The 142,114-nt window shown below is 49.7% G+C and overlaps 9 protein-coding genes, 1 non-coding gene and 1 pseudogene across 16 annotated transcripts in view; 5 read left to right on the top strand and 6 right to left on the bottom strand.

Moving 5' to 3' along the window:
* TAX1BP3 (Tax1 binding protein 3) overlaps positions 1-6,968 on the bottom strand; it is a 13,519-nt gene extending 6,551 nt beyond the window's left edge. The window contains exon 1 of the mRNA XM_061563888.1: positions 6,860-6,968. Coding sequence (XP_061419872.1) covers positions 6,860-6,901 — 42 coding nt within the window. The 5' untranslated portion in view covers positions 6,902-6,968. The remainder of the gene's footprint in view (positions 1-6,859) is intronic.
* Positions 6,969-13,944: 6,976 nt separating this feature from the next.
* On the top strand, positions 13,945-22,673 carry SARAF (store-operated calcium entry associated regulatory factor). Of its 3 annotated transcripts, none has more exons than XM_061563641.1 (7): positions 13,945-14,019; positions 16,569-16,645; positions 17,248-17,417; positions 18,176-18,590; positions 19,101-19,263; positions 19,892-20,013; positions 21,517-22,673. In XM_061563641.1, exons 2-7 carry the CDS (start codon positions 16,579-16,581, stop codon positions 21,540-21,542), a joined length of 963 nt encoding a protein of 320 aa, XP_061419625.1. In that variant the 5' UTR covers positions 13,945-14,019; positions 16,569-16,578; the 3' UTR covers positions 21,543-22,673. The 3 variants fall into 3 exon arrangements, with proteins under 3 accessions (XP_061419625.1, XP_061419633.1, XP_061419639.1); XM_061563649.1 differs by lacking the exon at positions 13,945-14,019 and adding an exon at positions 14,020-14,132; XM_061563655.1 differs by lacking the exon at positions 13,945-14,019 and adding an exon at positions 14,049-14,123.
* A 5-nt stretch (positions 22,674-22,678) lies between these two features.
* LOC133349670 (zinc finger protein 316-like) lies at positions 22,679-32,370 on the bottom strand. 2 transcript variants are annotated; one of them, XM_061563304.1, is made up of 5 exons: positions 31,942-32,370; positions 27,592-28,271; positions 26,528-26,617; positions 24,884-25,066; positions 22,679-24,483 (listed from the first exon to the last, which is right to left on the bottom strand). In XM_061563304.1, exons 2-5 carry the CDS (start codon positions 28,151-28,153, stop codon positions 23,861-23,863), a joined length of 1,458 nt encoding a protein of 485 aa, XP_061419288.1. In that variant the 5' UTR covers positions 28,154-28,271; positions 31,942-32,370; the 3' UTR covers positions 22,679-23,860. The 2 variants fall into 2 exon arrangements, with proteins under 2 accessions (XP_061419288.1, XP_061419298.1); XM_061563314.1 differs by having other exon boundaries at positions 27,592-28,223.
* A 685-nt stretch (positions 32,371-33,055) lies between these two features.
* LOC133349516 (zinc finger protein 746-like) lies at positions 33,056-51,579 on the top strand. 2 transcript variants are annotated; one of them, XM_061563046.1, is made up of 6 exons: positions 33,056-33,215; positions 40,995-41,657; positions 42,319-42,459; positions 42,793-42,942; positions 44,354-44,758; positions 45,934-51,579. In XM_061563046.1, exons 2-6 carry the CDS (start codon positions 41,045-41,047, stop codon positions 46,608-46,610), a joined length of 1,986 nt encoding a protein of 661 aa, XP_061419030.1. In that variant the 5' UTR covers positions 33,056-33,215; positions 40,995-41,044; the 3' UTR covers positions 46,611-51,579. The 2 variants fall into 2 exon arrangements, with proteins under 2 accessions (XP_061419030.1, XP_061419039.1); XM_061563055.1 differs by lacking the exon at positions 33,056-33,215 and adding an exon at positions 37,713-37,756.
* Positions 51,580-58,475: 6,896 nt separating this feature from the next.
* Positions 58,476-69,440, top strand: LOC133349695 (zinc finger protein 316-like). The gene is made up of 5 exons (XM_061563362.1): positions 58,476-58,561; positions 61,675-62,140; positions 62,454-62,573; positions 62,981-63,109; positions 64,866-69,440. The coding sequence occupies exons 2-5, from the start codon at positions 61,681-61,683 to the stop codon at positions 65,516-65,518; spliced, it is 1,362 nt and encodes a 453-aa protein (XP_061419346.1). The 5' UTR covers positions 58,476-58,561; positions 61,675-61,680; the 3' UTR covers positions 65,519-69,440.
* A 6,802-nt stretch (positions 69,441-76,242) lies between these two features.
* LOC133349528 (zinc finger and BTB domain-containing protein 7B-like) lies at positions 76,243-86,498 on the top strand. The gene is made up of 6 exons (XM_061563067.1): positions 76,243-76,489; positions 78,325-78,930; positions 80,178-80,312; positions 80,935-81,120; positions 82,019-82,168; positions 83,434-86,498. The coding sequence occupies exons 2-6, from the start codon at positions 78,342-78,344 to the stop codon at positions 84,216-84,218; spliced, it is 1,845 nt and encodes a 614-aa protein (XP_061419051.1). The 5' UTR covers positions 76,243-76,489; positions 78,325-78,341; the 3' UTR covers positions 84,219-86,498.
* LOC133349750 (zinc finger protein 497-like) lies at positions 86,455-93,291 on the bottom strand (annotated as a pseudogene).
* A 2,623-nt stretch (positions 93,292-95,914) lies between these two features.
* Positions 95,915-104,573, bottom strand: LOC133349829 (zinc finger protein 250-like). The gene is made up of 4 exons (XM_061563633.1): positions 104,294-104,573; positions 102,344-102,785; positions 101,450-101,602; positions 95,915-99,238 (listed from the first exon to the last, which is right to left on the bottom strand). Exons 2-4 carry the CDS (start codon positions 102,765-102,767, stop codon positions 98,715-98,717), a joined length of 1,101 nt encoding a protein of 366 aa, XP_061419617.1. The 5' UTR covers positions 102,768-102,785; positions 104,294-104,573; the 3' UTR covers positions 95,915-98,714.
* Positions 104,574-110,799: 6,226 nt separating this feature from the next.
* On the bottom strand, positions 110,800-129,042 carry LOC133349916 (V-type proton ATPase 21 kDa proteolipid subunit c''). Of its 2 annotated transcripts, none has more exons than XM_061563787.1 (9): positions 128,885-129,042; positions 128,145-128,213; positions 126,256-126,304; positions 123,102-123,185; positions 120,875-120,952; positions 120,353-120,422; positions 120,149-120,200; positions 119,383-119,573; positions 110,800-113,304 (listed from the first exon to the last, which is right to left on the bottom strand). In XM_061563787.1, exons 2-9 carry the CDS (start codon positions 128,209-128,211, stop codon positions 113,278-113,280), a joined length of 618 nt encoding a protein of 205 aa, XP_061419771.1. In that variant the 5' UTR covers positions 128,212-128,213; positions 128,885-129,042; the 3' UTR covers positions 110,800-113,277. The 2 variants fall into 2 exon arrangements, with proteins under 2 accessions (XP_061419771.1, XP_061419781.1); XM_061563797.1 differs by having other exon boundaries at positions 128,771-128,921.
* Positions 129,043-136,674: 7,632 nt separating this feature from the next.
* TRNAL-CAG (transfer RNA leucine (anticodon CAG)) lies at positions 136,675-136,757 on the top strand. Its single transcript has one exon. It is a non-coding gene; the product is annotated as a tRNA-Leu (tRNA).
* Positions 136,758-139,383: 2,626 nt separating this feature from the next.
* LOC133349857 (nucleotide sugar transporter SLC35D2-like) overlaps positions 139,384-142,114 on the bottom strand; it is an 18,845-nt gene continuing 16,114 nt past the window's right edge. For both annotated transcript variants that reach the window (XM_061563665.1, XM_061563673.1), the window contains one exon: positions 139,384-141,935. In XM_061563665.1, the coding sequence (XP_061419649.1) occupies positions 141,866-141,935 (70 nt within the window). In that variant the 3' untranslated portion in view covers positions 139,384-141,865. The remainder of the gene's footprint in view (positions 141,936-142,114) is intronic.

The raw sequence follows: 142,114 nt of genomic DNA, 5'->3' as shown, positions 1-142,114 counted from the left end.
ACATGAAGTTTTATTGAGGCTTCTCTTCCACTGTGCAACAGAGCCACGCCAGGGCTGGCTCTGTAGAATCCTGAGTCGTGTCGATGAAATTGAGGGCATCCAAGACGTGAGTTTCTTGGAGCGTCAGGACATCAAAGTTACAGGTCTTCATTTTGTTCCCGAGATACTCAGTTGGAGGATCTTTGTTCCTGGGGTCTATCTGACACGCTGTCTGGCCATGAACAGGGCCGTTGGCGTGGCTTGTGTTGTTGCTCTGGAGGCTGGGAGATCTATGATCAATGTTGATAGTGGTGATGGTGGTAGTGATGGTGATGGTGGTGGCGGTGGTGTTGCTGGTAGTGTGCGTGTGTTGTTGTTGTTCTGGAGATCGGGAGATCGATGATCTATGTTTGGTAGCCGCGCTGATGGCATTTTCGTCGTGATTTCTCACTTAACAGAGTTGGCCTCGTGAAGGATGCCACCTTCCACTCCGCTGCATTGCCGACAATCAGAAATGTCGCATCGCAAGATCGCAAGAGTTGGCAAAGACTTGTGGAGGCCTTAATCGGTGGAATGATCACGATTGATAATGATCATGATGCTTATTTTGTTAATTGAGTTATTCTTCATCGTGAAATTTGCCACCAACATTTTCTGACAGTGTTATTCGTTAGTCGCGACTGTTTTGTAAGCCGAGCCACTCTGAACACAAGGAGCTGTTGCCACAATAAAGAGAGAGGGGAGGGTGCGAATGGTCTCTCTACACCCAACCCACTAATCCACAGCAACCAGATCTCCCCCAGCTCTCACACACCCATCCCATACAATTCATCCCCACCGATTCGACCGTCATTAAATATTTCACGACGAAAACAAACACCCTTGGCATTGTCTCCGTAAAACCTGATGCAGCACTGAGCATCACAAACATCACTAAACGATTCTAGATTTGAAGCTTTCGTGACTGCAAGGATTCATATTCTTAGGTTTTTTTCGGTAAAGTCACGTAGGTAAAAAATTAAAATTAATAAAAGTAAAATAAAAATAAAATAAAAATCACGACGTTTCGGAGGCAACACAAGCTTCCGTCTTCAGGTGGAACCGTCACAGCACGATAGCTGTATCTTGATACAGCTAACGATAGCTGTATCTTGATACACCTGAAGACTGAAGCACGATAGCTGTATGTTGATACAGCTAACGATAGCTGTATCTTGATATCTTGATACAGCTATCGTGCTGTGACGGTTCCACCTGAAGACAGAAGCTTGTGTTGCCTCCGAAACGTCGTGATTTTTATTTTATTTTTATCAATTTAAATTTTAATTTTTTACCTATGTGACTTTACCGAAAAAACCTAAGAATATGAATATCACTAAACGAGTGTGTGCGGACGCGTACAGCCCTTTTATCAATCCACCGCTGGATGAGGACCTCCTCACGCCGTACGGGTCGTGGGGGTTGAAAGTGGGGACCATAGAAGTACAGTCCAAAGGATGTTGCACTGCCTTCTGATGCTCACCACGTAGCCGCACAACACACGGTGAACATCCGTTTCTTCGTGGTGGTCACCCATCGAAGCACTATCCAGGTTACGTTCTGCTTAGCTTTTAAGATCTGTTAATTTGATAATCATCATCATTATCATTGGCTGTTTAATCCACTGCTGGCTGAAGGACCACGGGACAATGGATATCAATTACATAGGCTCAGAACGGATTACAAAAGGATATTGAATCTCAAAGGGATCACCCGACCAATAACGAAAATGCTTTGAACGTGATGAATCTCAAAGGGTTAACATCTGGTCAATAAACAAAACATGTCAATGAGATGATTACCTGGTTACATAGGGTGTAATGAAACCCAATGAGATCTCCTGACACAATTAAGGAAATCAATATGAATGACTTCACGTATAATTAAATGAAAAAAGACAATGACTTTCGTTATGGAAATGTTATTAAACGGAGGAAAACGAATCTCAAGAACGTAACAGGGATCCGTAAATGACGCCTACTGCTGTATATTTGGAGTTTGCGTGTATCTCTACCAGTGCATGTGTAGATTTTTCTCCGGGTCCTCCGGTTTTCCCCTCCACATTTAGAATCAACATCACTCGTTTAGAGTATTTGGCTGCTTTAATTTTCCACGTGATAAGCCACTTCGTTTAGCTATCATTTGCGATAGCCAAGTTGCTTCTGAAAAATAGCTCCATAGCTCAGTGGGCCTTACCTGTTAAAATTAAAATAAAGTTTAGTTGTAGTTTATCTCCTTGTTAAATCAAAATCAATACATATTAAGTGAGGCCACATGCAACCGCACTGAACACAATCTATCTCGATTGACTCAACCCCGAGTTTAAAAAGTCAACGTGTGAATTTCTCACAGTGGGGGAACTTTAACAGGTGTTTCAAATCTAGACGTAACTTGCCAGCAGTACATCAATTGAGTTGGTGTGGCGACGCATTGGTTAGGGCTGCTGGAGCGCTCGGCCACGGCTAAAAACCAGTGGCCAACACGGTATTATTACACTGGTCAACAAAAAAACACATTTTTTTCTGGCCTGGACTTTTGCAGCTGTTTTAGACTAATCTCAGATTTGCTCTATCACATCTCATTTTTATGCTATCGGCATACCCCATTTTCATTGATTTTACCCAAAATTAACTCTGTCACTTATGATTGCAAGTTGTTGCGAGTCAGTGACTGCTTTAGTGTTAAAATATGGTGCTGTATTTTTACGATAGTGTGTTTATAATATAATTTTATGTAGATATCCACATTTATTTAATATTTTTCTTCTGCAGTTTTTATTGAAAATGCAATATGTTATATCTCAAAAACCTGATGTGATAGACAAAAACTGATGCCAGATTTGGAATCAGCACCCCAAAATTACATTAGAACCGTTGGAATACCTTATGCCAGAAAAAGTGTGTTGACCAGTGTTATTATTCTCAGACTCAGTAACGGCGTACAGCCGTTTGAATAGGGGCACATTTTTTTGTCTGTTCGTTTGTGTTTCTCCCTTGGGATGGGACTTTGCGGGATGAACGTTGAGATGTATCAGGGCACGGGTGACTGATGATGTCTGAATTGATCTGTAATAAGGTATGTACTGGTATGTAAGACGCACCCAAAACTTGTATCCGGTATCAGTAAAGTTATACAGAGACACAGATCCCCCGTGTAGCCTTAACAGACTGTTGAGGCAAGTGCTGTTAGCGAGCACTTATAAAGGCCGGCACGGCACACGAAGTAGTGGCTGGTCAGCACCACGCCCGGCCGCCTTTGTCCCCCCCCCCCCCAGTGGGTACTCATTTGAGGCCGAGTCGACCTAGAGGAGGCTCAGCATCAGTTCAGATAACAAACCTGGTCTCACACACGCACGGACGCATTGCAGCCGTGGTGAAGTATGGGTGCCCCAACACGTGCCACGCCCGTCACATGTTAAACCGATGAGAGCGACGCGCAAGTAGAGAGTACAGAACAATGTCAAAAAGGTTAATATCGCAGTACCCATTAAATGATCTCAAGTTGTTAAGCGGTTGAACCAAAACGAGTTAGATCTAGCTCTTAAGAGGAGGGGAGTTTGATCTTAAAATGATCTCAAGTTGTTAACCTGTTGAACCAACACGAATTAGATCAAGCTCTTAAGAGGAGGGGAGTTTGATCTTAAAACGATCTCAAGTTGTTAACCGGTTGAACCAAAACGAGTTAGATCTAGCTCTTAAGAGGAGGGGGGAGTTTGATCTTAAAATGATCTCAAGTTGTTAACCGGTTGAACCAAAACGAGTTAGATCTAGCTCTTAAGAGGAGGGGAGTTTGATCTTAAATTGATCTCAAGTTGTTAACCTGTTGAACCAAAACGAGTTGGATCAAGCTCTTAAGAAGAGGGGATTTTGATCTTAAAACGATCTCAAGTTGTTAACCTGTTGAACCAACACGAGTTAGATCAAGCTCTTAAGAGGAGGGGAGTTTGATCTTAAAACGATCTCAAGTTGTTAACCGGTTGAAGCAAAACGAGTTAGATCTAGCTCTTAAGAAGAGGGGAGTTTGATCTTAAAACGATCTCAAGTTGTTAACCGGTTGAACCAACACGAGTTGGATCAAGCTCTTAAGAGGAGGGGAGTTTGATCTTAAAATGATCTCAAGTTGTTAACCGGTTGAACCAAAACGAGTTAGATCAAGCCCTTAAGAGGGGAGTTTGATCTTAAATTGATCTCAAGTTGTTAACCTGTTGAACCAACACGAGTTAGATCAAGCTCTTAAGAGGAGGGGAGTTTGATCTTAAAATCTCAAGTTGTTAACCTGTTGAACCAACACGAGTTAGATCAAGCTCTTAAGAGGAGGGGAGTTTGATCTTAAATGATCTCAAGATGTTAACCTGTTGAACCAACACGAGTTAGATCAAGCTCTTAAGAGGAGGGGAGTTTGATCTTAAAACGATCTCAAGTTGTTAACCTGTTGAACCAAAACGAGTTAGATCAAGCTCTTAAGAGGAGGGGAGTTTGATCTTAAAACGATCTCAAGTTGTTAACCTGTTGAACCAAAACGAGTTAGATCAAGCTCTTAAGAGGAGGGGAGTTTGATCTTAAAATGATCTCAAGTTGTTAACCGGTTGAACCAAAACGAGTTAGATCAAGCTCTTAAGAGGAGGGGAGTTTGATCTTAAAACGATCTCAAGTTGTTAACCGGTTGAACCAAAACGAGTTAGATCAAGCTCTTAAGAGGGGAGTTTGATCTTAAAACGATCTCAAGTTGTTAACCGGTTGAACCAAAACGAGTTAGATCAAGCTCTTAAGAGGAGGGGAGTTTGATCTTAAATTGATCTCAAGTTGTTAACCGGTTGAACCAAAACGAGTTGGATCTAGCTCTTAAGAGGAGGGGAGTTTGATCTTAAAATGATCTCAAGTTGTTAACCTGTTGAACCAACACGAGTTAGATCAAGCTCTTAAGAGGAGGGGAGTTTGATCTTAAAATGATCTCAAGTTGTTAACCTGTTGAACCAACACGAGTTGGATCTAGCTCTTAAGAGGAGGGGAGTTTGATCTTAAATTGATCTCAAGTTGTTAACCTGTTGAACCAAAACGAGTTAGATCTAGCTCTTAAGAGGAGGGGAGTTTGATCTTAAAATGATCTCAAGTTGTTAACCTGTTGAACCAAAACGAGTTGGATCTAGCTCTTAAGAGGAGGGGAGTTTGATCTTAAAATGATCTCAAGTTGTTAACCTGTTGAACCAAAACGAGTTAGATCTAGCTCTTAAGAGGAGGGGAGTTTGATCTTAAAATGATCTCAAGTTGTTAACCTGTTGAACCAAAACGAGTTAGATCTAGCTCTTAAGAGGAAGGGAGTTTGATCTTAAAACGATCTCAAGTTGTTAACCAGTTGAACCAAAACGAGTTAGATCAAGCTCTTAAGAGGAGGGGAGTTTGATCTTAAAACGATCTCAAGATGTTAACCTGTTGAACCAACATGAGTTAGATCAAGCTCTTAAGAGGAGGGGAGTTTGATCTTAAAACGATCTCAAGTTGTTAACCTGTTGAACCAAAACGAGTTAGATCTAGCTCTTAAGAGGAGGGGAGTTTGATCTTAAATTGATCTCAAGTTGTTAACCTGTTGAACCAAAACGAGTTAGATCTAGCTCTTAAGAGGAGGGGAGTTTGACCTTACACGAAGCTACTCATGGTTCCATCCTAAATCGCATTCACCGCACAAAACCGTGGCGTTAGTAGATGCGGATAACCTCATTATGTACAAATGTTAAAAACAAAACCTCTCCAGCGGTAGTAGCGTGGCCACTGCGGCCATCCGCAACAGGGAGTCGTGGTGTGACGACGTTTCGACGACGCGGTCTGTCCCGAGATCCACGAATACGACGGAGGCGACATCAAGTCGTGACGTGGTCACGTCTGATCTGGCCTGACCACCCTGTTGTGAGCATTGTAGGTTGTTGTTCTCTGCGATCTCGCCGTGAGCCGTGGGGAAGGAAGAAGTGGAGAGAGGAGTGGACCGCGCCCTCCATTGGCATGGGGAGGGGAGGCAGGGGGGGGAGGCAGGGGGGGAGACGGCGGCCTGACCGCGGCGACCTGCCGCCGTGAGAGGGCGACTTCACCCGGGCAGTCCGTAGTCGCGTGAGACACAGAGACTGAGAGACACAGTGAGACACGGTGAGACAGAGAGAGAGACAGTGAGACACATAGACACAGACCGAGACACAGACCGAGACAGAGAGACACAGACAGACTGAGAGAGACACAGAGACTGAGACAGAGACACAGACAGACTGAGAGAGTGACACAGAGACAGAGACACAGAGAGACAGAGACAGACAGAGACGCAGATACTGAGACAGAGACACAGATACTGAGACAGAGACAGAGACACAGATACTGAGACAGAGACAGAGACACAGTGAGATACAGATACTGAGACAGAGACACAGTGAGATACAGACTGAGAGACAGAGACACGGAGAGACAGATACACAGAGACTTTGACAAAGAGACAGAGAGAGACAGTGAGACACAGACAGAGAGACTGAGAGAGAGACAGAGACACAGACAGACTGAGAGAGAGAGACAGAGACACATACAGACTGAGAGAGAGACAGAGACACATACAGACTGAGAGAGAGACAGAGAGACACACAGACAGACAGAGAGACTGAAAGAGACAGAGAGACAGACACACAGACAGACTGAGACACAGAGAGACTGAGAGAGACACAGAGACAAAGAGACACAGACAGACTGAGAGAGAGACAGAGACACACACAGACAGACTGAGAGACACACAGAGAGACTGAGAGAGACACACACAGACAGACTGAGAGAGACACAGAGAGACTGAGAGAGAGCGGCGTTAGTTTGAGTACCACGACTGTGGAGAATGATTCTCCCGGTGTGTACGATGCCATCTTCAGCCGGGAACCAAACCCCAGCCGCCACCGCCTCCTCCTCCCTCCAACTCACTTAATGGGGGGGGGGGGGGCACCCGTGACGTCATCGCGCGCGTTCACCATCGGCGGTGAGCGTACAAAAAAATGGGCGATATAACGCGCTTTGACGTCATCGCGCGCGGTCGTCTGTGCGAGTTGTACGTCATGTGTAGTGTGTGACGTCATGTGTAGTGTGTTACGTCTTTGTAGTGTGTTACGTCATGTGTAGTGTGTGACGTCATGTGTAGTGTGTTACGTCATGTGTAGTGTGTTACGTCATGTGTAGTGTTACGTCATGTGTAGTGTGTTACGTCATGTGTAGTGTATTACGTCATGTGTAGTGTGTGACGTCATGTGTAGTGTTACGTCTTTGTAGTGGTTTACGTCATGTGTAGTGTTACGTCATGCGTAGTGTGTTACGTCATGTGTAGTTGTCAGCGCTCCTTTGCGTTACGAACCCGGCCACCCGAGTTCGATTCCCGCTCCACGGCCAACACCAGCAGTGACGATTACGTGAACCGGTCCCGGGCCTCTCCTAGGTCGACTCAGCCTCAAATGAGTACCTGGCGCGGTGTGTAAACATCGCCACGAGGGAGACAAAGGCGGCCGGGCGTGGTCCTGGTCACCCACCTCCTCGTGTGCCGTGCCGGCCTTCATAGGTGCTACTCGCTAACATGACTTGCCCCTACAGTCGGTTGATTCCATACGGGGTTTCTGTGTCTTTGTTATGGAGGAGGCTCGTGAAGGACGCTGCTGCTGCTGGACTGTTGGAGGCAGTCGCCATCCAACAACAACGGAGGGCGGATGAGCGACGCTCACAACAACGAGCGGAGCGCCGGGCGGATAAAATGCATCAAGTTGGCACAGTGGGGAGTACAGCTGGTGGTGCATCTACCGGTCATCTCAGTCGGCCAACCCATGGCGCCTGCTGGGTCCGTCCCAAGATCTCCTGCACCTAGCCTGGCACAGTAGGGTACAGCTGGTGGTGCATCTACCGGTCATCTCAGTCAACCCATGGCACCTGCTGGGTCTGTCCCAAGATCTCCTGCACCTAGCCTGGCACAGTAGGGGGTACAGCTGGTGGTGCATCTACCGGTCATCTCAGTCGGCCAACCCATGACACCTGCTTTGTCTGTCCCAAGATCTCCTGCACCTAGCCTGGCACAGTAGGGGGTACAGCTGGTGGTGCATCTACCGGTCATCTCAGTCGGCCAACCCATGACACCTGCTTTTGTCTGTCCCAAGATCTCCTGCACCTAGCCTGGCACAGTAGGGGTACAGCTGGTGGTGCATCTACCGGTCATCTCAGTCGACCAACCCATGGCACCTGCTGGGTCAGTCCCAAGATCTCCTGCACCTAGCCTGGCACAGTAGGGGGGTACAGCTGGTGATGCATCGACCGGTCATCTCAGTCAGCCGACCCATGGCACCTGCTGGGTCTGTCCCAAGATCTCCTGCACCTAGCCTGGCACAGTAGGGGGGTACAGCTGGTGGTGCATCTACCGGTCATCTGTCGGCCAACCCATGGCACCTGCTGGGTCTGTCCCAAGATCTCCTGCACCTAGCCTGGCACAGTAGGGGGTACAGCTGGTGGTGCATCTACCGGTCATCTCAGTCGGCCAACCCATGGCACCTGCTGGGTCTGTCCCAAGATCTCCTGCACCTAGCCTGGCACAATCGGGGGGTACAGCTGGTAGTGCATCTACCAGTGGTCATCTCATTCGGCCAACCCGTGGCACCTGCAGGGTCTGTCCCGAGACCTGTCAGCAGCGAGCCTTCGACACTTCACGTGGTAGCCTCAAGGTGCACCTGGCCTGGCACAGGCGGCGTGGTGATGTCACGCGAATCGCGTGGTATTACTTTTGGTGGTACGTCATCGCGTAATGAGAGACGGCGAAACGTTAAACTGTAAACGCGTCATCATATTTAGATTCACGGAAACCACGGGGCAACATCTTATTGGTTCTTTCGGTAAAGTCACGTAGAAGGGAAGTAATAAAACAATAAAAATAAAACATAATAAAACATTTCTCACGACGTTTCGGCCACAACGCAAGCAGCCGTCCTCAGGTGAAAACCACGTCTGTCGAGGCGACAGCGTCTGGAGTCTGGATGACGTATTGCGTCAAGGCTAAGGTGACGTCTTCACGTAAAAGCTTTCTGACGTCAAATTTCAACACGTGGCCTGAGATGTTTGGTGACGTCGCGTAACACGGTACGGAATTTACATTTCTGCCTCTGCATCGACAAAACCAATAAACCATTGGAACCTCATTTGGCAGTAGCAAAATATGATAATTGATTTTTTACCTTTTTATCTGGCAACAAAACTGACACATTTTTTTATGGTGCATTGTCTTTGAGTTGTGCGCCTTTTGGCGTCATCTGGTCCAACACCATGTGAGACGAAGCTTTAAGAAAAGCTGTCTCGGGTGTGGACCAATCAATTTCAAGGACAGTGCATACATTATCAGAGTTGTGTTTTTTTTGTTTGCATTCCGACCGCAGGTATTGTGGTCAATGCAAACATGGCTCCTTGTAAAAAAAGGTGTCAGTTTTATTGCCAGATAAAAGGGTAAAAAAAACAATTATCAAAACCAAACAGGACCCTGCGGGGTGGGCTGGTAGGAATAATACTTAGTACCGGTACAGGGATATCGACCGGGTATAGAGGCGTTAAAGAAAAAATTACTGTATTCTAGTGTAACGTTAATTAAAAGTGTTTGTTTTGACAAAATACGCTGTGAGATTTAAAGACTCGGTAGTCTTTCATTTCCAACACCACCCTCAACACCACCCCTCCCACCACCCCTCCCACCAGCCCTCACCACCCCCCCCCACCACCCCCCACCCAACCCCACCACCCCCCACCACCACCTCCCGCACTAGGCCTCGCGAAGCCTCCTGCAGTAGGCCTCGCGAAGCCTCCTGCACTAGGCCTCGCGAAGCCTTCCCTGCAGTAGGCCTCGCGAAGCCTCCTGCAGTAGGCCTCGCGAAGCCTGTCGCAGTAGGCCTCGCGAAGCCTCCTGCACTAGGCCTCGCGAAGCCTGTCGCAGTAGGCCTCGCGAAGCCTCCTGCACTAGGCCTCGCGAAGCCTCCTGCAGTAGGCCTCGCGAAGCCTCCTGCAGTAGGCCTCGCGAAGCCTGTCGCAGTAGGCCTCGCGAAGCCTCCTGCACTAGGCCTCGCGAAGCCTGTCGCAGTAGGCCTCGCGAAGCCTCCTGCAGTAGGCCTCGCGAAGCCTTCTGCACTAGGCCTCGCGAAGCCTCCTGCACTAGGCCTCGCGAAGCCTTCCCTGCAGTAGGCCTCGCGAAGCCTCCTGCACTAGGCCTCGCGAAGCCTGTCGCAGTAGGCCTCGCGAAGCCTGCCGCACTAGGCCTCGCGAAGCCTTCCGCACTAGGCCTCGCGAAGCCTGCCGCACTAGGCCTCGCGCCGTGCTTTTCGTGCACAAATAAGGCGATAAATGTATCTTGTCTCTGTGTTAATAAATGTATCTTGTGTCTGTGTTAAAAAAACGTGCTGCGTTTCAGTAAAGTAAATTTGAAGCGAAGTTTATTATTACACTTGTTAAGCCAGGAAAGCCCCACTGAGTCAAAATGTTTTTTAGGGTCCTGCCAAGTGTTTGCAGTAGGGGGCGATGTTGCTACACCTAATCGGACGATACGAAGGGAGAGATTGAGGCCTAGTTCTCGGCTTTAGGCCTAGCTGTAGGCTTTAGGGCGCTGTGAGTTAATTTTTAATTTAAATGTTTTAATGATTTATGTAAAAGCTTTAAATTTAAATGTTTCTATTTAAAAACATGAGGGAATGTAACATTGTTAAACATAACTCCCTTTCACACACGCGGGGGTACGATACGAAGGGAGAGTTTCAGGCCTAGTTCTAGGCTTTAGGCCTAGCTGTAGGCTTTAGGGCGCTGTGAGTTTTTTTATTTAATTTCAAAGTTTTAATTAAAATCTATCTCAGGGAATAAGGGAATGTTACACGTGTCATGCCAAGTGTTTGCAGTAGGGGGCGATGTTGCTACCAGGATAGCGTCACTGAGTCTAAAGGTTTTTGTAGGGTCATGCCAAGTGTTTGCAGTAGGGGGCGATGTTGATACACGGACGGACGGACGGACACATTAATCTATTGGTGGTCTGGTCCACTTCGTTCCTACCAGTATAATATTATTTTTTCACAATCCAGCAACCCACGTCCTCCCTGCTGTCTTTTATTACACCCTCTGCAAGGGCGCTCGTGGTTATTTTGTGTTGTGCATTCAACGGTGTCGCGTCGGCCTCGGACCCACATCTAACAGAGGGTCCTTGCCAAAAAATAAGTCATTAAAAAAACACTTTTTGTAAAAACACGCTTTAATGAAATGTACCGTACTAGTAATGGAAGAACTCCACGACTCCAGGAAGTGGCCCCAAAGCTTGCCATAACGTAAGGAACCGTGGTCAATTACAGCCAACGTGAGTTTACCGTGAACAATTAAAATGTTTTAAAATGTTTTTAATTTTCAATGATAGAATATAGTATTGTTATCAGTATGACATAAGTATACTCTTAGTTTTTTCGGTAAAGTCACGTAGGTAAAAAATGAAATTAAAATTAATAAAAATAAAACAATAAAATAACGACGTTTCGGAGGCAACACAAGTCGTGATTTTATTGTTTTATTTTTATTAATTTTAATTTCATTTTTTACCTACGTGACTTTACCGAAAGAACTAAGAGTATGAATCCTTGCAATCACGAAAGCTTCAAATCTAGAATGACATAAGTATACCAAGTTTGCAGTCGATACCACATTGGGAAGTGGGTTAAAATTGAATTACAATATTTGAGGATACAACAACAGCAACGACAACAGCAACAGACAGAGTGAGTTAAATAAAAGCATTTAATAATAAAAACATCTGGCAGTTCAAAATTGTGTCCAAGTCGCTTCTGATCTATTAAAAAGAGTTTTAGTAGTTTTTTGTCGTGATTTGCTTACCTTTGCTATGCTTTACACTCCTTTCGTGTTTTTTTATTGTTCGTTTGACCTTTCTGACGCACCCCGCCTTACTGGACATTTGTGGAAAAAGAGCTTTATAGCTCATCGGATTCCTCCACTAACACATTCCTGCGGAGGGAGCTGGTAGGAACGTTTGGTTGCTCGGTCAATGACCAGGGTCAACGGCGGCGTGGTGTATTCCGCAAATATGCCCGACTGTGAGGGCGGGCACAAGCCGGCGTGAGTAGGTTAAACGTTGAGTTTTATAAGGGCACCACGGGGTGACCAGCCCCACCCCACCCAGCCCCACCCCCCATCCAGCCCCACCCTCCCCACCCAGCCCCTCCCCACCCTCCCCTCTCCACCTAGCCCCACCCCTCCCATTTTTGGATTCACGACGGACGGACGGACACAATAATCCCCTGTGGGCTGGTGTAACCAGGAGGTTCCTACCAGTATAAATACATCTACTGCCATGGTTTGTGCAGTAGATGCGGTTTAAGGTGGAACCATGAGCAGTTTCGTAGAAAATCAAACTCCGGGGGGATCTTCTGCGTTGGGTCTTTCACAACCAGGTAGTTTGTGAGCTATTTTAAACTTCATTGCAGCTCTGGCGAACGTGTTTGACTTGTTTGTGTTATTCGTGCGCCACCCATACGGTTTACCCCGTATTCACGGACATGGAAATTGAGTTTTCAGGTCCATACGGCGTACAACCGTTTCAATACGGACAAATTAACAAAAAATATATACAGCAGAACGTCGGAGATTGAACGCCCCAGAACTCGAACAATTCGGTGATTGAACAATATTTTCGACCATTTTTTTGCCCCGGACATCGAACACAAATTCGGAGGTCGAACAATTGGAAAGAACCTGTTTGGGCCGAGACGCGTAGCCAGGGCGACCGAGAAAAAGGCGAATGACCCAGTTTACGCGTAGCTCTCGCCCAGTGCAGACCCGTAAAACATCGTTCCGTTAACTTTTTCATAAATTTATTTTAGTGTTTTAGTGCTAGAAAAAAGGCAAATAAAAGAAAAAACCCCAGAAGGGCAGTTACCCAACGTTTTTATGGAGGGGGACTCCCCTTCCAAGCAACACTGACACCTCCTCCTCCTCCCCTCCTCACCACTTTCCACTCAAGCCATCCACTCTCCTTACTACAGGTAAAGTGAAGTTCAATGTTCATTTATTCTATTAATTATAACTGTGTTTCTTGTTTTTTGTATGATTTTATGTACTGTACTGTATTTTAATATTGTAAACTTTGTGAAAAATGGCCCATAATGGGAGCATCCTTGGGTGGGGAACCAATTAATGCTATTTCCATTAATTCTTATGGGGAAAATTGATTCGGTGTTCGAACAATTCGGTGTTCGAACACGGTTTTGGAACGAATTCAGTTCGATCTCCGAGGTACCACTGTATTTGTTTGTGTTTCTCCCTTGTGATGGAGACTTTGTAGGATAAACATTGACATTTAAAAGGGGCACGGGGTGACCAATGGGGTCTGAATTGGTCTGTAATAAGGTAGGGCACTGATAATGGGTTGACTGATGCATATCCTATTATTTGGGTCTTTCGGTAAAGTCACGTAGATAGGTTAAAAATTATTGATCGCAACACAAGCAATCGTCAATTGTAATCGTCGATTGCTTGTGTCGCGATCAAAACGTGATATTTGTATTATTTTTATTCACTTTATTTTCATTTTTATTTGTATTATTTTTATTCACTTTAGTTTCATTTTTATTCGTATTATTTTATTGTTGTTATTATTTTAAATATCTACGTGACTTTATCGAAAGAACCAGCAAATCTGGCTGTGACGGTCCCACCTGATGACGGAGACTTGTGTTGTCTCCGAAACGTCGTGATTTTTATTGTTTTATTTTATTAATTTTTATTTCATTTTGTACCTACGTGACTTTACCGAAAGAACTAAGAGTATGAATCCTTGCAGTCACGAAAGCTTCAAATCTAGAATGAATATTAAAGCCTCAACCGCTTGCGTCAAAAAACCGAATGACGTCATTTGTGTGACGACGTTTCGCGTATGACGTCATACCCCCCCCACCACCTCCAACGTCTCCAACTGGCGCGGAAATCGCTTGCTGTAAGTTGCGTCAACTCGTCGCATGAAATTTCTAAATCGAATCAACCTTCGCAGGGGGCGAGCAGAGAGAAGGGCGACAACGAGCGAGAGGCAACACGGCTCGCGTAAAAGACGTGAGGAGTGAATGAGGGCGAACGTTTGTCGCCTATTGAGTGCGTGCAGCGGGCTATGGTGGGCGGATGAGTTAGGCGAGCCGCAGGCTGTGTTTGGGGGTGCTGAGGCCTACATCAATACAGTTTAACACGCAGTCGGCTATGAATATAACTTTAATACAATTTAACACTCAGTCGGCTATGAATATAACTTTAATACAGTTTAACACTCGGTAGGCTACGAATATAACTTTAATACAATTTAACACGCAGTATGCTATGAATATAACTTGAATACAATTTAACACTCGGTAGGCTACGAATATAACTTTAATACAATTTAACACGCAGTATGCTATGAATATAACTTGAATACAATTTAACACGCAGTCGGCTATGAATATAACTTTACAGTTTAACACGCAGTAGGCTATGAATATAACTTGAATACATAGGATTGAGGCTTTCGTGACTGCAAAAATGACTACTCATTGTTTTTTTCAGGTAAAGTCACGTATGTAAAAATAAAATGTAACTAAATTAAAATAAATCATGACGTTTCGAACGCAATACAAGCGATCATCATCAAGTGGAAATGGGGCAAAACACACAGCCAGTGAACACACAGAGGGACACCAAACACAGAACGGTAACTGCACGGAGGCAAACAACAACCAGATGGGAGACGAGAACTCAACAAACCTTCGAAACATAATGTGATGCAAAACCAATCGGCCAACAACACAGTCAGACACTAACCTGGTTGACCACGTATTTCAAAAGACTGCTTAATTTCGTGTTAAACTTGAATACAGTTCAACACGCAGTAGGCTACACGGTTTTTATTTTTTTTGGTTAGATCGCGTAAATATAAATGTGTCGTTAAAGCCGCCACGACACCGACATCGCCACGGGGTTTTTTTTGTCGCGTAAACATCGTGCCAAGTGTTGCCCCTTTCTGGCAATAAAACAGTTTGTGTGAAGATATTCAAACGCCTAACAGAAACATTTTGCAAGGAATCATGTCACTGCATTAACCACATTATTTGTGGTGAACATGCAAACAAAACATGCTCTGGTAATATATGACATTGTCTTTTAAACTGATTGGTCTACACCAGAGACAACCTTCTTTAGTGTTAGACCAGAGAACGACGCCAAAAGGCGAACCAGTCTTAGAATGTGCCAATACGTTGTTACTGGTACAGCACACCGGTGTGTTGGAGAGTAAATCCACAACATTTACAATCTTAGAATTAGCATCATCAGGCGACAGCCTAGGTGTTAAACGTTTCGAACAGTAATTACAACTAGTATGCGAGAAGCCTACATTTTGAACTAACTAACCTCTATGGGGAGGATATTTTTCTTCAAACGGGAACATTGGGGACAACTCCGAATAAATGTAAATACAGTATAATATTAACGCGATAATGATAACATTGTTTTATCATCGCCTTTTGTAAATTGATCGTCGTGTAATAGCTCACCATGTTACGGCGCTTTAAACATTGTGTGTATGTGTTGCAGTATATATGTAAGTGTTGCAGTATGTGTGTGTTGTTGGTGTTCTTTAAGAGCGATGGATGGGGTTTGTGAGACGTGTGTGGATCAGGGTTGTGGATGTGATGATGCGAATGCAGGTTTGCTTGTCATCGCCATCACCGTCGTCATCATTATTACTAACAGCATCGTTATTAACATCATTACAAACAGCATCACCACCATCATAAGCGTCCTCATCACTACCAACATCATTAACAGCATCATAACCAACATTGTATTTTCCATACTCTTTGGTTCTTTCGGTAAATGAAAACAACATTTTAGTTATTTTCATATTTTATTATTTTCACCTACGTGACTTTACCGAAAGAACCAAAGAGTATGGATCATTGCAGTCACGAAAACTTCAAATCTAAAATTGTATTTTCCATTGTCATAAGCGTCATAATTGTCACCGCATAACCAACATCATCAACACCTTGATTGCATCACGAACATCCGGCAGTATGACGCGTCTAACTTGGGCGTGTTGCCTAATCCACGTGTAACCTCTTTTCGTCGCTCAATGCAATTTCAAACAGCCATATTAGAGTACATTACATTATTTAATTGACTCATTAACGAAAGTGGGCTTTGGGCAGGACACGTCTCTAAAAACTGACATCCAAGAAACTTCGAGCCGCACTGACCATCGTGGCGAGTGTGGTCACACAACCTCACGACCCACATAGCGTGGGGAGACCCTGATCCAGCAGTGGATTGCAAAAGGGCTGAACGTGTACAAAACTATGCTCTGGTTAATGGTGCTTTTTTCTCATTGTAGTGCACCAATTGGTAACGGTTATCACACGGGCCTGTCAAGGCAGGTGTAGTGGCGAATGGCGGGTTGTTGTTGAGCACATTAAGTTTAATCCCCACACGTGTCCCAACGCATATATTTTTGTCTTGCAGAGCCTACGATATGGCATTCAAACCAGCCTTGGCTGTCTTGCTTCTCACCGTCGGCTACGTCAGCGGTTTTGGCAATGGTAAGGCCTCTTCCAGTGCGTCATCATGCTTTTACGTGGGGTTCCTATTTATCCGCAGTTTGACGTGGAAGTGGTTAATGTCACTGTTGATTTTTATACAATTATAAACCAGATCTTTGTCCAATCACAGACCGACCTCGGGTTTCAGTTGATGAAATATTAAGGAAGTCACTACTTTCGTTTATGTGTAGTGTGAAGGGGTTAGGGTTCATGGGTTAATGTTTAGAGTTTAGTGGTTATGGGTAGGGTTAGGCTTTAGCAATTTGGTGCAGTAGTACCCAACACAGCTTATTTAATTACATTACATCTTTGGGCCCTGTCGTCTTGGCCAGTACTTTTATCTGAGGGTTGCCATCCCACATGCTTGTGGATAAAAATCGTTCTTTTTAAACTTTTAATGCAGAGCTGTGGTCAATTAATTACAATTTTAAAATCTTTGCAAGCTAAAATTACACTTCATTGATGTCTGCATTACCGTGTGTGCCTTTGGTGACCCCATGTGCACTCATGCATGACTATGACTGTGGGAACGTGATTGTGCGTGCCTGTGTTGTGACTGCGTGTGCGTAACTGTGCTCGTGACTGCGCTCGTGACTGTGCAGACCGCTTGCTGTTGCGGGACGTCTCGGCGCTGACTCTGCACACCGGCAGGATGACAGCCGGCCGGCGCTCCGCCGCCGTGCCTCAACTGCGCTGCGTGGGTGGCTGCTCGTCGTTCACGCCAGACGTGGTGCAGTGCCTTAACCGCGGCCACGATGGCGTCGACGTGCAGGTTGTTGTCACATGGACTGGGGACGAGAGGGAAACATTTTAGGACTGGCAATACTGTCGTGGGATGCCACGGTGGCTAGGAGATTTTAACTTACCTCGCCTGCTATGCAGGAGGTCATGGGTTCGATCCTGACCCTGACGCCTGTTGTATATTTGGAGTTTGCGTGTCTCTCTCCCCATGGTCGCGTGTATTTTTCTCTGGCTCCTCTGGTTTTTCTCTCCACGTTTAGAATCAACATCACATGTTTAGAGTATTTAGCTGCTAAACATTTCCACACAAAGCCACTTTGTTGAGCTTTCATTTGTGGCCAGGTCACTTCTGAAAAAGAGCTATATAGGTCAGCAGACCTTACCTGGAAAAATAAAATAGTTTAGTTTCTAATATCATCTCGATCAGTTGCTTATTTCGGTGAGATTGTGGCGTGTGTTGTTAATGTGTGGTCTGCCAAACGTAAATCATTCAATTGTCAGGGAAAAGGTCCCTCCCCCCAACTCCTGCTTCTTACTCTCTCTTGCTTTAAATCAGAAGCATATTCATCATATCTCACAGTCCTGGCACCACTATACTTTAGTAATGTAGCTATTGATTATGCAAACCCCCAGGTTGGAGAGGCGCTGGCACCGGGAAATTGGGCCCCACACCAACCATGCTACGCCACTTGCCAACTTGTACACTCCTTGCCCCGCCTCACTCCTATCCCTTCCCCTGCCCCTTCTTACCCTGCTGTCTTCCGCCCTCCTGTCCCTCCCACCCTGTAGTGGGAGTGCAAGGCGGACATGGACAGCTCGTACCGTTTTGGCAGCATTTCCGTGAGCTGCGAGGGCTACGACTACCCGGACGACCCGTATGTGCTGCGGGGTTCATGCGGCCTCGAGTACTCGCTGGTGGGCGGTGGCGGCGGCGGCGGCGCAGGAACTGGAGGCTGGAGGTCCAACAACCCTTTGCCCGACGGCAAGGGCAACGGTTCGGGGGTGTTGATCATCCTGGTCCTGATAGGAGTCGCTTTTGGGGTCTACAAGTTATTCCTGAGCGGTGGTGGCACTGGAGGGCAAGGCGTTCCGTACCCGCCCGCCGATGATGTGCACCAGCAGCACGCGGCTGGGCTTGGTACCGGTCCTGCGTATCCACCACCACCGCCACCCTACTCCTTCAAGGACCAGAACCCCAATTCAGGTTAGTTTGGCTGCACTGTCTATGACCGGAGTACCCTGTTTCACCGGATCTCTGAATACTAGTTCAGAGTTGTGCCCGGTCATTTCTGAGATGGAAGTCAGTCTGAGAATCACCATGCCTGGGGCTACGAGGTGGTCACAAATTGGCACCTGCAACAGTAGATTCTTAAATCTGGATGGAATTTGTTACTAAAATGCTTGGATTGTATCCTGTTAATTGTGGATTCCTACTGCACCTAAAGCATGTTTCTTAACATCTAAATGTAGGAGCCCCCTTTAAATAATGTGTTGACATTCCATTAAGTTTTTTTCTGGTTAAATAAAGTGCATTATTCTATCATCGAGGTTAGTGTGAATTTCACCTGAAAAAACTTCACTTCAGGTGGCCTGGCTCGTTCAAGGAGGATAATACTGCGTGAGAGCGGTGAGCCGGCGACACCTGAAATCCTGGATTCAAGTCTGGACCGCCTCCACCAATGTGACCCTGTGTTTGGATTCTCTGTGACCCCAGGCTCCACGGCAGGGTCATCACCGCCACCGTCGTACGGCTGGGCCGCGCCGGGAGAGCCGCGCATGCGCCGCCCGCCAGGCGCGGAACAATCGGCCACGGGCCCCGGGTTCTGGTCGGGGATGGGCGCGGGAGGCCTCATGGGATACCTGCTGGGCAGCCGAAAGTGAGTGCCGCAAACGCATGCACGTACCGCACACGGTGACCATCGGCCATGGTCTGTATCTGGGTGGTTCGGGTGATAGGCGGTCCAAAAATCATGTGAAGGTGCGGAAGCAGTATACAGGGTGATCTATGGGTATAAGCAAATATAAGCAGAACTTTGTTCTGCGTCTTCACAAAAGTAGAACTATGTTTGGTTATCCCGACCAATATTATCCAGCAACATTTTAAAACAAAATTTCCCACAGGCTTTTTGGGACTTGGTGTGAAATGTCTTAAAAGAGTGATACATCTCTATACATAATGTTAATTCTTAAGCAGACGAGATGATGCGAAGACCACAACATAAAAAAAACCTGTCATGTCACCCCCCCCCACAACTAGTTTTAATAACACATTAACTCTGTCCAGGAAACCAACATGCTGTGACAAGAACGGACAGTGTTGAACGTGTTGATGCGGTTAATCAAATTTTTCGGTGCCGCTGTATAATGCGTGGAAAGCAAAACAAATCAAGTTAATGTAAAAAAACCCGTCACGTCACACACCGCGGCCTTTCACGTGTTTGTCGTAAGCACGCTCGTGGACATGCGATCCGTCAGTGACCCTGCCGAGTTTCTCCCGTGCCGCAGTTCGGGCCCGACGTACCACCATCAGCCGGCGCATAACCCGTCGTGGTTTGGGAGCAGTAGCAGCAGCAGCTCTCGCAGCGTACCCAACTTCAGTGGCGGAGGTGGCACGCGCCCCGCATCGGGTGAGTGCGACGACACGCAGCACACACCCTCCGATTAGCACGGTTGGCTACGAACTGTGCAGAAGAAGTAAAAAATTTCGGTCCCCCTCTGTAACCGCCTTCCCTTATTCTCTTGAAGCCTCATCTCTTCTCTTGCCTATTCTCTTCCCTCACTCCCCTCCACGTCCCTCCCCTACCCTTTTGTGATCCATAAGTACCCCCTCTATTGCTGTCACTTATTCCTCAACCCTTGGACTCCCCTTTCCATCTATATCATTCTATTGTCACCGTTTTTTTATACTATATTAAGCGCCTTGAGCGAAGCTCTATAAATATAAAGCAAGATAAGCAAACTGTTTTTGATCATTACGCCACCGCTCGACGGGCACTTCCATTAGCAGGGCGGTTTTCAACATGGCGTGACACATTTTGCGAAATGCCAGCGGCTATCTTGGTGCAAATTATTTCTGTGAATTTATCTTCAGCTTTTAACGGCGAGTTTTAATGTAAAACTGCTGTATGTTAGATGCAGAAGTACTGGCATCATGTATAATGTCGAGTATTATGCCTCTTTAAAACACCCCATTTAGACACGGTAATTTGTTAGGCGTGTAACTATTAATGGAATCGTTGGTTGAAACAGATTCTTACGCTCACAATATTTTACATTTATAGAGCTCATCTGCACTTGAAATAATTGTGATTTTGCAAATTGTGTGTGTACAGGCCGTTATTAATCCACTACCATATGAAGCCCTTTCTATGCTTTTGGTGTGCAGGGTTGTTGGGCCATACTTGACCACACTGGTCAATGAAAATGTCTCTATTCGGCTAAATCGATGAATGAAGTAGAGCAAACACGAGAGGACAAATGAGGCAAAAAAAATATATAATTTCTTGAATCGTGACAATTCATCACACTGGGGAACGGGGGGGGGGGGGAGAGGGGAATATGTGAATTGTTACATGCCTAGTGATTGTTATGTACAATGTGTGTGCGTAATTATCAAAGCAGAGCAATAAGCAAACCCGGGCATTGCCTTGACTGGCCGCTCTCACCACACCTTGCCAACTCCCAGCACCAATCATGAACCCCATCTATTCTTGAGCAACAGAATGGCGTTAGTTTATCTTTTATTAAATGCTTTGCAACGGTGGAAAGTTATGCATTTACTGTGCCCGTCTGTAACGAAGGGAAGGCATGATAACCGTCACGAAGATGATCCAATGTGCATGCATTTTTAGTATGACGTTTTTCTATTAGAGACTCGCCCTATAGGAAACCAACCGAATTTATAAAAGGGTCTTGCCCAAAACCTGGCGATAACGACCAGCGCAAAAAAGATTTGCATTGCCAGCCAAGGTGTACATGCCTGCCCTCTCAGTGACGTCGTCACGTGTGGCTTAACCCCATCTGGTAGTGCAGATTGGAACGTGCTTTATTATTGCTCATGAAATACTTTTGAGTACAAGCGTTCCACAAGCCATGCATGTGCACAATTTCTCTTGTTATTCTGTCGGCAGGTTTTGGAGGCACGACCCGTCGCTGACTCGGCCCTGCTCACCGCCGGACCTCTGATGCTGCGCACATGAGTGGGATGATAAGTCCCGACGTCTGACTGTGAAGAATGCTTTATGATTTTCTCTCTGTGGCGCACAGAGGCTTAGATAAACAGCAACCATCGCTTGGCAATTACGATACGCGCTACCATGGAAACCAGAATTGGCTCTCATTGTTCATCCTAGAATGCAGCTCTGGGTCCCAGAGAGATCTATCTTTGGTATCCATTTTACAGGTTCCTGCATAACCTCATAGAAAACATTTATCATCTTAATACATACAGGAACAGTAAGTCTTTTGTGGAAAATATACATTATTGCTTGTTAGGGTCTTCTCGACAAGACCAGGGGTTGCATCCTTAGGTGAAGGGATTTTGAAACAAATATAGATTTTATTAACTTGGTGTCATCCATGCTTTCTGTTGCACGTTTGTTTATTTTTTCGGAATTTAAAATGTTTGCTTTTTCTTCCCAATCACATTCCATCTGTTCTATTTAAAGTCGTAAGATTAAGATTTTTTTTTTGTAACTCGGCAGTGTAACATCACCCCATGATGAAGAGAATTAACCTCTGGAAGTTGATGTCACAGAACTACTTCTGAAGTTCACTATCTAGTGGACATGCTCTGCAAAAGATGTTTGTCACGTGACAATCCATTTGGGTTTTTGAGGCAGAGCTTCTGTAAGCCAAAGCAAATGTTTTTGTGGCCATTGGTTACTTTACACTTGAGAAACCAGCTTTCCCAGGATTTCTGTGGTGTCAACTCAGTGCCCTGACCACTCACCAAGCCAGAACCAAATACCAGATGGTGTGGTTTTGGCCGATTTCGAAAATCCCTTTGAGTCAACATATCTCTTGTGTTAACACATTTGCAAAATGACTATAAAATCCAGTTTAGAAATGTGATGAGAATGTCTTAAGCTACAAATGATTTGTTAGTTTTTAAAGTGATATTTGTAAATGATATATTTTCTGTAAATGTGATTTAAATATAACGCGTCATTGAAAACGTATCTACTGATGCACGGCAAACGTGTTGTCGGCGACTCTTTGTATGGCTATATGGGGTTGTGTTGTCATCTGTCCTGTCCATGTATTAAAAACAATGACTTGGTAACAACAGTGTGTCAACAGGGCCTTATTAAATACATGCACACACTTGGCAGGGCATGTTACATTATTTAATGTTACAGATTGGTGGCACATTTATTGCTAGTTTCAAAGGTTTGTGGTCAAGAGTCTAGCAGTTGCCATGGTTAAGAACGCAGTTGTGCGTTAACCAAAATGACCCACCCTCGGCTTCAGTGGCCGTTAAAATTTCCTGCAACAATCGAAAGAGTTGACCAAGGCCCACATTTTTCAAGTTACCTGCAAATTACTTAAATCTCGCACAGCAACGTTGTCGTCACTTAATCATTACACAGCACCTCCCATGCAGAGGTGTCCTGCTGTCCCTTAAAGTGCAGACTACTCCCATGTAACCTCCTTCACCCCGCACCTCCGATTAGCACTGTTGGCTTTGTACGGTGTGACAGCAGTATGTACGTAGATGCATTGCTCCTTTGAGATAGCCTTTGTGCTATGAGAATGGCAGGAACACAAATGTATTCATGATTGACTTGTATTTAAACATGTCGGTCTTGAAACAACAAAAGCATCGTGCTTGTCATTCGATGCCGCCGAATATTAGCTAATCAAAAAAAGGGCATTTCACATGACGCTATCCTCACCGATGGGATTACTCGATCCATGGATCACTTGCCAATGAATCAACTCGGTGATTAACCCTCAATAACTCGATACTCTAACTTGGCTCTCGGATCGACGATGAGCATCGATACAATATATCTCTATTAAGGTTTCACAACCATATACGGATAGTCTCCGAGTTACGATGGTCCGACTTAAGATATTTCGATCTTACGATGGCGATACGACAAAATTGTCAAATATTTTTAATTTCGCGCGGCAGGTAAACGCAGCAGCGTACGAGGTACGATACTGTACGTTGGGACGCTGCCGGGATGTCCGCATCTCCCGCCTTTCTATTAAATTTCAGTTCATATAGGTAGGCTAAGAATTTACCTTGTTTTTTTACTTTACATTTTACTGTGCAATGCAGTATTGTAATTAATAAATATAGTTTATACAGTACGGTACTGTAAATTGCTGTTTTGCTAAATTATCACCATTCTTTAAGACTCCTGGGTAGGCTAGGCCATCTTCGACTTACGATATTGTTGACTTACGATGGGGTCGTCGTAACTAGAGGACTACCTGTATGGGCTGATCGGTGACTTCGTTGTATTACAGCGCCCTGTGCCCATAACCCGACACCACCAGGTGACCATTTCTTCCGTGTCCTCCCAGCGCTGCACCGACGCCGGAGCCTTCCGCCGCTGCCGCCACAGCCCCCTGTTCCGGTGCCGCCACCACCACTTTGTGCATTGCCGAGAAGTGCACGCGCAGGTGCATGCGCTTGCTGAAGCGCCGGCCACACGCGCTGCACTCGAACGGCTTGTCGGCCGCGTGCATCTGCTTGTGCCGGTACAGGTTGCAGCGCAGCGTGAAGGCCTTGCCACACACCTCGCAGCTGAACGCGCGCCCGCCCGTGTGTGTGTGCGTGCGCGCGTGTGCCTGCACGCAGCGTTTTGTCCCAAAGCCGAGGCCACAGGTGGCGCACGTGAAGGGGCCGCCACCGAGGCCGACAGTGGCTGCGGCGGTGATGTGAGAGGCCGCTGCTGGTGGTGGTGGTGGCGGCGCTGGCGCTGGCAACGTCTGTCGCTGGTTGTACGGACGGCCGGTGGGTATGCACCGGCGCCCCGGCGGTGAGGGTTTGGCGGCGTAGTCGGGGTAGATGTAGGCGTCGGTGGGGGGCTGGGGAAGGATGGGTGCCGTGTCCTCTTGGTTGTGGCTCCATTCGGCATTGCCTGGTGGCGCATTAAGATAGCGTGAGTCGTTAATAGAAAGAACCATACAACTGCACTCTTTTTATTATTGCAGATGCACTCAGTAACAGATCTAATGATAGTACAGCAGATGATCTAGAATTGAGCAAGGTCGTAGGACCTTTGGAATAGACACGATGGCAGGGAGTTCCGATGAAGACTTAGGTACGAAATGGAAAACCAAGTTTCTTCAATTCATTCATAGCTCGATGTTAACATAGCCATAGGAACCGTGGTTTTAACAGTCGTATATCAATACATGAGCATTTCAAGAGCTGAAAGTGACCAAGGTGCTTGCCACCGCTGCTTGAGGAGGATTGCTTTCAAGGGCGGTTGTGATCCAGGACTACACAAGGACAGACACAAACACGTGTCATGTGACCTTGCGGTTGTGTCGGCCACGTGTCGTCTTCCCACTCCCCGGCCTCCGGAGGAGACTCAGAGTCTTCAAATGCCGTCACCTCCTCCACCTCCTCCTTCAGCCGAGGGGCGGCCAGGACCGCAGTGAACCGCTGGCCCAGACAGTCACTCACGAGGGTGCCAGCGTCTGGCACGAGATTCGCTTCTGCAGGTTTAGACAAATGCAAAGATTTAAATTTCGATTTAAAGCTTTCATGACCGCAGGGATTCGTCTTCTTGGTTCTTTCGGTAAAGTCACGTAGAAGGGAAATAACAAAATAATAAAAAATAAAGCATAATAAAATACAATTCTCAGAACGTTTCGGCCACAACACAAGCAGTCGTCCTCAGGTGAAGAACAGGACTGTCGGAAAGACAGCGTTGTGGCTGAAACATATTTTATTATGTTTTATTTTATTATTTCCCTTCTACGTGACTTTACCGAAAGAAACAAGAAGATGAAAGGCAAAGATCTCACGTTTTACCCTCAACAGACTGTTGGGGCAAGTGCTGTTAGCGTGTAGCACCTATGAAGGCCGGCACGGCACACGAGGGGGTGGGTGGCCAGCATCATGCCCGGCTGCCTTTGTGATGTTTACACATAGTACCATGTACTCATTGAGGCTGAGTTAATCTAGGGGAGACCCAAGAATGGTTCAGATAATTGTCTTTGGCATTGGCCGTGAGCGGGAATCGAACTCGAGTCGTCGGGTTCAGAGAGCAGAGTGCTAACTGTTATGCTACCGCAGGTGTATACACACACACACACGTACTGAATGTACAGAGGGAATTAGACACATTTTCAGAGCTTGTCCATCAGCCTATGGGCCTTCCGAGCCAATATTTCATACCAGCACTCGTTTAAGCAAACTCTGGACCATTTTCGACCTTCTGGGGCACATCAGCTGAGTCAGGCATTGGTACTGTTATATTGTGACCGCATCTCAAGGTGCGATAAAAGAGGAAGAGGCTGTCACATGTAAAGCAAATATTAAGGTCTCGACTCTGAAGGGCTGATGACGAGAGACATTTTCTGTCTGAAAATGTAGAAGTTACATATACGAATAAGGAAAATGTTCCCACTCGTGACAGACGGCCCGAGGCTGTTAATCTGTTAGCTCTGTCCGTCCATCTGTCTATGGCGGGGGGGGGGGGGGGGTCACAATAATTCTCACAAATAAGATCCCAATATGAACGTAATTTTCGATTTAAAGCTTTTGTGACTGCAGGGATTAATATTCTTGGATTCTTTCTGTAAAGTCACGTAATACATTTTTTCTAAAAAATGTAACAATAAAATTCTCACGACATTTCGATGGCAACACAAGCAATCATCATCAGGTTTTGTGAAAACCACACCTGATGATGATTGCTTGTGTTGCAATCGAAACGTCGTGAGAATATTATTGCTTAATTTTTATTAATTTATTATTTCCCTTCTACGTGACTTTTCCCGAAAGAACCAAGAATATGAACATAATTAATGTGTAAAATGTGTCGCTAGTAGCAACTTGCCCGACTGAAAATAGGCAAATTGATTTCAAACGATTGTTGTAAAGCGTTATGCAGAAACGATGTACTTGATATTCATGTTGTCTTGTTTATCGATTTAAATGCTGGATGGCACCTTCATATGGGTCTTTTTTAATGCGGGTGACATCGAAGCAATCTTCACGGAAGCCAGGGGACGCCTCCTCCACAGCCTGGGAGACCTCAGCTGCAGGGATAATGAAGACGAGAACAGCCATGAGGACAATCACCTTCCTCGCTGTCGGAAACTCCAGAGGAATCCTACAGCAGATGGCACCAAATAACCACTTCAATGCCAAGAGCTCATTCAATGAAACTGGCAGTTTTTGTTTACTTATCCAGGAAAACCTCGGCGAGTCTCACGCGAACTCCGGTCATTTTCACGCGAACTCCGTTCATCCTCACAGCGGATTTTAGCTCGCCATCGAACAAAGACGGTCACCGCATCACACACTTTCAGATGCGCTTTTGCGGCCATCTGAATTCCTCTACATATGGTGTGAAAGAAGTTCAACATACAGAAGAAGCGGGAAACGGGTGGATAAAGCACAGCAAGTTGGCACAGTAGGGGACACAGGTGGTGCATCAGCCAGTCATCTCAGTCGGCCCGTGGCACCTGGGTCTGCCCCGTGACTTCCTGCCAGCGGGCGTTCGACACAACACGTGGCCTCAAAGTGCACGTAGCCTGGCATAAGCGTGGTGGGCACGTCACCGCCACTTAATGGCGATTGTTGATGCTGTTGCGGTAGTGTAAGCGGTTGGCACGTTGCGCTACGAAGCCGGCTAACCCGGGGTTCGATTCCCGAAGAAGACCAAATGTAACATTCGATGACTGCACAAGTGCAGAAAATTCCATTATTCTCTACTTTTACACTCCCAGAGGCCAGATGCCTTCACCACCCTACACTCACCTGCATTAAGTGTGGTCAAACAACCTCCATGATCTGCCCAGTTGGGGAGGCGGGGGAGAGGGGTGAACCCACATTCAGCAGTGGACTGACAAAAAATGTTTTCCAGTTAATTCAGCGCCTGAAGTAGCCCACGTCAAGTGGAGTGGAACCTTGGATGTCGTGCAGAGCAACACGCGGTACAATCAAACAACACACCTATACAGCACAACCACCAAAACCTACGCAGGTCTAAAACATGGCTGTCACACACCTTCTCTTGAGATGGGAGTACTTTGGGAAGGCCTGATGCAATAACCGCCTGTCCTCCCATCGCTGGCACACATCCGTGGCGTTTGTGTCACCACCTCAGTCGGCAGCGCTGGCTCCAGGCAGCGGAATCTCTGCGCCGACTGCAGCAGCTCGCAGCTCAGGGAGCTCAGCGTGGCCACGATGGCGTCGAGGACAGCGCGACTCGCCAGGACTCCTTCACAACGGGAGGCGCACCCTCCCGGCTCCTCATCATCCTCCTCAACGCCGCCGCCGCTTTCATCATCCCTGGCTCGCTCCTCCTTCCCGTCGTCTTGGCCGTTGCCGGACAGCGGCTCCCGGCTGCGGCTTCGTCGGCGCTGGCGCCACCACCACCGCTGTCGCTGCCGCGGCGTCAGCGCGCGCACGAGGCGGCGCAGCACGGCGTAGAAGGCGAAGGGCAGGCGGTCGCGGGCGGCGCCCAGCAGCTCGGCCGTCACCTGCGCGTCCTCGGCGCACGCCAGCAGCTCCTCGTAGTCGCTGATGCCCAGCTCGCGCTCCATGGCGTCAGCGAACGTGGGCTTCATGCCGCGCGTCGCCAGCCACTGCCGGGAAGTCCCCACGCTGGGTCCGGCTCTGCCACGGCGCACGCCATCGCTGCAACGTCGCGGTTCGGTTCGCTGGCTCGTTAATTAGTGACGATGCCTGCGGAGAGAGTGACAGTGGACAAAACGTCTACATTCATTTATGTAAGTATGTCGAACTTTTTCGCACCGTACAGTAGCCAACCGTGCTAATTGGAGGTGCAGGGGAAGGACAACAATAGAAGGTGTGGGGGGCAGGACAACATGTGCCAAGCTTACGTCTGCCCTCCCACTATCTAAGTTTCCAGGGTTGTCCTGTAACCCTCTCCGACGTGTTTTAGGTTGTGTACAATGAGTTGCTCGGCACGATGTCCAACGTTCAGAAGTTCAATTCAGCTCCTGGAGAAGCTCCCAGCGCGTGGTGTGAAATGTCAGACCTCCCTGACAAAGCATGGTACAATCCGCAAACACCCCAAAGTCTGTCTTATTTAAACCACTGTCACGTTACAGCTATCATTTGTATAGATTGTATACCATCAGCTGTACGCAAATCCCTAGTTACGAGAACCTTGAAGGCATATGCCTAGCCGTGGCCAGCTCTCACGATCCTTCCAATGCAATACACTTGGCACCTGCACGCGACCTGATTTCAGTCGCTCCATCTCCAAGCCTGGCAAACCCTTATCAGTGCCTACCTTATTACAGACCAATTCAGACTTTATTGGTCACCCTGTGCCCTTATACATCTCAACGTTCATCCTACAAAGTCCCATCACAAGGGAAAACACAAAGAAATTAATATTTGTTTTATTTGCCCGTATTGAAACGGCTGTATGCTGTATGGACCTGAAAACTAAATTCCCCTGTACAAGAATACGGGGTACACCGTATGGGTTGTCACGGTTATATATCTCATCCATGGACATCGAACTCACAAGACTGCGTTCCCTTCCTTGGCTGCCACTCAGGAGTTATTCTCAACCACCGGTCGTCATCCGTTGCAGCCATGCTTTCATTTGAGTATGTTCTCCAACGCATGTAAAGTATGCAGAGCTTCTTTCGCACCATACGTAGCGCAACCCTGCTAATCGTAAGTGTCCTTTCAATTTAATTCCAAGTGTGCGGCTCTCCGTGCTTCTGAGCGCACGTTTGTGCACAGACCACTGGATGAGTTCCACAGGATTGGAAGGATGCCCTGGTGGTCCCCCTCTTTAAGAAGGGGGACCGCACAGACTGTAACAACTACGGGGGCATCTCACTCCTCAGTGGGCCAGGAAAGGTCCTGGCAAGGATTATTCAATATTGCTTTGCCAGGCACGCTGAGGAGAGGCTTGCGGAGCCCCAATGCGGTTTCAGGAAAGGGCGGTCCTGCACAGATGCCATATTTTCTATGTCTGCTAGAGCAGAGGTGTAGGAAATTCCAACAAAACCTACATCTCTGCTTTATTTACCTGGTCAAGGCCTATGATACCATCAGTAGGCCGAGGCTCTGGGTTGTTCTTCGTGCTTTCGGAGTCCCTGACTCTGCTCATGATCATAAAGGACCTTCATAATGGTGAGCGGGCCCGGGTAAAACTACGTAGGGAGTCGGAGCCATTCGCTGTTCACCTTTGGGATAGACAGTGGTGTCCTCTGGCTCCCACATTATTTAACATCTATTTAGACCACGTAGTTCGTGAAGTCTTCAATAGCTGTACCGGAGGAATTTCCATCTGGTACAGATACAATGGGAGGCTGATCGATGCCCGAGTGTGGTCAAGGGATGGCTCCCTATTGCTCAACCATGTTATGATCTGGTAATTGCTGCTCACTCAGAGGAAGAGTTGGAGGTGCTGCTGCTGAACCTGGAGCTTACCACTAAGAGGTGGGGCCTTACCATTAGCCCCACCAAAACTAAGCACCTGCCTGGGTATTTTGTACCATCGGACACTCCACTCCCACATCTCCCAATTGGTGATAGGGCAGTTGTGGAGAGAGTGGAGAGTTTCCCATACCTGGGCAGTGTGCTCATGACCAGCTCCGGTTTAATAGCAGAGGTCTCACCCCCAATCAGTCGAGCTGCATTATCTTTTCATCGGTTGAATAACGCTGTGTGGAAGCTACCTGGTCTGTCGCTCCGCACGAAGCTTCGGGTTTTCTCGTCCACGTAAATTCCCTCCCTTCTCTACGCTTGAGAAACGTGGACCCTCCTAATGGAACATCTTCACCGGTTAGAAATATTTAGGCTGGCATGCCTACGATCCATCCTGGGTTTAACCATGCTGGATTGTGTTTGGAGCTCACAAATCCTTGACAGATCTGGACAAAGTTCCATCGGCGAGCTCATCCGGCAGGCAAGGCTGCGTTGGCTGGGTCATGTAGCCCGCATGCCCAGCCACCGCATGCCTAAACAGCTTTTGTTCAGCCGGATCGAGGGGACTAAACGGACGCGGCACGGGCTAGAGAAGAGATGGAGTGATGGGTGAGTGCGTGGGTGAGTGAGTGGGTGAGTGAGTGGGTGGGTGAGTGAGTGGGTGAGTGTGTGAGTGAGTGGGTGAGTGAGTGAGTGACACGGGCTAGAGAAGAGATGGAGTGATGGGTGAGTGGGTGAGTGTGTGAGTGAGTGGGTGAGTGAGTGGGTGGGTGGGTGAGTGGGTGGGTGAGTGGGTGGGTGAGTGAGTGGGTGAGTGGGTGGGTGAGTGTGTGAGTAAGTGGGTGAGTGAGTGGGTGAGTGTGTGAGTGAGTGGGTGGGTGAGTGGGTGAGTGTGTGAGTGAGTGGGTGAGTGTGTGAGTGACACGGGCTAGAGAAGAGATGGAGTGATGGGTGAGTGGGTGAGTGTGTGAGTGAGTGAGTGAGTGAGTGGGTGAGTGAGTGAGTGGGTGAGTGGGTGAGTGAGTGGGTGGGTGAGTGGATGAGTGAGTGGGTTAGTGGGTGGGTGAGTATGTGAGTGGGTGGGTGAGTGTGTGAGTGAGTGGGTGAGTGGGTGGGTGAGTGTGTGAGTAAGTGGGTGAGTGAGTGGGTGAGTGTGTGAGTGAGTGGGTGGGTGAGTGAGTGGGTGAGTGGGTGGGTGAGTGGGTGGGTGAGTGAGTGTGTGAGTGTGTGAGTGAGTGGGTGAGTGTGAGTGACACGGGTTAGAGAAAAGATGGAGTGATGTGGTATAGGAGGACGTGGAGCTGAGTGGACTTGCCGATGACTGGTACCAGCGGTGTCAAGATCGGCCTCTGTGGAGGAGGCTCGTGAAGGACGCTACTGGGCAATTGGAGGCAGTCGCCCTCCAACAACAACGGAGGGCGGAGGAGCGACGCTCACAACAACGAGCGGAGCGCCGGGTGGCTAAAGCACAGCAAGTTGGTACAGTAGGGGGCACAGGTGGTGCATCAGCCAGTCATCTCAGTCAGTCGACCCGTGGCACCTGCTGGGTCTGCCCCGTGACCTCCTGCCAGCGGGCGTTCGACACTTCACGTGGCCTCAACGTGCACCTAGCCTGGCACAGCCACTTGATGGCGATTGTTGATGTTGCGGTCGTGTAAGTAGTGTAAGCACGTTGCGCTACGAACCCGGCTAACCCGGGGTTCGATTCTCGCTCATCGGTGACGATTATCTGAACCGGTACCTGGGTCTCCCCTAGGTCTACTCGGCCTCAAACGAGTACTCGGTGCGTTGTCGTAAAGATCCGCCACTCGCGGGAGATGAAGGCGGGCGCGGTGCGGACCACTCGAGCCCCTTCGTGTGCCGTCCCGGCCATTAATAGGTGCTCGCTAACAGCGCTATATGTACATATATATATGTGAAGATTAAACACTTTATTTACCGGGGAAAGGACCTCGCCGGTAGTGCTCGCCAAGGCCTCCTTTGCTCGCGAAGTTCCCTGCCCTGCGTTGCGCGGCGGCTGCGTCTTCGACGGCAGAAAAAGAAACAAACTTGGACCCGCCAACGGAGGGAGAAACAACAAAAACCTCCGCGCGGAACACGAAGAAGAGAGAGACGGGAGGAAGAGGAGAGGAAGGGGAGAGGAAGAGGAACTATCGGAGAGAGAGAGGCGCTCGACAGCTCTCGCGGGCGACCGGGTCGGTCGGCCAGCCCACACTGCCCTTGACCTTTAACAGCGCCGCAACGCGTGGTGCGCGGATCTCCGAGAGCGGCGCAAAGTGCGATGGATTAACTCCGACCGAGTCGCTCGCGGTGATTCTAGGAGGTGAAGAGAAAGGAGGGGGCTGGTGGTGGTGCGTGAGCGGTGGTGGTGGCGGCGGCCATCTTAGGTGAGGGTTCATTCCCAGCGGCGCGTGAGCTTCGGCGGCCATCTTGCGTGAGGGTTGAATCCCAGGGGTGGCGAGCGGCGGCCATCTTACGTGAGGGTTCAATCCCAGGGGTGGCGAGCGGCGGCCATCTTACGTGAGGGCTCAATCCCAGGGGTGGCCATCTTACGTGAGGGTTCAATCCCAAGGGTGGCGAGCGGCGGCCATCTTACGTGAGGGCTGAATCCCAGCGGCGGAGGGTGGGGTCAGCTTCGGCAGCCATCTTACAGGAGGGATGAATTCTAGATTTGAAGCTTTCGTGACTGCAAGGATTCCTATTCTTAGGTTTTTTCGGTAAAGTCACGTAGGTAAAACATCAAAATTAATAAAAATAAAATAATTATTTTATTTTTATTAATTTTGATGAAATTAATAAAATTAATATTAATTTTGATGCTTTACCTACGTGACTTTACCGAAAAAACCTAAGAATAGGAGGGATGAATCCCAGCGGCAGGGGGGGTGAAATTCGGCGGCCATCTTACGTGAGGGTTGGTTCTCAGTGTGGGGGGGGGGGCTACCGAAGCTGCCGCTTCGTTGCCGTTATCCGGTGACCCCCCCCCTTCTCTCTCCCTACGTAAGATGGCGGCGATGTTGTCTCGACTCTCTCGAGGACTTTCGACGGCGTTCCCACCTCACCAGCTCCAGACGTCGCCGCCGCCGTCGTCGGTTACTGGCCACCAACTTATTTGACTCCAAATCTGACAAAGCAAATGAGCTCACGACGTTTAGTTGTATTAATTTGTTGTAATCACGGGCACTCCATCGTTGACATCGTCATCGGCACACGGTAAGGGCTCGTTAAATCCGCCGTCAGGTCGTGGTCCATCCACTGCTGGATGAAGACCCCACTCCCCCCCCCTCTCTCTTCACAAGCCGTCACCTCTCGCTATTTGTAACGAGGCACCAATTTATACCGGGGAATTAGGATGCTACTTCACAAGTGATGATGTAATAATTACTCGTCATGAAAGCCGAAATGTTAAACTGATTGGGCTACACCACAGACACTGGACTAATTAGACCGGGACGTTCAACATTTAGTGTGGACATTGTCATACACTCTACGTGGACACGAGTTATTTGTTTGATAATCGAGGGCAAAGTTATACTGCCATCAGTCATGTTCCAGGCTAAGTCTATTTGCAGATGACACGATACTGATTACTGCTGATGACGTGATTGCTAAGCTCCAGGGTGATTTAAACAAACTACAACATCAGCAAGTTGCTCTTAAACTAGTCCTAAATCTCGATTTAAAGCTTTCGTAACTGCAGGGATTCATCTTCTTGGTTCTTTCGGTAAAGTCGCGTAGAATGGAAATAATAAAATAATAATAAAAACCATTAAAATAATTCTCACGACGTTTCGGCCACAACGCAAGCAGCCGTCCTCAGGTGAAGACCAGGTCCTAAATCCTGCCAAAACCAAGGTGCTATGCTTCTCACCAGGACTAAAGCGAGAAGTTATTTTCCCCCAATTACATTCCTTAAATAATGATCAAATAGAGCAAGTCAAGATCTATAAGTATCTTGGGGTCATTCTGGATTCAAAACTGAATTTTGAAGATCACATTGATTATATTGGTAAAAAGACAACATTTTAAATTGGTTTTCTGTATCGACACAAGCACTGCTTCCCTCCTATGTTCCATTTGGAATTGATAAAAGCTACCATACTGCCTCTACTTGATTACTGTGACATTGTGTATAAATCAGCCTCAAGTATTGTACTGAGAAGCTTGACTCAATGTATCACTCGGCCTTAAGATTTGCATTGAACTGCCCATATAGGACTCACCACTGCGATCTCTACATTGGGTCAAACTTAACATCTCTCAATGTTCGACGGCTTGTGCACCAGATCTTATTTATTCATGATGTACTTACAAAAATCCGCAGATTACCTGCTAGATCTCCTCTCTGTTTCAAAGAACAAATTTGACCTAAGGTCTACGCTCATTTACCAGCTTCATATTCCCTATTGCCGTGCATATACTGGAGGAAGGGCCTTTGTTATTGATGCCCCCAGGGTCTGGAATGCTGTTGCCAATAAATTGTAACTTGAGTCACTACCTGTGAGGTTTTCACTCAAAACTGCTCTAGAGGAGTTGTTACACCCCTAGCTGACACTGCTATTCAGTGGCCTAAAATACAATGTTTCGCTCCGGATGATCGCTGCAAAGTATGATCTGTGTTTTGATTTAGTGCGCTGATCTTAAAGGTGGATTGAAAAATGTTGATACTCCGACTGATGCTCCTATTGTTGTGGAGTGACTCATGCAGCCAGCTATGGCTGCAGAATTTGGTAGTACATGTTGTTTATGTCATTTATTGTGAAAATTCTGTCACAGTTCCTATGATCACTGTTACATTGCTTTCATGGCTATATTTTGGTGATTTCGAAAAGTTTTTTGGTTTGGCCATGTTTGTTGTAGTACGGAGTAAGACTGATGGCCTTAATCTAAGTTGCCTTGTGGTTGTTGTTGTTGTTTGACTTGCATCCCACTGGGATTTTTCCACACAGCGTTGGTTTACGGTGTTTTTTCTGCAATATTTTGCTGTCTTTTCTTGGATTTTCTGTTTGCACTCGGTCACATATTCACTTTAAGATGTTTTCTTGTTCATGTTTTTTGTTTGTTGCGGTTGCACTCGATTCAAGAGCCAAATGGCTCACAGGGCTATACCTAATAAATGAACTTGAACTTGTGAACATGGAATTTCCACCACTTGGTATAATTTACGAGGCGAAGCGGTGGTTAGAGCACTGAGCCCCCGGTCACCCGAGTTCGATTTCCAACCAAATGAGTGACATTTGAACCGGTCCTAGACATTTCATTTATTTAATTTCATTTATTTGGTAAAGCCCTGTGAGCCATTCAGCTCTTCCCCCCACCCCCATTGACCCGTGTGGTGAAGTATGGTCAAACAACTCCCATGCCCCATACGGCGCAAAGGATTCCTTCATCCATCAGTGGATTGACAAGGGGGGGGGCTTGCATTATTGAGGACATGCCGTGACTCGCCATGTGAACATGGAATGTCCAGATTTGAAGTATTCGTGACTGCAAGGATTCATATTCTTAGGTTTTTTCGGTAAAGTCACGTGGGTAAAACATTAAAATTAATAAAAATAAAATAAAAATCACGACGTTTCGAAGGCAACGGAAGACGGAAGCTTGTGTTGCCTCCGAAACGTCGTGATTTTTATTTTATTTTACTTTTATTAATTTTAATGTTTTACCTACGTGACTTTACCGAAAAAACCTAAGATTATGGAATGTCCACTTTATCCTTGGATTGGACGTACACAGGGGTTTAGGTTAAATATTCCCCCAGCGTACACTACACACGTACAGTAACCATGGAGAAGGGCCTTCGGCCGAAACGTCGCCTATTACATATTTTACCACGGTGTTTATAGACGAATATGTGGTGGTTTATTTTTACTAATCTACGCACAATTCACGACGGTAATTATATTTTTCATCGTATATGTAAATCACATTTACATTTCGATTTAAAGCTTTCGTGACTGCAGGAATTCATCTTCTTGGTTCTTTCGGTAAAGTCACGTAGAAGGGAAATAAAAAAATAAAAAATATATAGAAAAATAATAAAATAATTCTCACGACCACAACGCAAGCAGCTGTCCTCGGCTTGCGTTGTGGCCGAAACGTCGTGAGAATTGTATTTTATTATGATTTATTTTATTATTTCCCATCTACGTGACTTTGCCGAAAGAACCAAGAACACATTTACATTCTGAACAATAAGAATAGGTTTTACCCCTTTCTGGCAATAAAACAGTTAAGATGTTCAAACACCAAATAGAAACCTTTTGCAAGGGATCAAGTACTGGATTAACCACACACACACACGTACGTGTGGTGAACATTCAAACAAAAACAAGCTCTGGTAATATATGGCCTACACCAGAGGCACTGAGAGGCTTTGTCTCACAAGTGTCAGACCAGAGAACTCCAAAAGGCGAATAGCACAAAGGATGTATAGCTCGGGGTGAGCAGCTACATAATGTTGCCTTTTATATTATACGCTGTGTAACAAAAACATTTTGTCATCTTCTTGGTTTCTTTCGGTAAAGTCACGTAGAAGGGAAATAATAAAATAATTAAAAAATAAAACATAATAAACATATGTTTTATTTTTATTATTAATAAACATATTATGTTTTATTTTTATTATTTTATTACTTCCCTTCTACGTGACTTTACCGAAAGAACCAAGAAGATGAATCCCTGCAGTCACGAAAGCTTTAAATCGAAATTCCTGGGTAGTGTTGTTTTCCAATTGCTTATGCCTCAAAGGTACAGAAAGTGGCAATTATTCCCCACAAACTTTGCTTTTGTGACCAGGACTCAAAAGCAAATTTAATCCACTCCATTAATAACACTAACAAATAAAAAAATGTTCCTGGGTAGTAAGTGTTGTTTCCTAATTGCTTATGCCTCAAAAGTACAGAAAATGTTTTTTATTCCCCACAAACTTTGCTTTTGTGACCAGGACAGTGATATTTAGAAATGTACCTATTTTCAATGGGAAAACGCGGTGTGCATTTGTGTCTTTCCCTCACATAAAGTCCTGGTCACAAAAGTAAAGTTTGTGGGGAATAATATAGATTTTCTCTATTTTTGAAGCGTAAGCAATTAGAAAATAACACTTACTACCCAGGAACAAACATCGTGTTACATAGTGTTATCAGAGCATGTTTGTATGTTTACCACAAGTACGTGTGTGTGTGGTTAACGCAGTACTTGATTGCGTTCAAAAGGTTTATATTTGGTGTTCGAACATCTGAACACCTGCCGTTTTATTGCCAGAAAGGGGTAAACACCTACTCCGATTTAAAGCTTTCGTGACTGCAGGGATTCATATTCTTGGTTCTTTCGGTAAAGTCACGTAGAAGGGAAATAATAAAATAATATAAAATTTTAACAATAAAAATTATCACGACGATTCGACTGCAGCACAAGCAATCATCATCAGGTGTGAAATCCACAGCAATATTTTTTTTTTAAATTTCCCTTCTATGTGACTTAACCGAAAGAACCAAGAATACCTACTCTGATTGTTCATACTTTAAATTAACATTGCAAGGAATGGTGACATGACGTCATTGCATATTTCGCCGCCAATGACGTCATGGGATCTTTGACCACCAGTCTCGGTAACAAACAAAAAAATCTCGCGCCTGTTTGGCCGGCCAATGACGTCGCTCGCCATTGGTCGCCGAGCAAGCGGCGTTCTGATTGGTCCGTGTGGTGCTGGGGGGGGCGTGGGGTCACAGCATGCGGGAGCAGCTGCATAAAAGGTAGCGGAGCGGGCGGTCGAGTTTTTCATGTTACTCCCAAACTCTCTTGCACTAAACGTGAACGATTAGGGCCGAACGTTTGTAACGAAGTGTGTGCGACACGTGCCAGGGTTGGGATAGATGCGTGCGGTGTTGCTTGTTGCTGGGGGGGGGGGGGAGGCGTTGAAATACGTGGAGGTGGTTTATTGAGGGGGGCCTCTTTCGGGGCCTGGGTTGTCGGGCTCTGGAAATGAATTTTTAAAAGGGCTCCGCAAACGCCGATTTCTTTTTAAAAAGTGTTCCTCCCTTTGTGATTGTGTAATGTGACGCGGCACGAAGCGGTCGCATTGTCTCGGGCGTTGCAGTCCTTCTAACGAGAGAATCGCCGTCGTAATTGTGACCCAAAAGCCGCGACCATCATTGCACATCACCACCATCGTTAACACCGTTATATAATAATTATCGTTATTTCCGTTACTATTATGATCATTACATCACCTTCTTCGTGTTCGTCACCACCACCACCACCGTCGTCATCGGCATGATCAGTCGTAGTCACCACGATTGTTATCAGGTCATGTCCTTAACCACGTTCAGCACCATTACCATAATTACCAAGAACGCCACCATTATCATCATCGTCGTCAGTACTATTATCCTTAACGTCGTCACCGTTATCACAATTTTATTCCTCACGATTATCAACGAAACGCCTCTCAAAAGTCGTCCCCTGTACCTCCGATTAGTACGGTTGGCTGCGTACTGTGCAAAAGAAGTTCGCACCATCATCATATTCAAGTCGCCATCACCAGCATCATCAGACGCAGATATATCATTTATCACCGTCATATACAGCGTAATTGTCACTAGGGTCGGTAAATGAGAAGCTTGCAGTGTTCAAAGGGTTGTGTTTTTCTTTTACTTGAGCGTTCGTCGCCCAATGGAGTATGGAATTCACTCGGACGGATGCGTGAGAAATAAAAAGTTGCGTCTGATTAGGGAATGTATTGGGATGCCGACCTTACCAGAACTCAATGGAATATAAACAATGTATACATGTGATGTGTGACTTGGCCTCGCCCCGATAACACAATTGCTACGACATTATATTCTTTGTTCTTTCGGTAAAGTCACGTAGAAGGGAAACAATGAAATGAAAATAAACAATACGATTCTCACGACGTTTCGACTGCAACACAAGCAATCATCATCAGGATAATCATAATCAGGATGATGATGATTGCTGTGTTTTTCATAACCTGATGATGATTGCTTGTGTTGCAGTCGAAACGTCGTGAGAATTTTATTGTTTTATATTTTTTATTATTTATTGTTTCCCTTCTACGTGACTTTACCGAAAGAACCAAGAATATGAATCCCTGCAGTCACGAAAGCTTTAAATCAAAATGCTACTACGTTAGAATTTACATGAATCAGAATTTGTATATATACTCGGAGTAACCCGCTGATCTTTAGAGCTATTTTTCACTGATATACAGTCGTTTTCACAGATGTGAATAGTGCCTTAATGGTCAGTCTCCATACCTAAAACAGTTGTTTTAGGCTGCTGTGGCGCTCAGGAGTGAAAAGTGCAGATACAATCAAATGGCTGCAGTGATTTACTTTTCCATATCTATGCTGACCGCCTTTATCCCACACTGACCAGCGTGGTGAATTAATTGGTCAAGTAACCCTCAGCCAACATGGCACCGGGAGGATCGCATTCAGCAGTGGAACGACAAGAGGCCTGTAATGTACATGTATATGAGAAACATTTATATTTGTTGTGTTTAATGACGGACGTAACCTGCGATAAATTCGGGTTCTCAAGTTTAATAAGTTGAATGACAAGTTTAATAAGTCCTCAAGTTGGGTGGCAGGGAGGCGCAGCATCAACACATGTGCCTCAGCAAGAAGGACCTGGGTTCGATTTCTAACTCGGGAACCTTTCTGTGGGAAGAGTGTATGATCTCAAGAGTGTGCGTTCAAGTGATTGTGTGCGTTTGTTTTCACCCCACCCCTTGTGTGCTGTGCCGGCCTTCATAGGTGCTCGCTAACAGCACTTGCTCCAAAAGTCTGTTAAGGCTATTTGTCAGTGAGTGGAGTTTGTATGTCCTCCTCCTGTTCTGCATCAATTTCCGCAGGGTTCTCTGGTTTCCACCCATTGCTAAACATATACGGTGTAATCGGTGTGTTGGCTTTATACCCTTGGTAAATAAGTAATTTTTTTATAAGTTGAAAATGCTTGCACAAGCATTGGTGACTCTTCCTTGTGGCTCTGAGGATGTAATAATTGTTTGTGTCATTGCCACGTGATGATCAGGGCATGGGAGGTGTGCCATGCAGTATGGATGAGGCAATTGAAAATAACTTCAGAAGTAGTTCTGTGACATTGTCTTCCTCGGGTCATTATTTAATGCTCTCTGTGAGAGTTTCAATTGGTAGTGTAATCCTCTCGTGATCATGTGACGCTTTATGAGAAGGTTTAGCATTTACATGATATGGAAGAGCAAACATTTATTTGCCTTCAGAGAAATGAGACATTCAACAACACAGCCAGTGGTGAGGCTATATATATTATGTCTAAGGTCATGGGACCTTAGCTATGATGGGTAATTCACATTGCCATAACAACACGCTATGGCAGCAGTTGCTAAGGAACATGCCCTCAGAGATCACCGACTTATTGTTCGTATTGTTACAGCACATCACAGATGGCGCAGTTGGAATGTATTTGTTATTTCACTTATTTGATGTCACGATATTTGTTATTTTATTTAACCCCAGGTCATACTTGTAAACAAGACCACGGTTCATACTTATCTTAATGGGTTTTACCAAGTAGGTTTTCGATGTGTTTGCAGTTTCTACTACGTATTGTTCAGCACGACGTCCAGCATTAAGCTGCTTGTGCTGGGAGCATCTTTGGGAACCGAATTCGGTTCAGACCTCACTATGTTTGGTCTTTGAGATAACTCAGGTAAGCCTTGCCGAACTGAAGGCAGTTACTAAAGAAGTTAACAGCATGTGCAGTGGATCGTCGGATATTACACCAAGCAACACACGGTGCAACCCGAAAACATATCAGAGAGCTATGCATTGTTTCTCCCTCCTGGTGAAATAAAATCTGGTTGGACGGTCAGATTTATGAAAAAAATTTTAAATGGACAGACTCACTGTTGCCGTACAAAGGAAGAAATTCTGCCCCAGTTGTGTGGCGACATTGACTGGGGACCACCCACTGTCACTCTCTTTGCAGGCATCGTCGTTAATTAACGAGCCAGCGAACCGAACCGCGACGTTGCAGCGATGGCGTGCGCCGTGGCAGAGCCGGACCCGCGCGGGGACTTCCCGGCGTGGCTGGCGACGCGCGGCATGAAGCCCACGTTCGCCGACGCCATGGAGCGCGAGCTGGGCATCAGCGACTACGAGGAGCTGCTGGCGTGCGCCGAGGATGCGCAGGTGACGGCCGAGCTGCTGGGCGCCGCCCGCGACCGCCTGCCCTTCGCCTTCTACGCCGTGCTGCGCCGTCTCGTGCGCGCGTTGGCGCCGCGGCAGCGACAGCGGTGGTGGTGGCGCCAGCGCCGACGAGGCCGCCGCCGCAGCCGGGGACCGCTGTCCGGAGACGGCGAAGACGATGGCGACGGGAAGGAGGAGCGAGCGAGGGACGATGACGGTGGTGATGAGGAGGAGGAGGATGATGAGGAGCTGGGAGGGTGCGCCCCCCGTTGCGAAGGAGTCCTGGCGAGTCGCGCCGTCCTCGACGCCATCGTGGCCACGCTGAGCTCCCTGAGCCGCGAGCTGCTGCAGTCGGCGCAGAGATTCCGCTGCCTGGACTCGCTGGTGCACGGAGACAGTGCCGTGGGGCCGAGCGAGGGGGGAGGCAGCCCCTACCTCAACACCACCACCATGTCGGAGGAAGGTGGGATGCTTTACACGACAGACTGATAGAGCGACACACTGCTCTCTGCTCATGGTACCGTAGGCGCCACGGTGGCGAGATGTTAACTGCCTTTCCTGGTATGGAGGAGGTCGTGGGTTCAATCCTGACCGTTGTATGTTTTGAGTTTGCATGTTTCTTTCCCCTTGGTCGTGGGAATTTTTCTCCAGATTTTTCCATCCACATTTAGAATCAACATACGTTTGGAGTATTTGTCTGCTATAAATACATACGTGATAACCCACTTCGTTGAGCTATCATTTGTGGCCAGGTCGCTTCTGAAAAAGAGCTCAGTGGGCCTTACCTGGTAAAATAAAGAAAATAGTTTAAAGTAGTTACAGTATAATTGCACATTGGTCTCTGGGTGGGTCTCTCAGCAACAGACTGACACACTGGTCTGATGCAATTATTAGACAACAGTGGCAGACTTCATAACACTGGATTGGCAGACTAGTGTTAGTTGGGTCTCCAGCCACTAATATACTGACAAACCAGATTCCATTAACAGTAGCCTTATAGTCCGGTGTCTTGGGTGGGCTCTTTATCCAATAATAGACCGATAGCACCGATCTCTAACTTGTGAAATTTCCCAGGCAAGGTTAACGTTTGCTTCTCTCGGTGTCTGTTTTGAACGCGCCCGTAGTGGAGGTGGCCGAGTCGTTTGAGGCGGAGGCGTTCCACCACGAGGAGTCGGTGAAGATGTCGGAGAATGAGGCCGGTGGACGGCACATGGGGCAGGAGTGGGGTGAGGGGATGGCGCCAGCCGTGGAGGAGTGTGGGGAAGGTGAGTGAGGTGGGGTGACTGCGGTACCGACCCACGTGATGTACGTGTGGGTCGGTACAACCGAGCCGCACCAGGGCCGTGCCCGAGTAAAGCCCGGCACGGGTTGAGAGGCGCCAGTGTTGTTTTTCAACCGCGGAAGCCGTGCTTTCTGGTGTCGCACAATGAACGAGTCGAGACGCGCGTAGATGACGCGGTGACGCAGCGTACTCGTCACGTGCCGACCGACGTCGGTGCCCATTGAACGCACCGTTAACTCCACCCCTGGCCCTGCTTGGCCCTAAGCGTCCATTACGCTGACCGCGCGCCGTCGTCGCTCCGCTCGCGTTGCCGCAGACTTGGCGGACGACGCTCGGGAGGGCGTGGTCGCCATGGAGACGCATGGCGTGCCGGGCACAGGCGGGCGATGTTGCAGCAGCAGCAGCGGCGGTGGCAGCAGCCACTGGGAAAAGGCAACGACTGTGAAGACGGAGAAATTCTACAACGGTGAGCCCCTGGAGGAAGACGCAATGTAAAACGACACCAACGGCTCTCGCCTTGTAGATTAGTGTCCAGGCACCGTTGAGACCTTGGGTTTGAATCCAGGTTGCAGCCCCTGTGATAAAACTGGCTTCTCAAGAGTCGTGATTTCATAGCCTTGGCACGGCCACCGCTTAATTTGCCTACGTGCCAATCGTGAGAAACTTGTATCAGTTCGACGATCGTGTGTTGAACTTACTCTTACCTGCATCCTGTGTGGACCCGATATCGCTTGAAGGGATCTCGGAGGTAGCTCTGTAATATCCGCTTCCGTGGGCTGTTCTCCAACGCAGTGGGCTGCGCTGCTCTTTCAGGAGATCCGAACGGATTCTTCATCTCGTGTTGAGATGCCGATGGTACAATCTGGATATATTTTGGGAAAGAGACAAATATACAAAAGTTTATACTTCTCAAACGAAACTTGTAACTCAATTTGGACAGTCCGGAACACAGCCCAGGTGCTTAACTACAGGATTGGAGATGCTTGTTCTTTGGGGTTATATAAATATGCGACATTTTAAATGCATGAACATGTGCTGGCCAATGTTGAATCTTTAAAGCACAGATGTAAGACTCAAAATGCTAGTAGCTATTATATTGTGCGTACATATCTGCACTGTGTGTCCTGGGATGTCTGTTGTGAGTTTGAATATTCGTCTAAGCAGAAAGTTACTTTCAATTAACTTTCAAGAGCATGACCAGACCTTGTTGTTAGAACATCTGAGGGTTTTCTCTGGGTGCTTTCCTGTCTTGTGAGTTAGCAAAACGTGGCAATGCAGGTCCCTGCTTTATTATACTCTTTGGGTCTTTCGGTAAAGCCACGTAGATAGAAAAATAATGAAGAAATCACAGCTTATTTTGTCACCTGAAGACGATTGCTCGTGTTGCGATCGAAACGTCGTTATTTTTTATTACTTTTCTACCTACGTGACTTTACCGAAAGACCCAAAGGGTATGAATTCCTGCAGTCCAGAAAGCTTTAAGTCAAGATTTGACTCTTCTTTAATAAGATATATTTTAGACTTCGTGACACTTTTTCCTGGGTAGATGAGTGACATTGTTGTGAATATCAAATTAAAATCACTTAAATATGCTCATCAACATTGACCATTGTTAAAGCACCGGTTGGTGAAATGCACTTTGAACCGAGCGATCTGAGGTCAATTGAAATCTGTGCGTGGTGGTCACCCAACCATGCTCTATCCAGGTTAAAAGCCTGCTTAGCTTCGGTGATGTGACGAGATTGAGCGCATTACGGCTCATTTGTTCTTGGGCTTAAAAACATCAACTCCACTCTTGGTTCTGGTGTTGTCGCGCTGCAAGGGCATTACGTGTGTTCATCCCTTAATTCCCAAATCCTTTCGCTTTCCGCCCGAAGAAAGCGACCGGCAGCGTCGCAACTCCCTCCGCGGCAGCCCCAGACCGAGCCGCCACTCCTCTCACGGCCCCACGCCACCTCCGCCGCCGCAGCCTCCGCAGCAGCAGCCACCGCAGCAGCCTCCGCAGCAGCAGCCACCGCAGCAGACACCGCCACCGCCAGTACCGCCGCTCACCGCCGACTGGCACCACCACCACCACCACCCGGCCTCGGCCGAGCCATCCCGACTGCTCGCGAGGAGCGGCGAGGGCCCGTACGGGCACGTGCATCACCACCACCATCACGAGCACGCGGCGGCGACGGCGGCAGCGGCGTCGTACCACCCCCTCGGCCCGGGCGAGGACACGGGGGCGATCCACGGCGCCGGCGATGCCCCGCCGCCCGGCACGGAGCTGGTGCAGACAGGTGACGGGCGGTTTATCCGCGCCGCACAGGGGGTCGGAGGCCACCGCCACCGCCCCCCCCTCCTCCACGCTTGCGCCGACTGCGGCAGGGGCTTTGCGCAGACGTCGGACCTGCGGCGTCACGCGCGCACGCATACGGGAGAGAGGCCCTTCGCTTGCGCGCCCTGCGGCGTGCGCTTCTCGCAGTCGGGCAGCCTGGCGCGGCATCGGCGCTCGCTGGCACACGCGCTGGGTCGGGTCACCGCCACCGCTCCCGTGCAGCCATGGGTGGCGCTGTTCTGACCGTGGCGGAGCGGTTGCAGCTTGGTTGTTGTGGACGCGCCGGTCGGTGGTGTTCCTGTCACGGTGATGATGATGATGATACTAATGACGATAATTGGTACATTTGGTTTTGGGGCCATTCTTAGAGCACCAGGCTGTCGTGAAGACGCCGCGATTCCCCCGGCCGCGTGCCTGCGTGCACGTTCGATCAGGAAGTGATGCTGTGTGAAGTCACGTCGCAGGAAACGATGTCACAGGCAGTGGTCTTTCTTACCTCTCTTCTGATGTGTTACTGACCAAGGCCATGTTAAGCCGAGCCAGGTCCCAAATGTTTGAGTATTACAGTGATGCAAAGAGACACAATGTGAATTTGTGCAAAGTGTCGCCTGTTTGTGCCGACGACCCACTCATTATTACCCGAAGCCTCGCACCATCGCACCTACTGAAACGATGGATGATGACAAGCAGGTGCCACTTCCCGTGATGTCACTTCGAGTGATAATGCACTTCCAGATGGAGTGAGCCCAGTGTCAGGCCGGGGTGGCGGCATAATCTCTAAGTGTGTGACATGGTACCCATCTCCGATCGGCACGTGGACAAGCGCCACGTCGTTCTCTCCTTGTTGTGAAGACGCGGCGTGCGAGCCCCGCTCCGGCTCCCGGTTTTGGCGATGTTTTGCGCGAGGTTTCGATTTTCTGGTGCTTGTCGCGTTAGTTACAGAAAGAGGATGCATTCTAAATGTAACCGTGGACACGGGGTCTCGATAGCACCGCCGTTGGAAATGCCGCGAACAGCCAACATGCGAACCATGCGACGGGCGGTGTTACGCGCACTGTTGACTGGGTATTCACTTGTTAAGAAAAAAAGGCTCTCTCCTCCCCCTCTCTCTGCCCCCCCCCTTCCCGACCACCGCAGGTGACAAACGCGGTAATGTCGGTGGCATCGGCGGCGTCAGCAGCGTCTTCACGAGGAACTGTTTCCCGGACGAGGCGTACGCCTTCCACCCCATAAACGTGGTCGGCTTCTGCACCGAGGCGACGCTCCTGCCACCCAAGCCGTCCATCTACAGCCTCGGCTGCGGCCAGATGGACGGTGCCGCCCCGCCCCCGTCGTCGTCGGGGCTGAACGGCGGCGCTTGCCAGCCGTTGCCAAAAGCGCCGCCGCGCCGGCAGGACGGGCTGGGCGGCGCTCAGGATCCGGGATCGGTGACGCAGCCCCCGCCGGTGGCGGGAGGTCCGGCGTCGGCACGCACGTCGTTCGTGTGCGTGGAGTGCGGGCGGTGCTTCGCGAGCGCCACGCTGCGTCGCGTGCACCAGCGGCGCGAGCACAGCGCCGAGCGACCTTTCCACTGCGACATGTGCGGCAAGCGCTACACGCAGGCGTGGCTGCTGGCGCGTCACGCGCGCTCCCACACGGGCGAGCGGCCCTTCGCCTGCGCCGACTGCGGGCGACGCTTCTCGCAGGCGTGGATCCTAGAGCGGCACAAGCGTACGGTGCGGCACCACCGGCACAGCGGCGGCGGTGGTGGCGGCGTTGGCGGCGGCAGCGGAGTGACGGTGGAGCCAGTGCCGCCGGGGCTGCAGCTCACGTGACGGTGACGCCGGCGCCCGATCGAGCCGGCCGCTTTAAACGGAGAGAAGTTCGGGAATCGTCTCCGTGCTTGAGGGGAGGAGGGATGGAGTGGGGGAGGGTTGAGTGGAGAAGCGACAAGAGATGGGTGGGCGGACTGACGGACCGACAGACAGACTGATGGAGGAGCAGATGAGCACATAGGCAGAATGATGAACAGCCAAATGGATGGGTAGGTGAATGAATGGCAGGACAAATACATGGGTAGAAAGATGAACAGGCAGATGGTGGAATGGAGGGACAGACACCGCTGACGAACAGATGGACATATGCATGGGCAGACAAATAGACTGACGGACAGACTACAAAGTGGATAGACAGGTACAGAGATGGACAGGAGAAATATAAGCAAACAGATGGATATACAGATTGTGCAAAGGAAAGATAAAGACGCCTGGTTGCATGTGGACCGACGCGGATAAATAAGTTAATGGGCAGACAGGCAGATGGGCAGGCGGGTGGGTAGGTGAAGAGATGATTGCACAGATACACGGGCGGATGGAACTATGGACAGACGAACAGACAGCGCGTAGGAGAACTAAACGGGACGGACGGCGAGCCTCGCACCGTTGACCTCGTGGTCAATGCGGCGGGCTTGACACCAGTGTGTGGAGATGAGAAGGGTAGAAGCGACACGATGGGATGGGGTGGTAAGGAGTGCTGCTCTGCTTGGTAACACGTGTCCATGTGTATTTCAGTCTTCACATGTGTTGGGGGGGAGCGGTGGGGTAGTGGTTAGCATGCCACGCTATGAACCCAGGCCACCTAAGTTCGATTCCCGGCCTTGGCTAACATCAGTAGGGAGTGACATCTGAACCGGTTCTGAGCCTCTCGTAGGCTGACTCGGCCTTGAGTGCGTACCTGGTACAGTGGGTAAACATCAGCATGGGGGAGACATCGGCGGCTAGGCAAAGAACTGGCCACACCCACTGAATTTCGTGTTTGGCCTTAATAGGTGCTTGCTAATAACACTTGCCCTAACAGTCTATGTACAGTCTATGGAGGTGTTGATTGTCTGTTTTATGGGTGTGCATAATTGTTTGTGTAACTATTTGTCTGCATTGCGCGTTTGTATGTATGCTTGTCAATGTATGTATGTACGGGTGTGTGTGTGTATGTGCGGAGCGGTAGTGTAGTAGTTTGCGCACTGCGCTATGAACCCGTTAAATTCCCACTCAACCAATAACAAGTGGAAAATATTTGAACTAGTCGTGGGCCTCCCCTAGGTCGACTCAGCGTTGCAATGAGTAACGAGCATGACCTCGAGTTAACATCAAAGTCGTACGGTCGCGGTTGGAAAGTGATGGTCCCAAAAACATTTACAAGGCTGTTATCGGAGCTTAAACATCGACGTTTGTTAAGATAGGTTTTTTTTGTTCGTTCGTTTCTCAATCCTCTTGTCCTGGTAAGGGTTGTGGCAGCATGATGAGTAGGGCGGTCCAGACCTCCCTTTCCCTGGCGACAGAGAAAGATGAGGTCTGGTGATAGGGAAAACCTTCAACTTGACAGCTTCCCTCAGGTGTCCACCAGCGACTCCTAGGGTTGCCGCAATGGCAGGCCACAGCTTTTCGCAGCTACATCCACAATCGAGGTCCTGAACATCGTCCACTCGGACTCACTGTCAACGACTACCCCTGGAGTGCAGGAGAAGTTAATACTTGGCGAGAGATTTAACGAAGCGCATCTCACTTTGCCGGTGACCCCGTGACATCGCAGCTGGGTCAGGGGTCGTAGAACGCAGATATTTTTATTTAACCCCTTTTGTGTTCCGAGACGACGGCAAGTTGCAGGGTGGGTCCCGTTCACCACTGAATCTCGGCACGCATAAGCTATCCGAGTGAAATGTATTTTGAGAGGTGTAGTGCCACTGTTTTTAAATACCACAGCAGAGAACTGTAGTGACACGACCACACTCTGCGATAGCTGGTGCCAAACTGTGGCACGCCTTCTGGCAGTCAAGTTACCAGTCAAGTTACTTTTACTTCTGGTTCCGTTCCGATGACGTACATCATCGGAACGTTATCGGAATAAAAACCGATGATGTACACGTACATCAGCGGAACGGGAGAGAGCTAAGGTATCAGGAACACCTTGCTGTTGGACCTCGATGGGATTGGTTGCAGCTGACTCCAGGTTGCTACGGGGTGTGTGGTGGCCCATCCCGGTGCGAGCTCAGAGCCAGCACGGTTCCAAATGTGCCATGGAAGCGCATCGACTGTCTCGCCCCGAGCCGCGCCTGTCGTGGTACGTAATCGTTTTTCAAGCGCATGGAGCTCATCGTGAGAAAGTCCTCAATCTCTGGAGCTATGGGACAGACACGGGGTGAGAGTTTAGTGCAAGTTGGTAGCGGTTAAGTTTATACGTATGGGCTTTTGAGCGCTATATTATCCCCCCCCCTCCTTTGTGTGCGTGGGTTTACTAGGAGCACTCCATGTTTTTTTTAGTTTTCCTCATCGCGATGCAAATTGCACGCAAAGCAGTTTGCCGAGCATCCAAATGCAAGACACTCCTGCTAAATAAATCGCAAAGACTTAGGCTGCTGGTTTAATCAATTAAATGTGTTTATGTTCTTTGGGTTTTTCGGTAAAGTCACGTAGATAGGTTCAAATTAATAAAAATAAAATGAACAAAAACCACGACGTTTCGATATCACCACAAGCGATCGTCATCAGGAGGAAAAAAAAGGGGGAAAGCTGCTGAGGCAGACTCGGCAGCTTTCCTCCTGATGACGATCGATCTACGTGATTTTACCAAAAGACTCAAAAGAATATGAATTCCTGCAGTCACGAAAGATTTCAGTCAACATTTAAATGTGTTTATTAGCGAGGGTTTGTCTAATCAACGGCGTGACTGCTGTGGCATGTGTTCGAAGTGGGCAGGTTCCGCCTATTGGGATTTGTGTTACTGATGGTCGTGGTCATTGCTGTCGACGTATACAGATCTCGTAAGAAATTCATGAGGAATGCGATACCGGTAAGCGTTGCAGTGTTTAACAAGCAAATATGTTATGATGCCAGCGTGGGAGCAGTGTTGATTTTAGGATACAATGAACATGGAACACCATGAGGGTGGGGGGCAGGCACCTTATATGTCCACTCCTCCACTCGGTGAAAAAAATATATGAATTGGATGATACTAAGAGCAGTCCTTGGAGGTCAAATGCAAACTGCTGTGGGATCTGGCAGAAGGAACAGAAGTGATGGTGGCATCAACGGCATTGGCTGAGTGCCTTCCAAGCCATCCTGAGGAGTTGCCTCTGAATGGGGGGCACACAGGCGGGGCACAGCCCCCCCCCCCCTCCCTCGCATCCCAGGAGAATCACCGAGGCGTTGGAAGGGGTTGGGAGATTGGTGGCGGCGGCAACGGCAATCCGGACGGGTTTTGTCCGAGTACTACTGCATCGTTTTTTAGGCTTTTACTCTTTCCAATTGTAAGCGCTAAAATTCATAAAGAAGAATTTTATGATTGTTTCTTGTGTAATTTATTACCTGTTGCGTTGCCGTTTGGGGATTCGCGAGCTAAATTCTCGCGAGCGGGGCGCGGCACACGCGAGTGTGCGCCGTGATTTGTATGGGAGCGTTTCTCCCTCCGCCGGTTCGCGTCTCGCGTGTTCCAAGGTCGTGGGGCAATATCTGCGGCGGTTGTGGGCGTTCCCGTGATCCAAGCGTTCAGCCCACAGTTGTAAAGGTCGCGAGTTCAAATGACGATGGAGAGGTGAAATTGACACGTCATTATCGCCATCACTACTTCGATATTGATAAAAAAAAACATTGAGCAGCGGTGGCTTTTACGTGAGGAATGGAGAGTAACTTTCAGACTGGGTTACCCACGATAGAAATGTGGAATTTCAGCCACCGACTCCTGACTGCTGATGCAGATGAGAACCATCCTACGTTGAGTTTTGGAGGATCTTGGTTTGTCGTATGCGAAATGAAATTGTCGCATACATTTAAATTCTTACAAAAAAATGTCAAACAAGCATTGATAAAAAAAAACTGAAGACAGCAAAAACACAAGCAACGGCGTTGCCATTGGTGCACAAACGCACATTTTTTTTAATAAAAAAAGCTGTCCCGCGTTTGCCATGGTTACTGACTCAACTAAAAAACGTTTCAACCACCCACCCACATTAAAAAGAAGAGGCACTGCCCGACATGTCCGACTTATGTTTTTTAAACTTTTAAGGCAGCGTTAAATGATGAACATAGTGAGTTTATTTTTTAAATAGATTGCGGCAAGGGTTAACGGGCAGTGGTGGGTTCATGACTCATTGCGAGGAGGAATTAAATTGAACGTGTGGTGCATTGGATAGACAAGAAAAAAACGTTTGACCCAGAACTATTTCTTGTGCTCAAGTCTCATGGCCCTGGCATGTGACTTGATGACGCCCCTACTGAATCACAAGATTTCTCGAGTATAGAAAGTTGAGAGGTGCCTGGGTTCAAATGAAAGAGACGCTTACATTTAGAGTGCATCCTACTGCTTTGTTGTTTGGCGTGTGGACTTACAATGACTGCGATGCCACGGGTGCGTTTGTTTTATAGTAAACACATCGCCATGCGTTTGGTTAATGTGCGTTTTCCATTGGTTGATAACTGTTCCTCATCAGTATCTATAGAGTTACGTGTAAAATGCCGCAGGTTGCGTTTTGGCTTAAGTCATTTTAAGATAAGTAATCAAAAAGTTTTCCGCATTATCGCTAGAAGCAAAATGTTTTATTATAATGTCTGGATAAGTTACTCCTGTTTGTAAGCGAGCGCATTTTAGAACTCGGTCATGTGATTATCATTTTATTTTATTTTTCTCTTTCAAAGCAAGCGGACGACGCGTGCTCTCGCAGTCATGCAAGCCGCCTTCTTGGTGGCTGTTCTGTCTTCAAGTTATTTCTAATCGGCCTGCTTTATAAGTTATAATAAATATGTTACAAACACGCTTCCTCGTCGCCGCGCCCTCCTGTTTTTCCGCAGTGTGGATTTTGGACATTTATTTTTGTTGACCGAAAAAACAGCAACATGGGCGATGGCTTCCTCCCGGCATTTATCTTATGCAGACTTGTATGTGCCGCCTTAGTCAAAAGACACTTTACAACAATTGTAAAATCGTACATAAGATGATAGCGGTTCAGTTAAATGAGTGGGGTTATTAAAATGGGTGGTGGAGTGGTTAAGGAAGGGTTGGGGCAGTGATAACTTCAACCGTGACGATGGGTACAAACTGAGTAATCATTGGAAAGATGTCATTAACCATGTAAAAAAGATTTAACTACATATTTGTACCATCTTATCTGACAGGTACTATTCTACTTTACCGAGTGTTGACATCCCCAGCGTTTACCAGTATTGCTTACTTTTATGCTTATTATCAGCTAACACCGGCCACAACCATGAGCCGATGTGCACCATTGTTCTCTTTGAGCCCCGCTCCCCAGGACCATCAGGCCATCCCCCTGGCTACCCCATTCAGACAAGCCCCTTCCCCTCCCCTCCTCAACTTGTATTTAAAAGCATGCCTCTTGAATTTTTTTCCCCTCACTTAATACAGTAAATTCAGCTGTGACGGTCCCACCTGATGACAGAGACTTGTGTTGCCTCCGAAACGTCGTGATTTATTATTTTATTTCTATTATTTATTTTATTTTTTACCTACGTGACTTTACCGAAAAAACCTAAGAGTAGTGATAGGGGTTGCGGTAGGGGTATTGATAAGGGTAGTGATAAAAGTAGGGGTAGTGATAAGGGGTTGGCCTGGTCGTAGCTCGGTGCCAGGAGTAGAAAGTAGCAGGACTGGCTCGGGAGAAGAGATGGGGGGGGGGGGGGGTGTTTCAAGTGAAAAACACAAGCTGAAGGTTGCTTTCGCGAAGACGATTCGCTCTTGTGTGCCGCAGGGGGGATGGAGTTGGCTCCAGTGAAGGGGAGCGAGAAGGAACGAGAGGGGCGCTAGAGAGCGGGAGCGTTGGGCCTAGGCCTCGGCAAGGCAAGGTCATTTACCATTTTTACCGGGTAAAAGGGTAAAGGTGTCGACCATGCCAAGGGGTAAGGTGAAAGGTGGGTAAAGGTAGCGTGGAATAATTACCCGGTAGTATTACCCGGTAAATACCCTGGTTACCGCTCGCTAATAGCTCCGTGGCGCAGTCCGTGGCCTCCATTTGAAATTTGAATCATTGATGTCGGACCAGGTGGAGACGGACCACGTTCTTGAGGTAGAGGTTGAGGTCGAGGATGCCTGCAACGGCATTTCAGGGGTCGCTGTGAACAGCAATCGAAAGAGGCAGCGGCATGCGTTCCCGTGGGCAGCAAGGAAAGCGGCAGTGCGTGCACTGCCGCAAGTGGTTTTCCTCCCACACGAACGCGTCAGGGTGGAAAGCCCACCTCAAGAAGCACAATGTGCTCGCCCCAGGCAGCGAGGTCGGGACGTCGGCGAGCCGCCTAATCCAGCAAACGCTGAGCCGGCCAGCAATCCCGGATCGCCTCCTGGTAAAGTTTGAGAACGCGGTGGTTGATTTTGTTGTCCAAAGTGCGATCTCTTTGCGAGCTGCCGGTAGTGACAAGTTCAAGACCTTGGTCAACACATTGACACAGGGATACAAGGGCCCGTCGACCCGCACCGTCATTCGCAGGCTTGTCGAGCTTCACACTATCATGCTGCCCATCGTCGGGGCGTTCTTCTCCAACCTGGACGTCGCCATCTCGCTCACCATCGACGGATAGTCGAACCGCTACCTGACGGCATTTTGGATGGTCACGGTGCACTGCATCGACACCAAATCTGGTGCGTCGAAATCCATGCTGCTGACGATCCTCGATGTGCAGTCCGGAAGGGCTGTCGGCAAGCGCATTGGGGCCGCTCTGTTTGAGCACCTCCAAAGCCTCGACCAAGCTGCTCGCTGTCACCAGCGACAATGGTTCCGATGCGATCGGTGCTGTCGAGACGTTCGCCCTGGTCAACGTGGACGCCGGAAATGAGCAGTTGCGGGCTTGCCACCATATTCGCTGCGCGGAACATACGGTCCAGATCGGCATCGTCCAAGTTCTCAAACTGATCAAGTCGACCAACGCCAAACTGCGCGAGGCGCTCGTCAATATCAGGCGCAGGAAGGTCGTCTGGCAGTCGTACCGCCACAAGGCCGAGGTCGCCAAGCTCGCCAGCAAGGAGCCGACGCACCAGGAATTCGACGTTTGACATGGGCGAACGGCGCCATCAAGAAGCGTGTACCATTGGACATTATCATGGCGCGCTTTCAGGATGTGATCGGCGTTGGTGCTTTCTCTGAACTGCAGTGGGTGTGACAGCATTCTGGCAAATGCCGCGCCAGGTCACGACTTCGTTGTCGGCGGACCGCAAGTCAACATTGGATCTCGTGCCGGTGACGATGGAGCACCTCGATCCGTCATTGCGATCGCAGTGAAGCCGCTCTGAGAGCGATCGAGGAGTCCTTCATCAGCGACGGGGATGAAGGCTGAGCTGGTGCGGTACCGTGACGTCCTGGTTCAGGAACCTGCCATTGTGGCATCCTACTTGAATCCACAGCTGCCGAAAACGACAGACCAAGACGAGCCGGCTACACTGAAGGCCGACGATCCGCTCTGTCCTGCAGCATCGTTACTCGGACGTGCTCGCGATCCCGCCGACGGCAGTCGCTGCCCATATGGAAAAGGGGTCGCTGCTCAGCAACGTCGGCAGCTCCATCGACGACGGCGATGAAGTCGATAGTTTTCTGAGCACGGGCGTCACGACCGCCAGCGCCTTCATTGACGTAATGCAGTGGTGGTCTCCCGCAAAGAGCTGCTCCCTGCCCACTACAAGATGGCCTGCGACTGCTTGGGAGTGCCAGCGACATCAACTCTCTGCAAACGCGCGAATAGCGGAGCCGGGCGGGAGTTCACGTGCGTTCGCCAGTCGCTGTTGTCGACGGTCTTCATCCAGTCCATGTGCTTGCACTCGTGGATCGCGGCCGGCTGCCTGAAGGTCCCCGTCTCACCGGGCCGGAGCGGCGCAGGATCTTATTGCCCGTCGTTCGTCCGAGGACGACGGCAATGACGACCTTGATCAGGTTGTTGATGAGATCGTCATCGACCAGGACGACTGGCACGAGGAGGTTAAGGAGGACGGTGTCGTCGACCGCCACAACGCCCGATTCGAGAATATTCTATACGAATAAAGCGCTCTACCTCGCATTTACCTGTTATAAACCTTTTTCATGCGTTGTACCCCGGTAATTACCCTGTAATCGGGTAATTTGTATGGGGCAAGGGTAAAGGTAGGTTCGTTTTTACCTGACCTTGCCGTGGACTAATTGGGCCCAGCGGTAGCGCATTCGCCGCTTCGTTGTGGTTCGAGCCCAGCAGCCACCCTGGTTAACGCTACGTTTGTGCATTCGCCAATCATACACGGCCGTCTGCTTCAATGGTCGTTAAAGATGACATTCAAAGAAGAGGGTCCCTTCCTACATTTGGATATTTGGCCAACACCCATGAAATTGTATGTATTTTAGCTATTGGGAGGTTACCAGAGAACCCAGCGTAGACCCATTCAGAACAAGGGGAGAACATACAAACTCGACCCAGGCACCCGAGTCGGGAATCGAACTGCAGGTTTGTTTTGCTGTGGGGCGAGTGTTACCACCGTACCACCCTGATACGAAGGGCGTCGTCATTGTTACATTCTGAATGATACTGGTAGGAACCTCCTGGTTCCACCAGCCCACAGGGGATTATTGTGTCTGTCCGTCCGTCGTGCATCCAAAAATGGGAGGGGTGGGGCTGGGTGGAGAGGGGAGGGGCTGGGTGGGGGGTGGGAGGGGTGGGGCTGGGTGGGGAGGTGCTGGTCACCCCGTGGTGCCCTTATAAAACCCAACGTTTAACCTACTCACGCCGGCTTGTGCCCGCCCTCACAGTCGGGCATATTTGCGGAATACACCACGCCGCCGTTGACCCTGGCCATTGACCGAGCAATCCAACGTTCCTACCAGCTCCCTCCGCAGGAATGTGTTATTCGCATATTTAGTTGACTGACCCGTGCCTTTCCAGATGAGCGTATCCCAGGAGGACGCCTTAGATGGGGCACGGCTCTGCGCAGTTACCACTGGATCAGAAACACGGATACAGAGGAGACGCATTGAGAGATTAAAACACCTTCCTGCGGAGGGAGCGGATAGGAACTTTGGGTTGCTCGGTCAATGGCCAGGGTCAACGGCGACGTGGAGTATTCCGCAAATATGCCCGACTGTGAGGGCGGGCACAAGCCGGCGTGAGTAGGTTAAACGTTGAGTTTTATAAGGGCACCACGGGGTGACCAGCCCCTCCCCACCCAGCCCCACCCTCCCCACCCAGCCCCTCCCTCCCCACCCAGCCCCTCCCTCCCCACCCAGCCCCTCCCCACCCTCCCCTCTCCACCCAGCCCCACCCCTCCCATTTTTGGATGCACGACAGACGGACGGACACAATAATCCCCTGTGGGCTGGTGGAACCAGGAGGTTCCTACCAGTATAAGTGAGCCCACCTTTCTTTCGTACGGCCGATGTAGATGCAGAGAAACGACTACAATTTCACATCAGCAGGAGCAGCGGAGTGCATCATCATCATCGCTGTGATGTCTCCTTCGCATTTGTGGAATCGGGGCTTTGGTCACAGTCACTACACCACTACTACTGGAGAGTTTTACATTTGTGCATCATCAGATATCCCGGCATCTACTGCCATGGTTTGTGCGGTGGATGCGGTTTAGGGTGGAACCACGAGCAGTTTCGTGGAAGATCAACCCCGGGGGGGAATCTGCGTTGGGTCTTTCACAACAAGGTGGTTTGTGAGTTATTTTGAACTCCATTCAGCTCTGGCGAATTTGTTTGGCTTGTTTGTGTTAGTCGTGTGCCACCCATACGGTTTTTTTTTCGGTTTGCACAAATGTTTTGTTGTTCATGATTTTTGTTTGTTGCGGTTGCACCCGATTCAAGAGCCGAATGGCTCACAGGGCTCTACCTAATAAATGAAACTGAAATGAAAAATTAAACTGGAACGGTTTACCCCGTATTCTTGTACAGGGAAATTGCGTTTTCAGTTCCATACGGCGTTACAGCCGTTTCAATACAGGCCAAAACAAGTTTGTCTATTCGTTTGTGTTCTTGGTTCTTTCGGTAAAGTCACGTAGAAGGGAAATAATAAAATAATAAAAATAAAACAATAAAATACAATTCTCACGACTGTTTCGGCCACAACGCAAGCAGCCGTCCTCAGGTGAAGAACAAGTTTGAATGACGCTGTCTCCCCTGACAGACCTGGTCTTCACCTGAGGACGGCTGCTTGCGTTGTGGCCGAAACGTCGTGAGAATAATTTTATTATGTTTTATTTTTATTATTTTATTATTTCCCTTCTACGTGACTTTACCGAAAGATCCAAGAAGATGAATCCCTGCAGTCACGAAAGCTTTAAATCGAAATGTATTTGTTTGTGTTTCTCCCTTATGATGGAACTTTGTAGGATACAATGCACGTTGAGATTCATACGGGGGGTCACGGTGTGACCTCTCGGGCTCTTAATTGTTCTGTAAAATGTCGGTACTGATGGGGGTTGACAGCTATGCGCCACTGTCAACGCAACAGCGGCGACAAATAAATTGCTTAATCAAGAGACGTGAATGGGCTTTGGGCAGTCATTGGCGGATCGGGACGCGGTGATGGTCGTTGTGGTCGAGAGTGGCGGCAAGAGTGGCAGTCAAAGGAGGGAAGAGGGGACATCACCTCGTGTTCGAGTTGGATTTCTACACCGCGAGACCGGTGAGAGATGGTGAGAAAGAGAGAGGCATTCATCCGGCAGTGGCAATATCGTAGAGAGGAGAAAACAAGAGGTCGGCATTTTTGTTGATTAATTCAGAGGGTCTTCTTGGTTCTTTCGGTAAAGTCACGTAGAAGGGAAGTAATAAAATAATAAAAATAAAACATAATAAAATAAAATAATTCTCACGACGTTTCGGCTACAACGCAAGCAGCCGTCTTCAGGTGAAGAATGAGACACTGCCAGCTAGGAGCTTATATATAAGCTGAGTTGGAGGTGGAAGAAGAAGAGCGCCTTAACAATAGAATGTGCATATCAAGAGGAATTTAGCATATTCATGGGAAATGCGTAGGAGGTGGGCAGGGGGGTTTCAAAGTCATATTATGCCCGTGCATGATGCAGGATCAGCAGCACCAAAGGGAGGGGGCAGGGGGTAGCATTAACAAAAGGAGGGCATATTTCGATTTAAAGCTTTCGTGACTGCAGGGATCCATCTTCTTGGTTCTTTCGGTAAAGTCACGTAGAAGGGAAGTAATAAAATAAGGGAAGTAATAAAATAATTATTTTATTACTTCCCTTCTACGTGACTTTACCGAAAGAACCAAGAAAAAAGGGAGGGCATGTTAATAATATGTAGAAGCAATGAAACATGTGAATGGGAGAACGGTGGCAGGAGACCCGCAGCGGAGCAAATAATGCATTCCCTGTGTAGAACACAAGATACACAGTCAATGCCAGTGAGTGGAGGGGGGCCCAGCATGGAAACCACGAATCACTGTGCGGTGAGTTTTTTTTTGCGCACCGCCGAGTTGGTGTTCTTGGGTTTTTTCGGTAAAGTCACGTAGGTAAAACATCAAATTTTATTTTTATTTTTTATTAATTTTGATGTTTTACCTACGTGACTTTACCGAAAAAACCCAAGAATATGAATCCTTGCAGTCACGAAAGCTTCAAATCGCCGAGTTGGTGTTCACGCACGCGGCCCCTCCCGCTGTCGACCAATCAGAGAGGGCGATGCTGGCGGACGAGTCTATTGTCGAACGCAGCGGGGGGGGGGGGGGGGTTATTCCAACGTGGATTTTAGCGCGACGGCGACGACGACGACGCGTTTGGTAACACTCGCGTCTTCTTTCGTTTGCAGCGAAAGGTAAAGTCACGTACGTACGTACGTTCATTCGCTTGGGCTTTGTGGAAATTTCGTCGACGTTTCTCTCGCGTGGCGGTTGAAATTTTTTTTAAATTCCTCCTCTATCACCCCCCCCAATGCGTTGCTTTTGAACGTGGGGCCCAACGTGAGGCCTACCTCAGGCCTGGCCCTCCGCCGCCCTTCGGCGTTCCCAGACCGCGCCCGCCGCAGTCGTAATCCACCCCCCTGCCACCCCGGCTCCTAGCCCCGGCTCCTAGCCCCGAGCTCCTAGCCCCGCTCTGCGTGTCGCTCCATCGCCTTCACCGCCGGCTGATTGCGACTCGCGCCGCGTCTCTCGGCTTGAAACTCTCCGCTCGGCCCGGCGGTGAGAACTCGACGAGTTGGTTGGGTTACGCGCAAAGGGACCAGTGTAGGTTTTTTTTACACCGCCACCACCATCTCCACCACGGCAACAATCGTTGTATGCTTAAACCACTAATTGGTGCTCGTTTTAACGACCTTGGAAGGATGATGATGGTGATGATAATAGGATGGGCGCTGCTGACTGATGGAAGCTCCACATTTTACTCTGATGGGAGGTGTAGGATCAGTCTGTGCGTAGGACAGCCATTATGGACAATCACAAATTGGTACCTGGTTTATTGATGGGAGGATGATGATGGTGATGATGATAGGATGGGCGCTGCTGACTGATGGAAGCTCCACATTTCACTCTGATGGGAGGTGTAGGATCAGTCTGTGCGTAGGACAGCCATTATGGACAATCACAAATTGGTACCTGGTTTATTGATGGGCGGGTGATGATGGTGATGATGATAGGATGGTCGCAGCTGACAATGGTGGCAAGCACCACATTTTACTCTGATGGGTGGTGTAGGATCAGTCTGTGCGTAGGACAGCCATTATGGACAATCACAAATTGGTACCTGGTTTATTGATGGGAGGGTGATGATGGTGATGATGATAGGATGGTCGCAGCTGACAATGGGAGCAGCTCCACATTTCACTCTGGGGGGTGCAGGGATCAGTCTCTCCACAAGACAACCATTGACGGTCAAATTAGTACCTAGTTTATAGAGGGAAGGATGATGATGATATAGGATGGTCGCATCTGACAATGGTGGCAACGCCACATTTCACTTTTCGTAGTGGGGGGATCAGTTTCTGCATAAGACAACCATTATTGACAACCACAAATTAGTACTTAATTTATAGATGGAAGGATGATGATGATAGGAAGTCAGTCTCCATATTCACTGTCAGTGGTGGAAATGGCATCTTTGCACGGCGGCTATCCGGAATGGGACGCCCACTGGCTTAACCACAAACGAATCCGTATTTTATTGACCTTGGAAATGTGAAGTTAACGACGATGGGCTGTGTATATTTCGTGAAGAGATTTTTTGTGGAAGTGGGATGGTTAATGGGAACGACGCGCCGAGTCTCAGCTCAGACACCGCAATTGCCATTTCACTCTGACTTTTGAAAAAGATCGAAATAGCCCAGTGGGTCTTTTAACCTGGCAAAATGAAACATTTATATTTCGATTTAAAGCTTTCGTGACTGCAGGGATTCATCTTCTTGGTTTTTTCGGTAAAGTCACGTAGAAGGGAAGTAATAAAATAATAAAAAAATATTTTATTATGTTTTATTTTTATTATTTTATTACTTCCCTTCTACGTGACTTTACCGAAAAAACCAAGAAGATGAAACGTTTATAGTTGACTTATTTTGTTGTCGCGCACACTTGCGAGTGCAGACCACCACGAACTCGAGGCGATCACACGTAGCAAGCTATTTAGGAACAACCCTCTTATGAGGCATCCCTTAGGATCGGGGATGCTGACCATCTGCAGGCCAGTAACTGGGTTCCAGGTCTTCTGGTTGGAGGGCCCCCCGGTCAATCTCCACTGGCCGTATCCGCTGCAAGAGCTTTGTGCACGGGTCCAGCAGCAGATAGCCGTGGGCTAAAACTAAAAAAACTTTTTTTTATTTGGCCAGGTAAGGCCCACTGAGCTATGTAGCTCTTTTTCAGAAGCAACCTGGTGACAAATGATAGCTCAACGAAGCGGCTTATCTTGAGGACATTTATAGCAGAGGTCGCAACCGAGTACCCAATACCCGTACCCTAACCGATACCCGGCTACCCGTACCCAGCCGGGTACGGGTACCCGTTTGCGACCCTGGTGCGGCCGGGTACGGGTAGGCCGTGAGTCACTGGTGAGTCACCGTTTGTCACTCATTTTGGGTAGGGTACGGGTACGGGTAGGGAACGGGTACCCATACCCGCCCGGGTACGGGTACCGGCCGGGTACGGGTACCCATTTGCGACCCTGGTGTGGCCGGGTACAGGTATGGGTAAGGAATCAAAACCCGTTTGCGACCTCTAATTTATAGCAGCCGAATACTCTAAACGCGTGTTTCTAAATGCGGAGGGAAAAACCGGAGGACCCGGAGATAAATCCATGCGACCACGGGGAGAGAGCGACACGGAAACTCCAAATATACAGGTGTCAGAGTCGGGATCGAACCCACAACCTCCTGCATACCAGGGGAGTTAACATCTCGCTACCGTGGTGCCAACTACCTAGGTTCAGGCCCAGTCAGCACTGCTTCGCTTCTGAGATCCGACGAGACTGGGAAGATTCATCTCGGTTTGGTCCCTTTGACAAACGTTTCTCGAGATGGCCATGTGACTCAGAGGTTCGAACACTGAACCAGGACTGCAAATAGTCTGGGTTCTCAAGTGTAGCGAGGTGATGATCTCAGCCTGGTCACTAGTGATTGCAGAAACGCGATCAAATTAATTGTGGTTCTCACACAATTTGCCGAAATTCCAGGCTTGGAAAATAAAAATCGTAGTTTGACTCTTACACGACAAACATTACTCTCAGTGGCAGTGCGGATGGCAAAGTCCCGTGTGACACGGAGGTAATTTGAAGGGATATCAGAAGTAGTTTTGTGATGTCCGCTTCTGTGGACCCATTCTCTAACAGAGGACTGCACTGCTCCATGAGAGTTCTGATTGTGTACTTCATTTCACGGCGAAAGCACAGTCGGGATAAAACATGTGGAAAAAAAATATTTAAAAGATAATTTCTCGGCATCGGCAGAATAATATGGCGTGCGCGGCGGTGCTGCCCGCGGATCCGGACCCGCGCGGGGACTTCCCGGCGTGGCTGGCGACGCGCGGCATGAAGCCCACGTTCACCGACGCCATGGAGCGCGAGCTGGGCATCAGCGACTACGAGGAGCTGCTGGCGTGCGCCGAGGACGCGCAGGTGACGGCCGAGCTGCTGGGCGCCGCCCGCGACCGCCTGCCCTTCGCCTTCTACGCCGTGCTGCGCCGTCTCGTCAGGGCCGTGAGCCCCCCTGGCGGCGCCGAGGGCCACGGCACGCCGGCGACGGCGGCGGCGCGGCAGCAGCAGCCGGAGTTGGCGCCGCTGCTCGACGCAATCGTGGCGACGCTCGACCGGCTCGGCAAGGAGCTGCTCCGCTCGGCGGAGAAGTTTGTCTCCCTCGAGTCGGTGCTGTGCCCGCGCTCGCCCGCCAACATGTGCCACTCGGACGGCGGCGACGGTGAGCGGTGTTGGCGAACGAGGCGACCGGATGGCGCCTGAAATTTCTCCTGGAAGTTTTGACAGAAGGGGGCAGTGGCGTGGGACCGATGTGGCGCTTCTCTGCGAGCTTGACAATTGCAACACATTTATCAATTTCTCAAAAACACTTATATTTTAATAAATGCTTTGCTGATTACAGTAACAGAAGCGAATTGTTACGTCTGCGTGTTCTGGCCCCTCGTGGCTCGGTCATCCTGCTGGCGGTTTAGTTTATATGCTCTAAACCGATGTAGCCGTGCCCTCTCTTTCTCGTTTTGTTTTCCGTCAACTAGAGCCGGCGCGCTACGCGGGAGACTCGGCGCCGCCGGGCGAAGGTCGCGACTTGGCGGAGGGCGACTTGGCGGAGGGCGTCGCCGCTGGACGACCGCTCAAGGTGGAGCCTGCCGAGGACGGTGGGTCCCTGCCCGCCGTGACACCTTCCCCTCGGTGGCCCATCTTCAATCGGCGCCGTTCCACCACAGCCAACTCGATCGCCCCGGGGCAGATTATCCTGCTCGCCGATGAAGTGCGCTCCGTGCACGCAAAAAATGTTAACGAAGCGTGTTCACGTGGGCCGGGTTGGTTTGATTATTTAAAGCTGCTCCTCACTCGTTGGGGACCTGTGGCTCGGAGCCCATGTGACCACAAACACTTAATCAAATAAAGTGATTTAAGAAGTCTTCATCCCAATTCTGTGTAGGAAATCTATACAAATGCGTTTCCGAAGTGTAGTTTTTGTACGGGTTGGCGTTATCCGTCCGTTCATACTGTTGGAACAGCAGCAGCCTGACCCTCGTCTTGTCTCGCCCTCCACTCCCAGAGGAGCTCTATGACGAGCAGGTGGACACCGCCATCCCCTCGGAGAACAACTGTGACGTGGCACGCGAGGAGGAGGAGCATGCGACCACCCTTCAGCAGCACGAGCACACCGGCGCTGTCGGCCGTGCCGGTGAGGCAGAAACGTTTCTTTTGTACCGTCAGTCGAAAGCTGCCTCATATTAGGAAGCCACTGGAGCTATGCACTTTTAAATAATCTAGATTGAAAAGGAATTTCTTTAGAACTGCTCTTTTGGCTAACCATTAAACAAAGACGGTCACTTCGTCGCACGCTTTCAGATGCTCTCCTGCGGCTGTCTAGGACGCTCTTCCGATATTAGGAAGCCACGGGAGCTATGCACTTTAAAATAATCTGGATTGAAAACTCTTTTCTTTTAGAACTGCTTTTTATGTTTAGTTTGTTGTCCTTCCCCTGTTGGCTACGTATGGTGTGAAAGAAGTACGAGAAACATACTCGGCCGTCGTGGTGTCATTGTGAGCACAATGGGTTTGCAATACAGAGTTCGCCGGGTTCAGTCTTCCCGCGCAGAAGTTTTAAAAATGGACAAGCTTGGTTTAGCACGTAGGCTTTCGCGACCAATATTATTCATAATAAAGATCGCGTTATTTATAAATGTGTCGCAACCCTCCACCACCCATAAAGGCCAGTCGGTAAAAAATGTGTCACGTTGACAAAAGACAAATTGTTCACTACTTTAGCCCACCGGTGTGTTGAAGAGTCAATCTACAGCATCATCGGGCGATTTGCCAGAATAGTGAAGTCCTCCACCAGCTCCCGGTCTTAAATAGAGCAGCAGCAGGGTGACGTCATCATTTAACCCAATCAGCTGCAGAGATCAGAGGCGGAGTGGGGGGTATTGTAATTATATAATACGTTTGTAATCAGTTAATTGTTATGATTAATAATCAGTTGTAGATTAGTAATCAGTTGTAACGTGTATTATTTAATAACTGAACTACCCAATCAGGTGCAGAGATAAGAGGCGGAGGGGAGGTGTTGTAATTATATAATAGATTAGTAATCAGTTAATTGTTATGATTAGTAATCAGTTGTGGATTAGTAATCAGTTGTAATGTGTATCATTTAATAACTGAACCATCCAATCACTATACCCAATCAGGTGCAGAAATCAGAGGTGAAGGTGGGGGGGGGTTATTGTAATTATATACTACGTTTGTAATCAGTTAATTAGTATGTGTTTCCCCTATAAGGAATTGTAACGTGTATTATTTAATAATACGCTTCCAGGCCGCACTAAGCCTGTAGCTGTCAGAGCGATTAAAGTTATTTGTATTTCTCTCAATTTCAATGGATTCTCCAATTAGTCTTGGCCAGTAATAATTAGTTTTACACAACACTTCAATGTTATCAAGGTGGTTTAAATGTCCACTCTCTCCCCGGTTTGCCGATCGACAAACCTTGGTGAATCCATTTCCACTGCTGGATGGACAGAGGCGGAGGGTGGGCGGTGAGATTTAAGAAACTTGCCCTGTTGTTTCAGCTGCCGCGCCAGCAGATGCTGCCATGGTATCATGGTTAGCATACTGGCCATGCAATCCAGAGGTCGCCGGTCACAGAGTACAACTTTTCCACTGACATGTCAAAGTTGCGGCAGCACGGGTGGTTTTCCGCTGGGTATTTTCCGTTCTAAGCCGGAACCAGATCGTGAAATGATGCCAGAGGCAGGGTTAGTGATGCAGTCGTCGCGTGTGACGTTAGTCAGCACAGATCAACGAGTTCCCACGTCGCCTGCACGCACCTCGGCTCGTTTGTTGCGTTGGCGGCACGGCCCTGGTTCTGCGGCGGGCTGGCTCGGCACGGGTTGTGCAGCGGGAATAAGAGGGTTGCACCTCTCCGTCTTTTTCAGAAGCGTACTCCTCCGAGGACGCCGACCTCCACCCGCACCCCATGCACACGTGGGACGAGCAGGAGGCACGGCTGCAGCGTCTCGCCGACTGGACCCGCTCGGACAAAATCTTCTACAGCATCGGCGGCGTGCGAGCCTTCCACGGCCGCCCCTTCGCACCGGCGCCACCGCCGCCGCCACCGCCGCCGCCTCCGCCGACGATGGCTATGGCCAACACCACCAACAGCCCGCGACGGCGGCCATTGCACTCGCCGGGGGAAGTCGGCGGAGCGGCGTCGGACGCGGCGGCGGTGGCGGCGGTGATGGCCGGCTCGTCGTCCCGGCTGCACCGGTGCGACTTCTGCGGACGCGACTTCAAGACGCGGCAGTACCTGTGCAAGCACCGGCGCACGCACACGGGCGAGAAGCCGCACAACTGCGAGGTGTGCGGCAAGGCCTTCTCGGACCTCAGCAACCTGGTGCGGCACCGCAGCATGCACACGGGGCAGAAGCCCTTCGAGTGCGAGCTGTGCGGCCTCGCCTTTCGCCTCAAGCACCACCTCACCGACCACCGGCGCACGCACTGGCGCAAGGTGGCGGCCACGCTCGGGTTCACGCCCGGCGCGAGGGGCCGCGGCCGCGGCGGCCGCGGGGGCGGCGGCGGCGGCGACTGACAGTGAGAAGATTGGCGGCGGGGCGGAGACGTGCGGGAAGTGTGGGGACGTAGGGACGTACGTGGAGATACGAGGGAGATGTGGAAACACGGGCCGTGTGGAATCTTGGGCCGTGTAACCCAGTTCCAGAATCCAGGCTGCACCCGGGGCCAAGGCTCCACGGGGGCATCGCCCGTCTCGTTTGCTACTGCATGGCGTATCCGTGAACGATTGGAGTCGCATGCACAGTGTTGCAGTGGGAATGTACACTTGCTTATGTATGCGCGTGTGTTCTGAGTGCGCGTGGGGAGCGGTAGTGTAGCGGGTAGTGCACATCGCTACTAACCTGGCAGCCTCGAGTTAAATTCGCGGCCGCGGTCAAACGCCACGTTCTTGGGACCGTGCTCGGCATGGCGACGCCATCTGGACAGGGGCGCCTGGCGACGTCTCGTGGGGACCGCTACTCTCCGGCCAGGGGCAAGCGACTGGTGATGATGATCATGAGTTAACACTGGTGGAAAGTGATACCTGCACTGGTTCTTGGCTTCCCATAGATCAACTCTGCATTCAGTGAGCACTTAGGAGACAAAGGCGGCCAGGCGTTGGTTCTGGGCACACATCGCCGCACCTTGCGCCATGATAGAGCTTATTCGGTGCTTGCATTACCGCACTTCCTCCAACAGTCGACAGGGCTCTTTGTGAGTGTGTGGGTTTGTGGGTGTTACACTGGCACGTGTTTGCTACTTGGCCAAAACAAGCCGTGTGAAAATATCTTGAAAGCAAGAGGCATTTGTCCCCATTAAAAGAAGGTGTGACATCTTCTTGGTTCTTTAGGTAAAGTCACGTAGAATGGAAATAATAAAATAATAAAAATAAAACTCTTAAATAATTCTCACGACGTTTCGGCCACAACGCAAGCAGCTACGTGACTTTACCGAAAGAACCAAGAAGATGAATCCCTGCAGTCACGAAAGCTTTAAATCGAAATTTAAGGTGTGACATTTCTAGGTAAATATTTAAATAACTTGTCATTATTTCAATGATTGTTATTATTTGGAGAAATAGTGATTTAATTTGTTTTATCCAGGAAGGTGTCACAAAGTCTTAATAATTATGTATTTGATATCTTGCATGGGATGTTTGCCCAGTTAGTGTTTTGAGTGTTTTCATGTTTGCATGTGGAAGGAATATACAGGGCTCAGAGAAAACTCACTGCGCATACGAATGGAGATATGCTCACCAAACTCCCCCAACACGGTCAGCTTTGTCACACTGCCATTTGCTCTACTACCTCTTTTTGCTGTTGTCATTTTCACGAAAACGTTATCCCAATTGTGCTATCGTTATCTTAAAGGCTACTGACAGATCGTTCGCAGAGCGCGAAGTGGAGTATGTTCCACACATTCTTATCTCCAGTGGTAGCCAATGTTTTCATGGAAAAATTTGAGACAGATGCCATCCAGACATCCATCCTACGTCCTTCCTTGTGGAAGAGATACGTGGATGACACGTTCGTCATCTGGCCACATGGCCTACCAGCTCTGATTCTTCAACCACATTAATTCCAAAGACCCAGCCATCAAAATCACCATGGAGGTGGAAAAGGATGGCAAGTTGCCATTTTTGGATGTTTTCATCGAAAAGAGACCAGATGGCTCGTTGGGACACACTGTCTACAGGAAAGCCACCCACACGGATGCATATCTAAAACCTGACTCCCACCACCATCCAGCCCAGAAGAATCATCTCATCAAAACTCTACACCACAGGGCTCGTTGCATATCCGACCATCACCACCTAGCCAGTGAACTGGAGCACGTACACCAAGCCCTCAAGAAGAATGTATATTCAGACTACACAATCCGTAAAACTGCACACCCCAACCGTTGGGAGAGAACCACCTGAGGACCAAATCAAAACCATCACCTTGCCATACATAGCAGGGGTCACCAAAAAGATTTCCAAAATCATGAGCAAACACAAGATCCAGGTTCGATTCAACACAGTATATAAAATTCGTGATCTGATCCCATCTGTGAAGGATGCGATCCCTGACATGCAATACCCCGGCATCTACAAACTAAACTGTGTCTGCGGCAGTCGTTACATTGGGGAAACTACGCGACATGTCTCAGACCGTGTTTGCGAACACAAGGCTGATCTGAAACACGGTAGGACCAACACCTCTGCCGTGGCTGATCATTGTTTTAACGCTGTGAGCACACATGAAATAGATTTCTCCACGACGAAGGTACTCTGCAAACCCACTGGCTATCAGCAAAGATTTGTTCATGAAGCCATCCAGATATATAAACACAGACACAATTTCAACCAAGAAGATGGGTAGAAACTGAGCAATCATTGGAAGGACATTATTATCCAGGTAAAGTCATAACTGGCTGTGATGCTTCCATCCTACCTGCCTATGTTAGCAGTTATTTCCGACAGTTACATTACCTTGTTAAATGTCTTTACATTAACAGGCTAAATGTCTCGCTAGCATAGCTGCTGCTCCCTTTTCCTAGATGCCGCTGTGGTGCTCGTTTAAAAATTCCATCTCTAGCCCCACCCACTTACCCTTGGGTTGTACCCATCTAAAACCTTTATAACCTTTGGCTGCAGTAGCTCTCTCGCTATATGTATTCCTGCCTCAGCAGTCCGCCTGCTGTATTTTTTCACCTGTAGACGGATTTCGTGTGTTGCGATCGAAACGTCGTGATTTTATTTTTCTATCTACGTGACTTTACAGAAAGACCCAAAGAGTATACATTCTAGATCGCAGCACTTGCCCACCTGCTTTGCGTATGAGTGTGAAGTTCGTTGCATGACAGTCAAACCGATATTTAAATTCCCAGAGGTGGAATTTAGCTAAACTAGCGCAGGCAATAGTGACCTGGGCTGAGACCATCAACGCAATTGTTGTGCCTGGATTCGAACCAAGGGCCTCAGCGTTGCCAGCTCAATGCTCCGACCTCTGATCCTGCGTGAGTGCCGCTTATAGGCATCGCTTCACTGGCCCCGACGGTCGGTGTTAATGTGAGGTACAGGAGCTCACTACCGCGGTGTGTGTGTGCGCGCGCGTGCAAATGGTATTGCAAATGCGCACGTCCGGCGTATTAGTACAAGCATCTTGTGTGTCACCGTGTCCTCGATCTAACGTGAGTCGATATTGCACGCTCTGCACATAATCGTTTTATATGCGTGCCCCTAAACATTTTCGAGAATCGGCAAAAAAATGTTAAATCTCGCTCGCCCAAACTCTGTGAAGAGCGGGCAATCTGATCATGACATTGCCGTTGGCACTTTGCACGGTGGCCCAACAGTTAGCATACGCATAACCTGTTATCGGTAATTACTATCTTGACACATTACTTCTGGGCCACCGTCTATATTAGTGCTCAGTCGATGATCAATAAAGTATCCTTTGTATGCTGGAAGCTCGTGGCAGGACGAATGATGGCATTGTTGTTACCGTTGGTTGTCGATGACGTTGTAAACTCCGTTGTCCCAGCGCTGAGAACACTGCTTGAGCCTCACGCAAATTACTTGGGAATTGTGTAAAAAAAACTCTTTTATTGATCGATTAATCTAAACGGTAGTTAAGATTATTTTAACGGCTGATAGTTGTTGGTTTCATATGCGTACGCTCGTAACACGCATTACACACTTGTTCGAATCATCCCCACGAGTGGACGCACTTAATCTGCTGTTCCGTGAGTGACCGTTCGCTCGTTCCTAACCACGTCGCCGCGGGGTGTTTTAGACGTGATCGTTTTCGTGCGAGCGAGACCTATGGCTGGTTGCGTAAAAGCACCTTCAAGGGAGACCCACCGACAGCACAACTACGTCTTGTAGCTCTTGTAGCTATAACTCGACGCTGCTCGTCGTGGGCTGTCCAACAAAAGAAAAAACTATATATTCTTAGGTTTTTTCGGTAAAGTCACGTAGGTAAAAAAATTAAAATTAATAAAATAAAAATACAATAAAAATCACGACGTTTCGGAGGCAACACAAGCTTCCGTCTTCAGGTGGAACCGTCACAGCACGATAGCTGTATCAAGTGAGAGAAATTCCAAGAACACAGTATTTGTATACAATATTCAGGGCCTACCTTGGCTCCTCCCACCCTCAACCAGTATATATACAAATATACTGTGTTCTTGGAATTTCTCTTACTTGATACAGCTATCGTGCTGTGACGGTTCCACCTGAAGACGGAAGCTTGTGTTGCCTCCGAAACGTCGTGATTTTTATTGTATTTTTATTTTATAAATTTAAATTTTTTACCTACGTGACTTTACCGAAAAAACCTAAGAATATGAATCCTTGCAGTCACGAAAGCTTCAAATCTGGAGTTAATATTCTTTGGTTATTTCGGTAAAGTCGCGTAGGTATATGTGTTGCGATCGAAACATGGTGAGTTATTTTATTTTCTACCTACGTGACTTTACGGAAAGAACCAAAGACTATGGATTCCTGCAGTCACGAAAGCTTCAAATCAAGATGAAAAACGCAGTTATCCACACAACATCCATCAATCCGTTACGCAGACAAATATCTGCAACCTTTTATTCGTAATAAAGTTCTGCAGTGCGTTGAATAGTGTCTCGTATTTAAGCTGCCTCGGGGCTTATAGTTCTTCATGTGCCACAACCAGGGCCGGATTAAGGTTGTTGTCGGCGCTTGGCACTTCTGTTTCGTAGGCCTGCAGCGATAATTCTCTGCAGTGGGTGTACTGCTCCTCGTGTTACGACTACCGCTGCTGTCACTCGCTTGTTTCACGCGTGTTTCGTCCAGTCGCTCGACAGATATTGTGACCGATACGTTCGTCATTGAGTCTGTGCCCTATTTCGATGGGACCGCGCTCTGTGTGTGTCGCAGATAAACAGATTGAATTTGAAATTATTGAAAGAAAAAGTAAGCCTAAAACTATTATAAGCGAACATTTATTTAACTGTGATTATCATATCGGATGACGCAGCTTTAAAAAGGTGCCGATAACAATTTCAATGTTCTGATGGGATGACCGCATAGCAAGGACCATATTGCTTTACTTTCATTTCGGCTTAAAGATTTGTGACTTATTTTAGGTGTAATACACTTCACTTATTAGTGAACAGCTTGTTACTAACCGTGCCGGATTAAGCTAATGCAGGGCCTGTAGCATATGTTATAAAGGGGGCATAAATAAAAAAACACGAAAATATAAAAAAAAAAAATTTACTTGCATAGTAAAGGAATTGTATTTTTTCATTTGCTATACAGCCACAGATAATCCCGACAAATTGCTAACCTTAAACACCCAGTCGTTCATAAAAGTTTTGAAGGCAGTATAGTACTATAGTAATAGAGCAAGTGCAGATTCACTTAACCGGAATTGGTAGCTTGAAAGCATTTGGCGCGGAGCCCGTAGCATCTACTACTACTACTGCTACTCGGATAATCCGGCACTGGTTACCACTGCAAAGAAATTGTAACTGAGTAGCCATTTCAATATATTTATTGAAGAAGATATCTTGGTTACATTTTTTTATCATACATACAAAATTAAAAAGCACAGTCAAAATGTGTTTCATAGGCCTTTTAGTTTTCGTAGGCCCTAGGCACGGTGCCTACTGTGGTCTATTTGATAACATAACCCTGGTGGCAACCACACAGGGATGAAGGGGCAAGCGGCAAGAGGACATCTACTCTTAAGATTTCTCGTAACTTTAGCAATACCCGTAATCAGAACTCGGTTACTTAACTTTACAGGAAAATTATATCCTAAACCGAACATGACATACTCTTAGGTTTTTTTTCGGTAAAGTCACGTAGGTAAAAATAAATAAAATTAATAAACGTAAAATAATTAAATTAATAAAAGTAAAATTATTTTACTTAATTAAAATTATTTTACTTTTATTAATTTTAATTGTATTTTTTACCTACGTGACTTTACCGAAAAACCTAAGAGTACGTCATGTTCGGTTTAGGATAAGATTTTCCTGTAAAGTGAAGTAATAAAAGTAAAATTATTTTACTTTTCATTTTAATTATTTTTACTTTTATTCATTTTACTACGTGACTTTACCGAAAAAAAAACCTAAGAGTATGAATCCTTGCAGTCACGAAAGCTTCAAATCTAGAATTAACAAACATGACGTTGCTTCGATGCCGTAATACATTCTGTACACTGGTACCAGAGTCCCATCTTGACGTAATGACCGAAAATGCGTCGCATCGACGACTTTCCCCGTTGTTTTGTGGCGACGGATGAAATTCGGCGCATTACCTCCAAATGTCAGGTGAAAAGCAACATTCGTCAACAGCGCTTGGATCTGGCTGACAGCTATTTAGCTGTGCAAGGCAAGGCGCTGGCGGTTAGCGCGTGCGTGTGTGTAATGTCCGAGTTGTATCAATGTGCACGATGCAGTATTTGTTGCCAGGCAGATTTTGAGTTGGAAATTAGTTAGGAAAATTCGTGCATTCCGCATGCGTTAAGTTACACTTTTCAATGTCTTTGTCCTAGGAAGTATTTAAGTAGAACAGACGTCAGCGGTTAACTGTCAGGGGCAAAAACACATTTGAATATTTGCAAATATTGTAATTAGTTTCGCTTTGGTTTGCATTTCCGAAGCTTTGGACAACGGTTTCAATTATTTGGCCGCTTCTCAATCGGGCGAGTCCCTAGCAGAAACACACTTTATACTGCTGTTTGGTTCATATTGGATCATGGATACGAGAAGGTGGATCATCTTTATGAGGCTCCGATTAATGTGCGGCATGTGGGTGTCAATGCCCGGTGTGTGGCTGTAAAAGTCTATAGTTTATGACTTTTCGTAGCATATTTGACATTTTATGCGAATGTCTAGAACGGAGTGCATGCGAGGAAGCCAAGTCATCTCCTGCAGTCAGTAACAGTGTGCCAAATTGCCAAAACACGAGCGGTGTGATTTTATTAAACACAAAACTGGTTTTTTTTTACAGCTGAATTAGTATTACCCATCAGTGTTAAGTTGCAGCAGCAGTGAAAATAAATACTGTTTATACCGTGGTAAATTGTGATCCATGGTGGGTTTTTTTACCCCTTTAATTGTTTGTACGTGATATGTCCCTTTCCCCGTTGGCCTCACAGCTCAAGTGAGGGGGGCGGGGGGGGGTCATTGTGGTTGTGTCACAGATGCCGAACCAGCACCGCTAAGAGCCTCGGTTCGAGTCGGGGTCTAAGCTCCCGCCACATCGTGATTAAAGATCAACGTTGATGATAATTGGTTTTTTACCCTTTTATCTGGCAACAAAACTGATACCTTTTTTACGAGGAGTCATGTTTGCATAGACCACAATACCTGCAGTCATAATGCAAACAAAAAACATAACTCTGATAATGTATGCACTGTCCTTGAAGTTGATTGGTCCACACCCGAGACAGCTTTCCTTAGAGCCTAGTCTCACATGGGTTGGACCAGATGACGCCAAAAGGCGCACAACTCAAAGACAATGCACCATCAAGAGTATGAGAGCTCGGGGTAAGCATTTACACCATCAAGGACAGTGCATACATTATCAGAGTTATGTGTTTTTTTTGTTTGCATTATGACTGCAGGTATTGTGGTCTATGCAAACATGACTCCTCGTAAAAAAGGTGTCAGTTTTGTTGCCAGATAAAAGGGTAAAAAAACAATTATATTTTTTACTGGCAAATGAGGTATCAATGGTGTAAACAACGTTGATGTTCAGCCAGGCTTTTATTTAGTCGGGTCAGTGTGCAGTGGCGTGGTGAAAGACTATGGTGGTTGGAGTGTAAGAGTGGACCGGGGTTAATTCCGCGGGCATGTTTAGCGCAGAGGTCAGAACACCTAATTTACACCACTGAGAACCAGGATGTGAATCCACACAGCTGTGATTCAAGCAGTTCCTCGGGTAGTGACACATGAATGGTGGCGCAAAAATTCATTGGGCGCAGTTGTCGAGGTGACGGCTTGATTTGCTTGGTGGTGGAGGGATGCGTAGCTCTATTTGACATATGCACGATCTAACTCCCAACAACAAAACGCATCACGAATCATGACCTGATATTCTCAGTCACCAACGACCGCACCACAAAACCCATCGCATTAAATTTGGATGAAAGTAACCAACTAGAACATGTGTTATTGCGCACTCTGAGTCCAGTCCATCACAAACGCGAATTGATCACACATCGAATGCGGCTCTCTGAAACAACCCACGCCGTTTTGAGTCTGTTGCGGAACTGGCTCAGACTCGGGGATGGATCCTGATCGTGAGCTGGGAGCGGTGTTCCAGCTTTTTGTGCCGGAGTCGATTTGGGTCTGTTAAAAGCCGGTACGCACCAATCTGCGAGATAGGATGCAGCAGATTGATGATCGCTAAGGAGATGGAGCGGTCAGAGTGCGTAAAGGAGTGAGATGGATCGTTGAGCTGTGAGTGATAGCGTCCCTTTAGAGTGGGGGAGGAGGGGTGCCTTCATCCAGCAGTGGATGAACCATGGCTGAAAATGACCACGCATTGTGTTTGTACGAGCACGTGTATGCAGACAGAGACAACTATTATAGAAGCTAATGTTTTAAATGACGCCCCCATTAGATGTCAAGTTTTCGTGACTGCAGGGATCCATACTCTTTGGTTCTTTTGGTAAAGTCACGTCGGGCTACTGTCAAAGGTTTGTTCATGAAGCCATCCAGATATATAAACATAGAGGACTTCAACCGAGAATATGGGTACAAATTGAGCAATCATTGGAAGGATGTTATTAATCAGGTAAAACATTAACTGCTTTATGGCGTTGCCTTCGAATCCGCATCTCCAGTTTCTTCAGCCTCCTACTCCCCCCCCCCCCCACGGCGTTTTGTCTGCTCGTCCCCTAAACGCTCTTGCAGCCCCTTGTCACAGCAGCCCTTTTGCCCACTTCAGAAATTGTTTTTTTCAAGTTTTCAAGTTTCATTAATAGGGTGTAGCCCTGTGAGCCATGCAGAGAACATCTTAAAGCGACGACGCGCAACATAAACATCCTGGATAAACCAGCAAATCTTCCACAAAAAAACCCACCGTATTACAACGCTGTGTGCAAAAATCCCAGTGTGATGCAAGTCACGTAGAAGGGAAGTAATAAAATAATAAAAATAAAGCAATAAAATAATAAAATGTTTTATTTTTAAAATAATAAAAATAAAACAATAAAATGTTATATTTTTCTTATTTTATTACTTCCCTTCTACGTGCCTTTACCGAAAGAACCAAGACGATGAATCCCTGCAGTCACGAAAGCTTTAAATCTAAACCATAAGACAATTTAGATTATAGTTATCAGGCCAACTCCTCACTTCCGCAAGAAACATGGCTTAACCATGTTTTCGAAATCACCAAAATGACGGACGCTTGTGTTGCGCCCGAAACGTCGTGATTTAATTTTGTTTCACCTACGTGACTTTACCGAAAAAACCAAAGAGCATGGATCCCTGCAGTCACGAAAACTTCAAATCTAGATTTCTCCGCTCGTTGTTGTGAGCTCCGCTGGTCTTGCCCTCTGTTGTTGTTGCTGGAGAGGCGACTGCCCCCAAATGCCCAGCAGCAGGAGCAGCAGCAGCAGCAGCAAGAGCAGCAGCAGCAGGAGCAGCAGGAGCAGCAGCAGGAGCAGGAGCAGCAGGAGCAGCAGCAGGAACAGCAGCAGGAGCAGCAGCAGCAGGAGCAGCAGCAGGAGCAGCAGGAGCAGCAGCAGCAGCAGCAGACAGGAGCAGCAGGAGCAGGAGCAGCAGGAACAGGAGCAGCAGGAGCGCAGCAGGAACAGGAGCAGCAGGAGCAGCAGCAGCAGGAGCAGCAGGAGCAGCAGCAGCAGGAGCAGCAGCAGGAAGCAGCAGGCAGCAGCAGCAAGCAGGAGCAGGCAGCAGCAGGAGCAGCAGCAGCAGGAGCAGCAGGAGCAGCAGGAGCAGCAGGAGCGCGTCCTCCACACAGAGGCCGATCTTGACACCGCTCGGGTGACCAGTGGGCAGGTGCCACTCAGCTCCACGTTGTCCTCCCGTGCGCCCACACAGACACACGCGGGGGGGGGGGGGGGCGGGGGGGTGGAGGGCGACCAATGAGCGAAGCGCTTCCTTGGCGTACGCAGGAGGGGGGGGAGTAGAAGGGGGGGCGGACGGAGGAGGAAGGGGCGGGGTGTAGGAGGGGGGTTAGGAGGGGCGGGGGAGGAGGAGGGTCGGGGGAGGAGGAGAGGGGGGTAGGAAGGGGGAGTAGGGGGGGTTAGGAAGGGGCGGGGGGGGGTAGGAGGGGCGGGGGGTAGGAGGGGCGGGGGGGTAGGAAGGGGAGTAGTAGGGGGGGTAGAAGGGGAAGTAGGGGGGGTAGGAAGGGGAGTAGGGGGGGTAGGAAGGGGAGTAGGGGGGGGTAGGAAGGGGAGTAGGGGGGGGTAGGAAGGGGAGTAGGGGGGGTAGGAAGGGGATGTAGGGGGGGTAGAAGGGATAGGGGGGGTAGGAAGGGAGTAGGGGGGTCTGAAGGGGAAGTAGGGGGGTAGGAAGGGAGTAGGGGGTAGGAAGGGGAGTAGGGGGGGTAGGAAGGGGAGTAGGGGGGGTAGGAAGGGGAGTAGGGGGGGTAGGAAGGGGAGTAGGGGGGGTAGGAAGGGGAGTAGGGGGGTTAGGAAGGGGAGTAGGGGGGGTAGGAAGGGGAGTTAGGGGGGTAGGAAGGGGAGTAGGGGGGGTAGGAAGGGGCGGGGGGGTAGGAGGGGCGGGGGGGTCGCCGACCAATCAAGAGGCTCCTTGTTGCGCGCGGGGTGAAAGGTCAGGCTCGAGACTGTGGCTCCGCGCCTTCGACCCCGAGTCGATTTGCGGCCCTGTCGCTCGCCCCTGGCCATCGATCAACTAGAACACAACAACAACAACACAACAACAACAACACAACAACTGCGGAACAACAACAAGGGGGTTGCTTGCTGGTGTTCGCCCAGCAGCAGCAGCAGCGGCGGCTTAATCGGCGCGTGCGGCGGTGAAGGAGACTGCGAGCGAGGTGAGGAGGGTGGTGGTGGTTGTGGTGTTTCTCGGCTCGGCCCCCATTGTTTCATCACGGCAAGCTGCTGTCGCGATCTCGCCAAGCCCGTGAGGGTTGATGGTGGTGGTGGTGATGATGGTGGTGGTGATGATGGTGGTGATGGTGGTGATGATGGTGATGGTGGTGATGATGGTGGTGGTGGTGGTGGTGATGGTGGTGGTGAGGGTGGTGGTGAGGGTGGTGGTGAGGGTGGTGGTGGTGATGATGGTGGTGGTGATGGTGGTGATGATGGTGGTGGTGAGGGTGGTGATGATGATGATGATGGTGGTGATGATGGTGGTGGTGGTGGTGATGGTGGTGGTGGTGATGATGGTGGTGGTGGTGATGATGGTGGTGGTGATGGTGGTGGTGATGGTGGTGGTGGTGATGGTGGTGGTGGTGATGGTGGTGGTGGTGATGGTGGTGGGGTGATGGTGGTGGTGATGATGGTGGTGGTGGTGGTGGTGATGATGATGGTGATGGTGGTGATGGTGGTGGTGATGATGGTGGTGGTGATGATGGTGGTGGTGGTGATGATGATGGTGGTGATGATGGTGGTGGTGGTGATGGTGGTGGTGGTGGTGATGGTGGTGGTGGTGATGATGGTGGTGGTGGTGATGATGGTGGTGGTGATGGTGGTGGTGATGATGGTGGTGGTGATGATGGTGGTGGTGATGATGGTGGTGGTGGTGATGATGGTGATGATGATGGTGGTGATGATGGTGGTGATGGTGATGATGATGGTGGTGATGATGGTGGTGATGGTGATGATGGTGGTGATGGTGGTCGTCGTCGAGAACGTTGGGCCCTGACTCCCCGCGGTAAAACGCTCGGGAGTGGAAAAATCGGTGTCGATGTCGTCGTCACGATAACGACGGGCGCGTGTCGACTTGGCAGAGGAGGATTCTCCCCGCAGCGCCGCCGGTCGCTTCGATTTAACAAAACATATTTGTATTTACTGCGAGAGAGAGAGAGACGGCCACGTGGGGTGGGTGTCAACAGTTCGCCCAAGCTCTGCGGGTCCCATACTCTTAGTTCTTTAGGTAAAGTCACGTAGATAAAAAATGAAATAAAAATTAATAAAAATAAAAACTATAATTTTAATTTCATTTTTTTACCTCCGTGACTTTACCGAAAGAACTAAGAGTATGAATCGTTGCAGTCACGAAAGCTTCAAATCTAGAATCTCTGCGGGTCCCCTCTGTATACCCGGGGGGTGTTGTCGGGCAATAATTGCCGAGTGGTTCGAGCCCTTCGTGAAGGCTGCTTCGCAGGGCGAAGGCCGCCCCCATCGTGTCGGTCACGGGGGTTGTTCGACCAGACAGAACTTGTCTGCCAGTGATACAGTACAATCCGTGCACAGCACACCCGCGTAAAGCCAAAACTAACCCCCGAGATAGCCAACTTGGTATACAAAGCGGTTGCCCGCGATTGGTCGAAACCGCGAACAATAAACCCGCGGTATTCAAGGGACTCCCGTCCACGTGACTCAAAAACTTGAAAGCATAATCTGTGTGCCCCCCCTCCACCTCTCCACCTCCCCCCCTCCACCTCCACCCCCCCTTCACCTCCACTCCACCTCCACTCCACCCCCCCTCCACCTCCACTCCACCCCCCCCACCTCCACCCCCCCCCCCCTCCACTCCACCCCCCCTCCACTCCACCCCCCCTCCACCTCCACCCCACCTCCACCTCCACCCCACCTCCACCCCCCCTCCACCTCCACCCCACCTCCACCTCCACCCCCCCCACCTCCACCCCTCCTCCTCCACCCCACCTCCACCCCCCCTCCACCTCCCCCCCCACCTCCCCAGGAGCCCAGCGTGTGGCGATGGCGTGCGCGGCGGTGCTGGCCGCGGATCCGGACCCGCGCGGGGACTTCCCGGCGTGGCTGGCGACGCGCGGCATGAAGCCCACGTTCGCCGACGCCATGGAGCGCGAGCTGGGCATCAGCGACTACGAGGAGCTGCTGGCGTGCGCCGAGGACGCGCAGGTGACGGCCGAGCTGCTGGGCGCCGCCCGCGACCGCCTGCCCTTCGCCTTCTACGCCGTGCTGCGCCGCCTCGTGCGCGCGCTGACGCCGCGGCAGCGACAGCGGTGGTGGTGGCGCCAGCGGCGAAGAAGCCGCAGCCGGGAGCCGCTCTCCGGCAACGGGAAGGAGGAGGAGCGAGCGAGGGACGATGACGGCGGCGGCGATGAGGAGGAGGAGGATGATGAGGAGCCGGGAGGGTGCGCCTCCGGCTGCGAGGGAGTCTTGGCGAGTCGCGCCGTCCTCGACGCCATCGTGGCCACGCTGAGCTCCCTCAGCCGCGAGTTGCTGCGGTCGGCGCAGAGATTCCGCTGCCTGGAGCCGGCGCCGGCATCGCCGTGTGGCGGCAGGAGGAGCCCACGCAGCCCGGGTTCCCCGGACGGGCCCTCGGGTATGTGGAGAGACGGGGCCTCGGCTCGTGCTTACGGCAGCACAGTGGTAATTTATTGGGTTGTAAAGATTCATCAATCCTTTGATTATGAAGAACGTTCTTACGGTCACGGGTTGTCCGAACTAATGGAGCGATCAAAGCTGTACAAATGAGTCGGACAAATTAGATAAAGGGAATCGATTCCTTACTCGAATTGTAACGCCAAATCCTCAGTTGAATCAGACAATTGGTGAACTTGACACGGGCAAGACGCAACACAAAAGATAGAGAACTTTTGTCGCTACACGCTTTGGGTGTGTCCCGGTCGGTCTCTGCGCAAGTTTGAAGCTTCAGTTATTTGCACAGATACTTGAAAATCATCAACCGATACTTTAGTGATGTCATTGCTTTGGATTTTTAAAACACGAAAGTTGCTTAAACGGTGACATTTAACAAAGCTTCAATCTCATGTCAGAGAGCCTGAAAGATAAACCCTCGGTGTGCAGCTATTACAAAAGATAATGTGTGTCGTGGCTGAATAATTTAAGTAGACAATGAATGAGAGGACAACAATATATTGATGTTCTGAGAAAATAGAGATTTAGAGCACACAAACAATTCGTCTTCTTACTGAAATTAATTATAAGTGGTGCTCATCTCTATAAGCCATCATCGGACATGGTGGAATTTCCACATTCGTATGGCAGGCTTGTAAACATTTCAGATATCACTCTTGGCCAATGTTAGCCATGGCCGTGACTTAGCACCTCCGCACCTCCGATAAGCACGGTTGGCTACGTACAGTGAAAACGAAGTTCAACATACGTACTTACATTAGCGCAGCGCGCAAATCACTTCGCCAGTACTCTACACACAAAGACAAAGATCCCCGTGTAGCCTGAACAGACTGTAGGGGCAAGTGTTGTTAGCGAGCACCTATGAAGGCCGGAACGGCACACGAGGGGGTGGGTGGCCAGCACCACGCCCGACCGCCTTTGTCTCCCCAGTGGCGATGTTTACACACAGCACCAGGTACTCATTTGAGGCTGAGTCGACCTAGGGGAGGCCCAGGACCGGTTCAGATAATCGTCACTGGGTGTTGGCCGTGAGCGGGAATGGAACCTGGGTCGCCAGGTTCATAGCGCAGCGCGCTAACCATTACACTACCGCTCCCCACTCTACACACACACACACACAGACACCTGTTGCCAACCACAGCAAGATCCCCTTGCCCAATGGAATGTATGTGCGTGACCGTGCCCCCATAGGTGCACTGGGCTCCTACGAGGCCGACGTGCGGAACTTGGAGGAGGCTTTCCCGATATCCGACTCCATTACGACCATGATGAACGGCGCTCATGATCAGTGCTCGCAGCGGATAGAGCTTGACGAATCTCTGACAGGTGAGGATATAGGAAACTACGCATGATGCCACTTCTTTCATAATTTTAAACTTGTGTTTATCGAGGTGGCTAAGCCATTCGGTAGCCTCTGTTAGGGTTGGCGAATGTCAGTGATATTGCCCACAAATTGGCAGTGCCCCTTCACCTGGTGTTCGTTCATTAATTTCTTTACAACACACCTTTTACAGAAAAACCGTCAACAAGGCACGTGCTAAAGCCCACGGAAGCTTCAGTGGCCGCGTCGTTCTAACGTTTCGCACCTTCTTCTTGGTTCTTTCGGTAAAGTCACGTAGAAGGGAAATAATAAAATAATAAAAATAAAATACAATTCTCACGACGTTTCGGCCACAACGCAAGCAGCCGTCCTCAGGTGAAGAACAGGGCTGTCGGAAAGACAGCGAAAGACAGCATTCGGGGACGCTGTCTTTCCGACAGCCCTGTTCTTCACCTGAGGACGGCTGCTTGCGTTGTGGCCAAAATGTCGTGAGAATTGTATTTTATTTTTATTATTTTATTATTTCCCTTCTACGTGACTTTACCGAAAGAACCAAGAAGATGAATCCCTGCAGTCACGAAAGCTTTAAATCGAAAAGTGTTGCACCTTTTACCCCCGCTGTCCCAGCGCCGGAGCTGTCCCCACCACCACCACCTCCTCCTCGCACCTCGTCTCGTACGGCGGGTGTCGAGTACAAGGGGCGGCAGTTCGACTCCCACAACTGCTTCGGGCAGGCGGAACCATGCGTCGCGTGGCGCGAGATCAAGCTGGAACGGGACGACGATGGCCGCGGCGGTGGTGATGGCGGTGATGGTGAGGAATGACGATCGGCGTACAGGTGTCCCGTTTGGCTAGGGGAGCTGATATCCCACGTGTGCTCGAAATAACCTGGGTCGGATATACCGCATCCCACGTGAAACGGGGTGTTAAATAATTTTACAATTGGACTCCCAAAGCTAAAAAGCTGATTGGCGTTCAAAAGCATCTGGATATTACACAAATAATATCACGCTGCAGGCGGTATTGGTGTTGTACTGCACATCAATTAATCTAGCATTGCATTGTGTGCCCAGGAATTATCTTTAGTTTTGTAGTTTCAGTGGTATGTTTACATTTTGCATTTTTTTAATACATGAGCTGTGTGGCTCTTTTCAGAAGTGACCTGGCCACAAATGAAAGCTCAACGAAGTGGCTTATCACGTGGAAATTTATAGCAGCCAAATACCCTAAACGCACATTGATTCTAAATGTGGAGGGAAAAACCGGAGGACCCGGAGAAAAATCCACGCGACCACAGGGAGAGAGACACGCAAACTCCAAATATACAACCGTCAGGGTTTAAGCCACGACTTGCATATCAGGCGAGAAGATTAACATCTTGTCACCGTGGTGCTAAGTAGGCCTCGGCATGGCAAGGTAATTGTACCCTTTTTGCCAAGGGGTAGGGGTAAGGGGTAGGGTAAAAGGTAGGCTCGTTGCTTTTTACCTTTTACCTTACCTGCTAAAGGGTAAAAGGTAGGGTAGAGTGATTGTATTGTGGTAAGGTAAAAGGTAGGGGGGTAAAGGTAGGCTCGTTGTTTTTACACTTTTACCTTACCTTGCCGAGGCCTAGTGCTAAGGGAGGATTGTGCCGCGGTGTAATGGCGAACACGGCGGAGTTGTAATCCCAGAGGTCGCCGATTCCATTTGATCTCCCGCCGTGGGCGTGTAGGGTTCTCTCCTCGCTGCGACGGCGAGGCCGAGGTGGCGATGGTGGCGGAGCGCGCGGCGAGCGGGGCCTGGCTCGGCAAGACCGAGCACGAGGAGGACGTGATGGCGCACTGGCAGGCGGCAATTCACTCGCACGGCACCAGCTACGAAGGTCTGTCGTGGTGGTGCGGGTTGTAGGGGATGGTAGTGTGTATTCTTAGGTTTTTTTTTCTTTTTTCGGTAAAGTCACGTAGGTAAAAAAAATTTAAAATTAATAATCGTGCTGTGACGGTTCCACCTGAAGACGGAAGCTTGTGTTGCCTCTGAAACGTCGTGATTTATTTTATTTTACTTTTGTTTATAAAAAAAAATGTTTACGTGACTTTACCGAAAAAAAAACTAAGAATATGAATCCTTGCAGTCACGAAAGCTTCAAATCTAGAATTAATGGTAGTGTAGTGGTTATCGTGCTGCACTACGAACCCGGCATACCCGAGTTCAAATTCCTGCTCAAAGCTCACATCGGTTACGAATATCTGAACCGGTTCATTGCCTCCCCTAGGTCAACCCAACCTTAAACTGCAGCACTGGGGAGACAAAGCAGCTTGGCGTGGTGTTGGCCACCCACCCCTCATCATTCTCGACCTCGAGGGATCCCAGATGATGGAGTTTGCCATGCCAGCCTTTAATAGGTGTTCACGAACAGCCCTTGCCCCAACAGTGTGTTGAAGGATATCTTTGTCTCATGGTGATGTTGGTGGTAGCGTTTATGGCCGTGATGGTGGTGTTGCTGTTGGTAGTAGCGGTGATGGTGGCGGCAGTTGTATGTATGTTAAACTTCTTTTGCACCGTACACAACCAACCGTGCTAATCGGAAGTGCCAAGTTTAACGCATAGGCTTTTGCGACCAATATCATCCATAATACAGGTTGTTTGGGTTAGATTGCGTAAATATAAATCTGTCGTTAAACACGCCACCACCCTATACAGCCAATTAGTAAGGTTTGTCACGTAAAGAGAACATGCCAATTCGTTACTAGTACAGCACACCGGTGTGTTGGAGAGCAAATCTACAACATTTACAATCGTAAATGTTGATTGTAAATGTTGTGGATTTGCTCTCCAACACACCGGTATGCTGTACTAGTAACGAATTGGCTGTGTTGGGTGGTGGCGGGTTTAACGACGTATTCATATTTATGTGATCTAACTAAAAAAAAACTATTTTATGGAAGTGCGAAAGTTACTGTTGGAGCAGCTGGTGTTGCCGATGGTGGCAGTGTAAATGCATACGCACGTAAATAATGGATTCCTGCACGCACCATCTGATGCGTGCGTCACGCGCGTAGGAGTTGACAGGAAATGGCGATCGGCTCGTCACCGCACGCCTTGCCCTGTTCAACTCTCTCGTTTCTCCGCCCGCCGCCACCACCGCAGAACCGGCCGACGTCGTCCCGCAACACGCCCCGCAAGGCGACCAGAGCATCCCGAGTGGCATCCCCGACGACGAGCTCACCGGCAACTGGACGGGCCCCGACACGGCTTCGCTCGATGCGCCGGCGGCCGCTTCGGGCGACAATTCCGACATTGCCGGCATCCGGCGCGGCGCGGCTCCCTGCTCTTTCCAGTGCCGCGACTGCGGGGCGACGTTCGCCCAGCGGCAGCAGCTGCGCGCGCACCGCATCACGCACACCACGAGCCGGCCCTACTGCTGCCGGCTGTGCGGCAAGGGCTTCACGAAGGCATACAACCTGACGGTGCACATGCGCACGCACACGGGCGAGAAGCCCTTCCTGTGCAGCCAATGCAACGCCACCTTCCGTCTCAAGCATCACCTGCAGGCGCACCAGAAGACGCACGCGTCCGAGGGGGCCGCTCACCACGCCCAGCAGGCGGGGTTCCACCACCACCGTCCGCAGGGGCATTTGAAGACGCACCCGTCCGTGGGTCAGCGAACTCAAGTTGTGGCACAGTACCACGTTCAGGGACATTTGAAAACGCAAGCTTCTGCGAATCAGCAGCCTCGAGCTGTGTTACGCCAACACCCACATCCGCAGGGGTATTTAAAGACTCAAGCTTCTGCAGGTCAACGAGCTCAGGCTGTGGCCCAGCACCACCTCGTTCAGGTGCAACTGAAAACACAAGCTTCCGCGGCCGCTCTTTCAGGCGGTGGCGGGCCAGCATCGTGCTCTGCAGGGGCATTTGAAAACACAGCCTTTTGAAGCGCACACTCGTGTTTTGGTCCACCACCAACACCCGCAGGGGCACCTGGCAACACAGGCCTCTTGGAGGTCAGCCAACGCATGCCGTGAGCGGGCAGCACCACCACCTGCAGCGGCATCTGAACACGGACTTCTGAAGATGCACACACTCGGTGCAGCGGTGAGCCGCTCCCATTGCTTGACCTGGCTCAGTGTGAGACACGGTTTTTCAAATTGAGATTTTTTAAAATATATATCTGGCAAGCCTCAATAAATTGTGTGCTTGGTGAACTACGCGATGTCATGCATCGCATGTACAGTTGTCTGGCATCATGTGGTGTCCTGACATCGTACATGTGACTACTGATCTATATATCTTGTGTTCATCTCTATCTCTTGTACATGTCTCTGGCATCTTACTGTCATCTTTATTTCTCTACAGCTCCCCTCATCTGTATCTCGTTTATCTATTTGATCTAATCTTCACCTGTCACTTCTTCATGTCTCGGCTTGCCCAACCTCCATTGATTAAAGAGCCCTGGTTTCACTGGTGATAAACCAGGTTGTGAAGGCCACAGAAATACAAATGCTGAACGATGCGCTTAAAATGTTTTTATTAATCCTTCAAAAGCGGTTTTCTCTACAACCATTGTGAACTTTGGCAGTCGGAACAAGTGTTTTTTGACGCAGTGAGTGGCTCGGCGTGGAAACAGATGACATCCAGAGGCTGTGTTTAGTGTTATATGCACAAGACGGTTTTATGGAATAGCGCGTGATGGAATGCACTGTTAGTGGTGTACAAGGTAAAGCTGAAAACATCTCCCCACCTTTGCCATTCTAACTCTGCCTAATAATAAAACATCTTGTTGGCTGTCGCCTCGGATTGGCGATGACTGCCCCAGAGGTTAGTTCTCACCTCTGTGCGTCTTCATATGGCTCGCTAGACTGATGGGAGCAGTGACCTCTGAGCTCCCGCATGAACACTTGAAGAAGCTAACCCCGATTGCCGCTTGAAGGACGCCTTCCATGGCGCTATGTACTTCCCAGCAGCTTTCAAATAGTTCCAATGCCACCATGAATATAATAGGTTTTACCCTGTCTGGCAATAAAAGCGTTTGTGTTAAGATGTTAAAACACCAAACTGAAACCTTTAGCAAGGAATCATGTCTGTATTAACCACACGTACATGTGGTGAACATGCAAACAAAAAAAATGCATTTGTGTTAAGATGTTAAAACACCAAACTGAAACCTTTGGCTAGGAATCCTGTCCGTATTAACCACACGTACATGTGGTGAACATGCAAACAAAAAACATGCTCTGGTAGTATATGCATTGTCTTTGAAACTGATTGGTCCACACCAGAGACAGCTTTCTTTAGAGCCAAGTATCAAACAGTGTTAGACCAGAGGACGCCAAAATGCGAACCGCACAAAGACAATGCACTATCATGAAGCACGGAGGAACGCCACGGGGACCTGTCTTGCGCTGTCTTTCCCCAGTTTCCGCGCTGTCGATATGTTGCACGCGGCCAGCTGCTGCTCTTGACGCGGCATCTCGCGACATCTCCGTTGTCCCCCAGCGGAGTGCTCGCCACTTTCAGAAGTGGTGTTGCAGTGGATTGGTGCAAGAACCCGGTGAATGGAGTTTTGATTCTCGGCCACAGATAACATCGGTGACGACTTGTATATGACCGGCCTAGACCCCTTGTTCTTTGCTGACTGATCCAATGTGAACTATGGTCAACCCCACAGCTGGCACGGGAGCATGGATAGGTCTTCATCCGGCAGTTAGTTGACAGGAGGCTGTGCATTGTAACGTCGTTCTTGCTCTCGGCGAAGGGCCATTGACAAAAACTTTTGCCGACAGTACATTTTGACACGAGGCAGCGTTCATGATAAAGGTGGTTAGGTTTTTAAAAAATGCATAACCATTGAATTAACAATTTTGAAAAGACGATGAATATGAATGTATTGACAGTGTCGTTGAATGTCCCATTGTCAAGTTTAGCATTCGAAAATTAATGCCCATCAAAAACCGATAAGTTTACACTACGAATAGCTGATAATGCTGCACTACTCTATAGCAATATGCTGTTTAAATCGGCATTGGGGATTACCTCTAAGCTGCAAGCTTCTGTCACATATCGATGTACTGTCAAGTTACCATGTGATTATGAAAATTTTAAATGTTGACATTGTTCACTGTGCGGGCAATAGAAGTCTGTATTACACCTGCGACAAACACAACTTCAAAATAGTTTTAGTATGTTTATTACACAAAATAAATAATTTGACCAATCTTGAGATTTTCTTTGTACTCATTTAAGACATTACCATTTGTCAAGTGCTTCATCGGCTGAATGTAAAAAAAAAGCAGCAGGGAGTTGAAAAAAAATTCAAAGCGAGACTGAATGTGTCCAAAGTGTGGATGGCGCTGTGCAGCCATGAGTAGACTCGATTTAAAGCTTTCGTGATTGCAGGGATTCATCTTCTTGGTTCTTTCGGTAAAGTCACGTAGAAGGGAAGTAATAAAATAATAAAAATAAAACATCATAAAATAATTCTCACGACGTTTCGGCCACAACGCAAGCAGCCGTCTACGTGACTTTACCGAAAGAACCAAGAAGATGAGTAGACGCAGTTAGGCGTACGCAAACCCAGCAGGTTCCACCCTTGATTCTTTTCCCCGGACTCGCCCAGCCGTGATCATGATCGCCATATTTATAGACATTGTAAGCAGCACAATGATTAAGCGATAAACCAGTTGGGGGTCAGTTTTAACTGATCGACAATCTGCAAAGGGGTTTGTGGTTTCGGCAGTCGCTGGCAATCTTGGCCAACCTCTAAAACTTTTGACGTAAAAAAAAACCCACTATGGACGCGCGTTCCCAAGGGCTCTGTGGCAATTTCCTTTCAAGATTGTTATCCCCCCCCCCTCCCCAGTTTAATCGCGATTGTGCTATCAGTGCGTCACATCATAAGACAAAGTATCCATTTGGATCGTCTGCAGTAGTGCTACCCTTCATGTTCGTGAATGGCCCATGGATGCGGATATCGCAAGAGCTGCATCTGATACGCACATTAGCGGGGCAGCACTTTGCCACCCACCCTGCCACTTGGTGTAATTTTCGTTGCATGACCGTCAAACCAATATGGAATTTTGCCAAATGAAGTGCAGAACCAAATGAATGTGATCGTTTTTTTTTCGTGCAATTATTGTATTTTGAACTTCTTAACGTGGCCAACCGTGCTAATCGGAGGTGCGGGGTCGGACAACAAACTTGGTGACCAACTTTAGACCACCATTGGTACCTCATTTGCCAGTAAAAAATACATTATCATATTTTTTACTGGCAAATGAGGTACCAATGGTGTAAATGCTTACCGCTGAGCTCTCATACTCTGATGGTGCATTGTCTTTGAGTTGTGCGCCTTTTTGGCGTCATCTGATCCAACCCATGTGAGACTAGGCTCTAAGGAAAGCTATCTCGGGTGTGGACCAATCAACTTCAAGGACAGTGCATACATTATCAGAGTTATGTTTTTTGTTTGCATTATGACTGCAGGTATTGTGGTCAATGCAAACGTGACTTCTCGTAAAAAAGGTGTCAGTTTCGTTGCCAGATAAAAGGGTAAAAAAACAATTATCAAGTTTAGACCATTATCTTGCTAAACCAGGAAATCCGCAGTGCCAAGCTCAGTGCTCTGACCTCTGAGCCACCCATTTCAACGGAGTGTTTTTGAGTATGGGAGGAAACTGGCGCACCCGGAGAAAACCCACTTCACTCGTAAGAGTATCACGGAAAAGTCCACGAGGTCGACGAACCGAACTTGCTGTACTACCATCTCCTGGTCACCTCGCAACCCCGTGGTTGTGGAGAGTTTTACAAATCTCTTGATCCACCGACCCTTTTCCAAGGGGTGTGCGCCTTCACGTGCATAGTCAACGCAGAAACGTGGACCGAGGTCCAAATATTATGAACCACCGGTCCCGTCTGGCAGTATGATTGAGGACTCGAGCATTCTCGCTTAGTGCATTGAACCAAGCTTCTTTGCTCCTGTATGCATGTCATCAACCCGGTTAAGCAGTATCAGTTGCGTGAGATTTCATACCACTGTGCACCTTTCCACTGATATTGTGGAAAAACGTTAACGTGATCAGAAATAATGACCTTTTTCCCCTTAATGCCAGCGGAAACTTATTTTTGATACGTGGAACCGTACAATTGTGCACTATTCCATCGAACCAATTTGGATCTACGCATCATGTCTACTGCATCGCAAGCAAAAAAAACTATAATTGAGCCACCAAAAGTGAATCTTTAAGAACTATAAACTCGGTCAAGAAACTCAACAAGATTGTTGTTCCTGAATCTGACCACAGATAAGTAAAACATCGGATGCCTCCCGATTCCTCTCCGACTGTTCTCAGTGCTGTAGGCTCTGTGTTCCCCCACAGGCACCGTCTGTTGGCTGGCGTCCCGAAGTCTCGCACGTAGCTACGTGTGTAGCAGCAGGTGCTGCTGCAGGCTCTCCTCGCAGCGGAACTCCTTGGCACAGCGGCCGCAACGGTAGCGCTTTGCGCCGGCGTGCCCACGCCGGTGCCGGTACAGGCTGGCGTGGTGCACGAAAGCCTTGCCACACTCGGCGCAAGCGTAGCGCTTCTCTCCGGTGTGCGTGCCACGGTGCTGGCGCAGGTGCGCCGGTGAACCGAAGCCCTTTCCGCAGTCCTCGCACACGTACGGCCTCTCCGCGCCATCCACCCCCACCTGCTGCACCTGCTGCAGCTGCTGCTGCTGCCGCCGTCGCTGCTGCTGCTGCTGCCGCCACAGGAAGCGGTAGCGGAAGACCATGGAGGGCGGGTTGAGGCCGCCGCCGCCACCGCCGCCACCGTCGTAGAGGAATGTGCGGTCGGCAGAAGAGTCTGTGTACGGCCACCGGCTGTCGTCGCGCCAGTTGGCGCCGTCGTAGGCGAGCGGCGGCCCCAGCAGGGCCCCGTCAGGCCTGGGCGCCAGCGGGAAGCCGTCTTCGACGCAGGGGCCGGCTTCCGGTTGTGGCCTCCAGGCGCCGGCGACAGCAGTACGGGGAGAGAAGCCCCCCTCGCTGAGCCTGCTCCATGGCTCATTTTCATTCTGCGGCTCCTGGTCGTCCATGGCCGAGACGTCCTCCTGCTGCTGCTGGCCATCGAATTCGCTCTTCACTACGTCTGCTCGGAAGGTGAGAGAGGAGATTTGGGCTTGCTAACAAATTAATTCGTTTAAATTGACTCCTCCACTTATGAATACAAGCATCGACTTACTCAGCAAAGTACTTGCTAATGGTGTGAATAGGAACGTACCAGACTGAACAAAGAAATATACGTACTCGAATCCTGACCTTAAACTGTTGACAATTCATCGAATTGTATGGGGAGAGGAAATAAATAAGGTTGTCAATCGCACAATCATGAACGGCAAATCTGGTGAAACTAAAAAAAAAGTTACTCTCTTTTATTTTACCAGGTAAGGCCCACTGAGTTATGTGGCTCTTTTTCAGAAGCGACCTTGCTATCACAAATGATTGCTCAACAAAGTGTCTTTATCATGTGGAAATGTATAGCAGCCGAATACTCAAAAAAATTGATGTTGAATCTAAAAGTGGAGGGAAAAACTAGAGACCCGGAGAAAAATTCATGCGACCACGTGGAGAAATTGTTGACATGGTCAAGTACAAGGTAAAGGGAATAAAGGCAGACTGACAAAGTTTGACAGTACAGGTAGTCCCCGACTTACGATGGAGATGCGTTACGACGACCCCATCGTAAGTCGAAAATATCGTAAGTCGAAAATGGCCTAGCCTACCCAGGAGTCTTAAAGAATGGTGATAATTTAGCAAAACAGCAATTTACAGTACCAGTATTGTATAAAATATATGCGCGCAGTACATCCCGGCAGCGTCCCAACGTACAGTATCGTACCTCGTACGCTGCTGCATTTGCCTGCCGCGCAAAATTTAAAATATCTTACAATTTTGTCATTGCTATTGCCATCGTAAGATCGAAATATCGTAAGTCGGACCATCGTAAGTCGGGGACTACCCGTATTGTAAATTTAACTCTGATGTTATAGCAAAGACCATAATCGAGGAAATAAGTACCCAGTAGTGAGTAGTGCAAAAGAGGGAGAAAGACTGGGGGGGGGGTCTCTTGTGTAAACACACCGCTTTACATACGGGTCAATGTGACCTTGGCAATTAAGTGAAACTGGCAACGTTACGCGACTTTAACCGGGCTCCAAAAGACCCCACAGGTTACCCGGTAGCTGGAGCTGTTGCCGTACCCCAATGTGCGCTGTTCCGTGGGACGCAGCCCAGGTGCTCCGATACAGAATCCTCGAGGACACCGCAATCCTCGCCCGGGTGTAGGGGACTGCTGGGCTCCCCCGTTGCTGCCGCCGCCACCGTCGCCGTGATCTCACTCTTTACACTCTCTGAACACGTGGTGTGCGCATGGAACAATGATGAATGAACATCCGATGCTATAAAACTACTGCCTTTTGCTGTTGTTATTTTTTTCTTCTTCTGCTACGCTGCTGTCAACGAGTTATCTCTGTATCTATTAGAGACGTACTCTGTAGATAGAGTTGTCCAATGAAACCAGCACTGGAAGGATTTGCCTTGGCGTTCCCAATGTCATGATATTTTCATTTGCAATTCTGCAGCCGGCAGTGCATCAGTCTGTGCCATAGAGCAGCCTGGAAGATGCCATCACACAACTATTTCTTCTCAAGTTACTTCAACAGACCGCTCAAATATTCATCAAATCGAGGGACTAACAACCTTTATGGGCCCTGAAAGGAATGTGAATCGTACGTTAACCAAACCAAAATGTTTCGGTCTCTTTGTGAGACTCTAAAAAAGATAAAACTGCTCAGATTTTGCTTGCATGTACGAATGCTGCAAGAAAACATTAGGGGTCCAAAGGCCCACATGCTAATGGGGAAGAAAACTATCATTGTATCGTAAAAAAAGAAGTAGTTCTAGTCTGTTTGATATTAATGGTGTGCCTTTATGGTAGATGGTGACCAATACAATGACACAGACGGAAATATTTTTGACCACCCATACAAAAATGAAAGTTTTGCTATAAGCTTATGGGACTTCTGCAGAAATGTTTTCTAGAAAAACCACCACCCACCGGATTGGGACAGCTCCTCTCCAGCCGCTATCCCAGGCTCCAGCGAGATGAACCTCTGTGCGGCGTGATGCAGTGCGTCGCTCAGCGCGCTCAGCATCGCCACGATCGTCTCCACCGAGCCCGCCCAGCGCCACCGATCCCCCTTCCCCGGTGCCCCCCTCCTCGTGGACCAGCGAATCTGCGATGCGGCGCAGCACAGCGTAGAAGGCGAAGGGCAGGCGCTCTTTGGCGGCGGCGAACAGCTCGACGCGGACCTGCGGTGCCAGCGCGCACGCCAGCAGCTCCTCGTAGTCGCTGATTCCCAGCTCGCGCTCCATGGCCTCGGCGAACGTGAGCTTCATGCCGCGGGAGGCAAGCCACGCCGGGAAGTCCCCATGCGGGTCCACGCTGCTGCTGCGTCTGCGTTGTGCCACAGAGGCCATGCTGTTGCCGTGGCCACCCCCACTGTGAGGGTGAGGTTGCAGGTGGAGACGGCCTGTTGAGTGAAACGATGAGGTTGGGGGTAATGAGTATCGTGTGAGTTGTATTGGATATGCAGTTCACTTTGTTGTTGGAATGAGTGCAGTCAGAGTAAATATTGCTTGAACAACTGATACGGTGAATTTTTAACACCCTTTCAAATCCTTCATGCACTCAACTGCCTACCTCTACGATCTCGTCTCACTACTCCCCTCCACGTACTCCCATGCTTAGTTTTGGTGGGGCTGATGGTAAGGCCCCACCCACCTCTTAGTGGCACGCTCCAGTCTCAGCAGCAGCGTCTCCAACTCCTCCTCCGAATGAGCAGCTATTACCAAATCGGCATACATAACGTGGTTGACCAATAGGGAGCCATCCCTTGATCGCACCCGGGCGTCGATCAGCCTCCCATTATATCTGTACCAAATGGAAATTCCCCCGGTACAGCTATTGAAGGCTTCACGAACTACGAAGTCAAAATAGATGTTAAATAATGTGGGAGCCAGAGGACATCCCTGTCGCACCCCAAGGTGTACAGGGAAAGGCTCTGACTCCTGGCCACGTAATTTTACCCGGGCCCGCTCACCATCATGAAGGTACTTAATGATCGTGAGCAGAGGGTCAGGGACTCCTGAAAGCACGAAGAACAACCCAGAGCCCAGGCCTACTGATGGTATCATAGGCCTTGACCAGGTCAATAAAGCAGAGATGTAGGTCTTGTTGGAATTCCCTCCACCTCTGCTGTAGGCAGACGGACAGAAAATATGGCATCTGTGCAGGACCGTCCTTTCCTGAAACCGCATTGGGGCTCCGCAAGCCTCTCCTCAGTGTGCCTGGCAAAGCGATGTTGAATAATCCTTGCCAGGACCTTTCCTGGCCCACTGAGGAGTGAGATGCCCCTGTAGTTGTTACAGTCGGTACGGTCCCCCTTCTTAAAGAGGAGGAACAACAGGGCATCCTTCCAATCCTGCGGAATCCGTCCAGTGGTCTAGACTGTTGTTATGATGTCATGTAGGGCAGTCTGTGCACAAACGCCACCCTCCCTCAGCATTTCGCTTGGGAGATCATCTCTGCCCAGTGCCTTTCCTGGTCTCAGACTCCGGATCGCCTTCAGTACTTCCTCAATAGATGGCACCTCAGCCAGCCACTCACAGGGGGAGACCTCTTCCAATATTTGAGGCGCCGCAGCCTCAGCAGGGTTATCCCCAATGTGTGCCATGATGTTTTCCTGGCTGAGGGATTTCCCCTCCCCAGGACGCACACACAGACACACAACAACAACAACCGCCATTCGCCACTAAGTGGCGGTGACGTCACCACGACGCTTGTGCCAGGCCAAGTGCACCTTGAGGCTACCACGTGAAGTGTCGAACGCCCGCTGGCAGGAGGTCACGGGGCAGACCCTGCAGGTGCCACAGGTCGACTGACCGAGATGACCGAGATGATGACTGGCTGATGCACACACACAAACACACGCACACAGACACACGCACACACAGAGACACACACAGACAGACACACAGAGACACACACAAACACACGCACATAGAGACACACACACACAGACGCACACACAGGCGCACACCAACACACGCACACAGGCACACACGCACACACAGACACACACAAACACACAGACACACACAAACACACACAGACACACACACACTTACACACACACTTACACACACACACGCACGCGTCTTTACCGACAGAGAGGGCACGGCAGAGGCCTTGTGCCGCAGGCTTCACTCCAGGCGAGGCGGCGATGACTTTTCCGCGAGAGAGAGAGATGTAGCTCTTTTTATTTCGCTTCGAGTTGAAGCCTCAAAGTGGCGTGTCTCGTTCCGCCCGTGGCCCCGATCGAACACCAAAGTCTCGCTCAACAAAGCGTCGCGTCGTCCGTGGCGACTTTAAAACGCCGTTTTAGTCGAACGATTAATAACTTGAAGCCGTGCCCGGGGTCGCACTTACAGCACTGCCCTCACGAAGTGGTGACGTTTCTTCAGAGAATTAAAACAAATAAACGCACACACTCTAGAGTTTTATGTTGTGCAAGTGAATAGCAGTCGTTTACAACAGCAACACTAACATCGATTGTTAATATCTAATAATTATTGCAATGACTGGCGCTGTCGTGTAGGAGGGTCACGTGTATTACAAAACGCGTTTGGTGGTCATGACCTTGCGGCCACCGTATGCGTTGGTTATCACGGAGGACAGCCGATGAAGAATGCGGTATTTAGATTTTTTTAAATAAAATTAATTTTCTTGGTTCTTTCGGTAAAGTCACGTAGAAGGGAAATAAAAAAATAATAAAAATAAAACATAATAAATAATTCTCACGACGTTTCGGCCACAACGCAAGCAGCCGTCCTCAGGTGAAGAACAGGTCTGTCGAGAAGACAGCGTCTGAATGAAACACCACCAAGCTTGGCAGCGTATATTTAAGCTGCTGGGTTAGGGAAGGAAGGGCGCCTTGACAAAGGAATTTGCATATCAACAGATGAATTTAGCATATTTATGGCAAATGCAGATATGGGATTAGTCACTACTTGTGGAATACGTAGGAGGTGGGGGGTCTCAAAGTCATATTATGCCCGTGCATTATGTAGGATTAGCAGCATCAAAGGGAAGAAGTAGGTTTAGCAGTAATAAAGGGAAAGAATTTTAATAGTAAGGAGCTGCAGCAGCCAAACCACTACGTAAAAACTAAAATATAAACTACATCAATATCATCAATATACTAAATATACTCTCCAATAAACGTTTAGCTGGAGGCATACTCTCCAATAAGCTCAGCTCAGCTTATTGGAGAGTATATTTAGTATATTGATGATATAGATGTAGTTTATATTTTAGTTTTTATGTAGTGGTTTGGCTGCTGCAGCTCCTTACTATTAAAAATCCTTCCCTTTGTTGCTGCTAATCCTACATAATGCACGGGCATAAGTAGTGACTAATCCCATATCTGCTTTTCCCATAAATATGCTAAATTCCTCTGCTGATATGCAAATTCCTTTGTCAAGGCGCTCTTCCTCCCCTAACCCAGCTTAAATATACGCTGCCAAGCTTGGTGGTGTTCATTCAGACGCTGTCTTTCCGACAGACCTGTTCTTCACCTGAGGACGGCTGTTTGCGTTGTGGCCGAAACGTCGTGAGAATTGTATTTTATTATGTTTTATTTTTTTTATTATTTCCCTTCTACGTGACTTTACCGAAAGAACCAAGAAGATAAAATAAATTTCTTTTAAATTCCACATCCTACCTCAACATCATTACATTGCAACATTCTGGACGGCATTACCGGTTGCATCGACGGTGGCTCAATAGTCAGTGTCTCATCAGCAGTCAGGCTCAAACCATTGTTGATTCAATAGAAGATACATATGGACCGGTTTTGGAATTCATTGTCTAATCAGCAGTCAGGCTCAAACCATTGTTGATTCAATAGAAGATAAATATGGACCGGTTTTGGAATTTAGTGTCTAATCAGCAGTCAGGCTCAAACCATTGTTGATTCAATAGAAGATAAATCTGGAAAGGTTTTGGAATTTAGAGTCTCATCAGAAGTCAGGCTTAAACCATTGTTGGTTCAATACAGGATAACTCTGGATAGGTTTCGACATTCAGTGGCTCATCAGTAAGTCTTGCTTGAAGCAATGCTCAACTGCGAAGATACGCATGGGCTAGATACGTCCCTAGCTAGACGCAAAACTAAATAATACACAACACAAACTAATCAATAGCGTAATTGTGGAGAACATACAAAACATAAGGAAATGGCAATGTATTTTTGTCATTATTGCAAATCCTCTTTATTATGATTATGCGATTACATATCTATTACATATCTACCACAAATTGAAATTGTTGAGCTTTTGCTGGTGGCGCGGATTAGGAAAAGTTCCCGGAGCGGCCTCCTAGCGTCTTGCAGGGTTCACGCGAACTCAATACTTGTAATGACATTTTAGTTTTTTCAGTTATTTTCAAAATGTGCACTTTTTCCGACTTTTATTCATCATTTAGGATAACACGTGTTGTCATTTTAACCAATATTTTTTTGTAGCAGCCCGTACGTTTATTGGACGAAACTGTCCATCCCTCCAGCCAACGCGCTAAACATTACACCACCGCTCCCCACACACATACACGCGCTTGCTGCAGACACACGCAACTTTCAGGGTGCGTACGGCAGTAAACGACTGAAACAATGAAGCAGCAATGCTGCGCGAAGAACGCCTTGGACCTGCAACACATTTGTATGGCACTTTACCCGCGGAGAGTTGGGGGGGTGCGTGACGTCAGCAGGCACACTGCGCGACGCTTCCGCACACGGGTCACTTGACAGCTGTGACGTCACAGCTCACTTGCCGTGCAAAATATATGCAATATTGTGCCCCCCCCACCAAAATACAAAAGTCTCTGTTAAAAATTGTTGCATGGTGTAGTCTGGAAAGTACCCACATGGCAAATGTCAAGTTTGTTGCATGTTGGGAAGTACGCTAAACATTTTGAACAGACACACATTCACAAATTTCCCTTTTATATATTAGATGTATGTTCGTTTTAATCAGAAATCAGTGGTGGTATCTATGAATGTGTCGTGCTGAACTTTACGCGGACAACTTCTTCCTTTTCTGTCGTCACTTTATTTTCAAACTCAGCACATTTCGCCACCACTCTCCAGCACGTTCTCCGCTCGCCGGCCTCGCTCGCTCCGTTCCTCCCCCCCTCTCTCTCTCCCGACTCTCCTCTCTGCTTCTCCGTCCCACTCCAGCCGTCGCTCTCTCGGCTTCTCCGTCTCTCACCAACTGTCTCTCGTTCCCGTTCCACTGCGAGCCTATCCGTCCTCTCGTCTCCTCTTCTTCCCCTGCTCCACCGCTAACCTATTCCACCTCTCATATCTTCGTCTCAGTCTCTACTGCTACCCTATACTTCTACTCCACTACTACCCTACACTTCTTATATCTTCTTCTTCTCCGACGTCTCCATCCAGCTCCCAGCACAACTCCCCGTCTTACTCTGACGCTCCCGTATTTATCCCCGTCCCTAGTAATTTCCAATTAACTGGCATCCCCCCAACGCCCCGCGCCCACCTGTTCCCATTCCCAGACATACAGGCGCCACCTCGTCCCTGACAACAACAACCGGCCAATCACTGCCCTGCATCCCATAATTGCCTAACGGGCCATCTCCGTCCAGCCGTTGTCCCCCAGCAACACCAGCATGTCCCGATACGACTCCACTGTCCCCAACCCGCACGTGTTTACAATTACCCCCCTTGGCGCGCGTTAAACCACTACAAATGGATTACCAAGTTACTATGTTCACTTAGAATAGTTCACCCGGAATATCCCCTTAAATGTAACAAAAAACCTTGTTTGCAGGATTTCATATTAAATGTATTAAGATTTGAGTTAATATACAACAAAAATATTCTGCACACAAAAACGAACGTCCATAAGTGTTTTTTTTGTTAGATCGCGTAAATATATAAAAGTGTCGTTAAAACCCGCCACTACGCGACACAGCCAACTCGTAAGGGCTGTCACGTAAACAGAACATGCTAATTCGTCACTAATACAGCACACCGGTGTGTTGGAGAGCCAAGCCACAACATTTACAATCTTTGTACGACGTTTTGCCAGTAATTACAACTAGCTTCATCAGGCGACAGCCAGATTTGTGTGCAAAAACGAACGTGTCAGCGTGATGTATTTTTCAATAAGTCTCCACAAATAGACAGGAGCGTCAGACTATTGAAAATTTTAATTGAGCATTGCAATTTACCACAATTCCCACCGCGCGTCCGTGAATACAGTGATACCTCGGTTCACGAACGCTTCGGTTCACGAACAACTCGGTTCACGAACAGAAAATTTCATAAAAACACGCTCCGGTTCACGAACTCCGCTTCGGTTCACGAACAGGCGCCGTGCCCATTTTTATGCTAATTCCAGGCTGTCACATGGTCGTGACTTCCTGTAGGAAGATCGTGGAGAGAAGAAGAGACACAGAAAGAAGTACTGTGAGTACTGTGAAGACACTTTCAGTGACTTTTTGATTTTTGGTGTGCTTTTTAGCACATACAGTACTGTACTGTACTACTGTACTGTACAATACTGTACTTACTGTATTGTACAGTTCACCCGTTTGAGTGCTTACTGTCTCCCACCCACCTCCCACCTGCCTTCCTCCATGCCAGAAGTCATCTCAAGCAAGGTTAGTGTTCTCTCTTTATACATTACTATACTGTACAGTACTACAGTAATGTGTATTGTCAAAAACCAAAAAAAAAGGTCAGAACGGATTAACCGGATTTACATTGAACCCTATGGGAAAATGTGCCTCGGTTCACGACCAATTCGGTTCACGACCAGAGTCAGTTCACGAATTAAGTTCGTGAACCGAGGTATCACTGTACTCAACACGCGTAGATACCGGGGGGGGGGGGGGGGGGGGGGGCTTGGGGAACCAAATCAATTAACGGCACAGCCCAGGGCAAAAGCAACTACCAGTGTCTGATCATGCTAACGTGATCAGAAATAATGACCTTTTTTTCCTTAATGCCAGCAGAAACTTAGTTTTGATACGTGGAACCGTACAACTGTGCACTATTCCATCGAACCAATTTGGATCTACGAATCATGTCTACTGCATCGCAAGCAAAACAAACTATAATTGAGCCACCAAAAGTTAATTTTAAGAAATATAAACTCGGTCAAGAAACTCAACAAGACTGTTGTTCCTGAATCTGACCACAGATAAGTAAAAAATCAGATGCCTCCTGATTCCTCTCAGACTGCTCTCAGTGCTGGAGGCTCTGTGTTCCCCCACAGGCACCGTCTGTTGGCTGGCGCCCCGAAATCTTGCACGTAGCTACGTGTGTAGCAGCAGGTGCTGCTGCATTGTCTCCTCGCAGCGGAACTCCTTGGCGCAGCGGCCGCAGCGGTAGCGCTTTGCGCCGGCGTGCGCACGCCGGTGCCGGTGCAGGCTGGCGTGGTGCACGAAAGCCTTGCCACACTCGGCGCAGGCGTAGCGCTTCTCTCCGGTGTGCGTGCCACGGTGCTGGCGCAGGTGCCACGGTGAACCGCAGCCCTTGCCGCAGACCTCGCACACGTACGGCCACTGGCTGTCGTCACGCAAGTTGGCGCCGTCGTCGGCGAGCGTCGGCCCCAGCAGGGCCCCGTCAGGCCTGGGCGCCAGCGGGAAGCTGTCTTCGACGCAGGGGCCGGCTTCCGGTTGTGGCCTCCAGGCGCCGGCTACAGCAGTACGGGGAGAGAAGCCCCCCTCGCTGATCCTGCTCCATGGCTCATTTTCATTCTGCGGCTCCTGGTCCTCCATGGCCGAGACGTCCTCCTGCTGCTGCTGCTGCTGGCTGTCAGATTCGCTCTTCACTACATCTGCTCGGAGGGTGAGAGAGGAGAGGAGATTTGGGCTTGCTAAATAACAAATTAATTCGTTTGAATTGACTCCTCCACTTATGAATACAAGCATCGACTTACTCAGCAAAGTACTTGCTAATGGTGTGAATAGGAACGTACCAGACTGAACAAAAAAATATACGTAGTCGAATCTTGACCTTAAACTGTTGACAATTCATCGAATTGTATGGGGAGGGTAAATAAATAAATAAGTTTGTCAATCACACAATCATGAACTGCAAATCTGGTGAAACAAAAAAAAGTTACTCTCTTTTATTTTACCAGGTAAGGCCCACTGAGTTGTGGCTCTTTTTCAGAAGCGACCTGGCTATCACAAATGATAGCTCAACAAAGTGTCTTATCATGTGGAAATGTATAGCAGCCAAATGCTCAAAATGCGTGATGTTGATTCTACATGTGGAGGGAAAAACCAGAGGACCCGGAGAAAAATCCACACGACCACGGGGAGAGACTGTTGACATGGTAAAGTACAAGGTAAAGGGAATAAAGGCAGACTGACAAAGTTTGACAGTATTGTAAATGTAACTCTGATGTTATAGCAAATACCATAATCGAGGTAATAAGTACCCAGTAGTGAGTAGTGCAAAACAGGGAGAAAGACTGGAGTGGGAGGGGGGTCTCTTGTGTAAACACACTGCTCTACATACGGGTCAATGTGACCTTGGCAATTAATTGAAACTGGCCACGTGACATGACTGAATCCGGGCTCCAAAAGACCCCACAGGTTTACACTATGAGACCTCTTTAACCAGTGGCAAAATATAGTAATATGTTTTTACCCTTTCAACTGGTACAAAAACTGACACCTTTATACAAGGCATCATGTTTGCAATAACCACAACACAAGCAGTCAAAATGCAAACAAAAATAAACAACTCTGATGATTTACACCATTGGATCCTCATTTCCCAGTAAAAATATAATTGGTTTTTTACCCTTCTATTTGGCAACAAAACTGACACCTTTTTTTACAAGGAGTCATGTTTACATAGACCACAATACCTGCAGTCATAATGCAAACAAAAAACATAACTTTAATAATGTGCACTGTCCTTGAAGTTGATTGGTCCACACCCGAGATAGCTTTCCTTAGAGCCTAGTCTCACATGGTGTTGTATCAGATAGCGCCTTGTATTGTGGTCTATGTAAACATGACTCCTTGTAAAAAAAAAAAGGTGTCAGTTTTGTTGCCAGATAGAAGGGTAAAAAAACCAATAATCAATTCTGATGATAATAATGATATGCACTGTCCTTGAAGTTGATTGGTCCACACCTGAGACAGCTTTCCTTAGAGCCTAGTCTCACATGGGTTGGACCAGATGGCGCCTTGTATTGTGGTCTATGTAAACATGACTCCTTGTTAAAAAAAGGTGTCAGTTTTGTTGCCAGATAGAAGGGTAAAAAAACCAATGATCAACTCTGATGATGATAATGATATGCACTGTCCTTGAAGTTGATTGGTCCACACCCGAGACAGCTTTCCTTAGAGCTTAGTCTCACATGGGTTGGACCAGATGGCGCCTTGTATTGTGGTCTATGTAAACATGACTCCTTGTAAAAAAAAGGTGTCAGTTTTGTTGCCAGATAGAAGGGTAAAAAAACCAATGATCAACTCTGATTATGATAATGATATGCACTGTCCTTGAAGTTGATTGGTCCACACCCGAGATAGCTTTTCTTAGAGCTTAGTCTCACATGGGTTGGACCAGATGGCGCCTTGTATTGTGGTCTATGTAAACATGACTCCTTGTAAAAAAAAGGTGTCAGTTTTGTTGCCAGATAGAAGGGTAAAAAAACCAATGATCAATTCTGATGATGATAATGATATGCACTGTCCTTGAAGTTGATTGGTCCACACCTGAGATAGCTTTCCTTAGAGCCTAGTCTCACATGGGTTGGACCAGATGGTGCCTTGTATTGTGGTCTATGTAAACATGACTCCTTGTAAAAAAAAGGTGTCAGTTTTGTTGCCAGATAGAAGGGTTAAAAAACCAATGATCAACTCTGATGATGATGATATGCACTGTCCTTGAAGTTGATTGGTCCACACCCGAGATAGCTTTTCTTAGAGCCTAGTCTCCATTGGTGTTGGACCAGATGACGCCAAAAATCCTTTTGGTGTCATCTATTTACCCACAGGTTACCGGGTGGCTGGAGCTGTTCCCGTACCGCAATGTGCGCTGTTCCGTGGGACGCGGCCCAGGTGCTCCGACACAGAATCCTCGAGGACACCGCAATCCTCCCCCGGGTGTAGGGGACTGCTGGGCTCCCCCGTTGCTGCCGCCACCGTCGCCGCCACCGTGATCTCACTCTTTACACTCTCTGAACACGTGGTGTGCGCATGGAACAATGATGAACATCCGATGCTATAAAACTACTGCCTTTTGCTGTTATTTTTTTCTTCTTCTGCTATGCTGCTGTCAACGAGTTATCTCTATCTATTAGAGACTTACTCTGTAGATAGAGTTGTCCAATGAAACCAGCACTGGAAGGATTGGCCTTGGTGTTCCCAATGTCATGACATTTTCATTTGCAATTCTGCAGCCGGCAGTGCATCAATCTGTGCCACAGAGCAGCCTGGAAGATGCCATCACACAACTATTTATTCTCAAGTTACTTCAACAGACCGCTCAAATATTCATCAAATCGAGGGACACACAACCTTTATGGTCCCTGAAAGGAATGTGAATCGTACGTTCACCAAACCAAAATGTTTCGGTCTCTTTGTGAGACTCTAAAAAATATAAAACTGTTCAGATTTTGCTTGCATGTACGAATGCTTGCTTTAGGAGTCCGAAGGCCCACATGCTAATGGGGAACAAAACTGTAATTGTATCGTAAGAAGTAGTTCTTGTCGGTTTTTCTTTTTATGAAGGATATTTGTCTGTTAATTATGTTACTGCACGTAGATTACTTAGGCACACATCTACAACAAGATAAGGACTGTACATATGTTTTGAATTGTATCTTCCTCTAACCAACGCTGGTCCAAAGCCATTCTACCGAGTTACCAGGTATTAGCTCTGGATTCACCGACCCATTTGGCCACCTGCCGCCACCCACCGGATTGGGACAGCTCTTCTCCGGCCGCTATCCCAGGCTCCAGCGAGATGAACCTCTGTGCGGCGTGATGCAGTGTGTCGCTCAGCGCGCTCAGCATCGCCACGATCGTCTCCACGAGCCCGCCCAGCGCCACCGATCCCCCTTCCCCGGTGCCCCCCTCCTCGTGGACCAGCGAATCTGCGATGCGGCGCAGCACTGCGTAGAAGGCGAAGGGCAGGCGCTCTTTGGCGGCGGCGAACAGCTCGACGCGGACCTGCGGTGCCAGCGCGCACGCCAGCAGCTCCTCGTAGTCGCTGATCCCCAGCTCGCGCTCCATGGCCTCGGCGAACGTGAGCTTCATGCCGCGGGAGGCAAGCCACGCCGGGAAGTCCCCATGCGGGTCCACGCTGCTGCTGCTGCGTCTGCGTTGTGCCACAGAGGCCATGCTGTTGCCGGAGACGGCCTGTTGAGTTAAACGATGAGGTTGGGGGTAATGAGTACTGTGTGAGTTGTATTGGGTATGCAGTTCACTGTTGTTGGAATGAGTGAAGAGTAAATATTGCTTGAAAAACTGATACGGTGAATTTTTGACACCCTTTCAAATCCTTCATGCACTCAACTGCCTACCTCTACAATCTCGTCTCACTACTCCCCTCCACGTACTCCCATACCTCTCCACCTTGCCTCACGCAACTCCCCTCCACACACTCAAGTCCGGAAACCAAGGCTTTTTATCAGTCCCAGTCAACATTCACGACGGAGTTCACTCATTCTCCTCTGCTGCCCCTCAGGTATGGAACTCTTTTCAGCATCCTGTACTATAGACTCCTCGCCCCCCCTGTTCTGAGCCCAGGCTCATGACCCTCGTCTCTTGACCGGCTCTTACCACATGGAATTAATAAACCAGTGGAAGCACATTTTGCACAATTTCTGTACTGCGTCTTGAGATATGATTGCATTTAGACATTGCTCTACCGCATGTAAATCCAGATCGCACGGTCTTAATACATTCCTGTGGAGGGAGCTGGTAGGAACGTTGGGTTGCTCGGTCAATGGCCAGGGTCAACGGCGGCGTGGTGAATTCCGCAAATATGCCCGACTGTGAGGGCGGGCACAAGCCGGCGTGAGTAGGTTAAACGTTGAGTTTTATAAGGGCACCACGGGGTGACCAGCCCCTCCCCACCCAGCCCCACCCCCCACCCAGCCCCTCCCCATCCGGCCCCTCCCCACCCAGCCCCTCCCCATCCTCCCCTCTCCACCCAGCCCCACCCCTCCCATTTTGGATGCACGACGGACAGACACAATAAGCCTGTTGTGTGGCGATCGAAACGTCGTGATCTAGTATTCATTTTCTACGTGACTTTACCGAAAGAACCAAAGAGTATTACTATCATCACCACCACCACCTCCCTCAAACTAACAAAAGGCCTTCTCGCCCAGTCTCAAGACGGGAGTTTAAATAACCCAGCCCAGTCGATGGCAACCTCCTCACAACAACGGGGGCAATAATAGATGCGTTTATTTCACCGTCCGAACAAAAGTAAACGCTTCTAATGTGAATGGCAAAGACGCCCCCCCGTATAACCTTAACAGACTATAGGGGCAAGTGCTGTTAGCGAGCACCTATGAAGGCCGGCACGGCACACGAGGGGGTGGGTGGCCAGCACCACGCCCGACCGCCTTTGTCTCCCCAGTGGCGATGTTTGCTACACACCGCACCAGGTACTCATTTGAGGCTGAGTCGACCTAGGGGAGGCCCAGGACCGGTTCACATAATCCGTCACTGGTGTTGGCCGTGAGCGGGAATCGAACTCGGGTAACTTGGTTCATAGCGCAGCGCGCTAACCACTACACCACCGCTCCCCATAGACATACGCACAGACACACAGAGACACACACAGGTACACACAGACACACACACAGACACGTACACAGAGACAAACACACAAACACGCACGCACGCGTCTTTACCGACAGAGAGGGCACGGCAGAGGCCTTGTGCCGCAGGCTTCACTCCAGGCGAGGCGGCGATGACTTTTCCGCGCGAGAGAGATGTAGTTCTTTTTATTTCGCTTCGAGTTGAACCCTCAAAGTGGCGTGTCTCGTTCCGCCCGTGGCCCCGATCGAACACCAAAGTCTCGCTCAACAAAGCGTCGCGTCGTCCGTGGCGACTTTAAAACGCCGTTTTACCGGTGGGAACCTCCTGGTGACACCAGGCCACAGGGGATTATTGCGTCCGTCGTGCAGGGAGGGGCTGGGTGGGGAGGGCGGGGCTGGGTGGGGAGGGAGGGGCTGGGTGGGGAGGGCGGGGCTGGGTGGGGAGGGCGGGGCTGGGAGGGGCTGGGTGGGGAGGGGCTGCCACGCGGCTGCCTGGAATCTCCCCATCGCTTCTCAGCCACTCACGCAACCCCGCTGCACCAATCAGACGCGCGGAACGGGGGGTCAGGGGGTCAGAGGGCGATGACGTCACGCGCACGCGCGTAGCCGATTGGGGGGTTGTATTGGAGCATGATTTAAAGGCTTTTTCGGTGAAGTCACGGAAGTAAAAATAAATAATAAAAATAAAAACTTTCATTTTTTATCATTATACTAGCTGTACTACCCGGCTTCGCCCGGGACTTGTATCCACCACGGCCGGCCGCCTTTGTCTCCCCAGTGGCGATGTTAATACGCCACACCAGTTACTCGTTTGAGGCTGAGTCGACCTATGTGAGGTTCAAATAATCTTGATCGGTGGTGGCCATGAGCGGGAATCTAACTCGGTTCGCCGGGTTGGTAGCGCAGCGTAGCGTTAACCACTACACCCACCGCTCCTCACACACACAGACGCACACACACACAGACACACGCAGAAACACACAGACAGACACAGACAGACACAAAGACAGCACGCTAACCACTACACTACCGCTCCCCACACACCACACACGCAGACACACACACAGAACACACAGACAGACACACACACACAGACACACAGACAGCACGCTAACCACTACACTACCGCTCCCCACACACCACACACGCACACACACAGACACACACACAGACACACACACACAGACACACACACACAGACACACACACACACAGACACACACAGGCAGCACGCTAAGCACTACACTACCGTTCCTCCTACACACCACGCACGCACACACACAGACACACACACACAGACACACACACACAGACACACACACACAGAGACACACACACAGACACACACACACAGACACACACAGACACACACACAGACACACACACACACACATAGACACAGGCAGTACGCTAAGCACTACACTACCGTTCCCCCTACACAACACACGCGCGCGCGTCCATAGGTACACATACACGCGCTTGCTGCAGACACACACATACACACACATACATAACCGCGCATACACACAAACACATACACACACATGCATACACACAAACATACACATACATACAAACACACACATACATACACACAAACACATACACAATACACACACATACATACAGACACACACATACATACACACAAACACATACAGACACATACATACACACATACATACAGACACACAGACATACACATAAACACATACACACATAGTCATGACCCGGCTTTGCCCGGGACTTGTATCCACCACGCCCGGCCGCCTTTGTCTCCCCAGTGGCGATGTTAATACGCCACACCAGTTACTCGTTTTGAGGCTGAGTCCCTCCCTCGCCACTCTGCCTCCCTCGCCACTCTGCCTCCCTCGCCACTCTGTAGAGGACGTGAAATTTGTATGAATTTACCTCAGAGTGGCGTGTTGGGTGTCGAGGCCTAGCACCGTGCAGAGCCTCCCGCCTTGCCTGATTTTCGCACCCGGCGAACGCTGGGTACGGGTGCCGGTCCCCCCCCCCCCCCCCCCCCGCGCTATTAAAAATGGCGTCCACCCCGCGGAGAAAAGTTGCTACTCGTTGCCAGGGGCAACCGCCGTCCAATGAAAGCGGCGAAGGCGTGGCTAGCCGTTGCCAGGGGCAACCGCCGTCCAATGAAAGTGCAGTCCACACACACACACAGACACACAGACATGAACGATTTTATATATATAGATTATTTTATTTCTATTATTATTTCTATTATTTTTATTTTTTTCCCTACGTGACTTTACCGAAAAAAATCTAAGAGTACAAATCCTTGCAGTCACGAAAGCTTCAAATCTATAAATGATTTAAAGGGCTGTGGGGCGGATGTTTCGTGTTAGCACAAGTGTTGCTGTGTACTGGGGAATTAAAGAAATGCTTTAACCGTCCTCCAGAGTAGCTGGCGACAAGATTCACGCACCACGCTTGGACACAACCTCAACAATAGCCGCACGAATAATACTGCCACGTGTACCCGTGCGATTCTATCCTCTGCTTTAGAGTTTATTTCCACGAGTCCCTATTACCTGAATCAGTCGGAATCAGCAGGGTAAGGCATGATGATACTCTTAGTTCTTTCGGTAAAGTCACGTAGGTAAAAAATGAAATTCAAATTAATAAAAATAAAACAATAAAAATCACGACGTTTCGGAGGCAACACAAGCTTCCGTCTTCAGGTGAAACCGTCACAGCAAAATATCTGTACCTTATATAGTGGTTAAAGGGGGAGGACCCAGGAAGGGCAGCGCTATATAAGGTACAAATATTTTTCTGTGACTGTTTCACCTGAAGACGGAAGCTTGTGTTGCCTCCGAAACGTCGTGATTTTTATTGTTTTATTTTTATTAATTTGAATTTCATTTTTTACCTACGTGACTTTACCGAAAGAACTAAGAGTATGAATGAATCCTTGCAGTCACGAAAGCTTCAAATCTAGAAGGCATGATGAGTTAATGAGATAATGATGACGTCACCCTGCTGCTGCTGCTCTATATAAGAACGGGAGACAGAGCAGAGCCTCACCATTCTGGCGAATTGCCCGATGATGCTGGATGCAATTACCAGCGAAACGTCGTACTACTCAAATTGTAAATGTTGTGGTTTCACGCTTCAACACACCGGTGGGCTAAAGCAGTGAACTATTTGTCTTTTGTAAACGTGACACTTTTTTTTACTGATTGGCCGTGTCGGGTGGTGGAGGGTTACGAAACCCAAAAACGTTGATTATGAATAATATTGGTCGCGAAAGCCTACGTGTTAAACAGGGTAAGGCAAGTCTATCTCCCGACGGTCTAAACCCGACCTACCTCGTCTATTTGGAATTAATCTCCCGAGGCTTTTACGCTAAATCCCAACTCTCTCTCACGTACTCACGGTTCGGCTCGGATGTGCGTGAAGTCTTAGCTGCACGAAGCTCTCGCTGGGAGCGGGGCCCTGGCTGCGCTGATACTCTTCACACAGACGATCCAGTGGCCGGCAAGATGACTGCTCCAATCGCTGATCACGACTAAATAACTCTACCTTGCCTCGCCCGTTATTGTTCTTTACATCAAAGAGGATTTGGCGCTGATCCGCTCGCCTTCTCGGCCAAACAGATCGGACCGTTGCTCTCAGCGACGTCCGCATCTAGGTTTGCCACGAAGCTCCCGACCAATCAGAGGGCCTGCCATTCGTGGCTCCGCCCCCTACCTGCCTGCTGACCTGTGTGTGTGGTGTGTGTCTTAACCGCGGGGGCTGCGTAGCCTCGTCGTGACCGTGTAATTCCACGTTAATTCACGGTGCCGCAGCGCAATTTAGCCTGGGGAAAGCCTAAGTCAATTCCCTGGCCTCAGGGAAAACCGTGGAGAATGTTCCCCCACGAGGAGGGCTCCTGGGTGAAACCTGTGGGCCAGGCGACTTCCCCGCGAGGCTCTATGTGGGGGTGTGTCCGGGTGTTCATGTGGGGGGCGGTGAGGGAGGAGCAGTGTCGGCCAAGCTGCTTGGTGGTGGTGGGGTCGTAGGTGCGGCGTCGGCAGAGCGGCTTCGCTGCTGTGGCACCACATAGCACCCCGAGGCGCCCGTCCCCGTCCCGGGTTGACTGGAGCACCTCGCCTGGGCTGCCCCCACGAGGTAGCGCTACGGGGTCCGGGGGATCCGCCCGGCCCTCGTGGCTGGTCTCGGGGGGGGGGGGGGGGGGGTGGCTCCGTCCTCTGGGGTTCCTGCGGCTCCCCTCGTCCCTCGGCACCTGCGGGCTGAGGGACAAACTCACAGGCAGAAGGGTTTAGGGGCCGTCGCCCCCCGCCATCCCCTGGCTGGGCCACTACGCGACATAGCCAACTCGTAAGGGTTGTCACATAAACAGAAAATGCTAATTCGTTACTAGTACAGCACACCGGTGTATTGGAGAGCCAAGGCACAACATTTACAATCTGAGTACGTTTAGCCAGTAATTACAACCAGCTTCATCAGGCGACAGCCAGATTTGTGTGCAAAAACGAACGTGTCGGCGTGATGTATTTTTCAATAACTCTCCACAAGCAGACAGGAGCGTCACACTATTTAAAATTTTAATCGAGCATTGCAATTTACAACAATTCCCACCGCGCGTCCGTGAATACTCAACACGCGTAGATACTGGGGGGGGGGGGGGGGGGGGGCTTGGGGAACCAAATCAATTAACGGCACAGCCCAGGGCAAAAGCAACTACCAGTGTCCTCGAAATACCGGGATAATCCACTCACTTTCCTTACAACCCACCAAAAATATTCCACGAAGGCAAAATTTCGCGCATTTACAACCAGGAGTTGCATTTATATTGCTTGGTATACTATACACAAAAAGCAATATAAAACAAAAAATACAATTAAAGTAAAAAAACACAAGCCAAATTTTGCAACACACACACAATCCACTGCCACAAGTAGTTGCAGCACGGTACCAAAGTGGGACTGCTGTCCTGGCTTGTGATAAATCTGCACGGCGTGCAAACGCAGCCCGTCATCAAATCAGCATCCGCATTTGCACGCCTCTGGCGAGTTTTGGGAACGTGATTTTACGTTCTCTTTTTTTAGGGGTTCCCCCCAAAAAGCTTGTGTAAGAGGAACAGCCCTTCAAACCGATTACTCACATCACCAGAGGGAGATCTACGGAGTGCTTTTGGCCTACTCTTCCAGCACCAGCCCGACATCTTAAAGAGGTAGGAGTACCCATACTTCACCTCCACCACGCGTCATCTTCCCAATCGACCCCACTTCCGTTGCGTGCTGGACGTGGTGGTATTTCATCGACCCATGCTATTTCGAGGACACAGCGCACAACCCCCGGGCTGTAACCATTTCAAAGAGGAAGGATAAGGTGGTGGTGGTAGGGGGGGGGGGTCATAAAGATCGTAAGGAATCGCGCGACATTCAAGCGACAAGCAAGCCACTCAATGAGAGGAAAAGGTGCCCCGTGGCAAGCCTCTTAAAATTAAATACAGCACATCGAGGGTTTTTGCTGCCACACAACGAGGTTACGGCTACTCTCACACGACTGCTAAACCACACCAGAGCCAGGGGGGGGAGTGGTGGAGGGACGTTTAGACGAGCACACATTACACTACACACGTTTCGTACGTCAACTACACCACTTCCAAACATTCAATTCCGTTTAAGCCATTTACACGTGGCAATAATTAATACAGCATTCCGAAACGAACAAGGTTGTCCGTGTGTGTCTCTTTGTATTGATCGGCTGCGTGCATTTTAACAAATCTCAATACTCTCCCGCCCCTGAACATAACGAAAGAAAAAAAAAATATGCAAAATGGCAGAAGAGTTACTTTTTTTTAGGGAGCCGATTTGCTGCCAAAACAAATCGGACCAAATCTTTCAATGAAAGAAGACTTGGGTCTACTGTGTTTTTTGTTGTTGTGATTCCAGTTGTTTGTGCTCAAGTCCGTGTACCCCAGACGCAACCAAAAGCAATCGTGATATAATCGCTCGCCTCAAACTTCTATTCGTCTTTGAACAAAGATACACGTGGCATGATGCTAAACACGTGGCATGATGCTAAACACGTGACCGGACAAATTACGGCCGTGCGTCTTCAGTGCAGCAATAATATGCAGTGCAAATAAACAGGTGAATGGTGATCAATGCAGTCAGCGTTGTTTATTAATGGCCAAGCTGAGATGATGACCGTTTTGAATGTCCCACTGTCCTCGGCAAAACTGCGACTACCTCGGATGTGCACCGCCACTGGTTTGGGTGGAGTCATAATCACATGAACATGTTCAGTCCCCGAGTTAATCCACTGCTGGCTGAGGGCCTCCTTATGCTGTGTGGGTCATGGGTGATATTTGACCATAATTCCCGCTGGGCAGTGCTGGTTGGTGAAATAGATGCTGGAGCAGAGCACAGTAACAACGGTTGATTTTGCTGCACTGCCGCCTTCCGCTGGCAATGTAGCCCAACAGCGGCCTACAATGCCAATTTTGTACATTGTCGTCGCCCATCCAAACATTATCCAGGCTCGACTCTGCTTGGCTTACGAAACAGGACACATTCCTGGTGATTTGGTGATCGGCGATTACATTCTGAATCCAATCATGGAATGTATCAACGCTGCAAATTTTAATAAAAAATCCCCCCACGTGTTTCGACATCCGTCACGCTCCTCCGTTGCCCCGTGTCTTACGGGGACACGACCCAGCACGTGGGTGCGCATAGCCCGAATGTGCATGGCCAAAGAGTGCAGATGAACGCAGATGAAAGCGCGCGAGCGCATTGGCAGGCGAGCACGTACCAGAGCTGGAGTCAAACACGAGTTCAGCAGCGATGTTGGCCGCAACAGCAATCCCGATATGGTGTTTTTTTTGCACTTGCATTGCGACTGCAAAGTGACGCAATAACGCATTTGTAACCGACTCCAGGTCGAGCACACACACACACACGGACAGACTGACACAATTGGAAACTCCTCCCTAACTACCGATGACCAGCTCGTTCAGAAGCACATGCCAGGTAGTTTACATGCGGCCAACCACGAGGCACGGATCGACCGTGGAGATTCGTAAAGCGGTGTCCGTTAATCGACGAGTCTGCCCCTACCTCGGTAGGCATTCAAAATCGGCAACGGGCACTCATCTCAAACAGCTCGCATTATAAGGTCGCACTCATTAGACACGACAGTGCTTGTAACAAATCAACCACAACACTCTGCCTTCTCGACAGACCTGTTCTTCACCTGAAGACGCTGCTTGCATTGTGGCCGAAACGTCGTGAGAATTATTTTATTATGTTTTATTTTTATTATTTTCCTTCTACGTGACTTTACCGAAAGAACCAAGAAGATCAACCACAACACCTTGCTGATCTCGTCAAGGAGTGGGAGCATAAGCCGTCACGCGAATTCCGGTCATCCTCGCAGCAGCAGCTTTTGGCTGGCCATTTGGACAAAGACGATCACCGCATCGCGGCGCTTTCAGAGGCGCTTCTGCAGCCCTCTGGAACGCTCTTCCTTCCGATATGCGGAAGCCACTGGAGCTATGCACTTTTAAATAATCTAGACTGAAAACTCATTTCTTTACAACTGCTTTTTGCGTTTAGTTTGTTGTCCTTCCCCCGCACCTCCGATTAGCACGGTCGGCTACGTACGGTGCGAAAGAAGTTCAACATACGTACAAATAAGTGTCGGCGCGGATGAAACAGAAATGTATGTCAAAGGAACAGCTCTTCAAACCGAGAGAGCCTTTACGCGATGGCAGCGCGAGTGCGTCTCGCGCAGCGGATCTGTTTGTACTTGAGCATCGATGCTGCGCCAGCGATTGTTCGCAGAGCCGGCCCAATGGTCAGACTGGAAGAGGTTAAACTGCGACGGGGGGAGTTTCCAGTTGCGAGTCTCTTTACTGAGGTGACCTTGGGTACGTGTGTGTATGTATGTGTCTTTGTACGTGGTGCACACACACAAAGTGCACCTAGCCTGGCACAAACGCCATGGTGATATTACCATCTCTTATGTGGCGAACGGCGGTTGCTGTTGTTGTGCGGGTGTGTATCTTTGTTTTATTCAGGGTATGAATGTGTGGTTGTAATTGCTAGCTGCAATTTCGATCGCTTTCATTACAAATTACACAATTATAACTGTGAATGACACCAGTTCTGGGGGGGTCACACACACACCCAAGTAGAACCGGAAACTTTCCCCTGACAATGTGACAGCTGCCCACACATGCACACGTCAAGAATTCTACACCAAGACTACCCACCCCCCCCCCCAACACGGGGATTGTGAAAATTCTCAAGTGGTCTCTCACCTACAATACCTCGTTGGGTGGTTAAATCTTAAATAGACGCTCTCATCTCAATCCCTCGGAAACAGCTGCGATCGGCGTGGATTGAATCGAAATGTCTCGGAGAGCCTTCAGGTGCCGGCAGAGGAGCGAGGATGCCTCTCGTGCAGCAGACCGCTCTGCAGTCACGAATAAACGCTGTGGCTGTGGTGATTTAAGCGGTGGCCGCCCAGTGTTAAGCTTCGACAGGGGGAGTTTCCAGAGAGCGTGCTCTTAGGTGTCCTTAGGCAGATGTGTGTGTGTGCAAGAAGTGTGTGTGCAGGGTGTGTGTGTGTGTGGGGTGGATGTTCACGCGGGGTGTGCGTATGTGAATGCATGTATGCGTGGGCATCATGCGGGGGAGTTGGTGTATAGGGGTGTGTGCGTGCACATGTACGGTGTGTGTGTGTATATGCATGTGGGTTGTGTGTATTTGTGTGGGTTGATGTGTGTGTGTCTTTGCATGTGTGAGTGGGATATGTGCGTAAGTGAGTGGGTATACATGTGTATGTGAATGATGTATGTGTGGGTGTATATGTCTTTGCGGCGTGTATATTGTGGGTGTGTGTGGGTTGTGTGTGGGTCTATGTGTAATGGTTGTGTGTCTAATGTATGACAGTGTGTGGCTCGTGTACCAGCTCGTGTGTATATATGTATGTACGTGTGTAAGTGTATGCGCATGGGATTAGGGTTAGGAGTCGTGCGTTCGCTGGTTGTGGACTGAACGTGTGTTCTGGTCACCAACAGCAGCTGTCACTTGTATGGCTCAGTCTCCCATTTTCACTTTCGATGTCTGCGTAAAACACAAACAAAACGATGCCAGCAGGTCAATCATTGTCCTTTCCCTGCACCTCCAATTAGCACGGTTGGCTATATATGGTGCGAAAGACGCTTAACATACATTCATATAGTTGCTTGGTTAATGCATACACTGCAATTTAGTTTATTAATCGACGCAAAATGATATTCAGAGTTGAATATTTTTTCTCCAAGTGTTACCCATATAGTTTAATAAAGAATTAATAATTGGTAGAGTAATCGATCACTGAATTAATTGGATAGCCCAGCTCCAACAATGACCATCATTACCGAAGCGCCACAGCCCCATAACCGCACCCCTACAACCCCACCCACAACCCCACCCACAACCCCACCCCAGCCCCACCCACAGCCCCACCCACAACCCCCCACAACCCCACCCACAACCCCACCCACCCCCACCCACACCCCACCCACAACCCCACCCACAGCCCCCCCACAACCCACCCACAACCCCACCCACAACCCCACCCACAGCCCCACCCACAGCCCCACCCACACCACCCCAACACACCACCCACAACCCCACCCACAGCCCCACCCACAGCCCCACCCACAACCCCACCCACAGCCCCACCCACAGCCCCACCCACAACCCCACCCACAGCCCCACCCACAACCCCACCCACAACCCCACCCACAGCCCCACCCACAACCCCACCCACAGCCCCACCCACAACCCCACCCACAACCCCACCCACAACCCCACCCACAGCCCCCACCCACAGCCCCACCCCTACAACCCCACCCACAGCCCCACCCACAGCCCCACCCACAACACCACCCACAACACCACCACCACAACCCCACCCACAGCCCCACCCACAACCCACCCACAACCCCACCCACAGCCCCACCCACAACACCACCCACACCCCACCCACAGCCCCACCCACAGCCCCACCCACAGCCCCACCCACAACCCCACCCACAGCCCCACCCACAGCCCACCCACAACCCCACCCCAACCCCACCCACAACCCCACCCACAACCCCACCCACAACCCCACCCACAGCCCCACCCACAGCCCCACCCACAACCCCACCCACAACCCCACCCACAGCCCCCCCACAACCCCACCCACAGCCCCACCCACAGCCCCACCCACAACCCCACCCACAACCCCACCCCACCCCACCCACCCCAGCCCCACCCACAGCCCCCCACAACCCCACCCACAACCCCACCCACACCCCACCCACAGCCCCACCCACAGCCCCACCCACAACACCACCCACAACCCCACCACAGCCCCACCCACGCCCCACCCACAGCCCCACCCACAACCCCCCCACAGCCCCACCCACAACCCCACCCACAACCCCCCCACAGCCCCACCCACAACCCCACCCACAGCCCCACCCACAACCCCACCCACAGCCCCACCCACAACCCCACCCACAGCCCCACCCACAACCCCACCCACAGCCCCACCCACAACCCCACCCACAGCCCCACCCCTACAACCCCACCCACAGCCCCACCCACAGCCCCACCCCAACACCACCCACAACACCACCCACAACCCCACCCACAGCCCCACCCACAACCCCACCCACAACCCCACCCACAACCCCACCCACAACCCCACCCCTACAACCCCACCCACAGCCCCACCCACAGCCCCACCCACAACACCACCCACAACCCCACCCACAGCCCCACCCACAACCCCACCCACAGCCCCACCCACAACCCACCCACAACCCCACCCACAGCCCCACCCACAACCCCACCCCAACCCCACCCACAACCCCACCCACAACCCCACCCACAACCCCACCCACAACCCCACCCACAACCCCACCCACAGCCCCCCCACAACCCCCCCCAACCCCACCCACAACCCCACCCCTACAACCCCACCCACAACCCTACCCACAGCCCCCTACAACCCCACCCACAGCCCCACCCACAGCCCCACCCACAACACCACCCACAACCCCACCCACAGCCCCACCCACAACCCCACCCACAACCCCACCCAAACCCCACCCACAACCCCACCCACAGCCCCACCCACAACCCCACCCACAGCCCCACCCACAGCCCCACCCACAGCCCCACCCACAACCCCACCCACAACCCCACCCACAACCCACCCACAGCCCCACCCCTACAACCCCACACCACAACCCCACCCACAGCCCCAACCCTACAACCCCACCCACAGCCCCACCCACAGCCCCACCCAACACCACCCACAACCCCACCCACAGCCCCACCCACAACCCACCCACAACCCCACCCACAGCCCCACCCCTACAACCCCACCCACAGCCCCACCCACAGCCCCACCCACAACACCACCCACACCCCACCCACAACCCACCCACAGCCCCACCCACAGCCCCACCCACAACCCCACCCACAACCCCCCCACCCCCACCCACACCCCACCCACAACCCCACCCACAACCCCACCCACAGCCACCCCCAAACCCACCCAGCCCACCCCTACAACCCACCCCAGCCCCACCCACAGCCCCACCCACAGCCCCAACCCACCCCCCCATAGCCCCACCCCAGCCCCACCCCTATAACCCCACCCACAGCCCACCCACAACACCACCCACAACACCACCCACAACCCCACCCACAGCCCCACCCACAACCCCACCCACAACCCCACCCACAACCCCACCCACAGCCCCACCCACAACCCCACCCACAGCCCCACCCCTACAACCCCACCCACAGCCCCCCCACAGCCCCACCCACACACCACCCACAACCCCACCCACAACCCCCCCACAGCCCCCCACAGCCCACCCACAACCCACCCACAACCCCACCCACAGCCCCACCCACAGCCCCACCCACAGCCCCACCCACAACCCCACCACAACCCCACCCACAGCCCCACCCACAACCCCACCCACAGCCCCACCCCAACCCCACCCACAACCCCACCCACAACCCCACCCACAGCCCCACCCCTACAACCCCACCCACAGCCCCACCCACAGCCCCACCCACAACACCACCCACAACCCCACCCACAGCCCCACCCCAACCCCCCCACAACCCACCCACAGCCCCACCCACAGCCCCACCCCTACAACCCCACCCACAGCCCCACCCACAGCCCCACCCACAGCCCCACCCACACCCCACCCACAACCCCACCCACAACCCACCACCCACACCCCCACCCAACCCCACCACAACCCCACCCCAACCCCACCCCAACCCCCCACCCACAGCCCCACCCACAGCCCCACCCACAGCCCCACCCACAACCCACCCACAACCCCACCCACAGCCCCACCCACAACCCCACCCCACAACCCACCCACAGCCCCACCCACAGCCCCACCCCAACCCCACCCACAACCCCACCCACAGCCCCACCCACAACCCCACCCACACCCCACCCACAACCCCACCCACAACCCCACCCACAGCCCCACCCACAACCCCACCCAGCCCCACCCACAACCCCACCCACAACCCCACCCACAGCCCCACCCCTACAACCCCACCCACAGCCCCACCCACAGCCCCACCCACAACACCACCCACAGCCCCACCCACAACCCCACCCACAACCCCACCCACAACCCCACCCACAACCCCACCCACAACCCCACCCACAACCCCACCCACAGCCCCACCCCTACAACCCCACCCCAGCCCCACCCACAGCCCACCCACCCCACCACCCACAACCCCACCCACAACCCCACCCACCCCCCCCACAGCCCACCCACAACCCCACCTACAACCCCACCCACAGCCCCACCCACAGCCCCACCCACAACCCCACCCACAACCCCACCCACAACCCCACCCACCCCCCACCCACAACCCCACCCACAGCCCCACCCAACCCCACCCACAGCCCCACCCACAACCCCACCCACAACCCCACCCACCCCACCCCCACCCCTACAACCCCACCCACAGCCCCCCACCACAGCCCACCCACACCCCACCCACACATCCCCACCCACAACCCCACCCACAACCCACCCACATCCCCACCCACAGCCCCACCCACAGCCCCACCCACAGCCCCACCCACAGCCCCACCCACAGCCCCACCCACAACCCCACCCACAACCCCACCCACAGCCCCACCCACATCCCCACCCACAGCCCCACCCACAACACCACCCACAACCCCACCCACAGCCCCACCCCTACAACCCCACCCCTACACCCCCACCCCTACAACCCCACCCACACCCACCCACAGCCCCCCCACAGCCCCACCCACAGCCCCACCCACAACCCCACCCACAACCCCACCCAGCCCCACCCACAGCCCCACCCACAACCCCACCCACAACCCCCCACCCAACCCCACCCACATCCCCACCCACAACCCCACCCACAACCCCACCCACAACCCACCCACAGCCCCACCCACAACACCACCGACAACCCCACCCACAGCCCCCCCACAATCCCCACCCCTACAACCCCACCCCTACAGCCCCACCCCTACAACCCCACCCACATCCCCACCCACAGCCCCACCCACAGCCCCACCACAGCCCCACCCACAACCCCACCCACAACCCCACCCACAACCCCACCCACAGCCCCACCCACAGCCCCACCCACAGCCCCACCCACAACCCCCCCACAACCCCACCACAGCCCCACCCACAGCCCCACCCACAGCCCCACCCACAGCCCCACCCACAGCCCCACCCACAGCCCCCACCCACAGCCCCACCCACAGCCCCACCCCATCCCCACCCACCCCCACCCCACAACCCCACCCACACCCCACCCACAACCCCACCCACAACCCCACCCACAACCCCACCCACACCCCCACCCACACACCCCACCCACAACCCCACCCACAACCCCCCACAGCCCCACCCACAACCCCACCCACAACCCCACCCACAGCCCCACCCACAACCCCACCCACGCCCCACCCACATCCCCCCACAGCCCCACCCACAGCCCCACCCACATCCCCACCCACAGCCCCCCCCAACCCCACCCACAGCCCTACCCACAGCCCACCCAACAACCCCACCCACAACCCCCCCACAACCCCACCCACACCCCACCCACAACCCCACCCACAACCCCACCCACAACCCCACCCACAACCCCACCCACAACCCACCCACAGCCCCACCCACAGCCCCACCCACACACCACCCACAACCCCACCCACAGCCCCACCCCTACAACCCCACCACAACCCCACCCACAGCCCCACCCACAGCCCCACCCACACCCCACCCACAACCCCACCCACAACCCCACCCACAACCCCACCCACAGCCCCACCCACAACCCCACCCACAACCCCACCCACAGCCCCACCCACAACCCCACCCACAACCCCACCCACAACCCCCCCACAACCCCACTTACACCCCACCCACATCCCCACCCACAACCCCACCCACAACCCCACCCACAACCCCACCACAACCCCACCCACAACCCCCACCCACACCCCACCCACAACCCCACCCCACCCACCCACACCCCACCCACAGCCCCACCCACAGCCCCACCCACAACCCACCCACAACCCCACCCACAACCCCACCCACAGCCCCCCCACAGCCCCACCCCAACCCCACCCACAACCCCCACCCACAACCCCACCCACAACCCCAACCCACAGCCCCACCCACAGCCCCACCCACAACCCCACCCACATCCCCACCCACAACCCCACCCACAACCCCACCCACAGCCCCACCCACAACCCCCACCCACAACCCCACCCACAGCCCCACCCACAACCGCACCCACAACCCCCACCCACAACCCCACCCACATCCCCACCCACCCCCACCCACAGCCCCACCCACAGCCCCACCCACAACCCCCACCCACAACCCCACCCACAGCCCCACCCACAGCCCCCACCCACAACCCCACCCAAACCCACCCACAACCCCACCCACAACCCCCACCCACAACCCCACCCCAACCCCACCCACACCCCCACCCACAACCCCCCCACATCCCCACCACAACCCCCACCCACAACCCCACCCACAGCCCCACCACAGCCCCACCCACAACCCCACCCCAACCCCACCTCCCACGTCCGCCGCCCACCTGCAGGATGGAGACGATGACGCCGAAGAGGCCGATGGCGCTTCCGAAGATCTCCACGATGAGGATCTTGACGAAGAGAGAAGCGTTCTGCGCGTCGGCAAGCGCCGCTCCGCTCCCCACCACCCCCACGCACACTCCGCAGAACAGGTTCGAGAAGCCCACGGTGAGGCCGGCCCCGAACATAGCGTAGCCTGTCGGGAGAGGGGCAGCACACCACAACTATGTGCCAAAGTGCACTGCGGCACACAGTCATGCGAGCTATGCCGGCCTTGTGAAGTGCTTGCAACAGAGGTCGCAATCGGGTACCCGATACCCGTACCCTACCCGATACCCGGTTACCCGTACCCAGTCGGGTACGGGTACCCGTTTGCGACCCTGGTGCGGCCGGGTACGGGTAAGGAATCAAAACCCACTATGAGACCTCCTTTATCAGTGGCAAAATATAGTAGCAGGTTTTTACCCTTTAAACTGGTACAAAACTGACACCTTTATACAAGACATCATGTTTGCAATAACCACAACACAAGTAGTCAAAATGCAAACAAAAGGAAACAACTCTGATGATGATTATTGCAAACATGATGCCTTGTATAAAGGTGTCAGTTTTGTACCAGTTTAAAGGGTAAAAACCTACTACTGAATCAAAACCCGTTTGCGACCTCTGGCTTGCAAGCAGAACTCGCTCCAAAAGTCTGTTGAAGGCTATATGGGGGATCTTTGTTGTTGCTGTATTGTGCTGTACTGCGGCGTGCGTGCCGTGCCGTACCTGCGTGGTAGTTGCGGTTACCAATGAGCTCAGGGATGGCTCCTTTAAAAGGCTGCAACACAAAACAATAAACACAGGCATTTACAGACACGTACACACACGCAGAGCCACAAGTAAATCATACACAAGGATGCACACACGCATCGCCAAAAATAAACACGAACATATTCCGCTTCAGCGGTGGCATTTCGTTTGGTCGCTCACCTCGGCGAGGTTGCTGATGACGATGGCCATGATGATGCCATAGATGGCGACAGCTTCGCAGAAGATGATGCTGCATGGGAGAAGAGAGAGGCAGGGACCGAGAGCGGAGAGAGCGTTGGAGGAGACGTACCGACCGGTCACCGACATCAAAACAGCTTGAGGTACCTGACTGCTGGACGCCCCCTTTCACATCGTGGCCTCACGCTTTACACGCCCATGTGATGGGAAAACCTACCATCAAATCACCCGGACTGCGCCCCGGTCTCGTCAGATCACGGAAGCGAAGCAGCACTGGGCCTGGATAGTGCTGGGGGGATATGGATGACCACCAAGCACAACGGCTTGTCACGTAGCCATTGCCGTATATCCCGTGTTTTCTGACACGGCCCAGACCTTCTTCGCACGAAGCACTGGAACTTGTTGACGGACGCCTCCGATTTACCTACCCCGGTGCATAAACTGTCGTGAATCATAGCTCCGCTGAACCCAACCGGGTCACCTGACTGGGCATCTGGGGCTCACCTGACCAGGTTCTTGGTGCGGATGCGCGGTGCCTTCACTCCGCCGCCGATGATGCTCGAGCCGGTCATGTAGATGCCCCTGGTGAAGAACGCGAGCAGACGAATGTGAGAGCGCGCGTGGGGTGGGTGGGGGGGGTGCGTTCACGCTGTTTGCTTTGGGAGCCGCATCGACACGGCCGTGTGAAACTATCGAAATAATAGCGCTACCACCAAAGCGCGATAGTCAGCGGCAGGTCGGTGAAGCGTTCTCAAAATACACCAACGACCAATGGGGTGTCGGGGAGGCCTTCATCTAGCAGTGGATATATCACTGCTGCTCACGAGGCCGCACACAGCAAATTAAAATTGCAGTACGGTATTGTTACAAGTATTCACAATACAATAGAGTATGTACAAACAATTACGTTTATATGCACACGTACATAACAAGAGACGAGAAGCTATGACAGCGTACGTGGCACAAGCATCGCGCTGGGACGTGGCAAACTTGAGATTTCATAATCATAATACTTATTCATATTGGAGGAATAATTTGGTGAATGATCTACCGTCGAGACTCTTTGCCCACCCACAAAACCATTTGGGCAAGACCGGTAGACCCTGACAAGACTGGGTGGTGATCATAGGTAATTTGTGGAGTGTGTCCCTTAGCCGAGTGTCTGTATTTGCGGAAAAGTCGTTTGTGGCATCATTTTGCAGGGAAAACTGTGTACATTCTCATGGAAAAATATGCAGAAAACCAGTTTTCCGTGAATACACAAACCAGAAGTCATTGTCTGCACAAGTAAACGTGTGTATGTGTTTGTGTAAAGTGTTGATTGCTTGGCAAGGGCACAACACACCAACAAAAGCTCCTTCCCTCCCTCTCTATACGCGCATCATTTCTAAGCATGGCTCCAACAGCAGTGAACCTGTTTGGCCAAGATTCTCAGTCGTGTGTGCGCGCGAGCACACACCCACCAGACCAGTCTGACTCAAGCTGACTCAAGGTCACAGTAAAGCACACCGCAAGTCACATTCACGGGTCAGGACGGATGAGCAGATGAGAAGTTGATGTTGGGAAGGATGGCAGATTTGTTAGCCTTAGAACAATGAGATAATTAATCACATTATTACTATTAACCATCAGCGGCTGGGATCAATCCACTGATGGACAAAGACCTCACCAAGCTATCGCCATCTCTCACCAAATTGAACTTACAATGTAAATGTAATTACGTAAGTGTTACATATACAACCAATACGATACATTTCATAATAGTCCTGAATAAATATTCAACAGAAATAGTAAGCTCAACAAATACATTCCAATAAAATAACACCAAATACATCTGAATAAATTAGGAAACATTTATTAATTTCAGAAATCCACACCTACATGTCAAGATTTATTTTCGTTTTGGAATATACGCGTAAAATCAACTTCCAAAATCATAACAATAATGCGCCACCATCTAAACACTGCTCAAGGCTTCGCCAAGTCGTTGCCATCTCCCATGCATGCACCTCCCCCCCCACTCCCAATGTTTCTTTGCACAGTTTGCATCTTTGTTACATTATCATTGCGATTTTGTAAAAAAAAAACTTAAGGAACATACCCACAGAAGAATGTTTTTGTATTAGCGAGTATTTTGTTTTCCTGCTGTGAGATATGAATCAGAAACATGCGCCAAATATCCATCCACCCTCTATGTTTGATCTAGCGATAAGGCTGTTGGAGCCCCGCGCTGGCAGCTCCCATCTCGATCTCCCCTCCACCTCTCACCACCCCCCCCTCCACCACCCTCGCGGATCAGCTGACTGTGGTTTGAGCTCGTCCAGTCTGCAGTGCTCCGAATCCCACCCACCAGCTTTGCTCGGGTGCCCCTCCCTCTTTCATCTCAACAGTAATGTTTTTTTGTTATTTATAATCTATTGAAGTGCCCAAATAACTGCAGATTATGTTGATTTAAACTAAAACTATTTATTTTATTTTACAATGTAAGGCCCACTGACCTGGCCACAAAGTGGCTTACCATGTGGAAATTTATAGCGGCCAAATACTCTAAACGCATGTTTCTAAGTACTCTAAACGCATTTAGCCGGTGGCTAGGAGGTGGTCTCTGCGTCCCGATTGCGTTATCGTGCCCTGCGCATATTCGTTAGCTTCAACCGCATAATAAATTCGTGAACGAACACGTGAGTGAATGAGTGAGCGAACAAATGAACGTATGAGTGGGGCCTCTCACCAGGCAGCTCCGACCACGGACAGCGAAATGGCGAGGCCGATCCCAAGGTTGGCCCACATGTACGGGGACGTCTCGGTCAGGAACCTGACGGCAAGAGGACAAACGGCTTGTCGGCAAGTCACGGTTCCTCCGAGCCAGACGACAATGGAACACGGATGACACCAACAACGGCTGCACGCGGAATAACGCTTCACCACCGTCACAGTGGTGTAACAAATTTCGATTTAAAGCTTCGTGACTGCAGGGATTCATCTTCTTGGTTCTTTCGGTAAAGCCACGTATAAGGAAAATAATAAAATAATAAAACATAATAAAATAATTCTCACGACGTTTCGGGCCACAACGCAAGCAGCCGTCCTCAGGTGAAGAACAGGTCTGTCGGAAAGACAGCGTCATTCAAACGTCATTCAGACGCTGTCTTTCCGACAGACTTGTTCTTCACCTGAGGACGGCTGCTTGCGTTATAGCCGAAACGTCGTGAAAATTATTTTATTATTTCCCTTCTACGTGACTTTACCGAAAGAACCAAGAAGAAAAAAAAGAGTGATGTAACACTTTACCACATCGCCCGACTTGCAACCGGAAGTCTCGCGAGTTCAGATGCCGAGTCGGAGTTCAACTTAGCCCTTCGTTGCTCGGAGGTTGGCAAAACTCTGAGCCAGTATTTAAGTGGGACATTCACTACCTTATAAATGTTCATTCATTTATCAGCCACGTGGACAGGAAATAACAAAAAGGCTGGAATAATTAAGGGCGTGTGGCTACAGTGCAGCAATGAGTAAATTCTTGTGCAAACAAGGGGTCAATTGTTATGAATGCAGTTAGCATTGTTCTTAAGGGTCAAGCTGAGATGTCGATCACTTGTACATTTCTGACGATCCTCGGCAAAACTGTGACAATCAAACGTTTGTGCCACCGATGGTAAGGTGGAGGAATAATCACTGGTACATGTACAGTCCTTTTGTCAATCCACTGCTGGATGAAGTCGTCCTCATGCCATGTTGGTCATGGGGGTTGTTTGACCAAATGTCACCACGACACTGGTCAGAGCAAAATGGCAAAGGGAAAGGACACAGAACTGTTCCAGATATCACTCGCCAATTATGTTAAACCCGTGACGAGGATTCGAACTCGGCTCACCAGGTTTGTAGCACAAGTGCGATACGAATCCGGCAAACTTTTTAGAAAGGGCTTTTAGAAATTCATAAAAATGCGTAAAAAAAGAGGCAGTGAAAATGTAAATAATTGCGTAGACTCATTCATTCGAATTACAAGCCGTCACCTGCTTCATACAGCCGAAGTAGATCGCAGAAAGCTAACGGTGGTATGGAAAATAATTAACATTTTCAAGCGATTTATCACTGGGATGATGTTTGCACTTTGAGCAAAGACAGTATTAACCCAATTTCTCCACATTAAAACATGGAACAGCATCACTATACAACACTGCACATTAGCCTTTCATCGATTGGTATCATATCATGAACGTTTACGCAAAACCGTTCGTATTAAACGGCAAAAAAAATCGGCTGTGTCAATGATTAATGTTTTAGGTCATAACCACGGTACAAGTATTTAAAAAATAACCTCGGTAAAACTCAAGTAGTCACGCAATCCACAAAGCTAATAGGAGCACTATCTGTGAATGTCGTGCTCAATCCACTGCTGGAATGAAGACCGTCCCCATGCCGCGTCGGTTGTGTGGACTGATCGACCAAATTCCATTGAGCCGATTATTTTTACAGCCCCGTTTGTATTGCCTATCACCGATGTTCTGCCGCTTTTGTTTAAACTCATTCATACCTTCAACCCACAGGTTAATATTCGCATAAATTTGTATGAAACCCTAAAACAATTGATTCTTACATGGCCCATGCAACGCACGCATCATGGGTGTTATAAGCTATAATTTTAATAGATGCGTCGTCACATGCCGAGAGGGTGCATCGCAACTCCAGCGGCTAAGCACTCTCTCACTCTTACAGAGGCTGCAGGCAGTGGTGGCCTAATGGCTCAGAAGTGAGAGCACAGAACTGGCTTTCAATTATGGGTTAGACTCCGGACACCACCTGTGATTAAAGCAGGTTTCCGTGTGGTGCGATGGTGACCAGTGACTGAGAGAAACCCATACATTGCTAGACGAGACCCACAAACTCGTAATGAGATATCTATAGATAACAGGTTTTTTTGGGGTTAGATCGTGTAAATATATAAATGTGTCATTAAACCCACCACCACCCGACACAGCCAACTAGTAAGGGTTGTCACGTAAACAGAACGCAGAACGTGGCCAATTCGTCACTAGTACAGCACTAACCGGTGTGTTGGAGAGCCAAGCCACAACATTTACAATCTGAGTATGACGTTTCGCCAGTAATTACAACTAGCTTCACCCCTCCCCACTTGCATCAAGTGGGGGGGGGGGGGATTAATGAATGCATATAAATGACTATGGGTATCTATAGATTTAAAGATTAAAAACCAGGTTCTCAATTCGAGTCGACGGTCTCATCCCGGTCACCAATGACTGCACAAAATAGTCCCATAAAATTTGGATCTGCACTTAATTTTTTATGAATTCCAGCTATAGTTTCAAATATCGGTGTGGCTATCATGTGATGACCATTACTCTCTGTAATGTTTGAAGCAGAGGTCACTTTAAGGGATTTCAGAGGTAGTCAGCCATGAGGCCAATCACAAGTACACTGTGGTTGCAATGTTATGAATAGACACAATTACAAATGTAATTGAAGACACACCTGGAGGCTGTTCTACGATATCCACTTCCACGGCCATCCTCAAACTGTTGCTCTGATAAAACTTTTGAATGGATTGCTTAGCGTCATGAAGCATACAACACCAAAGGCATCATCAGAAACAAATTGGTTACAAAGTAAATTTTTTTTTAAACAATGCAGTTCAAGAAACCAATGACCAAGGGCACTGGGCATCTGAGGGCGGACGCGACCTGCCACCGTCACACATCTCCCTCTCCCCCCCCCCGTTGCGCACTGTTTACAGTAAGCGTCTGGCATCACTAGCGCATGCACGTATACACACATACACGCATGCACGGTGAGCCTGCCCCACCGAAAAGCAGCCACAACCGGCACGGGCCACCGCTAAAACCGCCCCATAGCAGTCGAGTCCTCACCATCCGATGTCGAACCGGAATCCGAGGTCGAAGATGGTGTAGCAAATCCTTGGGGGGTGGTGGGCAGGAGGGAGGGAAATGCACGAATGGGTTAGCGTGGTGGGATAATCGGAGGTTTCAATGCTTGTTCAGGTATTTTTGTTCACGTCACACATGCCGGCGTTCTTTTAGAATGAGCGTCGCGAAGGTGGGAAGGTGTGATGGCAGGCTGAGGGAAAAACAAAGTGTTAAATCAGTTCCAAAATTAATGAGCTTACGACCAATTCACTTGAAATGCACACACGTCACAGAAATGACAAGCTAAGCAGGGCTGAATCGTGTAAAGTGCAGTTTCCAACTCTTATTATCCACTCTATATCTTTGGCCTATTTATGTGTGAAGGGTCATTTCCCAAAACGTTGCCTATTATATATTTGCCAAAGCAGCTGCATCACCAAATACGTCTTCCTTTTTTCCTTTTAAGTAGTGTGTTGCATGTGGAAAGAAACCAGAGTACCCGCAGTAGACACACCAAGCACAGAGTGGATAATAACACTCAAATCTTTGCACCGATGTGTTAGCAATGAACAAAGTGTATGTCAGTGTCATACTGTGCCAAAATAAAGCACAACAGTAATCAACCCACAGTGAATGTTCACGTGGCTCCATGATAAAAAAGTACTAAATACATCCACAATTAATCTCGATAGGTCCCGTAGTTAATCACCAAGAAACCCATGGAATATGTAACGTTACCATCATGGTTAAATAAAGAAAAATCGTGATTTAACTACCACTACCATGATTGGAATAACACCAAGAGACAGACAAGCAACACGTGAACTTCGAGTATAAGCTCAAGTTAGAGAGACATCTCATAGACTATTACGAAAGGGAAGTGAGCTTGGGGCGGACACCGCGAGAAGGGGCGCAGTCGGTGGTCGAAGGGGGATGACAGAGTAGCAGCCAAAGGAGGGAAACGCATCTGGGGGTGGTGGAAATGAAATCAGCGAGATGGATTGTTGCATCGCAAAACCGTGAGAGATGGCAATGGTTCGGGGGAGGCCCTCATTCCAGCAGTGGGATTTATCATGGCTGGCGACGATGAGCGATGAACTCTCAGTGAATGTCAAATAAAATGTGCATGGTTCAGTAAAGGTGCGAGTGGTCGTGCACCCGGGTGAACTCAATGTGGACATCAAGCTTCAAAGTCAATCTCAATGCTTACTCATGGCCAAAGCAAGGAGACATAACGAAAGCAAATCTCTGCGTGTCTTGAATGGTTCATAAAGGACTCCACTCGTCCACTGTGGATGACCATACGCCAATTTCAATTAATCTACATGTCGATGTATCACCCAAGTTGAATTAAGAACGTACCAAAACATAAAGGACAATCGCAAAGAATTCAGCGAATGCCAAAGCCCCCGTGACCACAGCACAAGACATCCACAACATGCCTCCACATCGGCAAATAAAAGGGCACATAAAACACCATCAATCTCCACGTGACCCCCCACCCACAGCCCCCCAATTGGTTGAAGAGAAGAGGTCCACTCGCTTTGATTAACATGCGACCAGCGGCAAAAATAACGTGCAAAACAGTCATCACGGTGAATCCGAATACTGTCCTCCCCCCGTGGTCCACTAAAGGACGTGGTCACCATAAACCCCGTGGTTATACCAAGGACTATAAAACACTATGCAACCAATGGTTAAATAAATGGTTAAATAAATGGTTAAATAAAGGGGAACCATCATAAACGCGTATAATTCGTACTGACCCCACACGTTGGTGAAATAAGGGGGCATATCAAGACGTATATCGGTGGGCACCAAGTCTAAATGAAGGTCACGTCAAGGCACACACACAACAGGTAATAATGTCGGTGGTTAGATCCCGGACTCACCCACGATGGTGAGCGTGCTCCAGAAGGCGAGCGAGACTCCGCCGTAGAGAAGAGAGAGCGCGGCCATGGCTGTCAGCACAAGGAACACAGCAGAAGCAGCAGAAGCAGCAGCCCTCATCAATGACCACAAGCCACTCGTCACGACAACAACTGCAATCACCAATCGTTACAACACCACGGCAATTACGAAGCGCGTCTCTCTTGGTCGGGCATTAAATCAGCGTTTGATGAATTCTAGAAAGCCGTGGGGAGCAGGTCCTTGGGTGAGGCCTTCACCCAGCAGTGGACAGAGCATGGTTGACGGTGGCGATGAGACTGATGAGACTGATGAGAGAACTTAATGAGCCCTGCGTCTAGCAGTGGAGAGATTACGGTCGATGGTGATGACGACGATGATCGTGGGACGATGAGTGACGCCACTTAAGAGAGGCCTTCACCCAGCAGTGGACAGGGCATGGTTGACGGTGGCGATGAGACTCATGAGACTGATGTGAAGACTTAATGAGCCCTGCGTCTAGCAGTGGAGAGATCACGGTCGATGGTGATGAAGACGATGACCGTGGGAGAGGCCTTCACCCAGCAGCGGATAGAGCATCCGCGATGACCCCAGGCCCCCCACTCCTCACCTGGATACCGACAGCCCCGGATCGCTCAAACCTTTTCCGACTCTACGGACCCCCGTAAATAACTACGACGACGATCGTGTAGCTTGTGCTTATTCTACAATAACTACTACTTACTAATGATGATGATGTTTGAGCGTTAATCTCCAATCGTTAATTTCTCCCTCCCCGGTCGCCGTCTCTCTCGCTTCGCTTCTTCCTCTGGCCGGGGACCGTCTCTGTCACGTGACTTCGTGACGTCCGCACGCACGGCGCACGTGACTCCGGTGATGGGATGACGTCACGATTTTTTGTTGTTAAACTCCTCCCCCCCTACTCACCCCCTCCCCACTCACCCCCTCCCCACTCACCCCCTCCCCCACTCACCCCCCCACTCACCCCCTCCCCACTCACCCCCTCCCCACTCACCCCCCCACTCACCCCCTCCCCACTCACCCCCCCACTTACCCCCCTCCACTCACCCCCCCCACTCACCCCCTCCACTCACCCCCCACTCACAACCCCCCCACTCACCCCCTCCCCACTCACACCCCCCCACTCACACCCCCCCACCCCTCCACCCCCCACTCACCCCCCCCACTCACCCCCTCCCCACTCACCCCCCCCCCCACTCACCCCCCCACTCACCCCCCTCCACTCACCCCCCCCCACTCACCCCCCCCACTCACCCCCCCACTCACCCCCCCCACTCACCCCCTCCCCACTCACCCCCCCCCACTCACCCCCCCACTCACCCCCTCCCCACTCACCCCCCCACTCACACCCCCCCACCCCTCCACCCCCCACTCACCCCCCCCACTCACCCCCTCCCCACTCACCCCCCCCCCACTCACCCCCCACTCACACCCCCCACTCACACCCCCCACTCACCCCCTCCCCACTCACCCCCCTCCCCACTCACCCCCCCCCCCCACTCACCCCCCACTCACCTCCCTCCACTCACCCCCCCCACTCACCCCCCCCACTCACCCCCCCACTCACCCCCCTCCACTCACCCCCCCCCACTCACCCCCCCACTCACCCCCCCCCACTCACCCCCCCAATCACACCCCCCACTCACACCCCCCACTCACCCCCTCCCCACATCACCCCCTCCCCACTCACCCCCTCCCCACTTCACCCCCCCACTCACCCCCCCACTCACCCCCCTCCACTCACCCCCCCACTCACCCCCCCCCACTCACCCCCCCACTCACCCCCCTCCACTCACCCCCCCCCCACTCACCCCCCCCACTCACCCCCCCACTCACCCCCCCCCCACTCACCCCCCTCCACTCACCCCCCCCCACTCACCCCCCCCACTCACCCCCCCCACTCACCCCCCTACTCACCCCCCACTCACCTCCCCCCACTCACCCCCCCCCACTCACACCCCCCACCACCCCACTCACGCCCCCCCCACTCACCCCCTCCCCCACTCACCCCCCCCCACTGTCACCCCCCTCCCCACTCATCCCCCCCCACTCACCCCCCACTCACCCCCCCACTCACCCCCCCCCTCCCACCCCCTCCACACCTCCACCCCCACTCACCCCCCCCCCACTCACCCCCCCCACTCACCCCCCACTCACCCCCCCCCCCCCCCCCACCACCCCCCACTCACCACCCCCCACTCACACCCCCCACTCACCCCCCTCCCCACTCACCCACTCACCCCCCACTCACCCCCCCACTCACCCCCCCCACCACCCCCCCCACTCACCCCCTCCCCACTCACCCCCCCTCACCCCCCACTCACCCCCCCCACTCACCCCCCACTCACCCCCCCCCACTCACCCCCCCCTCACTCCCCCCCCTCACCCCCCACTCACCACCCCCCCCCCCCACCCCCCCCCACTCACCCCCCCCCACCACCCCCCCACTCACCCCCCCACTCACCCCCCCCACTCACCCCCCCTCACCCCCCCCCCCTCACCCCCCTCCACCACCCCCCCCCCCCCCACTCACCCCCCCCACTCACCCCTCCCCCCCCCCCCCCCACACTCACCCCCCCCTCACAGCATACCCCACCCCGCACTCACCTCCCCCCACTCACCCCCCCCCCCCCACTCACCCCCCCACTCACCCCCCCCACTCACCCCCTCCCCCCACTCACACCCCCCCACCCGCCTCCCCACCATCCCCCCCCACTCAACCCCCCACTCGCACACCCCCCACTCACCCCCCCCCACACGCCCCCACTCACACCCCCACCCCTCCACCCCCCACTCAACCCCCCCTCCCACTCACACCCCCCCACTCACACACCCCCCACCACACACGCCCCCCCCCCCCACTCACCCCCCCACTCACACCCCCACTCACACCGCCCACAATCACCCACCCCTCCCCACTCACCCACTCACCACCCCAATTCCACACCCCCCACTCACCCCCCACTCACCCCCACTCACCCCCTCCAACTCACCCGCACCCTCCCCGACTCACACCCAACCCACTCACCCCCCCACTCCCCCACTCCACTCACCCCCCCGCACTCACCCCCCCCACTCACCCCCCACTCACCCCCCCCCCACTCACCCCCCCCCCACTCACCCCCCCCCTCACTCACCACCCCCACTCACCCCTACCACCACTCCCTCACCCCCCCCACTCACCCCCCATTCACCCCCCCTCCACTCACACCCCCCACTCACCCCCTCCCCACTCACCCCCACCTCACACCCCGCACTCACCCCCTCCCCACCCCCCTTCACACCCCCCCACACCCCCCCCTCCACTCACCCCCCCACTCCCCCCCCCCCCCCCCCTCCCCCCCCCCCAACTCCCCCGCACTCACCCTCCCCACTCACCCCCCCCCCACTACCCCCCCACTCCACCCCCCACTCACCCCCCTCCACTCCCCCCCCCACTCACACCCCCCCACCACCCCCCCCCACCCACCCCCCCCACTCACCCCCCCCCACTCCACCCCCCCCACACCCCCCACTCCCCCCCTCCCCCTCCCCCCCCACTCCCCCCCCACACCACACCCCCCACTCACCCCCCCCACTCACCCCCCACTCACTCCCCACTCACCCCCACTCACTCCCCACTCACCCCCCCCCCACTCACTCCCCACTCACCCCCCCCCCCCACTCACCCCCACTCACTCCCCACTCACCCCCCCCCACTCACCCCCACTCACTCCCCACTCACCCCCCCCCCCACTCACCCCCACTCACTCCCCACTCACCCCCCACCCCTCCACCCCCCCCCCCACCAAGACGTGACTTCATGTCCACCCAAATAACTTCTTCAATCGTGAGCGGTGATGACGTCGGCACGTCGGATGTTTGCGAGATTGTCCCGCGGGCAATGACGTCGCGGAGGCGCGAGGCGAAAACGCGATGACGTCATACACGCGATCAATGAAACTGCTCTGGAAATGACGTCACAATCAAGGTTGACGTCACTCCTTCGGGAACGTCACTGCGGCAAAAATAACTACGGCGAGCGGGGAGGGAGGATGGCGGTGATTTTCGCGTTTTAATATTACGACGTGTTGATTTAAGCGATTTAAAATATATACTTTTTACTGTATTCGATTGTTTACAAAGTTGTGTTTATGTGAGCGAAAGCTATCACTCGCATTCGTCGAATTCTAAATTAATATTGACAACCCGATTAGTTGTCTTGGCAGTTTTTCATTCATAGTCGAGGCTTATTAATTACGAAACATTAAATAAGCAGCCTTAGTATCTATCTCTCCACATAAAAAAAATACCGTGTTTGTAATACAACCCATTAGTTACACGATCGTCCGGGAGGGCATCATTTACAACAGCATTGATTCAAATCCGCGTTCAGATGCGCTTCTGTGGTGGCCGTCTGGAACGCTCTTCCGATATTCGGGAGCCACTGGGAGCTTTGTAGTTTTAAATCGTCTAGCTTGACAAACTAATTGATTTAAAACTGCTTTTTGTATTCAGTTTGTTGCCCTTCCCCTGCACCTCCGATTAGCACGGTTGTCTACGTACGGTGCGAAAGAAGTTCAACACAGAGCATCAAAACCACCGAGGCTTTACGGGCTACCAAAAATTCACAAACCTGATGTCCCATTAAGACCCATAGTTAGTACAATAGGCTCTGACACCTACAAATTAGCACAATACGTAACGAAACAAATACAGGCCTACATCGGTAGGACCTCTTCATTCATAAAAAAAAAATTAACCCGTAAAAACAAAGTTTTTCACTATAAATCCTTTATATGCGTGGCGGCTAGAGTCCTCTCGTCCTCTGGCTTGAGATGGCTGCCACCTATGGGTCAGATGATTGCCAGTATTAAGCAATTGGTAATTAAATATTTAATTTGTTTTCCCTAAACAATGTAAAATTTAGGGAAAAAATTTCACAAACATTAATTGTCTCGCACAACGAGTCTGTGTGGAAAATGTCAGCTCGATTGGATCACGGGAAGTGGGTTAAAAAGCGACCGAAAGATTTGCACGGTCGTAAGCGCGCAAGCAAGTGAACTTAATATAAAGGATTTTTAAAAAATCTGAACATCTCGAAAATATAATTAAAGATATTAATCTTAATCCTAATGATATTCTCGTAAGTTTTGATGTTACCTCTGTGTTCACGATGGTTCCGGTCAACGAGTCAATTAAATTACTCGATACTCTGGTAACGAACAAAGGTTTAGCCAAAGATATCCCAAGACGAGATGAACACTGTCTAAAGAACACCTACTTCTTGTGGCAAGGTGACTTCTATAAACACAAGTAAGAAGCAGCAATGGGCTCTCCTTTGTCTCCTGTGATTGCGAATTTGTACATGGAAGATTTTGAAACAAAAGCAATAGCTTCAAGCACACTAAAACCATCTGCTTGGTTGAGATATGTGGATGACACATTGGTGGTCGGGCCACACGGCAAAGATACACTGAACGCATTTCTAAATCATCTCAACTCGTAAAACCCATTCCATCCAGTTCACCATGGAAGTGGAAGCTTACAGAAGTCTACCATTTCTTGATATTCTGCTCGGACGGGGTAGAAATGGTAAAATAACACACGGTTCTAGATTTGAAGCTTTCGTGACTGCAAGGATTCATATTATTAGGTTTTTTCAGTAAAGTCAAGTACTTGATACAGCTGTCGTGGCTGTGACGGTTCCACCTGAAGACGGAAGCTTGTGTTGCCTCCGAAACGTCGTGATTTTTATTTTATTTTACTTTTATTAATTTTAATGTTTTACCTACGTGACTTTACCGAAAAAACCTAAGAATATAACACACGGTGTTTACCGAAAGAAAATGCATACTGACGCCTATCTGAATGCAGAGTCACACCATCACCCCGCACAGAAATCTGCTCTTATCAAGACGCTCATTCATCGAGCTAAGAAAGTGTCAGATGGTGACAGTCTGAGAAGTGAAATTCAACATGTTAAAGAAGCGCTGCAAATTAACGGTTACAATGATGCACAAATCAACAGGGAATTGAATACCAAAAACAAATCAACTAACAAGAGCATCGAATCTGCCCAAGTAATTAAAATGATCAAAATACCATGCATTGCGGGAGTAACTGATAAACTAGCCAGATGTTTGGCACAGTACATAAAATACAGATTCTAATATCTGGTACAAAAGGTGTATTACCGAAGCTATCAACAGAAGGTGCGTACAGGATTAACTGCACGTGTGGTAAATGTTATGTTTGGCAAACAGGACGAATGATCAGCACGATACTAAAAGAACATCAGAGAAATATTAAATTATCCCAACTGCAACTGTCGGCAGTAGCAGAACATGCGTGCCAACAAGGACACTCAATTGATTTTGATAATGTTGAAGTTTCGTGCAAAACTAGCTACTACTGGCCAAGACTAATTAGAGAATCTATCGAAATTGAAAGAAATCAAAATAATTTAACCGTTCTGATAGCTACCGCCTTAGTGCTGCGTGGAAGCGAATCATCAAATAATACATTATTTAAATAGCCCTACCGTTGGTAGGGCTATTTAAATAAACACAATAGACAGAAAGGACAAGTTTAAAGGGCTTGCATAATGCACATGCATAATGTTCAAGTTCATTTCAAGTTCATGTATTAGGTGTAGCCCTGTGAGCCATTCGGCTCTTGAATCGGGCGCAACCGCAACAAACAAAAAACAAAAACATGAACAAGAAAACATCTTAAAGTGAATATGTGGCTAAGTGCAAACAGAAAATCCAGGAAAAGACAGAAAAATATTCCACAAAAGCACCGTACACCAACACTGTGTGCAAAAATCCCAGTGGGATGCAAGTCAAACAACAACAACAAGACAACTTAGATTAAGGCCATCAGTCTAACTCTGTACTACAACAAACATGGCCAAACCAGTATTTTTTTCGAAATCACCAAAATAAAGCAATGAAACAGTGATCATAGGAACTGTGACGGAATTTTAACAATAAACGACAAACAACATGGACCACCGAAACCCAGTGGCGGCTCCTGCAAAATCTCTCAGGGGGGGCAAATGTCTGGATGATTGATAAGGATAAGGTCCACCCATGCAATTGATACATTAACAGCTTAAGCATGTAAAGGCAACTTCACTTCTTTAATATTAATGAAAAATAAAGTGACTCTTACAATACATCTCCTTGTTTGTTTCTATACTCACTATTAATATAATCCACTCAAGTTTCTTTTATTAAAGATTCCACTAGGTGGCGACAAATTATATTGTTGGATGAAACGTGCTTACGTATGATGACGTAAGCACGTTAGTGCGAGCCCTCCCGGAAGCCATAGATAATGCATTGGAGCGCCCCCCGGTCGAAAAAAACATCTTTGAATGTAAGTCTATGGGGCCACTCTGGGCGGATTCTCAGCCGGAGTGAAATCGCCCAAAAAGAGGCGGTACTCCACAGAACGTGACATGACGCTGATTGGACTATATCCAGAGGCACAGTGACGGCTAGCGTGACTCTGTGGTTGAATGAGATTGGTGGTGCGTCGCCCAATCGCCCTAATGAAGAAACCGCCCCTGCCGAAACCACTCCACAACGCAGCAGGCGCATCAATCGGTAAATGTAAGTTGACTCATTAATCCCACCTCCCTATCATTGCGCAAGAGTGCAGAAGCGTGGTCAACACATCTACACCTCTACATAAGGAACGAAACGGGAGGACTTTTCCACAAATCTGGCTGTCGCCTGATGAAGCTGGTTGTAATTACTGGCGAAACGTCGTACTCGGATTGTAAATGTTGTGGCTTGGCTCTCCAACACACCGGTGTGGCTGGACTAGTGACGAATTGGCACGTTCTGTTAAGGGGCCGTCCATAAATGACGTCACGCGATTTTGACGATTTTTGACCCCCCCCCCCTCGTCACACGGCGTCACAAAAAGTCAGACCCCCCCCCTCAAATATGACGTCACAAAGCCCTGCCCCCCCCCCCCCCAAAACCATATTTCCATTTTGAATATAAAACATGCTTAAAATCGCTTTAAACTATTGTCATTGTAGTGCGTATTTAATGTGGCGCTGCACTCTGATGTTGTAGGAGTGTTGTTATAACAATTAGTGTTGTTATAAAAATTAGTGTTGTTATAAAAATTAGTGTTATAACAATTCTATATTTATTTAAAGTTGTACTTTTTGATGTGACGTCACATTTCTTAACCCCCCCCCTCCCCTTCGTCACACATCGTCACAAATGTCTGACCCCCCCCCCCCAGGTGCGTGACGTCATTTATGGACGGCCCCTTACGTGACAACCCTTACTAGTTGGCTGTCGGGTGGTGGCATGTTTTAACGACATATTTATATATTTACGCGATCTAACCGAAAAAAAAACCTTTATTATGATTATCGTTGGTTTGTTTATTGTGTTTACGATACGAAACATCACCAAACATGACATCAAATTCCACGTGTTGTTTGGTGTTAAGTGGACGGTTTTACTGGAGACCCACAGCGGTGTCAGGATGGCCGAGCGGTCTAAGGCGCTGCGTTCAGGTCGCAGTCTCCCCTGGAGGCGTGGGTTCGAATCCCACTTCTGACATGGAATTTTTATTTTATTTTTTGCTGTTGTCGACGTCGTCGTTACCAGACCACATTTCATTATTCGAATGCTTTCGTCGCATTTTAAGCGGAGATTTTGTGAAGTTTTTAAAGCGTTTACCAACCACGCCGCTGGATTTAGGCAACTTTCAAATTGCTGTTCGTTGACGTATTATTGAAGGGTGTTGAATGAGTGCAGTGTACATTTACTGTCTGCAGTCAATGCAAAATCAGTGCGCTGCCATTCAATCACCCAGTTGCCTAATGACATCAACTTGTCGTACGTTTGTCTCGGTGAATTTAATTTGAATAAAAAAAACCCCCACGAAGCTTCACATCGGTCTGTTCAACAGCCTTCGACAAAAACCACGCTCGCTGTTAAAGGCGATGCTGTGTCACGCCACGAGGGGGTGCTATCGGCACTGCGGTCACAGCAACGCCTCCTGCTGGTACCTGCGAGATGTGTAGAGGCGCAGCCCTGCAACTGCTCGCTCGCACCACTGCTGGAGGGCTGTTTGTAACATCTCCCACGCTGCTGGCGAGACGTGTTGCAAGAGGTACGCGTTACCCACATTTTGCCCCACGAAACGCGTCCTGCCGAACGATAAGGTGCCACAGTGGCGAGATGTTGACTACCTCGCCAGGTATACAGGAGGTCGTGAGTTCAATCCCGAACCCTGACGCCTGTTGTGTATTTGGAGTTTGCGTGTCTCTCTCTCTCTCTCTTCGTGGTCGCGTGGATTTTTCTCCGGGTCCTCCGGTTTTTCACCTCCACATTTATAATCAACATCACGCGTTCAGAGTATTTTGTTGTTGGTTGTTTGACTTGCATCCCACTGGGATTTTTGCACACAGCGTTGGTGTGTACGGTGCGTTTTCTGCAATATTTTGCTGTCTTTTCTCGTGTTTTCTGTTTGCACTCAGTCACATATTCACTTTAAGATGTTTTTTTGTTCATGTTTTTTTTTGTTGCGGTTGCACCCGATTCAAGAGCCGAATGGCTCACAGGGCTATACCTAATAAATGAACTTGAACTAGATTTGGTTGCTATACATTTCCACGTGATAAGCCATTTCAATGGGCTCTTTTGTGTGGCCGGGTCGTTTCTCAACAAGAGCTATTAGCTCAGTGGGCCTTACCTGGTAAAATAAAAAAAATAGTTTAAAATAGATTCATTCAAAATTCTTTGGCGACCACATGATGTACCACCACGACTCTCTCGGCCACACCGGGGACGCTTGATAACTGAATCCATATGCACGAGTCAGCACTAATTCACTCCAGTCACTCGCCGGAGATCACTGGATCCGTGGTTACTGGTCACTAATTATTCCACACACGTTGAGGAATGGGTCACTCATTCACGGAACACACTCACCCACTAACCACATTGCAGGACACAAAAAAAACTCACTCACCCACTCGCTCATTCACGCACACACTCACCCACCCACCACACTGCAGGTCACAAAAAACTCACTCACCCACTTGCTCATTCACGCACACACTCATCCACTAACCACATTGCAGGTCACAACAAGTCACCCACTCGCTCATTCACCCACACACTCACCCACTGACCACACTGCAGGTCACAAAAAACTCACTCACCCACTCGCTCATTCACCCATACACTTACCCACTCACCACACTGCAGGTCACAAAAAACTCACCCACTCACTACACTGCAAGTCACTAAAACTCACTCACCCACTCACTCATTCACGCACACTCATTCACTCACCACACCGCAGGTCACAAAAACTCACTAATTCACGCACACACTCACCACACTACAGATCACAAAACTCTTCTCAAATTCTACCCTCACACTGCCCCACTTTGTAATTCCATTCTCGCGTATGCAAATATGTTCAGGCGAGAAATGCCAATGTCGAGGTCTGCTAGTCAAGAGAGGGCTTTCAGGAGAGAGAGCGTTTGTGTGGTATTTGCCATTCCTCTGTTGAGGGAGCACGAACGAGAATGGTTGTGTGAAGAGGCGATGTTGGCTATCAACAACAAGGCAACTCCTATGACTAATTGGGAATGGGACGCAAGCGTAGGTTTGATCACCCTGTCGCTGGCCGCCTTTGGGGAGGGTGTATAGTGTGAAAGGCCGAAACACCCTAGGAACCAAAGGTTCACTACTGACGATGCGCTCCCCAAATTTCACCAGGCTCACTGTTCATGAACTCTTGGAAGTGCTTGCACAAAGGATAGTAACATCTCCTCCTGTGTTCTTGGAATCTGTGATGTTCAACTTTGTAATTCCCTCACCATCATCCGTCTCTGTTCGCACCCCACCACGCATTCTTATAGCGTTGCTCCATTAAAGCAACGTGTTTCACTCTGCATCGTTTAGAATCTTTGTTCGTGCTGTTTGTTGCTGCCTTTTTGCAAACAACTTCCGACTAGATGATAAATAAAACGTCTTTGTCTCTGGCTGGCTTCGTGCCCGTCTGGCTGTGTGTGAAGCTGGGTTCGTAAGCGTGAACTTCACGCATCCCCCACCCACCCTTCACCCCAGCCGTGTATTCGGGGGAGAGAAAAAAGTTTTGCTGGCTGGCTGGTTGGCTTGGGGGAGGGAGGGAGGGATGGACGGTCACGTTCAATCAGATCCAAAAGCATTCCCTTCAACACATTTATTTAAAGTGTAGCAACATCACTACACATACACCTCATAAAGTAATCCGTAACGTTGACAGTTGTCTTTTTACGCATGTTTTATATCATGTGACACACAAACCCTCACACCTAAGTGTAAATTAAGTTAGCATTGTTTATTTTTGTCACAGTCTCAAGCCCATCTTATAACTTTTGGAATTTTAAGTCAAGTTTTACTGTGCATTTAAAAGTCATCTTCGACGTCTGAAGGACTAAATTGGTCAAATATTGAGTCCACTCCAAGTTATTGAATGTTGGCGAGTGGTGAACTATTTCCCTACTCCATCACTAAAAATATTATCAGTACGGCCAATTTGTGAACTCATAAAACATGTTATGTTCAGTACATATATTGGCAACTACAAATTACCATTCAAAGTTGTTTGTCATTGCACTGCAGTCGCTCATCGCGTTACTTTATTACCCAAATCTGCGTCTTCGATTATGGCACAGAAAGTTCGTTGTACCTCGTCAGAGTCAGTCGCGATTAGGACTTTTGGTTTAGTAGTTCACAGTCATAGCCACGCTCATTGTCACCGCCGACCAAAATTAAGTAAAAACCAAGTTCATTGGTAATTTCTATCTATAAAATCCACAAATGATTAGCATTGCTTCCCCACACACCCACTTTCCCCATCACTTCAAAAAGGCACGACAGTTGAACAGTGACTGCATGTAAGTGCAAAAGTGAGCACACTTTGTGTTGCTTGATTATACCACGCACGCCTCTCCCGGCTATCTACATGGGGTCTACTTAAGGCAATAGCTTCGAATACAAATGGCTACCTTCATTCCTTTTTTACTTAGCGCTCGCAAACAGCGCTGGGCTCTCCAAATTAATTACGTGAATCGACGAGACCCTTACCGATCATCCGGTGAGGTCAATCGACCACTCGGATACCACGAAAATAGTTGGGAGGAAATTCATTTTTAAAAAGTCTCTCCTCCGTTCCCATCATGTGTGCCACTGGAAGGGGGGTGATGGGACAGGAATTGGTGATTCCTTATCATCATCATTAGCCGCGTTATGCTGGGCAAGGCTTTATGGGGGGATTCCTGGCTACAGAATACGGCACGGGGGACGGCTGCCACAGCATTGTCCAGTGACAATGACAAAGCAACCACGTTGGGAAGTGTAGTTGAAGTGTGCAATTTGTAATGTTTTAAAATTGGGATATTTAGCAATTTTTTATAATGAAAAAGAAATGCTTGTGAATAAAAAAAAGTACCACCACGGCCATTGTTATACACATGCACACGCACACCGTCCAATTCTGCATTACAGAAAATATAAAAACCTGATTCTTCACACCCTATATTGTAAATATAACCAATAAAACAATCTTGTGTAAAAACCCACACACCCAGTTAACCTAGAAATGTCGTCGTGTCAGATTCCTTTATCCCAACAGCAAGTTTCCTGTTTTACATACATTGTAAAAATTGCACGTTTTCTTGTTTAAAATAGTAAAAAGAATCCCCTTGTAACTGTAGATTCCTTGACAACAGGTGCCATTAATCTCCATGTGCTATCGAGGGTTTTCAAATAAAGACACCAGTGAATCCATTGATAGATACATAATTAAAAATTAAGTTATATTCCAGGTAAAAGACACCCAAAAAGGTAAAGTATTGCAATGTGACCCAAATATACTCTCTAAAAAATCTAACATGTCACCTTTTTTTAATCCAATGCACCGTTTGATAAAGGCTTTTCATGACGCGCGAGTTCATGGGGATTGTTTTACCCATACTTCACCACGCTGGTCAGTGCGAGTTTGTAGTCATGGCTGAAAGGTCCTGTGGTATAGAGCCAAGGCATTATCCACTGCAAGGTGAAGCAATTCGTTATGCTGGCTGTGCAAAAACCTTCCGCTTTACATGAAAAGATAAGCAGTTTGAAATCCCTGCGCTCTTGAAAATACAAAAACGGACGTACTTAAAAAAATCTAGATTTCGGCCAGTTACTTCATAAGTTGATTTCAAGTAACGACGATTGTACTGATCGTACGTCCGGCCGCTGTAAACAGTTGTGCGAATTGATGGAGAGGTGTCCTGAAAATCCTGATAACCCACATAATATATATTGATATATATATCATTTGTGCAAGCTAACATATTCTGGCTTCGCTGGAACACTTTACAATCCACCTTTGATGGCGTTCGATTGTATTATCTCCGCGCAACAAACTTAATTAACTCGCTCACCCTGCTCTCGACAAAAGCTTGATAAACTTTCTGGACCGTGATCTTTGGTGGGTTATCACAATGTTTGCAGGACAGCCACTCCCCCTCAGCAGGTGAGTGTGGACATGCGCACGTGTGAGCGAGGACACGTTCACACATGACCGCAGCATCACGCGCATTGCCCATGCGCGTACAGACCCTGGCGCTAGCGAGCGGGCGTTGGGGGAGACGCGTGCACGGGCCCTGGCGCTGGCCGGATCAGCCTCCTTGCTTCTCAGCCGACGACTCCCGGAACGTGAGGAAGGAGTAAAGGACGCCTCCGCTGATGCTACCAAAAAGAAAGAGTAGCGTTGCATAAATAAAATCGAGAACAAAAATCATGCGTACGCACGCAGGCATTATGTATTGCTTTCCAATACGTGGCTGTCGTTGGAAATGTTTTTTTTCAAGATAATTAAGGGAGGACTCGTATTGTAGGGAGAGGTACATCCGTAGGCCGAGATAGGA

This window comes from Lethenteron reissneri, chromosome 4 (assembly GCF_015708825.2).
Source record: "Lethenteron reissneri isolate LAM-NWPU_2019-01 chromosome 4, ASM1570882v1, whole genome shotgun sequence".
NCBI lineage: Eukaryota > Metazoa > Chordata > Hyperoartia > Petromyzontiformes > Petromyzontidae > Lethenteron > Lethenteron reissneri.
Note: the sequence above shows the minus strand (reverse complement) of the source record. Positions and strands in the feature narration are given on the sequence as shown.

Bases quoted from the DNA above. Each gene is read 5' to 3' on its own strand.
- SARAF (XM_061563641.1), top strand. From the start codon at position 16,579: ATGGCATTCAAACCAGCCTTGGCTGTCTTGCTTCTCACCGTCGGCTAC. The intron at 17,418-18,175 runs GTTGTTGTCACA...CCCACCCTGTAG, and splicing joins ACGATGGCGTCGACGTGCAG to TGGGAGTGCAAGGCGGACAT. The intron at 19,264-19,891 runs GTGAGTGCCGCA...CCCGTGCCGCAG, and splicing joins TACCTGCTGGGCAGCCGAAA to TTCGGGCCCGACGTACCACC.
- LOC133349670 (XM_061563304.1), bottom strand. From the start codon at position 28,153: ATGAAGCCCACGTTCGCTGACGCCATGGAGCGCGAGCTGGGCATCAGC. The intron at 26,618-27,591 runs GTGTGTGACAGC...TTATCCCTGCAG, and splicing joins TACTCCCATCTCAAGAGAAG to CTGAGGTCTCCCAGGCTGTG. The intron at 25,067-26,527 runs GTGCCATCCAGC...CTAAACCTGCAG, and splicing joins TAAAAAAGACCCATATGAAG to AAGCGAATCTCGTGCCAGAC.
- LOC133349516 (XM_061563046.1), top strand. From the start codon at position 41,045: ATGGCGTGCGCCGTGGCAGAGCCGGACCCGCGCGGGGACTTCCCGGCG. The intron at 42,943-44,353 runs GTGAGCCCCTGG...TTCCGCCCGAAG, and splicing joins GACGGAGAAATTCTACAACG to AAAGCGACCGGCAGCGTCGC. The intron at 44,759-45,933 runs GTGACGGGCGGT...CGACCACCGCAG, and splicing joins CACGGAGCTGGTGCAGACAG to GTGACAAACGCGGTAATGTC.
- LOC133349695 (XM_061563362.1), top strand. From the start codon at position 61,681: ATGGCGTGCGCGGCGGTGCTGCCCGCGGATCCGGACCCGCGCGGGGAC. The intron at 62,141-62,453 runs GTGAGCGGTGTT...TCCGTCAACTAG, and splicing joins CCACTCGGACGGCGGCGACG to AGCCGGCGCGCTACGCGGGA. The intron at 62,574-62,980 runs GTGGGTCCCTGC...CTCCACTCCCAG, and splicing joins GGTGGAGCCTGCCGAGGACG to AGGAGCTCTATGACGAGCAG.
- LOC133349528 (XM_061563067.1), top strand. From the start codon at position 78,342: ATGGCGTGCGCGGCGGTGCTGGCCGCGGATCCGGACCCGCGCGGGGAC. The intron at 78,931-80,177 runs GTATGTGGAGAG...GTGCCCCCATAG, and splicing joins TTCCCCGGACGGGCCCTCGG to GTGCACTGGGCTCCTACGAG. The intron at 81,121-82,018 runs GTGAGGAATGAC...GTGGGCGTGTAG, and splicing joins CGGTGGTGATGGCGGTGATG to GGTTCTCTCCTCGCTGCGAC.
- LOC133349829 (XM_061563633.1), bottom strand. From the start codon at position 102,767: ATGGCCTCTGTGGCACAACGCAGACGCAGCAGCAGCAGCGTGGACCCG. The intron at 101,603-102,343 runs GTGGGTGGCGGC...CCACGTGTTCAG, and splicing joins AGAAGAGCTGTCCCAATCCG to AGAGTGTAAAGAGTGAGATC. The intron at 99,239-101,449 runs GTACGGGAACAG...CCCTCCGAGCAG, and splicing joins ACGGAACAGCGCACATTGCG to ATGTAGTGAAGAGCGAATCT.
- LOC133349916 (XM_061563787.1), bottom strand. From the start codon at position 128,211: ATGGCCGCGCTCTCTCTTCTCTACGGCGGAGTCTCGCTCGCCTTCTGG. The intron at 119,574-120,148 runs GTACGGCACGGC...CTCTCCCGACAG, and splicing joins TAACCGCAACTACCACGCAG to GCTACGCTATGTTCGGGGCC. The intron at 113,305-119,382 runs GTGGGCGGCGGA...TGTTTTACGCAG, and splicing joins TCATCGTCTCCATCCTGCAG to ACATCGAAAGTGAAAATGGG.